Source organism: Phyllostomus discolor, chromosome 2 (genome assembly GCF_004126475.2).
Source record: "Phyllostomus discolor isolate MPI-MPIP mPhyDis1 chromosome 2, mPhyDis1.pri.v3, whole genome shotgun sequence".
Lineage (NCBI taxonomy): Eukaryota > Metazoa > Chordata > Mammalia > Chiroptera > Phyllostomidae > Phyllostomus > Phyllostomus discolor.
The window spans coordinates 180,653,038-180,797,216 of record NC_040904.2 but is presented as its reverse complement, the minus strand read 5'-3'; the positions used below and the strand labels follow the sequence as shown (position 1 = coordinate 180,797,216).

The window sequence follows — 144,179 nt, the reverse complement described above, 5'->3', positions numbered from 1 at the left end:
CTGGCATGCTACCTGACCTAGCATAAAAAATTACCATAACAATATAAATATCATTAATTACTTTTTAATTTTTAATTATACTTTATTGATTATGCTATTGCAGTTGTCCCAACTTTTTCCTCTTTGCCCCTCTCTACCCAGCACCTCCTGCTCCCTCAGGCAATCCCCACACCATTGTTCATGTCCATGGGTCGTGTGTATAAGTTCTTTGGCTACTCCATTTCCTATGCTGTGATTTACATCCCCATGGCTTGAATGTCTTTAATTAGTTTTAAAGCTGAACTATAGACAAAAGTATTGTCAATGGTTTCAGCACATAACATTAAATATTAACATTATTTAACCATATAAAAGAAAATTATTACATTTACCCTCTGATGTAGTAATTCCACTCCTAGGTATTTCGCCAAGACAAATGAAAACATGTCCACACAGAAACTAGAATAAAGATATTCTTAGCAGCTTTATACATATTAATCCAAACTGGAAACAGCTCAAATGTCTATTAACAGTGAAATGGATAGAAATTGTACTTACACAATGCAATACTTTTCAGTGGTAGAAAGGAACAAACTGCTGATATATGCAATAACATGGATGAATCTCACAGACATTATACTGAGAGAAGGCAGCCAGACATGCACAAAATAGAAAATACTATGCTTACATTTATGCAAAGTTCTAGAAGAGGAAAATCTACTCCATAATGGAAAAAGTCAGATGAGTTTTGCCTCTGAAAGGTTCAGGGGACTGACTATGAAGAAGCACAAAGGGAAATTTCTGGGGTAATACAAATGATAGAGATGTGGATTACACAGATATATGCACTAATTAAAATTCAAATTGCTCCTAATATTTGTGGCTTTCAATCTGTATTCCTGGTCTAAACAAAAACAGTCATTAAACTTTCATTAGTAGGTTTGCTTTTTTCCAATGTTATTAGACATTCTGAGACTACCTCCTGTGTATTCTAGGCTTGAGCAAAATTCTAGGCTTTTGGAAATAATGGGATCCAGGTTTCTCACTGTTGAGTAATGGGGTAACAAACACAGAAAAGAAGAAGACAAAAACTGCTGTCCAATATGGTAACTATTAGCCACATGTGGCTTTTGAACCCTTGAAATGAGGCTAGCTCAAACTGAGGATGTGAGGTAAGCATCAAATAGCACTACTTTAGAAAGACTTGGTACAAAAAATGCAAAAAAAAAATCCTCAATATTTTTTATGTATATTGATTATAGTTTGAAAAGATTTTTGATATATTGGGTTCACTAAATATTAAAATCAATTTCCTTTTTATTTTTTAAAACATTGTAACTAGTAAGTTAATAGTTACATATGTGGCTCATATTTGGACATTGCTGGACTATAATGTAGCTTGGACTGGACTCAGAGTTATCATATTCCAGTCTGTCTGTCTCTCTAATCTATCTATTTATCTATCCATCTATTTCTTTTCTTCTCCAGAAGGGTCTGGAAACAATGACATGCCAGTGACAATGAGCCCATCTAGCACCCAAATCTTGGTACCATTTTCTATTAAAAGAAAATATAGCTGCTTAGAGAAATGCCTGGTTTCAGGGCTGGAGCAGAGAAAAGTACAAAATGAGCCTGGAACATCTTACTTCATAAAGAAAATAAAGGATTGCTAAAAAAAAATGATAGGGTATATCAAAATGACATAAAAAAAACCGCTGGGATTCCCACTAGCTAACTCTAGGATAATATGAGCATCAAAAGAAATGGTGATAGTAATGGATTATTGAATAATATAAGATTCCATGAGTCTATGGGGAGGAAGGAAGGAAGAGAAAAAGGAAGGAAAACTTCTTTATAGCAGAAAATCCAACTAATATAGAAAAATGATAGAGGTAGAAGATGATTATCAGTGAATACTAAAACTAGTAGGTAAAAGTTTGATGAAAACTCAGCAGCATTATTTACTTAAAGTATCTCCCAATATAATAACTACAAAGGGATTTTTTTTTTAGTTTAAAAGAGTGAGTTACAGATTTTATGACTGAAAAAAAATCAGCAAAATAAACCCAGAATTAATTATGCAATCTTGCTGCCTTTGTGTTTTTAAGTATCACTGAAAGGAATCAAGTTTTTTCTCCCAAATTTGATGAAGGGAAATTAACTTCATCTAATTTTGATTTATGAATCACCATTAGAATTATCTGAATTCCTTTTAAGAAATTTTTATAAGACATAATAGGCAGCCCTGGCTGGTGTGGCTCAGTGGATTGAGTGCCAGCCTGCAAACTAAAGGGTCACTGGTTCAATTCCCAGTCAGGGCACATGGTTGGGTTGAGGGCCTGGTCTCCAGTTGGGGGCTTGTGAGAGGCAACCACACATTGATGTTTCTCTCCCTCTCTTTCTCCCTCCCTCCCCCTTTCTCTATAAATACATACATACATACATACATACATACATACAAAGAGGCAGGAAACCTACATATGCCAAGGAACATGACAGTAGTGAGTGAAATTACTAATATTATTTACAAAGCTAGTTAACAAATTTGATCACAAAGCAAATAAGAAAAAAAATATAGGGAGCTACTTACACTGTCATTTTTATTTTATTTTTATTTTTTTCCGACTCTCATTGTCTTTATTTCTTTTTCTCCTCCCCAACACTCTCCCCTACCCCAGCCCTCCACTTCCCACCCTTGATCCTACCTCCCTTTAGTTTTGTCCATGTGTCCTTTATACATGTTCCTAAAAAACCTTCCCCCTCTTCCCCCATTATCCCCTCCCATCTCCCCTCTGGTTACTGTCAGCTTGTTTTTAATTTCTATGTCTCTGGTTGTATTTTGCTTGCTTATTTGTTTTGTTGATTAGGTTCCACTTATAGGTGAGATCATGTGGTATTTGTCTTTTACCTCCTGGCTTATTTCACTTAGCATAATATTCTCCAGATCCATTCATACTATCGCAAGGGGTAGGAACTCCTTCTTTCTTTCTGGTGCGTAGTATTTCATCAGGCATATGTACCAGTTTTTTTATCCATTCATTTACTGATGGGCACTTACTAGCACTTGATTACTGTAAATGGTGCTGCTATGAACATTGTGGAGTGTAGGTTCTTTTGAATTGGTGTTTCAGGATTCTTAGGGTGTACTCCCAGCAGTGGAATTGCCAGGTCAAAAGGCAGTTCCATTTTTAGTTTTCTGAAGAAATTCCATACTGTTTTCCACAATGGCTGCACCAGTCTGTATTCCCACCCACATACACTGTCATTTTTAATTATGACACTTATTTTTGTACTATAAAATGATACAATTTTAAGTAGTGTCAAGAATCATTATAAACCTTGCACTGACATTTCTTAACATACTTCATGTAATGTTTAAAACTATAATATATCATAAAGGTAAAAAATTTTATGGGAATAGGGTGAAAATAAGAAATCACCTATAAAATTAGACATTCTATTTTTAAGTACACTCAACAGAAAAATCAAGTTTATTGACCAGCTAAATAACATCCATATTCAAAAAAATAGTAACGCCACTACTTGCACACACATCAGGGTCCAAACAATTTAAATCAAATAAAAGGTAGTCAGTAAATGCATATCTAGCCCCCAAATTTAAAATTCAGTCTTATGCCAAAACTGTACAATTGAACACAGAGGATTGGGTGGATTTACTTATTAATTTGTCTGTTTGTTTTAAGATAACCTCTTGTCAAAACATTTGAGTTTCCTACCACAGAGGGCATACAGAATATGTTATTCAGAAGCACAAAAGTGTTCACTGTTAGATCCACGGCAGGTTTGTACGTGAAGAAGAAGGTGCCTGCTTTCCTGAGTTTTCTGAAAAAGCATAAGAATGTTCATGGAATCGAAAACCAAACATCTAGTAGCTGACTCCAGGGGAGCTTAAAAAGACAAAAGAAAGCTTTTTCATGAAAGGGCTAAGTGTTATCATGAGGAATGCAGGTAGGAGTGTAGGGATAACATTTGAATAAATAAAATGGCAAGAAAAACTGGCAGACACTAGGAATCTTTGAACTTCAAATGAACAATTGTCATCAGCATCAGACCCACCCCAAATCCTTCACTGTCCAAAACCTCTTGGCCTTCACCAAAATACTTGGTGAGGACTGTAAAGTAATACATTTTACTTTAGCAGTAAACAACCCTTAGAAAATCACGAAACAAGAGATCATCCTGATTTTTGGTAAACATGACACCATATACAACAAGAACATAATCATCAGGTTTACTTGATTATCAGACCTTTCAGCGCCACAAATAATTTACTGTGTTCTTTAAAATTTATTTTCTGCATATATTGAAAAGAAGAAAACACCATACTCTGTGAGTGTGCATGTGTGTGTAAAGTAGCAAGGTCGGCTAAAGAACGAACAGCGTGAAAGACTTTTTAGCCAAATCAACTGAGGATGTCTACAGTGACCATTTTTTAAACATGATTTTTAAAATCTTAACAGTTTAAGACATTATAAAAGAAAATGAAAATTCAGAACAAAGGAAAAGAAGACAATGTGAACATGGCAACCCTGAGTACTGTCAGAGTTGCCATGAGTCTTTCAATTCTGTGTGGAGCTTCCTGGCAACCAAAACAATGGGCACACAAAATTATAATGCTTTGTTGTTGGAACGAGGAAGCAGTCTAGTTCTTCAAAAAGGAAAAGCTTTCCTTGACTTCAAATTTGAAAATTGTTTCTCATGTGGAGAAAGGAATAATATATGATGTAATATAGTACAGACTATCTTTGGTTGGATTTTTATTGCTAATATCATATGACCATAGATGGCCAAGTATAGAACACTAATGAACTATTCAGTGAAGGTAGTCCTGGGAGGGTTGAGGAATGTCTGCTAAGCATACAGCCCTTCCATGCTCTAGAAATACCACTGTTCTCTGGAGAACACATTGTGCTCTTTAACGTAGATCGAAATGAAGATCTTTTTCCACTCGACTATATCATGCCATGTAAACACAGTCCATGAAATCAGTTGCCACAAAATTCACTGATTGGTTTCTCAGATGAACATAGAAACAAAAGCTCTGAAAGTTGGAAAGGATTTTAGAGTTCTTTTGGTCCAATAATAAATTAGAACAGCTAATGTCATAAAAGGCACCTCCACTAATCAGTATAGGAACTCAGCCTGCACACCGTGGTGGACAAGTGAATCAGTCTCTAACAAGGGCACCTTCTCCACTGTTTAAGATGGTTCTTTTTCATGGCTGGACACGGTTCTGGACTATAGTTTCTACCAGCCTTTAAAGTCTACCTTCCAGATCAACTGAGCAACCCTTTAAATATCAGAAGACACTTGTGATTTACCATTTCTGCCCTACCTTCCCTAAACTAAACATCTTCAGTTTATGCTATTCATCCTTTAAAATGATAATATTACTTAAAATTCATGTAATAGTAAACTTTGTTTTCAGTGCTTTGTATATATGATCTCATTTTACCTTTATATTTCTGGATGCTATATAATAGCATTATATTTTACACATGAATAAACTAGCTTGCCTAAGATCAGACCACTGGTTTATAGCAGAATATAGACTAGAAGCTTGATCTCTTCTTTTTCTTCCTATCTCTGCATTTAAATGAGCATGTGTAAACTACACTGAACATTCATGAACCTCAGTGAATATTTAGGAGAAGAAAATGTTGGAGGCATTTTACTAATATTAAGAAGTAATCAAGAAGACACATTTATGATAATGGATACTCATGAATTTACACATTTTTCAAACTGCTAAGAATTTCATATAGGCATTTGAAACTTCTACAAAGTATACTAAAAGACTTTCTCTTCTGTTTCCATCTAAAAGTTTTGACCACCTGTAGGTCTGAGTTCAGGTTCAAGCTTTCTGATCATCCCAGCTATAAGATACAGTACTAATATAAACCCTCTGGTCTGCCAAATAAATCTATAATTCCTAGAGTAGTTTTTAAAATGTGTGAGGATTCTAGGGCTTTTGTACTTCAGGCAGTTCAGATAGTTTTCCTGCTGTTTTTCCCACATTCACCTTCACCCACTCATATTTATTGAATTCCTGGGCAGTTTCTGGTTCTTGTCTGTTCCCAGCAAAGAGTCTCAGAATTCAAACATTTTTTTATCTTTAAACAGCAACAACAAAAATTCACTGCATACATAAAACTTCACCTGTTGTGATAAAATTGCTAAGGCCTTAGAACAAAATATAAGGCATTCATTTTAAATTCATAGAAGCATAGTAGCTAATGGCATGTAATCAAAATATCAGCTTCCAAATGCGCCTCCCAGGCATTACAACAGAGTCCAATTTAAAGAGCTTGCACTGTGCCAAGGAGGTGTTCCACTGAGCCCACGTCCATTGGGAAATCAAGCGGCAAGAGACCTCCATGAGACACCCTGCCCTTCATCCTTTGCACGTGGCACTGTGAACCACCAATGACATTCTCATCAGAGGGCAATGTGACACTGTTGTGATGGGGTGGAGGGAGCTCTTGACCTCTGTGGGAAATGGAGAGAACACCTTTGATGATGGGATGGATGAGTTGGGACTCACTCATAGCAGGTTGGACTACTATTAGTATTAACCTGACCATGCATTCTGTTTGAGTAGAATGTTCTTTCTCTTTAGTTTCTCTTTTCCTTTCTGAATGTGTTCAAATGCCAATTTGAACCATCTTCCTAAGGAACCAACTAATGGACATCAGTATACAGAAGATGAAAACTAGTCATTATGCCCTCTGGCTACAAAATGGTCACAATCAGAGAGGAACAGACGAGGAAGCCATGTGCGAAATTTAGATCAACCAACCTCTTCTTGGGATGTTGATGCAACCACCAGCCAGGCCCTGTTCCAACTCTGAATCACCAAATCTTGCAGGCAATGAACGGTTGCTAAGCACCAGTCACTCAAATTACTGTGCTACCAAAATACGGTATGAAGTTTCTTCATCTTGCATCTTCCTAGGATTCCCTAGTAAGAACCCTACCTTTTTAAAATAATTTTTAAAAAACTTTTTCAATTACAGTTTACATTCAACATTATGTTGTATTAGGTTCAGATGTACAACATAGTGATTACATAATCATGTACTTTACAAAGTGGTCCTCTCCCCGGTATTTCAAGCACCCACCTGGCACCATATATAGTCATTACAGTATTATTGACTATATTTTCTATGCTGTACTTTACATCCCTGTGACAATTTTGTAACTACTGATCTGTATTTCTCAATCCCTTCACCTTTTTAGCCCAACCCCACAACCCTTCACCCCTTGGGCAACCATCAGTCCCTTCTCTGTATCTGTAAGTCTATTTCTGCTTTGTTTATGTTGTTTTTTAGATTCCACAGATAAGTCAAATTATATGGTATTTGTCTTTCTCTGACTGACTTACTTCACTTAGCAAAATGGTGAAATTGCAAAGAATCCTAGCTTTTAAATTATCATTCCCTTTTCCCCAATCTTTGGTGTGTTTTCTTTCAAGAAGCAACAGAATCATGTAGGCTTTAGAGTGAAATAGTTTGCTTCTAATTAAGTCCTAGGTGAAGGGGGATTATTTATTCCTGGCTCCTGGTGTTTTCTTGAATCTAGAGAGACCTCAGCCAGTGCATTCCTTGCTTCTTCACTCTTTTATCAGTCTGCCTCAGGGAATGAGGGGCAACTTATTTGACTGGTAAATTTGAGAAGAGTAAGCAGGGCTTCCAGACCTGACCCTTGTAATGCTTTCCTTCCTTGAGGAATGGCTATATTAAGGCAGACACTCATGTCTTCTCTTCCACGCTGTTTCATGCAGGGGAGCCCCACGGGAGGACCCGTGTCTGTCCGGCCTACTTCTGAGCTGCAGTGCTAGGAAACCCACAGTTGCTGCACTTCTAAGCCACGTTATCCCTCCCAGCCTTGATTAGTAGTAAGTATAGTATTCTGATCTCCATCTGGCCTATTCCTTGTCTACCTCTTAACAGCTTAGAACTCAGGCCCACTTTTTAACTGTCTTGTCCTTGGAAAGTTATTGTAGTATAGTCATCATTATCCACTGTCAAGTTTTTGACCTTCTTCTGGTTCCTCTTCTGGATGTTATCACTTTATCAGCCTGGCAGAACTGTGAATGCAAGGTGCCTAGTTCAGACAGGGCTTTGCTTTCAATTAAAGTTTACCTTCCCTTGCTATTATTTTGATTTTCATTTAGTCAGCACCTGATTGCTTTAATTCCTTCTTCCATTTAACTTTGTCTAGTAAATTATCTTCTATCCCTCCTGTCTTCAATAGTTTCTTTTAAAAATATGTGTATTTATTTTCCGAGAGAGAGAAAGGGAGAGAGAAAAAGAGGGAAACATCCATGTGTGAGAGAAACATTGATTGGGTGCCTCTCACACACCCCCAGCTGGGGACCTGGCCCATAACCCAGGCATGTGCCCCAGCTTGGAATCAAACCCACAAACCTTTTGCTTTGCAGGACGACATCCAATCCACTGAGCCATGCTGGTCAGAGCAACATTTTCTTATTGAGACACTTGTCTGTCTCCATAGACACTGCCCTAAATGAACCTAAATTTGGTTCTTCAGGTGTGGTGCCAGAACCAGCAGCATGAACACTTTCCAATTTGTTGGAAATGGAAACTCTCAGCACCCATCCACCCCCACCTCCTAGATCTACCGGATCAGAAACTCTGGGGTGGAGCTCAACAATTTGGGTTTAAACAAGTCATCCAGGTGACCCTGGGGACATGGTCAAGTTTAAGAATCAGAAGCCTAAATCACTGTGTTTCTGTTCAGTTCCATAGCTTGTCTGTGCCCAGATACTTCTCTTTTTGTGCTTTAGTTTCTTTTGTGTTACCATTTTGTTTAATATCATTATCAATTATTTCATATCTGAAAGCCCCAATCTCCATCCAAAAAGGGAAACAAGGGTAAGTATTTTACCCTTAAACAATTAAAAATTAGATTCTACAAGTCTTTCTCACATAGATTTTTTGTCCACTCCTAATTATTATATGATTCATTGAAAACTTGGGCAACTTAGTTTGTTTTAATGTAGTTTACCAGGTGGTTCATTTTCACAGTCCTTGTATAACAAACCCACTCACAAAGCTGCGTCTTGGCTCTGTGTTTTGTTTTTAATGAGTAAACAGAAAATCTCCTATCACAGGAAACAACAGGTAGCACTGAAAAAAATTGGTTTTCACAGCTCTGGTTTCCCAACAACTTGAAAAGCATCAAGCAATTCAATTACCCTAAAATCATCATCCAATTTGTTTCTCTGTGGGAGAGCTAGTATTCTTATGTCATGGAGACCAGGAAATTACCTGCTTTCTGGAATAAGTGGATCTTTTCCTTCCTATTTTTGCTGAATCTCTGAAGGAATATTTAGGGGCAGCAGGAATGGGGGTAGGGGTGGGGCTAGGGGTAAGGGGAGAAGAGGTAAAATGAGAGCTAAAAAAAGATGTTATTCATTTCAAATGACCCCAAAATATCACTATTTAATTTGTTGAATATACTTTGAAATTATCCTTTAGTAAATTTTATCTCATGCCTAGGTACTTCAAATAATTGAATGCTTTGGATATTTACTAATTTCCATCCCACCATTCCTCAAATGTTTATGCAAATTAATTTTCAATCAACAAAACTGGTAGACATTCATGATTTTACAACAAACTACTATTACTGTGTAACATTTTGGAAAAATGCTTTTTATGCCATTCATTATGAGGCATTTGGGTGGGGTGGGAAGCAAGTCATTCACTTAAATTGTAATGAAAGCATTTTGTATTTATTAGTGTTTAGGAGTCTTGTTCTCAAGAGAGCATTTCACAGCTATTATTCATTCAATCTCTTTCCCTGAAAGGGAAAAAGGGGAGTCCAGTGAGTGAACAATGAGTTGAGTCATTGTTCAGCTCCATTCCAAAGGAATACTCAGTCTCAACCTCAGGTTGAAGATTTTTTGTGATCTAGTCCCACTGGCAATAGCTCAGACATCGCTTGTCTGGTCTCTGATCACCTTCCACCTTTAGGACCCTGGGAGGCATCCATGGAACAAAAAACCTTCCTGAGGAAAGAGGGCCTTACCAGGTAAAGTATATATTTCTGGAGTTTCATTTTCAGATCTCTTCTGAGATCCCCACAGTGTCTGCAATGGCCAGGCATTGTACCTTATTTTCAGTATCCCAAGATCATACATTTCATGGGGGTGATGATAAGAGTCCCTTTTCATTTTATCTTCATTGATTTCTCTCTTTTGACCTCCCTTCATTGTAGAGGAACAACATTTTGGTCTCATCTGTCTCATGTTTTTCTTCTATTCCTAGACAATCAAGTTCCTTCTGGTGTCTCTTGGTCTACCAGCCCGTTTTGATTGCAGGAGAAGTTATTTAAACACTGTCTTTTTGAACACTCGTTACTCCCCTTAACTTTTCTTGAGTCTTCCACAGAAAACTCAGTCCCTGATCATCTCAGTCCCTGATCATCTCCACATCTAAGCTACTAAAACTTTTTGGGGAAAGATTACAAAACCATATAAAATACTTTTTCCCAATAGTTCTTTCAGGCCCTTCTGCAGAATACACAGCTTCATGCAGGACAGTTGTTCGCTGAGCCTCCTGGAATGCCCCATCACAATCCCACCTCCCTAATTCTACGTAGGTGACCTTTGCCCTTGCTGTCTATATGCCCTTTGCCACCTCCCCCTTCAAACTTCCTTAGTGCTCCTACTTTTTCCTTTCTCCCTTATTCCTTCAAAGGCATCATTGCCCCTTCCATATTCAACATAGTCATTCTTTCAACCCCCTCTATTCCTTTTCCTGGCATTTGCTCAATTTTGTCTCTGTCTTCTCTTCCCATCTCGTATTCCTTTGTTAGGCCTACAAACACTCTCAGTATTTGCCTTAAAAAAAAAAAACAAGCAAAACAAAGAAAAAAAACAAGCAAACAAACGTCAACTTCCCTTGATTCTATAACCTTTTCAGATCATTACCTTGGTTTCCTTCCAGGGTATGTCTGTTTGCTACTGGACCTCTTGAAAAACTGGTTAATGCCACACTGTCTCATAGAAATGGTTTTCTCAGAGGCTATCAATAACCTCTAACCACCACATCCAGTGAACCGTTTTATTATTCAACCTACCTGACCTCTCCAACATGTCTGGTCTTACCAGCTCATCTTGAACTCACTCCTTGCTTGGCTTTTGGGAAACACACATCCTAACTGTGCCTTCTTTGCTTCCTTCAGGAACTCTTTCCTCTCCCAAATGATCTTCTACCAGGTGCTTTCTCCACACCTCTTTACTCTAGTAATCTTTCTTGGCTTCGTCAACTCACATATCTTAAACTATTGCTTCTTTGTGGATCATTCCAAAATCTAAATTCCCACCTCTAGAAGTGCTGTGGGATACTTCTACCTTGGATATTCTAGAGAAACGGCTGTAAAACTATTTCCGTAAAGGTCAGATAGTAAGTATTTTGGGCCTTGCAGGCCATATGGTCTCTGTTATGATTCCTGAACTCTGCTGTTGTAGTGTGAAAGCAGCTACAATGCGTAAATGAATCAGCATGGCTATATTTCAATAAAGTTTTATTTATGGGAGCTGATATTTGAAGTTCAAATATTACAAAATATTAATTACAAAGCATTATTCTTCTTTGGACTGAAAAACATAAAAATTATAAAGTCAATCTTAGCTCTTAAAAAAACAAACCAGCAACAGGATGGATTTGGCCGTCTGAGTAGTGTGCTGACCCCTGTTTCAGAGTCACAGTTCCTCAGCCACTTACACCTCCTCCCCCTCTTTAAGACTGTCTTTATTGTTATTTTAAAATAAAGAGTTGTGTGCTGTGTCATTTTCTGAAGGTACAGACTTCCTCTAGAGTGGGCTTGGGGAAAATGTATCCATACTGTATTCCCATGTTCATATAGGGAAGTCGAGGCCCAGCTTGGATTTGCCAGAGTTAACTAGTGTTAAAGCAGCATTAGAATTCAGTTTTCTCGATTGTTTGGACCAAGACTGTCGATGAATCGTCACACAGCAGTTAATTGCCAATACATGTGGTTATATCTTTCAACACAGAAAAGTTATATTGTTTCTCAGCCTTTTGGCTAAGATCAAGTGCAGAAAACTTACCAAGCTTCTTTTCAGATCTACAATCCATGTTACACTGAAGCGCTCCTGCCCTCCCCCTCTCCCTCCCCCAGTTACAATGCTTCTGCTTGGCTTTATAACTGGGGGAGCTGGAAACTGGTGAAAAGGGGGAAACAAGGTTACTAAGGTAAAGTTTCACATGTGTCATTTTAAGGTTGAAGTAGAAATCTCCATATGCATGATGAAGATCTAGATAACAACTATCATAATTTTGGTACTGGCAAAGACAGTTAACGCCCCGTACTGCATTTTAAAAAAGAAGTGAGCTACATTTGCTATTAGTTCAAACATGTCAAGAGAGAATAGATTATTTTCCTGTAGCTAATGCCCATTTTATCCTCTTAAATTGTATTTTCTCAGAACTCACACTGAGTTCTAAGAAAACTGTAGTATTCACTTAGCTTTTATGAGGCAATGAAGGTCATAGATTCTCTTTTTATACTGCATTTTTTCCATTACCATTGGTCAGAGACTTTTATAACTTCTTTTCCTACTTCTTCAATCTCAGAATTGTGAGAAATGAATTCATGCTTATAGGTTATGAGCCTGTATATTTGATTCTTAGCCATAAGCCAATTTGGCACTATTTACATTAACTTCCATATTTTAATATCTATTCTGATGAAAAACTTTATAAAAAACCCTAAATTATAAGTGTTATTTTGCTTTGTAAGGAAAACAAAACAAAACAAACCAACAAACACAGAAATATATGCAAAGAAGCACCAGTAGGTGTGACCCCAGTTGAGGGCATAACAACAAACCATAACCAGGTGTGTGTGGGGTTCTACCCTCAGTATAATTCACACTAATTTTTTTTTGAAATGCAATGATGTTAACTTTGCTTAAGCTCATTTCATTATTGTATTATAATAAGCCTGACCTCTGAAGAAGTTTGTTTCTTGAGAGTACATTTGATCATAAGCAGAATTTGTCCCTAATTAAAATGGGATTATCACAGGATATTATATCAAAAAAAATGTGCTTCTGACATAGGTATTCTTTTACTTACTTTCCTTTAATATATGTAATGATGCCAAAAATATACTACTCCTTTCAAATAATAACTTTTTGGTAAACAGATTTTCATGTTTCAATGGAAGATTAAATTAGCCTTATCAATTTCTTAATGTATAGAAAAAAATCACTATCAGAATCAAAGGAAAACAGTTTGAAGAGTCTAGACTTTTGTTTTCTGAAGAAAACTACTTTTTGCTTACACAGTTTCATTATTCAGTATATTGAGGAAAAATATTTCACGACAGAAAACCTCATAAAATAATTTCTGTAGGAATGTTATTGTATAGGCTAAGCTGCTGCGAGAAAGAAAGCCTCAAAATCCAGTGGCTTGAAGAATAGTCTGTCTCCCAGGTAACAGTCCCAGATGGGCATTCCAGCTCCGTGGGCAGCTCTGCTCCAGTCGGTCATCAGAAACCCAGGCTGGGAGCGGTTCTGCCATCAACAGCTGGCTTGCAGGGCTGCTCTGGCCATCGACATCCCCCCTGGCTAAATGGGGCAAAGACAGAGAGTCTAGGAGTAGAGATAAGCAGACAAGGCAGAGGTTCCTCAAATCACTTGGACTCATATTCCACTGGCAAGTATGCAGTCACACAGCCACACCTGGCTACAAGGGAGGCTGGAAACACAGTCTCTCCCTGTGCCAAGGAGGGAGGAAAAACAGAAGCAGGGACGACTATAGTTTCCATGTACTCTCTGATGGTGGAAAATCACACATGAGCAACAACATGCATTGCAAGGTCTCGAGAATGTTACACAAACACAATAAAATATAAGAAATAAACAGGTTAATTTTTTTCTATTATGAAAATATTTAACGAGGTAAAAACTGAGGAAGGTTTCTGATTTTAGGTCACCACATCCAAAAGATTTTTGTTACCAAACACACAGGGGAAATACCTAACTTAAAATAAATCATGTTCTATGAGCTGGGAATTCATTTTATCACAGAAACAATGTTCTAAAAATGGCCAGGTTCCAAACTTATTTCGGAAGGGCTCGTTTACCTCCCATGGCACATCTGCAATGAACAACAGTGGAAGACAATAGTGTACTGTGCCATTTGAAATGGAACCGTTGGGTAGAAATAATTTTTAAAAATATTTTTAATAAGGAAATTAAGTTTAATTAGAGAAGGATGTGGTGGGGAGTAGGAAATGAATACTTTAATGGGAAGTCACAGTGAACTTTCCAAAGTATTCTGGCAGTAGGTCTTTACTTTGAATACACACCAAAATGTGTGCACTTTGCTTTTCCCTCCTTCAGAGTTTATCACAAGCAAAATGAAAATGCTTATCGGCCATACACTACCTGCAGATTTGGGGGGCCAAAATGGGAGGGAGAACATAATGAACAGAGGGTGTAGGAGCACAGGAATCTAAACATTAATTGAGGTAAGAGTTAGGAGTGTCAATGTGAGAATGTCCAAACCTGTAGAGAATTTTTGTAAAAATTTATTTGAGCTGAACAGAGGATATACCTGGAAGTAGGATCTCAACACATGGAGATAAATGCTTTTGAGAATAAGTTTGCAGTTTCTTTTGTATATTTGAGATGTAGGAGGGAATGTAAAAAAGGTTACATAAAGGTAGGAGAAAGCAAGATACAGCTGGATTACAGGAGAGTTAAGATTATGTGCTCTCTTGCACACTTTAGAAGGAGGGGTCTAAAGGGTGGTCTGGTATTACAAGGAGGTTATTAAGGGGGGCATTTCAAAGGTGTGTTTAACTAGATGCACAGAAGCAATGAACAGCGCTTGCTTAAAGCAAAGATAATCCTTTTAGTAAAGAAGTTATAGTGTTACTACCCACCAAGATCTGCCCAGTTAGGAATTTATGATCAGATTACTCTGTCCCCTTACTTTCCATAGAACCCCTCTCCCCCCCACTTTTTTTTTTTAATCCACAGGAGACAGAAGGGTGGGGGGAGTAAAAGTCCCATGTCTACAAGTCTATGTAAAGAGATAAGCAGAGGGAAAGAAAGCAAGACTGACATATGGAGGATCTCTTATGGGAAAGGATGAGAACAGTTTGGGCTGAGTTTTCCCTGGTCCGACTTCCAGGAATTTGACTACTGCCTGTACTGAGGGTCTCAGATTAATAGAAGCAGCAAGTGATCATGTGCAGAGAAAGAATGTTCACGAGCTGAGAGGAATTTAGGGAGTGACTGACTTCTATTTCTTTTTAATTGGCACGAGAAAAAGTTCATAGATTAAAATTAAGAAAAGGTGCCCTGGCCGGTTGCTCCATTGGTTAGAGGGATGTCCCAATACTCCAAGTTTGTGGGTTCCATCCCCAGTCAGGGCACATACAAGAATCAATCAATAATCAACGAATGAATACACAAGTGAAACAACAAATCAATGTTTCTATCTCTCTCTCTAAAAATCAATTTAAAATAAAATAAAATAAACAATAAAATTAAGAAAAGAAAAATAAACCAAAACAGAAATTAGAGAATCTTCATGCCAGAAAAAATACATCTGAACAGGAGCCCTATGAATATACTCAGTATAAGCCTCCTTGTATCTTTAAGTACACATTTGTTTTCTTCTTTCTAGCTGTTCTATTTCAGTAACTTAATAGTTCCCCTACTGCTTACAGCATGACTTCTGAAGGTGCTTGCTCCTGAGTAAAAAGGCAATTCTGAGCAGCCTGATCCGGGGGGTGAGTCCTGTGTCTTGAATGCAGGGGAGAGCTGTTCTCGGTGAGCCTGACTGACTGCTCACAGCTCACTGACTGTGGAAGGCACCAAGGAGCGCTGGTCTTTCTCCCTTGACAACTGCACGTACTATAATCACAGAGACCTGATACTGAGCTCCTCTAAATCGCCTTGAATGGCTTTTGAAGTAGTACTTGGTCTAATGGTGACACCAGCAACAATGAACCATCGCCATGGGTTTCGACAGCCCAGCCTTTAAAGCCTGAACGTGGAACAAAGATTGCTTTAACTTCTGAAAATGAAAGTAGCCTTTAAATTCTCAAACGGGCTGCAAACTATGCAATAAATGCCTTTTGTGGTGTCGGAGAATATTAATACAATCCCCAATATGCCAGCACAATTTTGCTCATGAATTTCCTTATTCCAGCTAATTGCTGTTAACTATTTTGCAGAGATCAAAGTTGATGAGACAAGGGATAGAAACAATATAAAGTTTAAATATAATTTTTTTTTGGTATCCTGTCTTGAGTCTTAACTCTGAGTCTAATTAGTTGCATTATCTTGAGCAGGTCCCTAGATGTCTCTGGATTTGATTCCTCAACAGGAAATTGAAGGGATTGGATAAGATGACCCCCACCAGCTTGGCAGGCTATAATTCAGATTTTTTTCAGCTTCACTTGTACTGTGACAGGAAACTTTATTGGAAGTCTTGGATTTGCAATACTGCCCCTGCCAGCTGTTCTGGTTCCTTTTATTAGAGGCCACTTGGATGGGGTTGAGGCCAGTGAAATTCTGTGTGCAGATCTAAGCTGCCAAGTGAGTGTTAAAAAGGTTTTCCTATACATGCTGACTATGCTAAGTTGATTTTACAAAGTGACAAACAAGCATTCAAAATCAACACCAAGAAGCCCTTCAATATTATTCTCTTGCTCAGCCCCTGCCCTGTCTCACAGAATTCTAATTCAAAACAAAATGCCAAGCCTGGGGTCATATTTTAAACAAAACACTGATTTTTTTAAACTGCCGACATTTCAGAGGCCTGGTTTACCAGTACTTCTTCATTTGCAGTAATAAACTCTGAGTGATGTTATTTATCAGCAGAATGGACCCAAAACAAAAACAACTGTACATGGAGAAACTTGTCTAATATTCACCCACCTGGGAGCAAAGATCAGCAGCTGACACTGGTACTGGTACTGACACCAGTTTCTGAATCATCACCATGACATCCCTTCCCTCTTTTCCTGCTACTAACTGACAGGCAGGAATTTCTGGTCTCACCCCCTTTTAGAGAGAAGGGAAGGGAGGGAGAAGGAGAGGGAGAGAAACATCAAAGTGTGTTGCATCTCACGCGCCCCCAACTGGGAACCTGGCCCACAACCCAGGCATATGCCCTGACTGGGAACTGAACCAGCAATCCTTTGGTTTGCAGGCCAGCTCTCAATCCACTGAACCACACCAGTGCTTCCAGCGCTTGAAGCCTTTCAAACCTCTTTCACATCCATGCTACCTCCCAATGTACCTTCTCTTCTGCCTATATTACTGTCTGCCTATATTAAGAGTTTAGGAAATCACCTATAGCCTATTTTCTATTTTAGAAATTTGAATCATTCATGTGAATTCTGCACTCCACACTCCTTATCTCACCATATGACACCATATAAAGGAAAGCATCTCACTAAAAGGTCAGGCCTCCATCCTGAACTTATAATTTCAGTAGAAAGATCAAGGGAAATAGCTAATTTGAATTGAGGCCTACTCTAGGTCAGACACGTTAATCAATCTCTCAACCACTGTGTTTGGTAAATTAGTACTCACTATAATCATCCTTTTTTTACAGATGCAGAAGCTGAGTCCCAAACAAATTAAATAAATTGCCTGGAAGCCAGCACCACCGTCCCTGTCCTGGATGCTAACACACACACTTCACTGTTTGCCATTTACAGTGCTCTGTTCTCTTGCCATCAAGGGTCGGGGTAGAGTAGCCAGGGGAATGAGGAAGGGTTAAAATCTGACAAACAGCATTAAAAGACTTCAGTATGTTTCATTTGCAAATGTTCTATCTTTTTATAATTGTCTCTACTCAGGCTCAGGTCTCTGAAGAGAGCTCTGGAAAGTGTATTAATTTTCTTTCCATTTATGTAACAAAAAGACTCACTCAAGCACCTCTTACATGCATTGTAACTACTGAGCTGGCTACTGAAGAGTCCATCTGAAAAAACAGAAAAGAACTCCAAGATCTCATCCATGTTCTACGAAGATTATAATCCAGCGCTTGAGGCCTTTCAAACCTCTTTCACATCCATGCTACCTCCCAATGCACCTTCTCTTCTGCCTATATTACTGTCTGCCTATATTAAAAGTTTAGGAAATCACCTATAGCCTATTTTCTCTCTACTTTAGAAATCTGAATCATTCATGTGAATTCTGCACTATCTCTAAAATATGTCCTAAGGATGTCCTTGAGTTCTCACAATAAAATATGTATGTACAAAGTACTTGCTCATCCAAATCACCAGTTCTTCCCTTTTCCATCTCCAGCCTACTGGAAAGGCAGTAATTAAAGTCACCTGCCTTGGCTGGCACTACCGGGGATCTCCATTGGCTTCCTTTGTCTGCACAGCACCCAGGCAGGGGTGTGGATCGCCAAGGTCTAGAATTTTAGGTTTCCATACTTCATTTCATCTCACTTGTTTCGCTTTTATTTAACTTAAACATTTTCCTTATAACTCCCTTCTATCCCCCTTTTTTTTTTTTTTTTTTTGCCCCTGCATAAAATGGTCAGAGAGAATTGGAGTCCTTACCTACAAGGACCCCCACAACACAATCGTGATTACTTGTTTATTACAAGAGAAGAGACTCTGACTTGCTACTGCACCTTTGATTAATTTCTATCACTAATAAAGTGTTTTTGTTTTAACCAACACTTCCCTAGGGAACATCAGGTGCTAAAATTAAAACACGAAAACAGAAACGTCAGTGCCCTGAGGAGAAGAAAAAGATTTCCTTTTCTTGGCTTACTCTCTGAAATGATCCAGGGCTGAATTGATTGCCTACTTCCGTCTAGAATCACTGCAGTGTTGTGCAGTTTTTTCTTCAGTTTGACATGCTCTCATGACCCCTATTAGCACATGGACTTCCAGGTTTTGAGGGCAACCAGTAACATGAAGCTGTTTCTTCTCAGGGTAGCCACTCTTTGTTCACGTATTTGTTAGAAAGCTCCAGTGGCTCATCGAGCTTACAGGACAATGATTTTTTTTAAAACCAATACTCAGAAATTGATACCTAAAATGAACACTGGGAGCAAAGTCACAAAATATAGTTTAAAAAAAACATAATGGAATTATATTCTCTGATTATTATGTTCCTGGTACAAAACCATCTTAAAGCCTCAGCTACATTTTCTTCTTCTGGAATTTTTAGTTAGTTTCTGGATTGTGTTTGGTCATTATTAGAAGCTGGAGCAAGCCTCTTCCGCCATGGCTCTTCTCTTGCTACGGCACCAATTATTTAAATTTATGATTCATATGTTCAGAATGTGAGAGCTACATTCAACATTTGAGGTGATTTTATATGCCCTTGACACAGGAACAATGCACTGCCACCTGGAAATGTGGCCCTCTTGGAAGGGGGGTACACAGGCAACAGTAGAAGGAGAAGGGGGACTCACATTAGGCAGCCAGACTGGCCAGTCAATGCTGGGGTTCAAAGAACCACTGTCGGATCATGCTTCCATCTTAGAGAGGTCAAGGAGGGCAAAGGGACTTGCCCAGGGTCACAAAGTTCATTTAAGCAGGAGAACTGGCACTCCCTGACTCACTTCTTAGGATGGTCCCTTACCTGGTAAAAGACAGAAGACCAGGAATTCCTTAAAAATGCACACAGATAGTTATCTTAGTCGGGGGCATCTGTGGGGTCATGGACAACAGTGTGGTGATTATGGGGGGGGAGGGGTGCAAGGAGACTAAATGGTAATGGAAAAAATACAATAAAAAATAAAAAATAAATAAAATACACATAGTTATCTTAGTCACAGGCAGTTGCGGGATTCTTTCCCAATTTGATCTTAAATTAACTTGCACACTCGTCAATTGTCCTGAAATCGTAGGCTAACTTATCTTGCCAGGTGTGCAGCGCACAATGAGGGGCACTGATGCTGCCCGGCCCGCCCCATCCTCACTCCCCGCCCCACACCCTCCGCACGCTCTGGGCACCGGGTGCAAGGAACCCATCGAACCCAGGTCACTACCTGTGATTTTATTCTAATCTTTTCACCTTGAAGCTGTGCCAATTCTGTGCTTCATTCTCTCAGCTATTTTTGATTCTGGACTTACTTTTTAACATTGCAGTGGTAAAGAATGCAGACTTTGAAGTCAGACTTCCTAGGTTTGAATCTCTACTCTACTACTATCTAATGATGGAATCTTGACTAAATTACTTAATAACTCTATGCTGTGGCTTCCTAATCTATAAAATGTATACAATAATAGTATCTACCTGATACTATATTTAAAAGCTAATATATAAGAAGCATTTAGAATAGTGCCTGCCACAGAGTATACTAAAACAGAAAATTAGAATCATTGGCTTTGCTAAAGCATCTTCTCACATAACAGCCTGAAGATAATGACAACAACATGTATGTCCCAGGCACTGTACTGAGTGCTTTACACCCATTATGCCAGCTAATCATAATAACTCTTTATGTGCTAATAGTATCCTCTCTTCTCCTGCCCTTATTTTAAAAGCACAGATACCCTGGGAAGTCTGCATAAAAGCCACATCTTAAAAAAGAAAAAAGAAAGAAAATTAAAGTCAAAGAACTTAAACAACAGGCCCATGGTCATTCAGGTAATAAGCAGAGTCAGGACTTGAACCAAGATCTGTCTTGGTGTCTTTTCAATCTCTCTCAGAAAAGAACCCTAGAGTTCTTTTAAAGTTCTTTTATTTAAATGAGTTGCCTGTATCTCTCATACAGGTCAGGGAAACTGGGATCTCCACAGAGGCTGAAGGGCAGCAGCAGGAAGGGAATGGTCTCTCCTGGAAGGTGTCAGACATGGGACGGCGACTCTATCAATGTCCCAGCCCGCCCACCCCTGCCTTCCACTGTGCCACACGGCACCCACTTGGGCTATACTGCTGGCGGCTACCCTCAACCCCTTGCTTATTTCAGTATCCCAGCCTTACAGTAAAGGGAACATCTCTCTCTTTCCCAGATTAGAAAACAAAGTACATTTTTTCTCCCTTCCTTCAAAGCCTATAGTAGCCCAGGACCTTGTCACTCTTGCCCCACACCCATTCCTAGTTGTCAACTTTTCTTCCATTTGTCTAAAATGATGTCTTCAGTGAAGGGCCAGGGAGGAAGAAAAGCAGAGTCACCCATTTTGCTGGAGGAACAGCATACACCACCTTGTCCCTGCTCCTGTGCCTCCTGCCCATTCCTCTACCTCCTCTGGAGCTCCCTCTCTGCCTCCTCCACTCCCACCTTGCAACCCAGAACCTTTACCCCAAACCTTCCAGGGCAGCCTTAGGGTGCTCCCTGAAATGCACATAAATCAATTACATAGCCTCTGTTTTCCAAACACCCACCAGTAGCACCCATGCTGGGCTTGGCTCATTGGGCGAAATTTGGGAAGGAGAATAGCATGGGCGGGTTTTTCCTCTATTCACTCTCCACACACTTGCCATCATATTTAGCTGTCAAACTACTAGAACATGTCGGAGAAGCTAAAGATGAGTTTGTTATATGAAGAATAGTAGAAAAGCCACATGAAGACAGACTCTGAGTATATCTCCAGAGGCAGCCAGGGGAGAGAGAAGTCCTGGTGGGCAGCGAAGAGACCAGCAGAGTAAAGGTAAGTAGGTAAATACATTTTTACGATCAGTGGGAGAACAGAAAGGGGGAGACTGGCAAACGGGCCTCAGACATAAGCCTTACCCAAGGGTCCCTTGTTCCACCCAGCCTCTCTGGATCCATCCTAAAGTTTCCTAACATTCTTAGCTCCTCCCCTGCTGGGCACCGTGCCTCAGTCCCTGAAGCCACAACCAACTGCCATTCCTTGGCACAAAGGGCGGGTGAAAGAAGATGGAGTTCCCAAGCTTATGCTAGGAGAAGTGATGTCTTCCTTGCATCTTGTACTCTGAAAATATTTTCCTTTCTAAACAAGGTCATATGTATTGTTTGGCCTCTGCAGTACTTTTAGTAGCATATTTCTATTGTTACAGGATCATCAGAGGTTGGTCTGCAGCTCTAACCCACATATGATGAGTAGTGGATACTGAAGCCCAGCACAGATCCCCCTCTAGGGCTGGTACATGTGTCCCTAGCTGCTGTGTGTATTGGTTGTCAACTTTAGAAGCTGTGTCACTCTCAGAGAATTACCTTTGCCTTCAGGGGAACAGAGGTGTGTTGGCATAGGAGGTTACTACCAACCCAAAGCCAGTGAGTGACTGACAATGGAGGTGCAGAAGACCAGGCTCTTTGCCCCAGCAGACCAACTCTGTGGTGATTCCTGCCCTTGAGTTCCCAGAGGATCAGTCTGAAGCTGGTCTCCAGCAGAGACTACATTCTTACCTAACTTTATCCACACTGCTCTATGCAACCTCTCACACTCCCCTTCACTTGAAGCACACCCTCAGTAAGTCACTTGCACAAGAATCCCTGTCCCAGGTTCCACTTCTGGGTAACACAACCAAAGACTCATGCTTATGCCATTAGAGGGCTTTTACTGTCACCAGAGCAAATACACCTCTAGGGAAACCAAGGGTGAGATGAAGAGCAGCTTAACAGGATCCCAAATGAAGTTCAAACATATAACCCAAGTCAGTTTATAATACTCCTGAGCCTCAGCCTAATCTTTACTCTCTTGATGAAACTACTAGATCTGTTCTATCAAATCCAAAATGAAAATTTATTTATTCATACTCTAAGGTCATTTTCCTCTTAACTACAAATATGAATTATTATACTTATTGAATTAGATATAAAACATTTGCTATTAATCAATACACTTGTTATAATTCTTAAAATGTGGCTGAATGATTCTAAATTATTTTTTAATAATTATTCTTGCTATGATCATATAAATCTCACATTGTTAATCAGTTGTATTTCTGCCCCTACACCATGAACTGTAAAATCTGCTATTGTGATTGGCTGGGTCCCTGTTAAGGAGGCTCTGGTTAGTCTAGCAGCATTATTATTAAACAGATCTGATTTCTAGTTTGCAATTAATAAAAATATAATTAAATACATGAAGGCAAAGCAGAAGATAATTTAATCTTTCTGCTATGATTCAGAAGTCATATTAGGGTCATCATTATAAACCTCAATTCCCCTATTGCAGAAGTGTGGGGAGACTGATGAGTGGCATTCAGGTTGAAAGAGTGCCAGTCAGACCAGATTTTTACTCCATGTATTTATAACACCAGCCACCACATTCATTGATTTCCTCAACACACTGATCCTAGAATAAGCTCTTGTAGAATCCCCTATAGTTAATTTCAGCTGACTAAATCCATTCTTCTAAGACTACAATTAAAAAACCAAGACTGTTTCATTTTCATGGGGTTATCCTCTCAAAAAACATCTACCTAAATAAAGACCCAATCATATTTTAAATTCTATTTCTGAATACATTTAGTTGTATCCCTTTTGGTAGAATGTGTTGTAGTTTCCATTTATTTTCTTTCTATACTATACTTCACTATTTAGCAAAATATACTGATCATCACCCTCCTGCCCAATCAGATTATTAGAGGGTCTTTTAAGGGGTCCTTGATGATTTGGTAACTAAATATTTTTTAAGAAGAAACTATCATTAAATTTAAAATTTCTGCATATCTAAGTGCTATTGGTTGTTTCTAAAAAGCCCATTCGTGTTGATCAAATAAATCACAATATTTATGGATCTTTGCAGTGTTTCAATGTGTACATAAGATTTTCCTTAGGAATGGGAAAGAATACCTCATTTTCTTGCTTTTTACACACACATATACCAAAGGGGAGAGAAGGCTTTTTTCTTTTCCTTCCAAACTTATTACTAATAGTGATTAAATAAAGACTTATAAGATAGGCTGAATAACTCTAAATGACCCCATTTGTACAAATTTTAGCATATGACTGGGCTTCAATATATTCCTGAGGTCACAAGATTACTGCTGTAACTCCAGCTATCACATCCATGTTCCAGGCAAGAACAGGGCTTCAGTCAGCCCTGCCAGCACCCCACCACCAGACACACAAATAAGGAGTTTTCCTGGAAGCCCTACACAACACCCTCCATACACATACCATTGGCCTATGCTTAGTAACGCTTATCTGCGAGGAAGGTTGTGAAATGAAATTTTTCACTGGGCACAAAGTCAGGGTTTTGTTACTAAGAAAGAAGGGAGAAAGGGAGTGGGATAGGCAGCTAGCATTATCTGTCTCATTTTCTTTTTTAGGATATGTTTCCTAAAATGAACTCTGAGCTCATAGAAGGCTGAAATGATATCAAATTGATTTTCGTAACCCTGGAACCTAGCACAATACCATAGCTTATTATGTTTCTTTTTGTGTTTATTAAAGAAAAAAGGAATCTTAGTTATAGTTTAGAATGAAGATCAAAGAAAATTATAACACGTGAGCAGGTGGGCAGTAGTTTATTCCATTTTTATTGTCATTCATTTGCCTGTTATTTCAACTAATAATTGAGTCTCAGTCTGAGCCAGGCCCTCTGGCAGGCTTGGAGAATACAGTGAGAACACAGTCTCTGGTTTCAAGAAGTGGGGGTGGGCCTGGGAAAGGAGAGTGATGGCTCCACAAGTAAAGGAGCAAGTTCAGGGTAATGTCATAAAAGAGTTGCGAAGCGGTCCTAAACCACTGTGTGAAAGGTCACGGAGCTCCAAGCAGTCTGGGTGAAACAGAGAGCGGGGAAAGAAGTAGGAAAAAAGAAAGATAGGTGAGACTACATAAAAAAGAAACTGATGTTATATGCAGAAATCCATAATTTATTCCTCCCAGCACACACACCTATTTGCTGTGACAAAAATGTTTGTCTCTTCCTTGGACTTCCTCGTGAAAGGATTTCCTGACACTTTGCCCTGCGTGGATCTGACCCACTGATAAGCTTCTAGGCCGGCCTAAACTGCAGTCACAGCTGTGTTCCACAGACAGTGTTGAAGCATGGAGCACCGGTCTCCTCAGCAACCCATCTGACAGGGTGATGTTCATGGTGGACCAGTTTGGACCAGTTTGTGGTAGACCAAAATGCTGGTCTACAGACGTATTTCTCACACTTGGCAATATGACTTGCCAAGGATTTCCAGAGAAAGGGATTTATACCCAGAAACTGCAGGTGTGAACCTGGTTTTCTTAGTGTGTTAATACCTTGAATTTCAGTTTCATAAGTAACCTGATAGACCCATGATTTGGTTGAACTAAGGAGTGACCATTTCAGCAAATCCCTTTGATGATTCGACTAGTAATAGGGACACTGACATCTCTTCCTGCAAACAATTCAATTCAGTTCATAGCATAAAGGACTACAAACATATCTACACCAATTGCTGTTATCTTTGCCCACCTACATTAAGAGATGGTCCCCTAATCATGAAGCAGCAGTCATAAAGAGAGAGAGAGATCTGAAGATGCTATGCCATTGGCTTTGAAGATAGGGGAAAGAAGCCACAAGCCAAGAAATGCAGATGGCATCTAGATGCTGGGAAAGGCAAGGAAATGGATTTTCCCCTAGAGCCTCCAGACAGAACATAGCCCATACCTTGATTTTATGATTTCTGACCTCCAGAAGTGTAAGATAACACATTCTTATTGTTTTTAGCCACTAAGTCATAGTAACTTGTTTATAGTTAGCAACAGAAACTTAATTATATGTAACTATATATCTCTAGGTGCTGTCCCTCCTGCCCTCACCCTGCCCCGTTCATTCCCACTGCTTTCCACATAAGCCGCTCTCCCTCGGTATTCTCCTCTCTTCCGAATCTATCCTCTCAGATTTTTTTCTTGGAATTCAAATCTGATTATGTCCAAGGGCTTGAAGTGCATGAACACTCACTGATTTCTAGTTAGGTTACTTTTTGGGAATATAATTAGAAACCAGAAATAGTTGTTTACAACTCCTGTCAAAGACATTTGGTGTGATCTGAGGGAGGCTTAACAGGGATGTGATTATAGCTAAGAAAGCTTAAAACAAATTGCACTATACACTGAAGAAAGAATGCATTAACCACATGGGACTGAGGTAGGGAACAGATTTATCTGGATTTATCCGGGATTGGACAGGGGTAAATTTACTGACTTCAACAGCAATCAGTAAGGCACATTCCAGTTTATAGGTGGGGCTGTATCAACACTTGTAAGTGCTTCTAAATAGTGACCATGGTTATCTGATCCTAGTACATTTCATCCCAATTTACACGCCAGTCTCATAAAAGTTGGATGTCATGAGTCAGGCAACTTGCTCAGCCCTGGATGCATGATAAAATTGATGTCAGGTCCCTACTGGTGACCAACAGAAATTGTACTAAGGCTCTTCTACCTGGTATGATCCAGAATCTGGGTTTAACTATAGCTGCACTCCTGCCTGCTATCACAGACCACCACAAAAGAGGGATGACTATAAACAACAACAACAGCAACAACAGGGGAGGAAAGTTCAAAGATGAAAGAAGTCAACATTTACAAATGCCACAAAGATGGGGATTAAAATTTTCCATGAGACTGGGAATTTAGGTGGTGACTGAATGTTCAGTCAAGGGAAAGGTTGACAAGGGAATGAGAACTTAGGAAATGGTTGCATTAAGGTTGGAAAACTCTGAAAAGGATCCTTGCCCTACAGAATCATCTTTAAATGAAGTTCCCTTGGTTTTCACATTGGAATCAAAGAGAACTCTTCTTCTCCCCAAATCCTCCAAATGTTGCTTAGCCAAATCTGAGTCTTACCATTTCTTTCTCCTCAATTAACCTCTGAGGTAGAGGAACTAATGAGCTGTGCAGTAACTAAAGGTCGAAAACAAGAAACCAAAGGCCTACAAACCCAAACTCAAGACAAACAAAACACATGAGGCCCTGAGTAAGATGAGCTGTCACAACTTATGCTTCCAATTTAATATCCTTGTTTTGATGATTAATAAAAAAGTATCTGGAAAATTAAAAGGGGCATTTTTATCATTGGGATACTCTCTTGCATCACATCCATTATTTTCACCCCGACTTCCCTGCAAATTAATAGCTGTTGCAGAGTTATGGGCAAGTGTGAGTACAAGTTGGACCAAAGTCTGAATTTAGTCCAGGGGCTAGAGTAATTGCATGCCAAAAAAAAAAAAAAAGTGGAATAGTGAAAATAACATATACATATCTGCATTTCTAGATGAAAGCATTGTTTCTTTCCTTCCTTAACTATCTGCAGTATTTAAAGAGAGGTAAGGGGAAGGAGGGTCCTGAATCTGAGCCCAGCTCTTTCTAAACTTGGTTACTCACGTCTGATTCATTCCCTGTTTTTTTGTGATTTCTGTCTCTGTCATTGCCTGCTGCTGAGGAGGGGGTCGCTGAATCACTGCCACTCCAGACGAAAGCCATTCAAACCCAGTCCTGGAGGTTGACAGGGCTTTCTTTTTGTCTGTGGGGAAAGCCGCCTACTTTCCGGGGTGACCGTAGAGGGCAGTTTTACGAGAGTCACCCCGGGCTACGGAAGATTTTGCTCTCGTGAGAGTCAGTGAGGCACCGGTCATCTCACCATTTTGGCTCTCCAGCCTGCAGGCCTCGGTGACCTGGGAGTGTGTCGCGGGCGTAAAGGCAGCGGGTGCCGGAGCGAGCGTGGCCCCGACGGGCCCGAACGGCCCTACCGTACTCCCCGCCGTTTCAAAAGCTCCCACAATGCAGCGCTGGCGTCCCAGTTCCGTTACACTGTCTCTCCCGGCGCCGGCGAACCGGCGAGGCGCGGGCGGGGGAGACGGGGAGCCACGGTTGTAACCCGAGCGCCTGGCCGAGGGGGGCGCCCCGCACCGCTCAACTCGCGCGCTCAGACCGCGGCATCGCGAGGGGCGGAGCCGCTGGCCGCCCGGCCCGGCCCCCGGCCCGGCCCCCAGCCCAGAGACACCGGCCGCGGGAGCGAGCCGGCCGCCAACTCTGCTGCCCGTGCTCGCCGCTGCCCCGCACCGCGCCCGCCGCCCGGCTCCTCGCCCAACCTCGCCCGCCTTCCCGCAGCAGCGGCGGCGGTGCGGGGGGCGGCTCCCTCCGGCTGCGGCGCCGCCGCTGCCCGCGCTCCCGCACACTCCCGCAGCCCCGCCAGGGGCGTCCTCACTCACCTAGCCCCGGCCGGGGAGGTGCGCGGAGGGACGCGCCGGGGCCTCTCTCCGGTGCGGAGCGCGGTCCGCGGAGCGCCGCGGAAGGAGGCGCGCGGAGCTGCGCGGCCAGGGACGGGCGCCGGGCGGCTGCAGGGCTCCGGGCTCCGCCGCGTCCCCAGCGCCCAGGCCAGTCCCGCCGGGCGGCCTGCGGGGGCGGCGCAGTTGCGAAACTGAGTGAGTATTAACTTTACTCGGCGGCCGCGATTTCTGGGCAGCGTCTGGGATCCCTCCTTCCTCCTCCCTAAACCTTCAAGTCTCAGATCCCCTCTCTGCACCTGGGGCTTCTTCGCCCGTTCTGCCCCCACCTCATTTCCTCCCGTTCACCTTTCCCTTGCTGTGTTCCCTTTTGCGTGTTCTCCCCGCCACACACATGCGTCTGCCTGAAAAGTACGAGCTCGTTCCTCGCTTCTCCGTTTCCTCCCAGTGTCCTTGGCAAGGGAGTTTAGAGGCCACTTTTGTTAGGAAGGGAAATGTATGTCTGGTTTCTCTGATATTTTTTCCTCCAAATGGAAATCGGATGCTCGCTTGCCGGGGGGCGATTTGGTGAAACGCTTCTTTTCTCCTCTGAAACAGTGATTGGTTTATAGGTTTTTTAATTTTGTCTGAACGATGAACCCTTCACCGTCCCTATTCCCCTTGGCTGCCAGCCCGTATAGGGAGGGGAGTCCAGAAGAGGGGACTTTCAGAGTAATTCCTTTTTTTTTTTTTTTTTTTGCACGCTAGAAACTTTGAGAGGGTAAATCGTAGGAAACTTAAGATTTCACTTGAAAGGGCGTGAGCTTTGAATGTGGGTGCTTGTGCTGCACTGAGTCTTACAAGCCGAGTACCTGGTTTATAATCTAGCGTTGCGTTATTTTAGCATCATAGAGCCGCCTGGTGTTGCTAAATCACTACTTTCTCAGCATCAAATGGCATCTTGAGCAGTGCAAGCATGGGATATAATTGCGGGTCAGTATTGACCCTGATGTTTAGAAGGAAGTAGATATGCAGGGCACGGTTCATAGCTGATTGAAACCCATCAGGTTAGCCTTGTCAATACATCAAAGCATTGCGTTTTAAAAAATGACTCCAGACTGGTGATGGCGAGGACCAACATTTATGGATTTTCCAGTATAATGTGGCTCAGCAATTCTTCATTAGAGCTGTTTTGTCCCCAGGAAGCGCCTTTTAACGTGTGTAGATCTCTGCTTTTCTGTCAGTTGGATTAAGTACTCATTTTGGTAGGAGACCTCAAGTAGTTGTTTTTTTTCTCTCTCTCTCTCTTTTTCTTTTGTAAAGTCTTTCATCTTTCGGTTGCCAGGAGTTAGCAATCATGTTATGAAGGAACAGAACATGGGAAGCTTTCTTCATGGATTTTCAGCATCCTGTCGTTTGCGTAGTTGGGGAAGTAGTGAATGCCAGCTAGCCCCCTGCAGGGAGAGGTGGACACAAGAATCAGGACACAGGACACAGTATTACCATTTTGGAGAGTGGTTTGTGAGTATTTATCTTTTAGCAGGCACATTAATGGCGCTTTTAATTTTATTTCTCTCCATGGAGAACTCTCCCTGAGCCATAAAAATTACATGTGACCATACCCCCCATTAAGAAGGCTCAACATAATTTGATGATTATTCCATTGAAGTATCAGACCCAACAAAATGTAATTGGTAACATAGATGAAAAAAACCTTTCAAAAATCTCCCCCTTCCTCATTTTCTCTTTTTGTAAGAGTCTCAAGCTGATACTTTCAGTAATAGCCACAATCGGCAGTAATGCATTTAATTCTTTCCTTCCAGGCTCATTAATCAAACCTAATTTCTGGGTTTCAATAACTGAGGGGGACATCAGAGAGCTGAGAGAGAGAAAAAGGGAGGGGCAGATAGAGAGCAAACCATGGGACTGTGCAGATAGGAAAGGTATTTCAGTTTGCCAAAGTGTCAACATGCTTCAGGGAAAAGCAATTGAAAAGAAGAGAGAATGTTTAAGTGTTTTTAGGGTGCATGTTTACTGAATTTGACATTTGGTTAAGCCATCTGGGAATTGCAGATTTTAAATTCTTTGTGGTTGTGGTGTCATTTCTGTTTGCCTAATATTTTTTTAAGTTTTTTATTTTTTTTATATGAATCACAATCCTTGGCTTTTGTAGCCTTCTGCCCTGGGTGGCTTGCATTTTTGACTTGAATGCCTTGTTCATTTTGAGAAATGATTAGTTTTTTCAGAATTCTTGCTCATTAATTGATCTATCTTATGTTGATGTATGTAATGACAAGAGTAAAAATATTGTTTGCTGCTAGTTATTGTTGCTCTTTTCATTATGGTTTATTCCTGGCAAATGGCTTTGTTATTTATGGTAAAACATTAAGGCTGTAGATATCTTGCTAGTATACAAAAGATTGCAGAATTCTTTGTAGGTATAGATGGGAGTGGGAAAGGAAAACATTCATTAAATCTGAGGACCTGGATTTAAGAAATAACATATCACCTGGTTTACTCTTGTTGGGTGTTAGCTTGCTCCAACCATCAACAGTCTTCAAAATTCAAAGCGTAGAGATGGTTTCCATGAACTTTGTATACTGGAAAGAATACTTATCCCACAGCCAGCCAGCCTGACTTGAGTGGCAGGTGTGACTTTGTCACTCCAAGCTGAATGAGCATGGCCATGCTACTTTAGCCTCTGTGATCTACAGTTTGCTTTCTGTGAAATGGGGATACTGCTATTAAAAGGGCGGCTGGGACAAGTAGGAGACCTAATGTAGTTCCTGGCACATCTTAGCCAATGAATGGCAGCATCTCAGACTTCTCCAGAACTGAGCTGTTGATTATTGAGCCTTCAAATTGTTTCTGCTTTTTTTTTCATCTCATCCATCCAGAATGGCTCAAGCCAGAAGGCTCTAGTTATCCTGTACTCCCTTTTTTGTTCTGTCACCCCCCCTACCCAGCCAGTTTGTCACAAATCCCTGACCACTTTTCTGGTGAAGTCTCTCTTGAACCTGTCTGATTTTTCAGTCTCCATATGCTACCATTCTAGGTCAAGCTACCATTATCTTTCCCAATTGCACACACTCTGCACCCATTCTGATCTCTTTTCCCATGAATCATGAAAAAGAAAGAGATGTCACTTAGCTGTTTAAAGCTCTTAGGAAGCACATTTGTACTTGGAGTAAAATACAAAATCTTCCACAGGCCCACAAGGTCCTGTGTGGTTTGGCCCATGCATGCCATCTTCATCTCTTGTCCGCCACATTGGCAGTTACCCAGCGGACCCCACTGAGGGCTGGTGCCCAGGCTGTTGCTCTCTCTTATTTTATGAGCATCTTCTTGGTCTGGTTCAAATATCCTTTTATAAAGTCTTCTCTGAGGGCCATCCTTAGCATCATGTAATTAGAACCTCTTTGTTTTCTCCCTAATAGCACACTCATCTTTTCCTTTAGTATTTTTCACAATTTATATTATTTAATTGCTTAATGTTTCTCTCTTGCCTTGAGGGCAGGAAAAATGCCTGGTTTATTTGCCAGTCTATACCCACAGCCTGGGGGGTGGGGAGAGTGTGTGTTCTGTGTATATGTAGTGGGTGCTCAATAGTTACTGATGTAATGAATAAGATAGTACTACCAATTTATGTTTTACTTTGATTACCTTCTTATCATGTCAGATCTGCTTTTCATAACAGAAAAGCCAGACCAATACTATCCCGTGTTCCTTTTTTGCTGGTTTGATGTATAATATGAAACAACCTTTGCAGATGTAAGGTAAAATTAATGCATTGGGGCTCTGTGGAAAAATTTGTAGTAATAAATTGAGACACTTTTAATTAGCATTACCCTTGTGATTTTTCTGTTGTAGATAATCCTTTTTTCTAAGTACGTCATTAAACTAATTATGCTTTTTTCATCAGCACAGGATTACTGAAAGAAAAAAATCTTACCCTGTCATTCATTGTCTTACACATGCCATGTGATAACACGTTAGTCAGCAGCTATTGATTGCTCAGTGCCAGATTTGAAAAGAAGGCAGGGAGAACTGGAGTAGAAAAATGAGAGTTACAGCTCTGAGGATTTTAGCATTGCCCAGCTGTTGGTGTGACTTGCATATGACTTGCATAAATAGCTAGATTTCATGTGACCATTTGTTAAGGTAGAAGAGACCTGTAGTTGTTTAAAAATGGGAGCCACCTAGAGGTCTGGAAGTTCTTTTTCCCTGTCTCACTAAAGCACTTCTTGTCTTAGCCAAAATAGTCTTATGACTTTTGAAGGCCAAGGAAGCTTTAAAGCTTTGTCTGAGTATTTTTGTCATGTGGTTGCTCTTTACACGATGTTAGTTTGATGAACTTACAACTCTGAAGTACTTATGTCTTTATTATTGTTTCTAGTCTCTGTTTCTTACATAATCACTAACATTTTCTTTTGATTTGTCTTTAGGACTTCAGTTTCCTTTCAGAATTTTTCCATACACCCTTAGAGGATAATTCCAATTCTTTTCTAGTTTTGTATCTTGTAGGCCACTAAGGATACAGGGAACTTGGCAGCTGATTCTAGTTCTTTCAGGATTTATTTCTTTGTACTCAACCCCTGGATTTCCCTCAAAAGTTATACCTCTGAGTGGTCTGGACCCTAAGTCTTTGCTGCCAGAAGCTGGGTGCCCTTGGGTTGGGAGAACAGGGAGGACTAAAGCAGCATTTTTAAACTCTGTTCTTTGCCACACTCTGGGCCCAGTGTTCTCACGAAAGAGGAGTGAATACTTCACCTGCTCAAAATCATTAGAAGGAACTTCAAGATTTTCATACATTCCCTTCACTCAGGGAAATTGTTCCTGTTATACCCTTATTTTCCCAGCCTTTATTTTCTAGACAGGAAGGCGTGACAAGATTGAGATGTCCTCCTTTACCTCACCTTGGCGCTTATCTAGATCTGATTTCACTCGTGTAAAAATACAGGGAGTGGGGCCCGAGAGGGGTGCCCCATGTGATCGGTCCCTGTGGTAGGCCTCTGTGGCCCCAGGACATTGCATGGTGAGTGGCCATCACTGTGGAGGAGAAGAAGGTTACGGTTGGAGACCTTGTTATTTTTTCCTTCATGTGTATATGCTTAGTGGTTACTTTAGGTGACCTTGAACAAGTTGCCTGGAGCTTTTTAGTACCAGTACTATTTATTACCTATTTATTTCACAGCCTTGCTTCAGGATTTAGAAAACTTATTTTTTGGCTTTTTTTTCGGGGGGGGGGTCACATTCAGATATTTCACAAAGCTTATTATAATGAACTCTAGTGCTGTCCAAGTATTATGCACTTAGAAAAATGTTTTATGAGAGAAATTTGACCTTTAGCTACACCCAGAACCACTGTCTTGCCCCCAACCCCAACACACGGAACCAAAGGACCAGGCCATAACCAGAACTTGAACATCGGAACCCTTTTGGAAGCCAAGGGTCGGCTATCCAGGAAGATCCAAGACTGACACCCTTTATCATAAATGCCAAGTTCCAAGGTCCTCCAATGAAAACATGTCCCACCAGCACTCCCATGTCCCTGTTCCCCTAGTCCCTTAAAAACCATTAACCTAGTCCAGCAAGATGGATATGAAGCACCATTAGGTCTTCCATCTTCTTGGTTAGCACCTTCTCAATTAATAAACCTTTTCTTACTCCAAGGAAGGAAGGAAGGATTTTGTTATTCAGTGGCATATGTTTTACTCTTTGTTTTCATAAGAAATCAGATATATAGGTTAAAACACGAGAAGAGTTGTGATAGTTTCCACCAGGTTTAATTCATGGCAGTGATGTACCTTGTCACTCTTGTTAACTGTCATTGGCTCCTGAGAGCTAAGTCATGTTCATTTTTAACTCTAGAAATTTATTGGGAAATCACTTAAAATTAAACTATCATTCCAGATATAAGTATATGCATTAAAAAAATTGTGTTCCCTTAATGAGTAGATATTGTACAGAAAAGTAAGATCTTACTCTTATTTTTGCTTAAAAACTTTTAATTGATTTATAATTTGTAAAACCCCATTCTAGAATTACTATTTCAGAATAGGCTGAGAAGAATGTTTTGCAATGTTTAAGGTAAAATTTGGCCATTTCTAAAGCAAGTTCGATACCCAATGCCACTAGATGTCAGGAAATCGAACCCGCAACCCGTCACGTCTACAGGACAATGCTCCAGCCAGCTCAGTACACTGGCCAGGGCTCTCAGGTCTCTCTTGGCATTGCTGCTCCTTCTAGCCGTCTCCTTTATCAGCCGTCCCGTTACAAGAGTTGTCTGTGTGTAATGCTTCTACTGCTTTACCTGCCAGCTCACTCCCTAGCCAGGTTTCTTAGACATGTTTCTTGCCACGGGTACCAATATCTTAATTGCCAAAATCCATGGAAACTTTTTACCCCTAATATAACGAAAGCCTTTTGTAGCATTTTTACACTGTTGGGCTATTTCCCTCTGACTTGAAACTTCTCCTTCTTGGCTTGCTGTCACCATTCTTTCTTTGTTCTTTCATTCATTCAAAAATGAACTACATGCCTTTCCATTCATGGGGCTATAGCAGAGAACAAAACACACAAAATATCTGCTCTCATGGAAAATGTCCTCTCCTGAGAGGATTTAGATCACAAATGAATGAGTGATTTTACATTTTTTAATGTGATGATAAATGCTTTGGAGAAAAAAATGAAGCAAGGTGGAAGAATTGAAAATGCTGGCTGTGGGAATTTGATATTTGATATTGGCAGGTGTTATTTGATGTTGGATGAGCAGGAAGTCCTCCCTCATGAGAGTCATTTGAGTAGAAACCATAATGAAGCGAAGGAGCTGCCTCTACAACTAGGAAGTGCACTCCACGTAGAGGGGCAGGTGAGTGTGGAGGCCTCAGAGCACAGGTGTGCCCACATCGTAGCAGTCAGAGCCGTGAGGTTAGGGTGACATGGGGCAGCAGCAGGAGACAAGGCAGAAGAGGTAGTAGGGGCCCCATTCTAGGGCCTAGCTGTGGCAAGGATCTTGGTTTTTACTCTTAAGTGAGAGGACAGTTGTGGGTCTTAAAGGAACGGATGAATTGGAGGGTAGCATGGGGTATTAGGCAAGAATGTGAACTCTGGAGCTGGCTCCCCAGGTTAAAATCCCAGCCCTGAACTCACTGGTTCTCTGACCATAGAGTAGTTGTGTAACTGCCCTCTGCCTCATTGGTAACGTGGGGATAGAAGTGATACCTATCTCATAGTGTTGTGAGGATTATAGGAGTTAGCATTTGCAAAGAACAGAGCATGGCAGGTGGGGAGTATTTAAAAAGTATAGTGCTTGTTAAATAAAATTAGTAACATTGAAAAGCCTCACTTTGCTGCCCTGTGGAAAGGGCTTATCGAGGAGAATTAAGAATAGAGTTAGGAAGCCAAGACATAGGAACAACCTAAGAATCTATCAGTGGATGAGTGGATAAAGAAAATGTGGTTATATATACAATTGTATACTCAGCCAGAAAAAAAGAAGGAAATCTTGCCATTTGCAACAACATGGATGGACCTTGAGAGCACTACACTAAGTAAAATAAGCCAGAGAAAGACAAATACCACATAATCTCACTTATATGTGCAATATTTAAAAAAACAAGCAAAAAACCACTGAGCTCATAGATACAGAGCACAAACTTGTGGTTGCGAGAGGCCAGTGGGTGGGGAGGCAGAATATGGCTAAAAAGATACAGACTTCCAGTTTTAAGATAAATAAGTCCCGGGATACAATGTACACTGTGGTGATTTAAGAAAGAGAATAGCTAGAAGCAGGAAGACCAGTTAGGCGATTGCAGTGATTCACAGGTTGGTGGTGGAGGTGGGGATGACCTATTGATTGAAGGATGAGATCTGCTCTTCCTCCCATCTCTGATTTTTCTGAGACTTCTTTGATGCCTCCTTCCCTCCTGTTTGACCAGGGCTTCTCAGACACAGTGCTACTATTTGGAACTATGTGGGGACACTTTTTTGGTTGGCACAGAGACTGGATTGTAGATATTGCCTGTGTTTAGTGGGCAGGGGCTGGTCCAGGGTGCTCAGCATCCTGTGTGGTGAAGACTTGCACCTTGCAATTTGCCGATAGCATTCTGGTTGAGAAATGCTTCTTTAGACGTGTGTCCTTCTTCCCATGTCTCCTCACTGCTCCCAAGCCCAGGATTTCTTAACCTGCTGTCCTTTGTGGGCAGCAGGTGTCCTGTAAGCTGCCTGTTATTCTTCCCAACATGTACTTTGTTAATGTGCATTCTGGGCTGGTGGGTGAGCATTTTCATCCAGTTCTCAGAAGTTCCCATAACCTGAGAATGTACGAATTCCTGTTATGAGTGATCTCACCCACTTCTGTGGGTTTTGCTCCAGCCTGTGTGGTGGCAGTCTTCCATATCTGTCCTGGCAGAGCTCTGTCCTCTGACTGCTGGACCCCTCTCTGCTCAGCCATGCAGTGGTTCCTCTTCTGCTAACTTCTTCTTTTGTTTCCTGCCAGGGTTTGTAGCCCCGTAATTCACCTTACTCCTGATCTTGCCTTTCTCGTGCCACCTCACCTTGATTAATTCATCTCTCTCTTCTGATTTTACCTCCCAGACAGCTGAGGAACTCTTTCCAGTTTCCTCGTTTGCTGCTCTAATTTAACATCTCATTTAGATTGTTGCCACTTCACGGGTCTCCCCACCTGAGACCCATCTTTCACATGTAGCCAGATGGGCTCTTGGATATATAAATCTCACTGTGTCACTGACTTGCTAAAACCTCAACACTGACACAGAACCTCTGAAACCTGGCGCTGGTCCCCGTCCTGGGCTGGCGAGGTGGCCGTCCCGCCTCCCTGCTTGGCTGCCCTCCAGCTCTCTTCCCTTACTCGTCCTCCTGTGCCAGGCTCTAGCAAGACTAAATAAGCTGTTTCATGAGCTGATGCTGAAACATCTAAACATGCTGTCGGTCACATGAAAAAGATGGTTCAGCCTCTCCCTTACCTACCAAAATACTCGATATTCTGAAACGCAGCCTGGCTCTCCCCTCTTCGTGCAGGAGGAGCACACTCCCTTAGGCATCCGTTTGCCTTCTACATCACGTACAGGCATATTTCCCTTCTCCCTCTGCATTTTAATTTCCGGAGCTCTCTGCTTCATATAGTGAGCTTCTGAGAGGCTTCTTAACCTCATTTGTTCACAAGATCAAAGTGACTAAGAGGACTTTAAGCTTGTAGTCCCCCGATGCATTTGAAGGAGTGGGAGTTGGTTCTTTGAAGCTTTATAACTAGTTATGCCCTTGCCGCTGGATGTTCTGTAGGGCATTTTTTTCCTGACGTGGAGCAACTCTGTCTACATTAAAAATCTCCTGAGGCAGGGGGCTCCTCCATGGTCTCTTCGGAGCCCTGGGGAGCCCCTTAGTAGCCCTTGGTGCCCAAGTTCACGCCTCACCACTTGAACTGCAAGAGTGGGCTCAGCCCTGGCTCTGCCCAGCCTGTCTGTTCTAGAACAATTTTCCTGGCCTTCTTAACTAACGTTGGGCCAAGTTTCCACCTCTGGCCCCAATCATCCTGTCGTGTATTCAAAATGGAAAAACTTAGGGAGATCTCTCTTCTCTGTCGTGGCTGATTATTACGGCTAGGTTATGATCGGTATAGTTGAGTCTTTTTCACCCTCAGCCTCATTCATCTTTTGCCCTTCAGGGTTCTTCCCAGTCTTCATATTCCAAAGGAAAAAAAAAAGGAAAAAATATTTTTCACCACTCACAACTATTTGAATAAGTTCTCCTTTTGTTTCTATCATAATTGGGTATCTCTTTTTTATTAGCACTAAACATGTACCATACTTTTGCATTAGCAGGTGTGGTGTGATTAATAAATGTTTGTAAAAATACTTTAGAACATTTTAACGACAGCAAGCACATTCAGCCGCAGGCTAAGGAACATGGAGGCGCCCACCAGGCAGAGTTTTCAGAGTCTGGCTCGAGGACAGGTGTTTGTCCCTGTCTGTCCACCTGGAATCTGAAAGCTCAGGAGTGGGGCCGTCAGGATTTGTTTCGCAGTGCCTTTCCTGCTAGACTGGAAAGTGGGATTCATATTCCTTTGTCCACCGGCTCTTAGCTCTTTGATGGCAGGGATTTATCTGATTTTCACTGGACCCTTGGGGTGTGGCACTGTTAATTGTAGAATAAATTCACTGTGCTGGCTAGTATTTATATCCTCAAGGGGAACCATGCTAAACTGCCTCTAAACATTTAGCTGTGCAGACTAAACAAAGAGATTAGAATATAGCTGACTGAAACATTCATGTTGTGTGGATGACGGAGGTGATAGTGAAATCTGGACTGTTAGGAACGGAGGTTTTACTTGGCTTCTGAAAACACTTCGGCAAACAGTAAGTACCTACTGTGTTCAGGAGTAGGTTCTGCAGAGGATACCAGGAGGGCTGATGTGGTCTGTGGTTTTGGAAGGCTTGTAATTGAGCAACAAGGATGCAGTAAATGTACAAATAATTGCATATGGGAGAATACGCTATAATATGTAATCACATAAATATATAAAACAGTATGGAGAGAGTGGCTAAGTGATTTAAAGGATAAAAGTATTCACTACAGCAGTACTTATCGTAATAAACATTGGAGGCATCTAAATGGTTGATAGCAGTTAAGTAAATTATGGTATAGGCACCAGATGGACTGTTATACAGCCATTAAAAATACTCATGAAGAATTTACAGTAATTTAGGTAAATACATATGCTTTTGTTAGGTGAAGTGTCAGAATATAAATCTAAATATACTGTGTGATCACATTAAAAAAAACAGCATAGCAAGAGGGAAAAAAAGCACTAGGAAGAAAACACACCAAGATATAAACACTGCATCTGACTTCAAGTATATATTACATATGTTTGTGTCTTATGTATATTTATGTGCATGAGTATGTAGCATGGGGCAAAAGTAGGTTTGTAGTTGTTCCTGTGGGAAAATAGTACAATAATTGGTAAGTAATAATACGAGAATAAACTCTGTCTTACGTACTCACAACTGTAAACCTACTTTTCCCCACCACGTATGTGCATCTCTGTGTGTACATACTATAATTATACACTTCACTGCATTTTCACATACTGAGCATACCCATACAACAAGCGCCTAGGTTAACAACTGAAACACTATGCGCGTTCATTCTCACAGGGCCCTCATGCTCCTGACTGCTGGCATTCCGTAGTTTTGGCATCGTGTAAATGGAGTCACACGGCATACATTCTTTTGTGTCTGGTTTTTTACACTCCACATTGTCTGATTCATCTGTATTGTTTATAGTTATAGATCGTTTGTTCTTTTTGTTATGAATGACTTAATCTTATGCTTTCATCTTTGTAATGTAATGTATTTTGTAATTAGAAAAAGTTTTTTTGTTTTTAAGAGGCAAAGGCCAGTTTATCTGTAAAGTGCTTGACTAGATTCAGGTGGCCGCTTCCGCTGGACCTGGGACGAGTGAGGGGGAGTGAGCCGGGACTGTGCTGAAACAGGTGCACTTCGGCGCGGTGTGCACTCTGCGTCAGGAGAGCAAGATTCTATCTGCTCTGCCATTTAGTTGTCATGGGACTGAGGACACATGCGTTTTAATCCCTTTGATCTGCAGTTTGCTCATCCATTGGTCAGCTGGGTATGATGGTATCATCCTTAGATGATACTGGTCATGAGGACTAACTTGAGATAATGAGTCTGGGAGAAGGTCTGCCATATGGTGAGATCCTTTATTTAAAAATCAGAGTTAGAGAGGATGGATGATCAGGGAGGGAAGTTAATATCCAGTGGCCATTAATTTTCTTTGTGAAGTAAGGGGCAATGGTTATTTGTAAATGAAGGCACATGGTTTTGAGGTGGAGGTTTGAGCAAAGCAGAGAAGCTTTGGGGCAGGCAGCCACTCAGTGCTCAGTGGGAAAGGGCCCCGGGTGGATTGGAGGGAGAACTCAGAGGTGTTAAGGGCCCATCTGCATTCAGAGCATAAACATCAGGGTAGTATGTCGGTTTTCCCACCAGGATATTTGTTTATTATGTTTTATTTGGACTAATATTAAGCTGATTTTTTTCCTGATAATACCAATGGAATGGAAGAGGCAGACACCGAAAGAAAAGGAGGAAAGCCCAACATGAGAATTGCCATGGCTAGTCTGCAAAGACAACACTGTTTAAAGAAAGCTTCTGACTTACGCTGAGAATGGGAATGTTACAGGAGTCCCTGGCGATCTGGAACTTAGGTCTGCTTCCAAGGACATTTGCAATAAAAGGGAGTGCTGAGATTTAGTCTTGACCACAAAAGCCTACAAGACATGCAGGGAACTTTTGCTAATATTTTTAGCTCTGAGAGTCCTAAAATCACTAGCAGTTTTAACTATTTTAGGTCCTTTAAATAATAAAGGGCTTGATGGGCCAGCCTGTAGCCCCATTCATGGCTGGTATTGTTTCTATGGGAAAATTACTCAGGTGCAGTGAAAGCTGCTGGGGGTGCACTCCAGCAGGTCTGCCTCTTCCCAATGCAGTGATGGGTAGGCACTCCCTCCTGAACCCAGTGTGGAGAGGTTAGCTATTTGTGGATAAATGATGTTAGGAGATTGGGCTGTGTCTTTTCTGGTCATTGATCCATTTAGACAGTATCTGTTGAGTGCCTGTGGGCTAGATACTAAAACAATGTATTTTTAAGTCATATCTTACCCTGGCCGGGTGGCTCAGTTGGTTGGAGTGTCATACTGTACACCAAATGGTTGCGGGTTCCATCCTGTCCGGGCACATACAGGAGGCAACCAATCAATGTTTCTCTCTCACATTGATGTTTCTCTCTTTCTGTCTCAGTGTATCCTCTGATGAGGATTTTTTTAAAAAAAAGTCTTATCTCCCAGATACTTTGTACCTGGGCCAGGCATTTAAAGAAATCATTTCTGGAATGTGGTAATGGGTAGATGTGGGTTCCTGGGCTGGGGTTGGAAGTGAGTGCGTCTGTAAAGATGTTCCTGAGTCTGCTGGAGGGAATTGGGAAGGCATAAGGGGACATTTCACTCTTAAGCTAAGACTTGAGACTGAAAAGGCATTTTTTTGGGAGCATGGTTACTCAGTACAGACAGAACAATAGACACAAAGCCAGAGTGTTTAAGGGAGAACTTGGTCTGTTGTGGAACTACAGTCTTGCTATCGCCAAAGTTAGAGATCACTGAGGTTAGCAGTGGGTGGGGAAGTGGCAGGAGCCGAGGTGTGGAATAACTCCACCCTCTCCCCCCACCCGGGAAAGATTATCTCATTGTCCGAAAGTTTGTTTAGCTTTTCACTGATTGGTTATGAGAAACAGTTTTTCTGTCTCTGCCCTGCATCAGGATTTCTGCTTCTTCAGACTTGACATTAGGAAATGTTGAGATTGCTTTGTAATTAGGTGGAGCTTGGAGTACTGCTCAGTGTCTTCCAGTTCAGTGTGTTGAGATCCTGTTGTTTATAGTCAGTCCACAAACATTTATAAAGCATATGTTATATCAAAGGAATTATACTTGCTGGAGACAGTATTATAAAGATAGGAATTGGCTCCTGTCTTTCAAGAAGCTTACAATCTAGCTAACAAAGCAAAACTTGAACTTTCAGAAGCCCTATTATGAAAAGAAAAATAATGGCTAAAGGAAACAGGATGGGCTTGTCACTTACAAGTGTGGGAAGTAGAGAAATCTGTGTAGAAGAAAGGGCACTTTCATCAAGGGCCAGAAAACCAAAAAAACTAGGACCGGTGGACAGTTGTATAAAGGCAGGGCAAGGTGAGTGGAACTGGAGAAAAACCACTCCAGCAGGAGGGCTGTGGCTAGCCCAGGAGCCAGGACGTGCAGAGAACCATTGGAGGGAGCTTGGTGTAAAGTCACTCAGTGTGGGGTGCATTGCTGGAAGTAGAGACAAATGGGGCCGATAGTGTGGCTAGGGCCAGGTGGCAAGGGTCTTAAATGCTGCATTGAGGAATTTGGACTTTATTCCAAGGTACTAAGCTTTTCTGAACAAGTCTTCTACTTGTCTTCCTCTCCACCCCAGGCCCCTGCTGTCTTTGTCTCCCAACTGCTGTGCTCAGAGCAAGCCCCGTGAAGTGTACTGTATCCTGACATCTTGTCTCAGGGACCCTCCTGGTGTAGCACAGATGACCAAGAAAGTTGTGATTTTGGTCTAGACTCTTTGGATGATTCCTTAGTCAACAGCTTCATCCTTTAGTGTCAGTTCTCCTTGCCTTAGATTTTTGCAGCACGCTATTCAGTTTTTTAACCACTTTTATGTCATTATATAATTTGATTCTTAACAGTTATTGGGAATGATCAGATCAGTGGAAGCTCACATAGCGGTAGGATGTGGGACTAGTGCTGTGACACCCCTTGGTTTGAAGTCCTCAGTGGCTCCCTGCTGATGTCAGATCCATGACAGTAGGATCAGGCCTGAAGTCCTCCGGCGTCTCTGCCTCTGAGTGAGTGTGGAGTTTGAGGCATTTCCCAAGTCTGAGAAACAGAGACGCAGAAGAGAACATAGACAAAAGCAAGTACTTGTTTGTCAGCACTGAGGGAATGCAGTTTGACGGCATTATATTGATTGCAGTAAATGTCAAGTCTGTCATGGAAATGAAGATGGAGCTCTTCTAAAATTCTATTTAAAAAAAAACATGTCATAGACTTCAGTTGAATATACAGAGACGTCTAATAGAGTGAGCCTATCTGGAAAACTTCGTTCAATTCTGAGGTCAAATCAGGTTATTTTTAAGCTCCTAAATGACTGGGAGTAGGCCTCAATAAAGTACCCTTATATATCTGAAGTCAGACTGGCCAGCCTCACCTGTCCAATAAGAGTACCTGCAGTGGTGGTTGCTATTTGTTTTCTCTAGGTGGGACACTGTGCTGTAATACTAATAATGTAATTAAATGCAGCATTCTATTTAGAGAAAGGAAACCAAAGACTTCCTCACATGTTCTATTTTAAGAAAAAGCACACATATGTACAACAAAATGGGCAGTAATTTGGGCTTTAAAAAAGTGTTTTAAATAAATGCAGTAATTTGTGGATGAAAAGGGGTACTGTAATAAATCATAAATTCCTAACTGGGCAGGTCATGGTGGGTAGTCACACCTCGTGCCTATAACTTCTTTAGTGAAAGGTTTTTAAGCCAGCCCTGTCCATTTTTCCGGTGTATCTAAGTTAACACACCTTTGAAATGCCAGAAGCAATACCCCTTGAAGGCATAACCAACCTCTGGAGAGAGCACATAATCTTAACTATCCTGTAACCCAACCCTGGCCTTGCTTTCTCCTACCTATGTATAATCTTCTTTAAATTCCCTTCTTAATTCCAACTGCATAAAAGAAGCTGCAAAGTGCCCTTCTGCAGAGCATTTAAGAGCTTGCTTTTCTTCATTGTCTTTTTGGCTTAGAAAAACTCATAAAAATTCTCCACAGATTTCGGACACTACTCTGCTTCCTGTATAGGGTGGGGAACACCCTTCCTCCCTAATCATTTCTGTGCCTTCATTAAAAGCACCTTATAAGAAATGAAATTGTTGCCCTAGTTGGTGTGGCTCAGGGGATTGAGTGCTGGCCTGTGAACTGAAAAGTCACCGGTTCGATGCCTGGTCAGGGCCCATGCCTGGGTTGTGAGCATGGTCCCCAGTTGAGGGTGAACAAGAGGGAACTCGTCAATGTATCTCTCCCACATTGATGTTTCTCTCCCTCCCTTCTCTCTAAAAATAAATAAATAAAATCTAAAGGAGAACAAGAAGAAAAAAGAAATGAAATTGTTGCCTAAATGAGAACCCAGGAGATCAGCAAGGGAGTCTGGAAATGTCGGGGGTCCCTCCTCAGCGGCTTCGCCCGAGGCCTCAGACGTCCCCACTCTACTCAGTGCTCATGTGATGTGGCCAAATTTATTTCTTGTGTATGTGATCATTTTGTTACTTATTCTTTAAAAACGAGAAAACTGTAATATTTTTAAACTTGAAATAGATTCCATAAAGAATTTTTTTTTGTTTTCCTTTCCCCTCTGACTCACTATTGGTTTTCTTTTATTTGGGGTTTGTTGATTTAAATAACAAGTGGATATCATGTTCAGGGCTGGGCTAGACCCTTGACCCACATTTTCATTTAATCTTCACAACTCTGCATGGTGAGTTTACTCATTCTATGAATGAGAAAATGGGTTTGGAGAGATTTTTTTGAACTACCGAAAGTTAACAAAGGACCCAGTGGGAAAAGCTGGTCTCAGAGTAGAAGGACAGCAGAGGGAGAAAAAGCAGAGATGAGGGAGAGCAGGCAGTGCGAGTGAGGGAAACAGTGAGACGTCCTGCCCATCCATCAGCCACAAGCCCCGAGGCTCTGGGTATACAGTGCCCTTGTCACCAATCTGTTTGGCCTTCTGTATGTATGGGGTGTGTGTGTTTGTTTACAAGTGCTTTATGACAGTGTTTGCAAACTCATTACAGCAGTAAGGCAGATGGCAGCAAGGGGCGAAGTGGGTTGGGTGTAAAGGAAGAGTGGTTAGGACTGTGGCAAATTAGGGAGTACTCGAATTACCTACAGGGGGCTGTCCCCACTCAGCTCCAGATGATTACTGCCCTTAGGAAATGTGGGTGGACCAGCTTTTGGCAAATCCTCAGTGTGTGCTTGTGTGCCTGTTTTCAGAGAAGCATATATCTGAATTTTGGGGGTGATTTCCATCCTTTTAAAAACATCAAAAATACTATGGTAGCTAAACAAAAAAACAGTAGGTGGATTTGTTTATTTAGTAGGCAGGGTAGTATTAAGTTCTTAAGCTTGTGAGAGAGGATTTCTTGGTTACCTACTAGCCTCAGCCAGCTTCTACTCTAAACAGGCAGGGGTGGTAGTTATAAATGCCTTGATTTTAATTTTTTCATAGAAGGAGACGAAGATGTCAGACAGTTCTGGTAGTCTCATTGCAAGAATAATTTAAACTCAAGCTAAGTTAAAAATTATGAAATGAGATATTTCAATTTGGTGAGTTTTTATATAATTTAAAATCTATTAAAACTATCATTTTAAGAGGGAAGGCTATCAAACTACCTGCTTTAAGTAACTATATTAAGCAATATTTTGAGTGGAAGAGTTGAAGGGCATGATAAAACGTATTATTCTATAAATTTAGATTTCATCCAGTGGAGAATAGGCAGTGGGTAGGTATTTTTTATGGGCAGTGAGGAGATGGGGCACTTGCTTTATTAAAAGAAAATAGAGGTGTATTGTTAAGAGTGACATATGCCCTGGTAACCAGATCAGTCCTAGTTCACCCCTGTTGCTCTGGCATAACAATAGGACCTTTCCTTCCAGATGATCAAGTGCATGGTCACCCTATGTGATGTTAACGCTTTTCTAGTTGCTGGCCCCTTTCGCATAGAGGTGGAGTGAGGCGGGCATGCTGCATGGCCTTGCCACTGCTGGTGGAGTCAATCACTGAAGCAAAGACTAAACCAGTCTTCACCTTCGAGGGACTCGCAGCTCTTTCTAAAGGATCTTTACTGTTACTCTCAGGCTTTTACTTGTCAGCACCATATAAAGCTTGATGAGTTATTTCTGTATCATAGTTTTCAAAGCCATCCTTGTTGTTCACTTTAACCCACTCTTACTGCTGTATCAAATTTAGCTTGTAGTATGTAAGGGAGGCATAGCAACACCATCTTCTAGGATCTGTGGGTAAATACCAAGGAGCACAAGTGCTGGATCCTGTGAAAAGAGTACGTTTAGTTTTGTAAGAAAGTAGCCAACTGTCTTTTATTTTGCATTCCCACCAGTAGTCAATGAGATTTCCTGATGTTCCGCAGTCTTACCAGCATTTGGTGGTTGTCAGTGTTTTGGATTTTGGCCATTCTGATATGTGTGTTAGCATCTGCATGTTTTAATTTGGATTTCCCTGATGATACATGACATAAAGCATCTTTTCATATGTTTGTTAGGCATTTTCACATAAAAATACTCTTTTCATTGGGAAAGAAGTGATCTTATGCCCACCTTACAGATGTGGGATTTAGGGAGGGGTGGCTCAAAATTGTGTTTCAGGAGGAGAAAACCTTCCTGCCCAGAGGGCATCTCTGGGTCCTGGCTAGAGGCAGCGTGGCGCATGGTGGGGAGCACAGACTGCGGCAGACAGGGCTGGGCCATCTACTAGCTGGTGACCCGGTCTTAGGTTATTTAATCACCCTGTGCCTTCTGCCTCATCAGAAAATGAGGAGTGAATTAATATGCATAAAATACATAAAACAGTGGCTTGGCACATAGAAAGTGCTATCTAATGAAATGTTTAGGCAAATTCTTTTTCCTAACTCTGGCTTGTAGCAAGTGGTTCTCCTGGTCTCTGTGACCCTGTACTGTAGCTGAGCCTCTTCTCAGTCTTAAAGGGTGAAGTAGTTACATTCAGTCTGGTTTTCCCAGCATCCCAAGGTAAGAGTGCCCTTCGTGATCTTTGCTTATGAAGTCATCCTCCTCCAAGATCCTGCATCTCGCTGGGGCCATAGAGGTGTTGCCAATGTTAGTTACTGAAAAGACACACCAGGTGCACTTATTCCCAACAGCTCTGCAGAGGAGGCTCAAGGAGGTCATGACTATCCCATATCCACTTTCCAGCAGAGCTGCGATGGTGTGTTTTTTGTTGTCTGTGCTGCCTTCAGAACATGTAAAGGAAAAGGCCAGTGTTCTTTTTGGAGACTTGATTGCATACAGTAAGAATGAACTCGCATTTCTTGTGTCAATGGATGGTTGTTGGCACCAATTCAACACCAACAGGAATCTGCAATTTGGGGCACAGTGAAGAAGGAGACTTTATTCAATGCAAACAGCTCAATTGTGATATAGCACGGCTGTGGAACAGCACAGCTCTGAGGTGGTCCTGCTCTGCTCCACCTGTTCCTGTATACACCGCTCTGCCTTGCTCTGCACCTCACCTGTCAGTTTCACTCTGCGTGCTCTGCTTCAGTGAGACTTCTTTAGTATTTCAGTTCCAGCCAAGGAAATGCAGTCTTCTCTCTTCAGTGGAAAGGGAAAGTGTGCTCCCTGAGCCAGAGGGGAGTTGTCTTAGAGCGAAGTCCTACTTCTGATTCATGATTGGTCTGTCCTCATGCAAATGAGGACTCCAAACCCTCACAGTTTGATTGGTCCTCACTGTCCTTATTGGTCATAATGGAACTGTTCTGGTTGGTCAGTGAAGATACTGATGGGCTATAGCTGTGCAGCTCTGATTGGACAGGGAATGCCTCAGTTCTGTTGGTTGAAATAAAATTTCTGGATCTCCTTTGTTGGCTCAGATGGCAGGATCACAGTGTAGATAGGCAGTGCAGTGCAAGAGGCAGTAATTCAGTGCAGACTCCTCCCTAAAGTGTGGCTTGCATGAGATGCCCCTATTTAGAAATGGATGTTAGCCCTGGCTGGGTGACTTGGTTGGTTAGAGCATGGTCCCCATACATCAAGGTTGCAGGTTCAGTCCCCTTCAGGGCACATGTGAAAATCAACCAATGGATGCATAAATTAGTGGAATAACAAATCAGTGTTTCTCTCTCTCTTTCTCTCTCTTCCCCCTCCCTACCCTCTCCCTTCTTTCCTGTCTCTACAAATCAATTTTTTTAAATTTAAAAAGAAGAAATGGCTGCTAGACTTTGTTTTGTTGTTGTTGTTGTTGTTTGTTTGTTTTTAATTTGAGCCCAATTAGCCACCAGGATCCCTTAGTAGGTGTCTTCTTTCTCAGCGTTCACACTGGTGTAGACTGGACCATGGAGGCTCGTGGTTCCATGTGCTCTTTGGAGCCTGTGGTGGGCGGGCGGCTGTCAGTTCCCACATCGTTCCAGTGCAGCCTGCCTCTTCTGTGAGCACCTCTGCTGGCTCCTTCTTCTATCCCAGTTTCTGTCTAAATTGTGCAGGGATTAGACATCCATTGGCTTCTTCCATGTGTTTCCCACACTTTTGACTTATTTCCCTTCTGTTTGCTTGAATCACTTTACTTCTTTATCTCACCACCCTTACTTATTCTCACACACTAGCCCTTACCCATTTATGCCATTTTTCCGGTCCTGGGGGTCAGGAGTGGACTCTTGACTTTTAGAGCCATTGGTAAGCAATAAACTGGTATGAACTGCAACATGGTATGAACTGACCGAAAACCATGATACACTATGTGAACTATTCAGTCTTGCCCCTTAGCTTTCTTTTGCTCAACCAAATTGAACATTATTAACACAGCATTACAGTCAATATCATATGATGTCAGCAAGGGGAAAGAGTACACCAAACTAAACCAAAAACGGTGGGAGACTACATACAATTCCAGAAACAATCTAAGGGCTTTCCTCCCTTAAGGCACTAAGACAGGAAATGATAAGGTTTCTGGAATATGTACAGTATAATCTGCACAAGTGCCTGTCTTAAATAGTGTTTAAATATAAAGATGCTCTTCTTCAACTTAAGATAGCTTTGTTGCTTATGCTTTCCTTTGAACTGAAATGAGGACATTTATTCAAGATTAACATACATTGTGAAACACCTCAATTTAGAAAATTAGATAATTGTTCAGAGCATACTTGAATGTGCCAATGCACTGTAGTAATTTTTTACTTCAGTGGTAGCATATTCTTTGCTCTATTTTTTTTGCCTTTTTAAATGTATGCTAAAATTTTTCTAGTAACCCGTATTTTAAATGGAGAATGAAAAGCATTGTCACTTGAAATTAATTAGTATTATTTAAAAACTGAATCTCTTCCTCACATTTGAATTTACTCTTGTTTATGGTAGAGTCTTTTTAAATTTAGTGCTCTGACACCATCAGAAAAAAATGGGGGAAATTTTCGAGCATCCATGCAGACAACCTTCAAGTTAGGACTGCCAGTCCTGACCACCTTGGGGTTTTTCTTACTGTCTTGTATCCGTACTGAGCAGATGGTTAATGGACAGCTGTGAAGTGGGATAATCAAATCTGATAAGGTGAGAAGTAGCTAACTAGAGCACCTTTTAGTATTTGGGAAAATTTCTAGGGTGTGTGGTGGTCAAAATCAATATTTAGGATTCCATTCGTGTTAATACAAAAATATAACTTAAAACCACAGTTTATTTTTTAATTAACTTTTTTTTTTATTTTTAAAAATTGTCCTGTTTCTCAGTGAATCTTTTCTTGTGTGTGAAGAGGAGAAAGACAAATTTGCATCAGCTAACTGCTTGCATTGCCACCTGGGGAAATAGCATGTCAAATTTATCTAGATGCTCCTCCTGGCCTTCCCTACATGCTTGTTTACTGAGTGTCAGGTCTGGTGCTAGGTGCTGGGACTGTAAAGAAGTGAGACAGGATTCATTGGTACAGTATGCGGATAGATCTGACATGTAACACAAAACAGTGCGTGCCTCTGAAGAATCCTCTTAATGTGTTTAAAGAAACTGCCCATTGAAGGACTGTTTACAACTTCATCAGTCTTATTACCTTTGTAGTTTACTTCATTTAAATTAAAAACCAGTCCTGGTTTAACCAGTGGTTAACCAGACCACTTCCTGGTCTCAGAAGGCAGCTCTTTTAGGGCTGTGCCTAGCCTACCTCATTTCTTCTGCAAGCACACAGAGCCTGGACTTTCTGAGTGACAGCAAAGACAGCTGTATAGTGTCTGCTCTGCAGAAGGAACCTACTTCCTTTTCTAGTCTTCAGGTCTTTTTCCTTCCCGTTACCATCGATTTGATGTTTTCTCTGAAAACTGTGGCTCAGCCACGTGTCCTCCCTTAATCACTGGACCACACCAGAGGTCATACTCTGCCTTTCTCAGGGCTTACTTGATGTCCCAATGTCGCATTTGTCTGGCGTGTGCTCTGTAGGGAAATACAGCTTCTGTTAATATGGTTATGTTTGTTTTTTAATCTGTCTGCACGTAACATTGTTGTGTGGGATTTTTGTTTTGGGGCAGCTCAAATTGGAGTAATAGATCTTCAGTAATGGCACCTAGATAATTTGATGAATATTTATCACAACTCTGAAAACAGCTCTCTGGTGTGTGGGATGTTAAAGTGTTAGCCAGAGGAAGGAGACCTTATCCAATGATCAATGGATAGTCTAGTAAGGTTTATGAAATGCATTTTCAAACTGTTCTAAACAAAAATGATTGCTTGACTATTTAAAAAGAATGATTATATCATTTGCTTGATTTATCCTCCTTTTGCTCTTCTGATTCCCTGTATGACATTTAATTACATATCATAAGGCTAACAATGTATTTCAATTCCTATGGTTTATTTTCTGATTTTTTAAAATTTATTGATTTGAGGGGGGGGCATTGATTTGCTGTCCCACCGATTTATGCATTCATTGGTTGATTCTCATATGTACTCTGACCGTCAATCAAACTTGCAACCTTGGTGTATAAGGATGATGCTCTAACCAATTGAGCTACCTAGCCAGGACTCAATTCCTATGGTTTATGGATCAGTTTATTACCGAAAAGGGCAAGGTGCAGGAAAGAGTATGAAGACTTATTAGAAGCAGTGCAACTTATGTGAACTAATCTGGGATGGAAGTCTGGTGGGAAAAAAACAAACACCTGAGTTCAGATCAGGGCTCCACCGCTCACTAGCCATGTGAACCTTGAAAGGTACCAAATCTTTCTGAAACATCCGTTTCCTCATCTGCAGAATGCATATTACAAGACTCACCCTCACAGGGTTGTGAACAGTGCCTGAGTTGTACAGAGAGTGCTGCCCGTCACTCACTTACTGAGTGCCTACTATCCGTTAAAGGCACTGCATTGGGGTCAAGTCACCTAATCTTTCTGAACTTCAGTTTTGTCATCTGTGTGCTAAGACTTTCAACATGAATACGAACAAGCTCAGAATTTACAGCCGGTAGCGGTTGTAATGAGTCGTCTCACGAAGGCTCCCACCACGATGCGCACTGGACTGCAGTGTTTTCCCCCAGGTCTCCTTCGTGCTTCCAGATGTGTGTTTGGTGTTCTTATTGCCAGATATTAGTTGTGTCTCACAGTATTGTATAATTAGTGGAAAGAAACCCATATCTTACCCACCTTTATAATCCCCGCTACATTTTTATAGTAAGGGCTTGGTCAGTGTTTATTATATGGATAATTATTTTTTTATTACCCTCACCCTCTCCTTTGTAAGCTAATATAGCTGATAACATCATAATGGATTTATTTTCACAGAAATCTTATTGTTTTAACATTTCATGTGGAAGAGGTAAAGCCTAAGATACCTTTCTTACTAACATTGCAGATTGCTTTAAGCAGACCTAAATTATACTCAGAAATGTAGGATGTCTGTGAGTGTCGGTATTGAAGAAGAAAAAGACCCTTGAATGTTCCTACTCTTTATTACAAAAACCAAACATTTAGAATTACAAATTTGCATAATATTGATTATTTTAGTTTATGTTATGGATACAAACAGATAGCACTTATGAAAATGTACTATAACATTTTGTTTACAGTTGAATACTTATTTATAGTTGCATATTTGTACAGATTTTTCTGTTTTCAATAAAAACATGATTTTCTAACTTTTGAACATCTCCGGGTAACAGGCTGGATAGTAGCTGGCTACCTTCAAGCCCTTTAGACTTTTTGTTACATGGTCTACAAGACTTACACCACCAGCGCAGTGGGCTCTTTTCTGGTTTCTGCAATGAGGGAAACGCCACCGTTGCCCACTGACCATCCGTCCCATCCCCGTGGGCCTGATTTGGAGGAAAGGAGTGTACCGAATCAGTAGTTATTAAGAGACAGCCACAAGCAAGCGAAAGTCCTGCTTCCTTTACCTGATTTGTGGAAGAAAGGGGGAAAATGGCAACGCCTCTTGGAAACTGGAATTCATTTTGCTCTTGAGTTCTAAATCATTTCGTTTTGCTAGAGTTCAGTGTATAGAAATTGCAATAACCTGTTATGTTCATTTACATCAATAACTTGTAATTGCACATGTAGACTAGTTTACATAAAGACTGTGTAGATAATAGATATCTTAGTTATCTATTGCTGCATAACAAGTTGCCTCAAACCTGGGGAGGTAAAATAGCAAACATTTTTTAATCTCATCTAATTTCTTTGGATCGGGAATCCAGGAATGTTCCAGGTGGATGGCTGTGGCTCGGGGTCTTTCATAAGGTTGCAGTCCAGGTGTCATTCCAAGTTGTGAGTAGTCTGTATGAAGACTTGACTGGGGCTGGAAGGGCTGTTTCCAAGGTGTTTTACTCATATGCCTGGCAGATTTGAACTGGTTATTGGCAAGAGGCCTCAGTTCCTTACTACGTGGACCTCTTCATGGGGCTTCTTGAGCATTTGTATAACAGGAACAAGTGACCAAAAAAGAACAAGATGGAAGCTGCATTGTTTTTCTATGACCTCGCCTGGAAGTCACACGTTATTTCCATGATATACTACTGGCCCTGCAAGTTGCCTCTGCTCATTGCGATAGGAGAATACACAATGGTGTGAAGACCAGCAGGCAAGGATGTGGGGAAACTATCTTGGAGGCTGTCTATCAGTATAGGAGAATGCCTTTAGCACAAATTTTGAAGTGTCCTGTGAATAACCTTTTAATTTTATCAAAAATAATATAATTATTGGAGCATAGAGGTTTCTAATTTTTATTCCTTCTTTTTACTCCAAATTGCACATGTCGGTAACATGTTGATTATTGGTCCATTTCAGTTACTTCTGTAATAGATATCTCTTTTTCAGATATGTGGTCATAGGAGAATTGTATCTAGATGAAAGGAATCATTTAGCTAGACAGGGTTTTCACTGACGATAAGGTTAGCATCACTGAACAACCCTCTGTCATTCTGTAAAACCCTCTGAATTCATTAGGCCTCAGTGGACATTTATTGAACATCTCTTACATTGTGGGCCATGTGAATGCAGATGTCAGTGCAAAATGTCTCTGCCCTCAAGCAAAGGCAAACGTGGCAATAGAGATACATATTGGAGTAGTGAGGTCAGTTGTGTAAGATCATGGGCTCTGCCCATTTGCCCATGTTCAATTCCTGGTCCTCCTATTTAATAGCTATACGGCCTTAAACTGTTATTTAACCTTTCTGTTTTTTAGTTTTCTTTTCTGATAATTCTCTTATTACAGCTTATCTACCTCATAGGGTTGTAAGGATTTAGAAAACAGTGCCAGTGAGTACAGTTAGCCAGCCACTTGAGAATACCTGGAGCAGTCACTCTGGCTGAGGGAAGGTTTGCGGGGGATGTGAGACATTTGCGTTGTCTCTGCGAGGGTGAGTTGGAGTTTGGCCAGCGCAAAAAGTTGGTGAGGCCAGGGAGACAGCTGAGCCTCGCAGGGACTAGAAAGGTGAGGACCGTCCACAAGAGCCGGAGTCCCTCACTTCTGGTCAGGCTGGGTATTTATTTACCAGAGGCATCCCAAGCACATTCCCAGGGCACTGGAGGGACTGGGACACTTCCCGTCCCATCCCAAAGTGCCTTGACTTACCCAGAATTTTATAATTATAAACATCTATAAAGGAGAGATTTTAACATCAGCATATATGTAAGATAGTATCATTTTCAGTTACATACAAGGGAGTAAGCATCCTAATCTCCTTTTAAGTGTCTGACTCTGGTAGTGGTAACTTTATTTTATGAACAAAAGATAATGATTATGAAGGATTATATTCTCGTAACTCCTTCTCAACTGCCCACTTTTCACTTCCAAAAGATTTTCTTGAAAACAAAAGTAAAAAGAGTGATGATGGTTAGGAAAAGAGATTTTGACTTAAATAAGTAAGAATCACTTTGCCAACTAGGCTGGATTCCAGGTATCTTGTGGGCCTGAGGGTGGGATTAGGGTGGTTAGGCTAGTTAGCCTCTTCTCACAGATTCTGGACTCGCCCCCAGCCCTCTCTTCCAGCAGGGCTGCCCCTTCATTGCTTCTTCAATGACACCATGTTCCGTGGACAAGCCCTTTTACCAAAGCATATCAGCCTCAAATGCATGCCTTTCCTCCAGCTTCTCCAGGAGATAAGTAGGTCTGTTGAAGCTATCTTATGTAAGAGATGAAACAGGAATATTATGGTATCTGGTTGGCTCAAAGCCTATTCATTTTCATTGGGAAAAAAAAAATTTAATGTAATGCTAGTCTCTTTTTCTTGTAAAACTTGGAAGCATGCACTAATGCACTTTTGCACTACAGCTATAACACTATGTAAAAATAATCCGGAAATGAATGGTGCTTTTATAAAAACTATTAAGTTATATGAAGTGTTAGTCCAGTAACCAGATTTGGAGACAATGTCACCATTCAGGATTATAGTAGTTGAGCAAGGAGAACCCTGGGATGGAAGGGGACACTTTGGACTACTTACTCGCTTCCTCGGTTGTGTTTGAAATTTGTGTATTTTCTGATGGCTTGCATCAGACTTGGGGTTCTCCAGCTCTTTCTCCTCACACTATTTCTAATTTGATTCTTCCCATTATTGTATAACTAATAATTTGATTGTAACTTCTTTGGTAACGTTTTCTCTTTCATAATAAAAGTTCAGTTTCCTGGTACATTAAAAAGTGGTTGACAGAAGATGGTCTTGTCCCTAAAGCAAACCTCTCTATAAATAAATGCAAAAAACGCCTGTGAAGGGTATAGTCTGAATGTAGCAGACATTAGAATTGCGTCAGTGCTCGCCTTGTAGCCAAGAGTTCTTTCTTAGGCTTTCTTTCTAACTAACGTCGTGCCAGGGGGTCACATTCTCACAGCATTAGGCGATAGAATGGTCAGAGGACTGGAGCCAACTGACTCTCGCAGCCAGCGGCTGTGATTTTTACTCACCAAGGGAAAGTGCGGCATGCTTTTGTTTTTATTTTTTGGTGCTGAAAGCCTGAGCTCTCTCCTCCCGCTTCATTTTTAGGCCCTGACCTCAGGCAGTTTTCCAAATGTCTAACTGTTAAACCACTCTCAAGAAATTACTGGGGGATGGCAGGGAGCTTTGGCCAGGAGGAGGAGGCAGCCCCAAGTTTCTCTCGCACACCATGGGCCCATCAAATGACCTTTTTAAGAAACAACTGAAATTCCTTTTTCAAAGGCACAAAAATACTAATTGAAACCAAACCAAACAAACTATCCCATAAGTACTGCAATTCGGGGAGGATCAGAAAGGGAAGGAACAATTGTTCTTGGGAGAACCATTTGAAGCTGAGAGCTTGTGTATTTTTGCTCTTTAATGATAATAAGTTAAAATGGGGTGACTTAGTATTTTTAAGATAAAAATGAGCCAGGCCTGTAAGAACGCTGTGTATGTTTTTAGGTGCCTGTGCCTGGTGCCCCGCCCATCCTCCGGTCCGGACGACCTCGCACTCTCCCCACCTGAGGGCTCCAGCGTGACCAGGTGAGTCCACACATTTGCACTCCCTACGTACTTCCTAGCAGAGTATCACTTACGGTGACTTAAATCAATTTTTTTTCTAAGTTTGGGAGACTTTAGAGATTGTGCTCACTGGTGAACTCTTAAGAAGCGGGGGCTATAGATAATTATAAATGTGGTTAACGATGGTATCTTTTGCCACTGTAGTGTAAAGCCCTAGATTCAAATTTGGGTTGATGCTACTAGAATCATAAAACACGCTTTGGGTTCCAAATCAGAAGTCTGAAGCAAAATATTACAAATTGTGTTTCTACTCCTGGGCTTCCTTGAACACTGTCAGACTAATGCTTTACATGGACAACCTCTTTTAGAGCAGAGACCTAGGTATTCCTAACAGTGAAAGGCTGGAAGGTTTTGGTAAGTGTGAGATATATCCTATAGTTTGAGCTTCCATCCCTTTCGTAGTGTCAGTAATTGACTCCATCAAGTAAAGAGAGGCACAGAATCCCTTGAGGTGAGGAAATACAACTAAATTATTTTGCACTTGCTTTTTGTCTGTTTGATGTGTGTTGTCCCTTATCTCTTGAACCTTGAGTCACTTATTGGTCCCAGTCACAAGGTCAAAGTAATTTGACATTGTTTGTAGTAAGTGAATTAGTTAGAATAAACTGTTCACATTTTACAGGTGAATAAAATGTGTAAGGGCATCAACCAGTGTGCCCTTTCGTCAAGTTCTTAATCCCTCATTTGTAAAAGTTTTGTGCTTGATTTTTTCCTAGATGATGGCATTTCAAAGGTCTCACATACATTAGTTTCCCCCTGAAATAAAAAAAGTATAACCTTAGAGCCTCTAGTATTTACTAGATTGTGTGGAAGGAATGGGGCCCTAAAAGCATAAGCCTATACTCTCACTGGTTCAGTTGTTCCGTGGACTGTGCTGCATTGCTTGTGGATTAGGGAAAACAGTTACAGAGGGCCACAAGTGGTGAGCGCAAATGATGGTCTGATGGTAATAAGGCAATTTTGTTATGTCCGTGTGAGACCTGAAAAATCCTGGTTGAGCCCTGCTCTTTGTAATTATTTGTGTTACAGCCTAAAGAAAAAAAGCATAAGAAGAAAAAAATGTATTGTGTAGCTCAGCTGAGTAGAGTTCTCTCCATGATTGGACAGGCACTTAAATTTTAGTTTTAGCTTCCGTTACTGATAAAGCTGTTTCGTAAATCTTTCTTTTATACATGAATTATTTCTGTTTAGGAGGATTTATATATTAAGTTGTACTAAGAAGGAACTGTGGTTCAAGTTTAGTGTCGAGGGATTGTGTACATTTGAGCTTGAACAATTTAATTGTTTTGTTCCTGTTGGAAAACTAGTCATTATCCACTAGTACACGTAGGAGATTCATGAGTTGCTTGAGTTCCCAGAAGAGTTTTCATTTTTTGCTGTTTCTGCTCAAATGCTCAGTATGCTAAAAAATAAATGACTGATGTTTGACTTCAAGTGCAAAGAGGTTCCTTTAGCATACTGCCTTGTTTTCCTTTTTAAATTAAGTTTTGTTTGTTTTACATGAATAGAGGGCTCCTGGGCTAGGGCATAGCATAGTGAGCTACACAGGAAACTTGAAATGCTTTTTGCCTGTGCTGGTACTGAAGTAACCCAGCTTACTCATAGAAGGGAGGGTATATGAATTCCCCAAGTCTTTCTGAATGAGGCATCTAATTTTAGTCATGTTAACTTGGATGATCAACAAAGCCAACTTTTAATTCTCAGTATTTGCTACACTGTAAAAGACCTGAAGCCTTTTTTTATAGAGCTACTTAAAATTTTTAATGTCTTACAATCAGATTATCTCTACTAAATCACATTTTCTCCATAATGATGCAATTTTCCCCAAGCCATTATTCTTTTAAAGCATGATGATAGAGAATAATTCACAGTTTATCACAAGGCATCTTTGTTAGGTTTATAAATCTGAAGCTGTGAGAGTAAACTATAAAGCCCATATTTTCTGTAAAAAAAATTGGGTAAAACAAAATAAGATTTTACAGATTAGTTATTTGCTTCTCTTTCTATTTGAAATAGGACTTCCCCCATGCACACTTTTCTGGTACCTTCCTGTAAAATTATCAGCGAGGGGGAAATAATGATAAACAGGATTTAGCTCTATATTCTTCTTTCATAACGGCCTTGCAAGTAATTTCCCATAGTTTCTGTGACAAAGTGCTCTGTGGTAACACACTGTGCCTCTGGTAACGAGGAGCACTTTCAAAATACCATCAACGTTTTATATTTTAAGCTGTGTGTGTGTGTTTTCAAGTTAGGTTTTCTGTCCCATGTAGACTTAATGGAATTTATTTTTTATATGCTTATACTTGGTTTTCAGGGTCAGATTGGGGTATTTCTGAATAAAACTGGTAAAGAGATATTTATTATTGTGACAGATAATTCATGATCACACATTTTAGGAGGTTTGAAATGATCCTGTGGAGAAAACAACTTGGTAGAAGGGGGGATATTGTCTGTAATTTAAGTTGTCATGGTAACCTGCATCAAGAGGCATGTACTTGGAATCGAGGCCTGAAGAATTTTAGTGACAATAAACATTCCGGTTGCATTCATCATCATTTTTTTTTCCTCCAAGAAAGGAGCCATCTATTGTGACCTCATTATTTCATTTCTGTTTTTAGAACATAGCAGTTTGCATTTTTTAGCATTTTGAAACTTCCCTGGTAAGAGTAAAAAAAAGCAAAGTTTAGCTGTTTATGTTTGAAGTTGACATATTTTGATAATGCACCTCAAACACATTTTGGATGTTCAAATAGGGACAATATAATGATTACTTAATGAAGAAAGAAATAGAATTTGAAAAAACTGGTATATACATTTGTTAAAATGAAGTCTTAATACTAAGAAGATTGGAAGATTGGAATCTGGTTTTCATTGAACTCTGATCAGGGAATGTTTTGACTTTCCTAATATCAAATTGTTAATATTTTTACTTTATGGCATCTTGTAAAAGTGTACTTTAATGAAAAAGATGGGATATCATTTTTATTAATGGAGTAAGTTAACTTTGAGAAATTTGTATCCAGACATTATTTTTAGATATGCTATCTTTCACAAAGGACAATAGGATATATTTTTTAAAGGTTTTATTTATTTATTTTTAGAGAGAGGAGAAAGGAGGGAGAAAGAGAGGGAGAGAAGCATCAATGTGTGGTTGCCTCTCACACACCCGCTCCTGGGGGCCTGGCTTGCAACCCAGGTATGTGCCCTGACCGGGTATCAAGCAGGGGACCCTTTGGTTTGCAGGCTATTGCTCAATCCACTGAGCCACACCAGCCAGGGCAGAATGTTTTTTATAAAGAAAAAGCTTTTTAATGTTTGCTTCTCTCTTGCCTTTTGCAAAATGCTGTTCACTAATCAAGGTGATTTGCAGTTGCCATATTTTTAGGACTATAAGACACACCAGACCAGAAGATGCACCTAGGTTTTAGAGGAGGAAAATAGGGGAAAAAATTTTGAAGCAAAAAAGGTGGTAAAATATTTAATAGCATAAATAGCATAATATTTCACCAATATAAATGTAAACTACATTTACTAGCCAGGTAAGCTACATTTAGACTATAAGATGCACCCCAATTTTCCTTCCAAATCTGGGGGGAGAAAGTGCGTCGTATAGTCTGAAAAATACAGTAAATGTTCTGTGTAAGGAAGGAAGGTTAAAAGAAATAGGAGGTAAGGGGGTGTGTATCCATTCATTCTAGGAAACTTGGAAAATAAATGGGAAGAGTTTGTGGCTAGTCTAATAAAAATATACAAAATTAGAAGTTACAGGGTATAACTGTAGTTATCTATAGTTAAAAAGTGATAATACTTTTGTAGGTACATTTTCACATGTGTATGAGAACCTCAATCAAACAGATGATTCTTTTAAAAATATAAATAAACAAAGGTTTAAAGTTTAAAATTTAAATTTTAGAAAGTATAAAGGTAGATTTAGAAAACCTAAATAATCTATTTACTGGCAAAATGTGAGGAAAAATAAAATCACCCATTATCTCACTGTTTAGAGAATGCTACAGTGAATATTTTGAGAAGTAGCTATAATTTTTTAAACAAAATCGTAATCAAGCTGGCAAGAGCCAAAATACTAACAATGGTGAAATAATAAAATTTTATCTCCTGTTTGAATTAACAGTATAACCAGCTATCATCACTACTATCTGAAATAGATCTGAAATATGCAGCTAGTCTATAAAGAAAAAGGACTGAAAGAACTGTTGGAAAGGATAAAATTATTTATAGATAATAAAAAGTTCCCAAGACGATCAACTGAAACTAATAGAGTGTTGTAAAATTCCATTATAAATAATTTAATATGACCTATATAGTAGTAATAACCAATTTGGAAATATGAGGAAAAAGGAGCCCATTCATAGTAGCAACAGAAAGTATGCTGAGGATTAAACTTTGTAAGAAATGTGAATGGCATATAGGGAGGAAACTATTAAACTTCACCTCGAGGATGTGGGCACTCAGTGTTTCTAGATACAAAGACAACTTAATAATTATTTTATTCTCTTTATATTTGTAAGTTTAATATAATTTTAATCAGAATCTCAACAGTAATGTTTTTGCAGGTTAGTGATTCTGAAATTTCATTTTTGTAAAAAATAAGAGCCATTAAATATTTATATAAAGAGGAATTATGAAGGAGAACTTGTAATGCTAGATATAATTAAATAGTATGATGTTTATAAAATAGACAAATATTTGGAAGAGAATAGAAACCTCAGGAGAATGTTGTATTGATAAAATGCCATTACAAATAATGAATATAGCCTTGACTGGTGTGGCTCAGTGGATTGAGTGCCGGTCTGTGAACCAAAGGGTCGCCAGTTCAATTCCAAGTCTAAGGCACATGCTTAGGTTGCAAACCAGGTCCGCAGTAGAGGGCGCATGAGAGGCAACCACACACTAATGTTTCTCTCCCTCTCTTCCTCCCTTCCCCTCTCTCTAAGAATAAATTTTTAAAAAAGACAAATTTAACGAATATAAAAGTACAGTAATAAACCAGAAGAGAATGTCCATGAATGTCTGATGGATTTGGGGAAAGGAAAAATTAAATAGCAAAGGTTAAAAAGGAGTGATTCATATATAATTACATTAAAGATAAAACAATTAAATTTAGCATATGTCAAATCAAAAACTATTCTTGAGACTTCCAGTCAAGATGGCACCATAGGTAAACACAGCTTGTCCCCTTGAAAATAACCACATCAAAATTACAACTAAACTATAGAACAACTATCAGTCAGAACTATTAGAAATTGAGCTGAATGGAAGCCCTACACTACAGAATTAAAGAAGAAACCACATAGAGACTGATAGGAGGTGCAGAGATGCCAAACAGGCTGGTCCCACACCCACGGGGGGCAGATAAAAATTGGGAGGGATATCTCAGGGCTTCGGAGTCCCAGACCCATGCCAGGAAGATAAGTCTCCATAATTTCTTGCTGTAAAAACAAGTGGGGATCGAGACTGTGGAAAGCAGAAACTTCTGGAGTCCCAGGCAGTTCCTTTTAAAGGGCCCATACACACACTGATTTGGGCTTACTCCCTCTGAGCTCCAGCATGGGAGTAGCAGATTGAAAGTCATCAGAGACACTGGGAGGAACTGAATTGCCTGGCATCAGGAGGAGAGGTGGGGAGCAGTTTTCTCCAACAGAAGTACTGGCAGTGGCCATTGTTTTTTTTTCTGAGCCCTCCTTCCCACAGAGTCACAGAGTTGGCAGGCGGGTACTGTTCCTGAGACTCGGTCAACCTGGCTCACACTGTTTGCCCCACCCTGGTGATTCCCTGGGCCCTGCCCCATCTATCTTTCGGGCCCACCCAAGCTGTTTCCAGTGGCTTTTCCCTTTGATTTGGAGCCCGTACACAATCCACTGAGCTGCACCAGCCAGGGCTTCCAGCGGCTTTTCCATACGAATGACTTATCTTAGCCACTGCTTCAGATTTTCCTAAGTCCTCTCAAACAAGCAGCACCTGGCTTCAGCAAGCCCCATATCTCTCAGTAAGTTGCCCCAGACCTAGCACCATAGCAGCCAGTCTTGGTTTACACAGTGGCATCTCCTGGGTATGTCCAAGCCCAGCACAAATAGCCATGTGCAGATCGCTTTGTAGCTTCTGCTGTGTCACTCCAGACAGAACACAGGCAGTGGCTGACCTTGTGCATGCCAACAGCAATCAAGACTCAACTACAACAATAGGATGTACACAGCCCACATGGTGGGTGTACCTTGAGTACCCATTTTTGTTAACTTTAAATCATTATTATAGATTTTCTTAAAAAAACATTTATATTCAGAAAGTTGAACATGGATTGTGTTTTTGAAAACCAAGTATCTAAGATTTCATTATATGCCTTCATGAAAAAATGTACCTATTGTAAAGACATACTTATGTCTTTACACAGACATACATATACTGTAAATAGTCCAGAGATGGACTGTACACAGCCATGAATAACAAAGGGATCATCAAAGTCACTGGGCAGGGCCGGGCAGTCACTCTGCATTCCTGGCTGCCATTCACATTAGACTGTGGTGTCTACTTGTGCATCTGGTATTGTGCTTCCTGGAAGTGTGGGGCCCAGCATCTCTGGGAATGATAAAGAACAATGTGTCCCTATTTTTAATATATCTTGAAATCGGACACCTGCTTTCTCATGTCTTTCTATGCAGTACCCCATGGTATTGGGTAAGTTTTATGGGTAGGTGTTTCTGCTGTGTTACATATGTACTTCTGGCACTTCCTTAATGTATCTTTATGGTCCATTGGACTAGACATTGTAGGTGGTAGTCGTAAATAATTTCACATGTGGTTCCTCAGTTTTCGTGGAGGGTTGGTCTCTGTTGACTGCATTAAGTACTTTTTTGACATTGAGAGGCATGGATTCTACTGCTGCATCACACCCACTTTTCTCTGTGAACTGTCCCTTGGTAGGCTTGTTTTCTTTTGTGCTTTCCTGTGTTTGGGATGAATCATAGTCTGAATACAAGAAAAAAATTGTATATATGAATTTTTGTATGCATTTAATAGACTTTGTGTGAATCAAGGGCATTTGTTTTGTACACCAGCTATAGACCTGTTTTACTTAGGAAGAAAATCTAGCTGAACTTTTAAAATTAATAGAATAGTTGATAATACACATACCAGATACATTTTCTTATAATTTATAAATAACTTCTAATACTACAAAAACTGGAGGAAGCAATAGACTTCAAGGTTTGAATCATTTGCAAAAGGATCAAAGCTTTTCCACCATTACCTTCCATAGTACTCTTCATTAGCAAATGTGTATTCAGACCTGGTATTGCCCAGAGGGTCTACTGGGAGTTAGCAGGTAGTACTGTATTTTACCATGTATAATGTGTACTTTTTTGCCCAGATTTTTGAGGAAAAAAGGATGTACATCATACATGAGTAGTATTAATTCCATATCTATATAAACGTTTTAACTCTTTTATTTATGCTTATGCATTAAAAGTATATAACTCTAGAAAGCAAAAATGATATCCATATGCAAAATATTACCCTGGAATACAATAATTGGTTTTGTTTCTAAGTATTAATTAATTAGTTATTTAATTTTAAAAAACACCCCAATGTTCCTAGCGGACTTATTTACAATAGCCAAGTGCTGGAAACAACCTAAGTGCCTATCAGTAAATGAGTGGATCAAAAAACTCTGGTACCTTTACATGATGGAATACTACACACCAGAAAGAAAGAAGGAGCTTCTACCCTTTGGATAGCGTGGATGGATCCGGAGAGCATTATGCTGAGTGAAATAAGGCAGTCATTGAAAGACAGATACCCTATGACTTATAAGTGGAACCTAATCAACAAAACAAATCAGCAAAATAGAACCAGAGACATGGGAATAAAGAACAAACTGACAATGACCAGAGCGGGGTTTGGGGAGATAATGGGGAAAAGCGGGGAAGGGTGAAGTCAAGGAACAAGTATATAAGACCCATGGACAAGGACTGGGTGGGGGAGGATTGAATGTGGGAGAGGGTGGTGGGCAGGGCAGAATAATGGGAGGAAAATGAGGACAACTGTAATTGAATAAAAAATTTTTTTGAATTAAAATGAAAGATTTTTTTTCCTGAAAGTTTGGGCCAAAAATGTGGTTATGCATTATACATGGAAGCACATTACACATGGCAAAATATGGTAAATTAATATAGTCACAATATAAATTATGCAATAGTGGAGTGAAGAGAGTGCTAGGGAGCACATGGGCAAGTACTTTAACTGTGCAGAGGTTAAGGAAAGTTGCTTATGGGTATCATTTGAGCCAAGTATTTAAAGATGAGCAGGGTTTTCAGGAAGTGGAGAGAGGTCTTTTAGAACAGCCCGGCAAACAGTATGTGCAAAGCCTAAAAAGGCTCAGAGGAGCATGATGTGTTTGGGGATAAACAAGACAGCTGGATGTGAATCTGAGTGTGTATGGGAAGATGACTAACTTAAAGACAAGATTCTTGTTCTGGTTTGATAGAAACAACCTTTTCTTTTAGGGGCTCTGGGATTTATGGCAATTAATTGAAAGGATCAAAGTGATTTAGAAGTAGACAAAGTTGTAGTTGGAAGGTAAGTCAAAGTATTAATGATTTGGAGTAACCTAAATTTCAGGTATCTCTGTTAGGAGGTGACCACCTATTTTGTGAGACCTAAGAATTGAGTTGTTCTGTTCCATGCAGATCTGAGAAAGATCTGCCAAGGTCATCTGAAGAATTAGCCCTCATTGTACCTCAGAAACCAAAAGACTACCGAACATCCACAGAACCCAGAGAATTCTCAGGGCTTTGTGTCCAGGATAATATTGTCACAGGGTCCTACGATTGTCCCCTCAGAGGGAGCTGTAGTAATAAAAGTATAACAGAGAATCATGGACTGCCTTTAAAAAAAAAAGATTTTATTTATCTTTAGAGAGAGGGAAAGGGAGGGAGAAAGAGATGGAGAGAAACATTGATTGCAACCCAGGCATGTGAACTGACTGGGAATCGAACTGGTGAGCCTTTGTGTTGCAGGACAACGTCCAAGCAACTGAGCACACCAGTCAGGGCAGAATCGTGGACTGTCTTGCTCATAATATTTGAATTGACATATTCTCACATGAAGAACCTTTAGGACCAAATGTGTAGAGAGGATACACATGTGAAAGTGTACGAGATGATTGGTCATCTGAAGGAACTATGGGGAGAGATGAACAAAGACAGTTCTGAAGAACTTCCGTCAAGTGGAAGTGTCCAGAGGGGCAGGCAGCAGGCACACTTAAAAAGGATGGAGGTGGTTAGAGAGATGGTCAGTGGTCCTCTTGTAATTAGGAAGTTGATGATTGTGAGACTGAGGAAGAGCCTGTTGAACTTAGAAGTGGGGAACTTTTTTTTGTTTGTTTGTTTTTTTAAGTGGCTCCCAGTGAAAATTGGAATGGCAAGAATTCCATGCCTCATTATGGGTAAAATAACGATCCTAGTTTTTAGACCTTGTTATTTCCCTCAAAAGTTATATCTTTATATATTCCAGCCACGTATGAATGAATCTGGTGGCAATATGACAGTTTTTATTGCAGTTTCTGTGGGATGAGGCCTGGTGAGGTTTGGTCTGTGTCAACTCCATTTCCAAGAGCTGATTCAGCAATGTGTCCATGGAAAGAAGTCCCCATTGAAAATGGTAGACTTTTTTTTTTACTTTAGTTAGTGTTGCATAATCAAGAGGCTCCTTGAGAATTTCCTCAGAACCTGTTTTCCAAAAAGATTAAGCAAATGTTTCCCAGAAGAGCTTTCCTCTTTCTGATGAGCAATATAATTTTTGATGTTCTAGTTACTCTTCCAGGCCCTTGCTTCCTCTTTACCTTCAACCCCACAAATACCTGAGTAAGGTAAATGTGATGACATGATTAATTACCAAATGGATACTGACCCATGACCTTCAGTGATAAACTAGTGTCTTTGAAGCTTTTGAAACAGTTAAGTATAATGTATATTCTGCTTAATTATTCATTAGCTGGCAGAGTGTATTAGTTCAAGGTTTTAGCTCTACTTGCAGACTGCCTTGATTCATTTTTAGGCTTTTCCCTGATGAGGTGTGTGATCATGGACATGTTTTGGAACTTCTTTTCACCATGTTTTTTTTTTTTTCTAAGAGTAGGGATAATAATAGTACCTATGTCTTGAGATTATTATGACAATTAAAATGACACATTCAAAGCACCTAAAACAATTCCTGGCATATGGTGCTTAGTAAGTATTACAAATGACTTTTTAAAAAGCTGTCAGGCATTTAATATTTTGAAAGTGAGAAAAGCAAATCTCATCTTCTTACCCAAATATCATTATAACTGGCAAGGAGTATTTGAATGTTGATTGTGTGAATTGTAGTCATTTAGTCTTTTCTCAGTGGCTGTAAATGGCTTCATGTATTTCTAAAGATAGAAGAGTAGAAGTAATTGTCCCATCTGTCCTCGTATCAGTGTATCACTCTTGTTTTTTTTTTAAGATTTTATTTATTTATTTTTGAGAGAAAAGGGAAGGGAGGGAGAAAGAGAGGGAGAGAAAAAAATCACTGTGTGGTTGTCTCTCATGTGCCCCCTACCAGGGGCCTGGCCCACAACCCAGGCATATGCCCTGACTGGGAATTGAACCAGTGACCCTTCAGTTTGCAGGCTGGCACTCAGATCCACTGAGCCACACCAGCCAGGACAGTATATCATTCTTGACACCTAAACATTAACTGTGCTCATATATTATTTGTGTCATTACTAATTATGTAAGAGAATCGAATTCTTAAAAATTTGTGGGGACTATGGTTAGTATCCACATTTGTTCATTCTTGGGCATTCTGCATCCATTATGTTTCCTTCCATAGGAGCTTTAAGAGCTGCAGAGTGTCATCTTTTTGCTCTTTCCCTCCACCCAAATTTACAGAATCAAAAAAAGGAAAATGTGTCTGCTGGAGTTTAAAGTTAAAAAAACTAAAAAAACAGGCAATTTCCATGTAGTGAGCAGCATTGTTATCCACAAAGTTCTTTGTTGGCATGGGCTCGTCCTCAGGGAGCTGGGCAGTGTCTGACCCAATAAAAGGGCAGAGTGCTCCTTGTGTGCTGTGCCCACAGGACTTCTCTCCCAGCTTCTCTCTGGTTGCCAGTAATTCAAGAGTTATTTTATAAACCCATGGGAAAATGTGGTTCTCTGGTGGCACAGCACTATATTGCTCATAAAACTCTTTTAAATAGGTAAGTCTAGGTTGATGCTCACAAGCAAACTAATGAGAAAAATATTCTTATGTATAGTCTATAGATGAAGAAATGACCCTCCGTGAGTTTAAGGGAGTTCAGGGACACACGGTTAAAATTAGCAGTGAACCCAGGTCTGCTGACTCTTAAAACCCTGTGTCCTTGCACTGTTACTGCTTTCCAATCAGATTCACTTAGCTCATTAAAATCATGTAATAGGACCTGGACAAGTGGCCAAGCCTGTTCACATTAGAAAGGGTAACCACAGAGTTAGAATTTCAAATAAAATCATAAGATTTGACACTGTTTGTAAGTGTTGAAGACTTTACTTTTTATAATAAAAGGAATTAGTTTCCTTTTAGCTATATTGTTTATTCTTCCTGGTTATACGAGATCTGTCCGGAAGAAGTCCAGCCTTGTTAATATAAGAATGGTTTGCACAATATTGGTGTAACCTGAGAGCCAAGGAGAGGGGGCTGGAATGCTCATGCATGAACAATGATGACTTCACTCTACCAGTCAGTGGGGGTGGTGGGCACTGTTGAATGAGCATGTGTACTCTGTGGTTGACACATTCAAAGTGACTGAGCAAGTAGAGTGATGAATATAAATCAAATTTTGCATTAAGTTGGAACATTCCTCCACAGAAATAATTCAGATCATTCAGAAGGCCGCAGCTCTGGGCAACTGATGATGGGCAACTTCATCACGACAATGCGCCCACTCATGCATCACATCTTGTACAGAGGTTTTTGGCCAAACATCATATCACCCAGGTGACTCAGCCCCCTGCAGCCCAGATTTGGCACCCTGGGATTTCTAGCTTTTCCCAAAAATCACCTTTGAAAAGGAAGAGATTTCAGACCATGGATGAGATTCAGGAAAATATGACTGTGCAGTGATAGCAATTGAGAGAACTGTGTGAGGTCCCAAGGTGCCTAGTTTGAAGGGGACTGAGGCATCATTGTCCTGTGTACAACGTATCTTGTATCTTTTTCAATAAATGTCTCTTTTTCATAATACTGGATGGATACTTTCTGGACAGACCTCGTATATAAGCATTTTCTAACTAACTTTAAATTTTTAAAGGTCTTTTTTCATTATATGTATACTTTGTCATTAAAGTAGATTTCATGTCAATAGAAGTCTTTTTTCTCTCAGTATGGCTAGTATTGAGTAGGCCTAGATTAAGACCATTTCTGAAATTTCTTGGAGGAGTGTAATCACCAGTTTTTATCCTATACTTGCCAGGTAGGTGAGTGGTCTCAGGAAGAACAAAATGGTTCTATTTTTGAAACCATTATTTTTGTAGACCTCATTCTAAGCAAATGGCACATTATTATGTGCACAAACCTCAGGCCTGTAGCGTTGGTGTGAGGAATACGAGAGGGTGGATTTTTGTTGCTTCATGGGTCATGTTGGTGCGTACTGCCTGGGTGGCCTGTGCCTCTGCTCAGCAGATGCAGCCACAGCTGGCTGATGCCATTCTCCCAGTGACTTGCTGAGTGAGAGTCATTCACGACAGCGGCCAACACTGACAGGGACCTGCCTGTTTGAAGATCATATTCAGTGATTAGTCACAGGTGAGTTCTGAAAGACTCAAACTCCTATAATAATACTATTAATAGCTATTTTTTATTAAGTAAGAAATGTATGTCAGGTTGTATTTAAGTCTTCATGTCTGTTGTTACTTAGCTCTGACAAATTTAAGGATTGTTATTCCCATTTTAGAGCCAAGGAAACTAGTAATTTATCTCAAGTCATACAGTTATTAAGGGGTGAGGCCAGGATTTGAATCTGGGGCTACCTAACAAAGAACTTCCATATTAGGGATGGTAAAATGTGTCATGTGAGTGGTACCTGTGCCTATGTTAGACATAATTAATTGGTCATGGTATTTGTTCATGCTGATAATAGTGATTATCCTTTTCAGCATTGCATTCTTGGCATCTGTGGCCAATCACATAGTAGGCAAGATAAAATATATGTACTGAACTTGACTTTAAATGTGCCTATAGTAACTTTCTCCTGTTTGCCTGTTTGCTTTTGGGAAATAATAAATAAGGTAAATAATTGCATGTTCTGTAGCAAGAATAAGCATGCAGTATTTTCTATAGAAGTTTTGATTGATGTGGACATTCGAGTTTAATGCAGGTTAAATTCCATTTATTTAAAATTTATATGCTACTTAAGCATTTAAAAGTCATCTCCATGTCAATAAAATTAAGGCAGGTTGATTACTGATTTATAATATTATTTGAAAATTTTGTCAAATGGATATTTGAATTAAAAAATTTTGACAGTGCTCATAGAATTTGTTATAATGAAATTATTTTATACAGAGAGCAGAAACTGGCTTTGAAGTCTTCATTAAATTTTTATCATACATCAAAATACTAATCCTTTAAAAATTAAATTTAAAACTCTGAGTTATGGCTGTAATTGTAGAAATAAAAACATGCAAGGATTAGATTGATTGATTGATTGACTGACTGATTTTAAGTTTTTTTCCTTTCAGACTTTTCTGTTACTTCAACTGAAAATAGTGTGTTTTTTTTTAAATCCTCACCCAAGGACATGCTTATTGATTTTTTTTTTTTTTTTTTAGAGAGAGGGGAAGGAAGGGGGAGAGAGGGAGAGGAACATCGATGTGAGAGAGAAACATCAGTTGGTTGCCTCTTGTACATGCCCTGACCGAGACCAAATCCATATCCTAGGCATGTGCCCTGACTGAAAATCAAACCCATTCCAACCAACTGAGCCATATTGCCAGGGCTGAAGATAGTGTTTTGTAAAAATTTCACATGTGGTCCAATAGATGTTCCACTGTTTCTCTTGACCTCTTGATTTAAAGGGCTCTGCCCAGTGCGGGATTACTGAAGAACATCTTGGCACAGGATTCAGAGTTGCGAATTTGAGCCAAAGAGCAGTATATCTACAATAATAAATTGTCATTCCTGCCTGTTGCTTTGTGTTGAAATTTCTAGAAAATGCACTCTTCCTTTTTTCCCTGTGAAATATGAGACACAAAACTGAGAAATAGAAAAATAAGTTCTATCAAAACATATTTCAATAGATAGGTCACCAGCCAGCAAAGAGATTAACGTGAGATTTAATCCAAAATAACATGCGAAACCATGGAAAAGTACTCATGTTTTGTGTGTATCTTTAAAGTTAAGTAACGTTATACTTGAAGTTACTTATCTCAGTTTGAAAAGAAATGAAAATTGTCCTTACTTATTTTTGTACTGATGTAGTTAGGAGAAATTATATACCTAATATTAGATGACCTACCTATTATTGTGTTGAAAGAAATGCTGGTTTGAATGTGCTTTTTCAAAAATTAAATGAAATTAAGAGAAATAACTCGGTAGTAGTGTTTCTGCAGTCACTCTGCTTGTTCTCAGTATTATGTTTCTGTTTTTTCATTATCTATAAGGTCCTAGCCATTTATACTTTGAAAGCAGGAGACAGTACTTCTCTATAACACTTTGACCACAACCCCACTAACTCTAACTAATGATTACTTTGAAGTGCTGGTGGCCAGTTGGGGTTTATAATTTGTTACCAAATTACTATCATCTTTTTTTTCATCCTGTATTTTGCCTGTCGAGCAGTCATAGTCTCCAAAATTGGAGCATCAGGACCTTCAACTAAAGAGTTTAACTAAAGGCAGGAAGGGCCTGTTTTCCCTTGAAACACATGGGAAATTTATTCAGTTTCATTTGCTTTAAAACTTTTAAAAGCCAGGAAGTGATTAGAACTGTTTGGGGGGGTTCATTGATTGATTGATTGGTATTTTTCTTTTGGTTTTTTTTTTTTTTTTTGGATTGTCTAATGAATCTTTCTGGTTCTAAAGTCTAACTGGTGCTTTTTCTTTGCTTCATTTAGAATGGTCCTTTAGATTATGAATTAGCTTCTACCTGACCTAGGATTTTAAGATCTCCCCATAATCTTGGACTGTAGTTCACATGTCCAGGATTTGTCTTGTAATGTTACCTTAATTAATCTGATTTGATATCAATGCTCTCTGCTCTAGAAAGTCACAATCTGGGATATGAGGGATTGGCACAGGTTGGGCGGGAGAGAAGAAGGGTGTCTGTTTTACATATTACGGTTTTATTAAAGTACAGTTGCCATATAACATTATATTAGTTTCAGGTGTATAGCATAATGATTCTATATTAGTTTTTATTGAGAAACAATTGCTACAGTAATTCTAGTTAACACCTGCCCTTTACAAGTTAAAAAAAAGTTTTTCTTCCTACTTTCAAATATGCAGTACAGTATTATTTAACATCACCATGCTGTGTATTATATCCCCATGACTTAACTATTTTATAATTGGAAGTTTGTACCTTTTGACCCCCTTAATTCATTTTGCCCACCTCCTCCCTCTGGCCACCACATTTTCTTTTTTCATTCATCCTTGAGCAGACACTCATGTTGTTTCCATATCTTGGCTATTATAAATAATGAGGCAGTGAACATGGGGGTGTATATATCTTTTTGAATTGCTGTTTTCACTTTCTTTGGATAAATGGAATAGCTGGGTCATACAATATTTAATATCTTGGGGGGAACCTCCAACCTACTTTCCATAGAGGCTGCACCAATTTACATTCCCATCAGCAGTGTACAAGGGTTCCCTTTTCTCCATATTCTCACCAACACTTGTTGTGGGGGGGGTGTTTGTTTTTTGCCTTTTGATAATAGCCATTCCAACAGGTATGACACCTCATTGTGATTGTGATTTACATTTCCCTGATGATTAGTGATGTCAAGCATCTTTTAATGTACTTCTTGGCCATCTGTATGTCTTCTTTGGAAAAATGTCTATTCAGATTCTCTGCCCATTTTTTAATTGGTTTGTTTAGTTTTTTGCTATTGAGTTGTATGAGTATTTGGATATCAACCCCTTATCAGATGTATGATTCTCAAATACTCTCTCCCATTCAGTAGGTTGCCTTTTTATTTTGTTGATGGTTTCATTTGCTGTTAAGAAGCTTTGTAGTTTCATGTATTCCGAATTGTTTACTTTTGCTTTTGTTGTATTTGCATTTGGAGCCAGTTCCAAAAAATCATCACTGTGTCCAAATGCCAAAGGGCTTATCGCCTGTGTTTTCTTCCAGTGTTATGGTTTCAAGTTTACATTCAAGTCGTTAGTCCATTTCAAGTTAATTTTTGTATATGATATAGCCTAGTTCCATTCTTCTGCATGTGGCTATGCAGTTTTCCCAACACCATTTGTTGAGTAGACTATCCTTTCCTCATTGTATATTCTGCACTCCTTTGTCTTAATTGACTGTATATGCATGGGTTTATCTGTGGGCTCTGTCTTCTGTTTCAATGATCTGCCTGTTTTTATTGATTACTGTAGCTTTGTACTATAGTTTGAAACCAGGAATTGTGATGCCTCCAGCTTTGTTTTCTCAATATTGCTTTGGCTGCTCAGGGTCTTTGTGGTTCCATACAAATTTTAGGGTTATCTGTTCTATTTTTGTGAAGATTGCCATTAGGGTTTCCATAGGGATAGCTTTGAATCTGCAGATTGAGGTAATATGAACATTTTAGCAATACTAATATTCTAACTTATGAGCACAATATCTTTTAATTTATTACTGCCTTCCTCAATTTTTCATTAGTGTCTTATAGTTTTCCATGTACAGGTCTTTCATTTCTGGTTAAATTTATTCCTAGGTATTTATTCTTTTTGATACAATAATAAGTGGGGGCTTCTTAATTTCTCTTTCTGATAGTTTATTTCAGGAGGAACTTTTTATTAATATTGTCATCCACATAAAAGTAAGAGAAAGAGCTTTATAAATTGCAAAGTTCTGTGCAGGTTTTATATTGAATGAGAAAATTGTTTTAGGTAATTAAAAAGACAATATATAAAGATAACACCATCTTTAGAATTTTAGTTGCTTATAAAGTTATTTGCTGGCAGTTGTTCATGTCAGCCTGTTTACTGAGGTGTGAAAATATGTTCTTCCCCTTTTCCTTGCTTTCGTGCTGTTTGATTTGTATTTTCCTGTTAAATAGATATTCGTTTATATTTTTTACTCACACTAACAAGACAGGATAGATAATGAAAATATTATCTGAAGCTTATTTATTAGTTGAGACCTTTCCTTTTATTTTTCTCTTCTAGTGGTTTCTAAAATTTACTTGATTTTTTTTATTTCCCCGCTATGTACAAAGTAGAAAAGTATTTTTTCACAAAAGTAGTGGCTTCACATTTTTAATATTTCAGCTGGGTTTTTTTTCCTATAGATGAATAATATTAACTGAGAAGACTTTCTTATTTTTCTTTGGTTCATATGAGAGTAAAAATTCATAAATAATTAGGTAAATAAATATTTTTAACAAAAAAGCTTTTTTCTGATTGCTTTTGTCTCTTTAATATATCAGTATTATTAATTGTTAATAGAGATATGTATCCTAAGGTACATGAAGAACAATTGGAAAATAATGCTTTCTGTTGCTAGACAAATCGAGGTCCTGTCAGGAGAGAGGAACTGCACAGTCCTGTGAGCAGGGAAAGTTTATACAAGGGACTATCAGTGTAACAGTGGATTGATTGTAAGTAAGAGATTAATACAAAGTAAAGAGAATTCTCTAGGTACAGAAGTGGCAGATATGATATTATCTGCATAGCTACTACCCTAAGGCTGAAAGAGAATACTCAAAGAAAAGGCCTCTTGGAACTGAGATTCAGACCTTGTTGCCGAGAACCTGGCGGTAGTTCATTGGGTGGCAGAGAAGTCACTGTGGTTCCTCCTTGATGGAACTTGCCAGAAACCCACCCCGTGGAACTTTCTGAGGAGGTATCTCACCAGATGCACCATACTATAAAACGATCCAAAACTGGGGCTGGGGAAGCTGCCAGCCTTTGCACTTGCAAAATCAGGGCCCTGGCGAGGCCGTGTTTGCTGCTGGACCTGCACACTGGGGAAGCCACCCGTGCCCTGCCCTGGAGCTGCTGCTGACGACACACGCCGGGGAGCACACGCTTCTCCTTGCCCTCTCCACTGTGTCTCTCCAGTGCCCTCTCTTGACATGGTGCAGTTGTCAAAATATTTAAGACCCAGATCCATTTTCATAGAGCAGGCCAAAAGGATTAATTTGAAGCTGAGAAGGAATAATAACCAACAGAACCTGTGATATCATTTATAATAAAAAACATTTTTCCTCTTCCATGTACTATGATAGTCTGTGAGATAGCTTGAGTTCATTTCTACTGAAATGTCTGTAAGAGCCATGTGAACTGTTTGATGTAATTGGCGTATTTAACTTGTAGTGTGATGTTAGCACATATCTACACTCTTGAGAGTACTTCAGAATGTCTGTGTCACTATAAAAGCTCACTTTTGTTTTATTATTTTTAAAACAGTTCCATCACTGCTTCTCACCTGCACCCATCAGAATATAAACATCCACATAAATGTTTCACAGGTAATTGGCCACCACCCGTGAAGGCTTTACTCTTGCTTAAAGTATTTTTGAAAATAGCATAGCTCTAGAAACTTATTTCTAAATTCTTGACATTATTTAACTAGATTTAAATTTTACAACATTTTGCTTTGATGGCTTGTTGACAAATAAAAATCATGAAGTAAAAAAAAACACCTTAACACAAAAAGTTTATAAAACTAAGAATGTATCTCATCATTAGGAGCCAACCAGAGAACACGATTTTAATATCTTAGAGAATTGTAGAGGTGTGTGGAAACGGAACACTTAAAACCATTCGGATTTGAAATCACTGAGCAGAAATTACAGAGGTGTGGGCAAGGCAGCAGAGAGAGTCTCTGCAGGGGGACCAGCACTGCTCCAGTTCTGCCCACTCCCAGCAGAGAGTTGGCCCTGAACGGGGTTCTGGGCCAAACCAAGGGTATTGGTCTGCCTACCAGAAGAGCCTTTCACTGCGTTTGGCAAATTAGATCTGGTTCCAGACCTGATGTCTGATACTGGCGCCTTTGTAGTCAGTCAAGTTATTTAGAATAACTAGCTCATGAATAGATTAAGTAAACACATCCAAAATTGCCCGATAAGACTTCTTTTGAACTGGACTAAATTCTAGTGAATCTGAACTTCTCTTGCATCTTGGCAAAGTGAGACTGTTGTCTTCTACCTGGTTTGGCTTGGCAATCGTGGTTGACAAGGTGTGCTGTCCTTGAATCACAGGGACGGGCTACGTGAAGGTGACTGGAGAGCTGGTCGGCCCAGCTGTTCCATGTGGTCATAACTCTGCCTCAGAGAGCATCTCCAGGATGAGCAGCAGACACGCTTGACCAAATTGGTTATAGCTTATGGTGCTCCAGCATCGGTGCTAGCTTTTTTATTTGAAATGAGCAGCATATGTTCTTTTAAAATAATCATAGTAATAGCAAAAACATGGCACATGAGGTAAGTTTGCTTTTTAAAAATAAATAACTATCTCAAATTCAGCAAATAATAATTATGAGTGAGTTTAGGAATGCTGAACTCCTACTTTTTAAAGAAAGCATGACCAGTAAAAATAAGATACTTTGGTGTTTAATAAACTGATATAGAAGAAATTTCTAAAATAATTCCAAATATAGTTTGAGAAGTGGCAAAATATGAATAAGTGTGTATTTCTCCAGTTGCCTACACTAATGGGTGCAGCACCTACATGTGAAGTGTGAAATTACATAGTAAAGAAAAATGTAGTCTCATTACTTTATACTTTTAACTCTCAGAAATGGTTTTGGTGCAGCGAAATCCAAACATTTGCCTCCCAGAGCAGACTAAATAATGTAAGTGTTTTTCATGCATAGGCTTATGTAGAAGAGTGGGTGAGCATGTGTGTGTGTTACTGAATTAGTTGAAAAGATATCTTGAATTAAAGATTTATAATTCTTCAAAAGGGCACTGAGTTATTGTTCTTCTAAAAGAATGTTTGGATTAAGTAAAATATACTACTCAGATTATACTAGTACATTTTTAACTGACTTTTTAAAATCTTTTATAAAAGGGAATTTAATTTTCTGGATGTCCAGTTTGATAATGATTTTTAAATTGTGTCTCTGGAGGTGCCTTAGGGCTATAGTTTCATATTTGCAGCTTTGTGTCATGTGTCTAAGAAGTAACAGGAGATAAATTAACCAAAATAAGGATCTCATTTGGTGTATATCACAAGCATATTCTTGTCACTTATATGGCAAAAGAAGTAAGTTAAGGATCTTAAATTATTTTCCTGGATGGGCCCTAATGTACTCATATCTATCCTTACAAGAGGGAGACAGAGGGAGTTTCTGAGACAGAAGATGAGATCATGGAACTAGTGAGGCAGAGGTTGGAGTGCTGTGGTCACAAGCCAGGGGATGCCTGGAGCTACCAAAAGCTTGAAGAGGCAGGGAGCGAATTCTCCCCCAGAACCTTTGCAAGAAGCAATGCCTCCCCTGACGGTATTTTGGTTTTGGCCTTCCATATCAACAAAATTTGAGAGAATTAGTTGCGGACAGATTCACCTTGCAAGTAATCCTAAAGGAAGATCTTCAAAAAATTAAATTTAAAGTAACGAGATCTACACGAACAAACTTCCAAGTGCAGTACATTACAGTATTGTTAACTACAGACTTTTTAGTCTTGCATGACTGATATTTTTTACCTGTTGGATGGCAACTTCCCATTTCCCCCTCCCCTGTCTCCTGGCAATCACTATTCACTTTCTGCCCCCATGCATTACTGTTACACATGCCTCACATGAATGGAACCAGGCTGTGTTTATCCTCCTGTGACTAGCTTTTTTCATCCATGTTGGAACATATAACCGGGTTTCTTTCTTTTTTATGGCAGAATAATTTTTTGTTGCAAGTATATATAACATTTTCTTTATTTATGGCATTTAGGTTGTTTTCAGCTTTTGGTTATATGGCTTCAATGGACATAGGAATACAAATATCTCTTCGGGATTCTGATTTCAATTATTTTGGATAAATACCTAGCATTGGGGTTGCTGACTCATATGTCAGTTCTGTTTTTAATTTTCAAAGGAACCTCCATACTGTTTTTCTCAGTGACTGCACCATTTTACAGCAGTGCGCCCACCATCAGTGCACAAGGGTTTAATGTCTCTAAGTCCTCACCAGCCCTATTTTCTGGGGGTTTTTTGTTTGTTTGGTTGGTTGGTTTTAGGATGGGTTTTTTTGTTTGTTTTAATAATGACCATTCTAACTGGTATTAGGTGATATCTCATTGTGGTTTTGTATTTCTCTGATGACTAGTGATGTTGACTTTCTTGTCATATATTATGCTCACTTGAGTATTATCTTTGAGAAAAGAGCTATTCCAGCGAGCGAGCCCCTTGCCCACTTTTGTTTTTATTTGCTGAGTTGTAAGAATTCCGTATAGGTTTTGGATATTAAACCTCTATCAGGCATATGGTTTGCAAATTTCTCCCATTTTGTAGATTGTCTTTTCACTCCGTTGACTTTTCCCTCCTCTGTGCAGAAGCTGCTTAGTTTGATGTACTCCAGCTTGTCTGTTTTCCGCTTGTGTGGCCTATGATTCTGATGCTGCATCCAAGAAATGATTGCCAAGCCTACCATCGTGAAACACTTTCCCTATGTTGTTTTCTAAGAGTTCCTACAGTTTCAGGTCTTACAGTTAAGTTTTCAACCCATTTGAAGTTGATTTTTGTGTATGGTGTGAAATAAGGGTCCAGTTTTACTTGTAACATGAAGTACGATGCCTTCAGCTTTGTTTTTTCTTAAGATTTTTGCCTATTCATGGTTATTTGGGTTACGTATGAATTTTAGGATTGTCTGTGTCTTGAGATTTTGATAGGGACTACATTGAATCCGTAGATCACTTATGATAGTTTGGACTTTGTAGCAGGACTGAACCTGCCGGTACATGAACGTGGATGTCCTTCCATTATTGTGTGTATTTTTAAATTTCTTTCATCAGCACTTTGTTGTTTTCAGTGTACAAGTCTTTCATCTCTTTGGTTAAGTTTATTCCTAAGTATTTTATTATTTTTGATGCTATTGTAAATAGGATTATGCTCTTATTTTTGTCCAGATAGTTTGTTGTTAGTATGTAGAGACACAACTAATTTTTGTATATTGGTTTTACATCTTAAAATCTTACTGAATTTATTCATTAGTTCTGTGTGCATGTGTAGATTCTTTAGGGTTTTTGTACATATTAGATCATATCATCTGCACACAGACAATTTTACTTCCTTCCTTCTAAAAAAAAAAAGACGCCTTTTTTCTTGCCTAATTGCATTAGCTAGGATTCCCAGTACAATGTTGAATAGAGTGACAAGAATTAGAATTCTTACCTTCTTTGTGATCTGAGAGGAAAAGCTTTCAACTTTTCACTATTGAGCCTGCTGCTAGCTGTGGCTTTTCATATGCACTCCTCGTAAGTAAGTTGAGTAGTTTTCTTTTAATCCTAGTTTGTTGAGAGTTTGTTTGTTTATCATAACAGGGTATTGAATTTTGTCAAATGCTTTTTTATATCTCCATCATGTGATTTTTATCCTTCACTCTGTTATTGTAAGATGTCATATTTATTGGGTTTTTTTGTATTATGAAACCATCTTTGCATCCCAGGAATAAATCCCACCTGGTCATGGTGCATGATCTTTTTAACATGCTTTTGAATTTGGTTTGCTAGTATGATGTTGAGGATTTTTGTATCTTTGTTTGTCTGGGACATTGGCCTATAATTTTCTTTTTATGCACTATTTTTGTCTGGCTTTGGTATCAGGGTAATGCTGGCCTTGTAAAATGAACTTGGTTGTGTTCCCTCCTCTTTAGCTTTTTTGGAAGAGTCTGAGAAGGATTGGCATTAATTCTTTAAATGTTTGGAAGAATTTACCGTCAAAACCATCTAATGCTCAGGTTATCTTTGTTGGGAGATTTTTGATTACGAATTCAATTTCCTTACTCATTATTGGTCTGTTTGGATTTTCTGTTTCTTCATGATTCAGTTTTGGTGGGTTGTACATTTCTAGAAATTTATTCTGAGTTTTCTAGTGTGTTGGCATGTAATTGTTTATAGTAGTTTTTGAGCCTTTGTATTTTGTTGGTATCAGTTGTTATATCTCCTCTTTAATTTTTAATTTTATTTGAGTCTTCTTTTTTGCTTAGTCTGGCTGAAGTCTTATTAATGTTGTTAATTTTTAAAAAAACTATTGTGTTTTTCCTATTGTGTTGTTCTCTATTTTATTTCTGTTCTGTTTATTAGTTCCTTTCTTCTGCTAACTTTGCACCTAGTTTATTATTCTTTTTCTACTTCCTTGAGGCATAAAAGTTAGGTGGTTTATTTAAAATCATTTTGAATGTACACATTTATCATTATAAACACCCCTCTTAGTACTTACTGGTTTTGTTGCATCAGTAAAGTTTGATATACTTTGTTTTCATTTGTCTCAAGATATTCTCTAATTTCTTTTTGCTTTTTGACCCACTGGTTGTTAAGTTCTATCTAATTTCCACATATTTATGGATTTTCCAGTTTTCCTTCTATTATCGATCTCTATAGTTTCATTCCATTATGGTTAGAAAAGATACTTGTTGTAATTTTACCTTAAATTTAAGACTTTTTGTGGCTTAGCATGTGACCTATCCTGGAGAATGTTTCCTGTGCATTGAAAAAAAGATAGCATCTACTGTTATTGAGTGAATTGCTCTTTGTATGTCTTTTAGGTCCATTTGATCTGTAATATTGTTCCAATTCCCTGTTTCCCTATTCATCTGCTATAGGTGATCTGCGGTTGAACATGAGATATTGAGTCCCCTACTGTTATGATATTGTTATCTGTTTCTCCCTATAGTTCTGTGAACGTTTGCTTCATACATATTGTGATTTTGAGTATATGTGTAAGTGTTATGTCTTCCTGGTAAATTGACCCATTACATTATATAATGCCCTTAACAGTAAACATATTGACAAATGATTGAACATTTAATTTAATTAAAACTAAATGCCAATTATAATATCATCCTCAACTGTAGTGAATAATAGACTTCTGCTTTGTGGTTCTGGTCTTGGAGCTAAGAAGTTCCTGGAGATTAAATTTGAATGTCGTTAAGTCAATAATAAAATTAAATATTTATTAAGCATCTACTATGTGTTAAGCCTATCAAAATGTAGCTAGTAGTTTAGACTGTGAGAATTACTATGGTCACTCAAGGAGAGGGTGTAGATCAGTGGCATGAAAGAGCCAGAAATGCAGTAGTTAATGTTAACCTGAGTAAGAACAGCCCACTTCGACGATTACTGGAGAAGGACGGGATGGATGGCAGAAGCTGTGGAAATAGGACGGAAGACATCAGGACAGCAGCGTGTGCAAAGGTATGGTCAGTAGTGCCAATGCCGTAGAGACGGCAAAGAAGGGAGAAGAAGAGTAAACTGAGTGTGGAAATACAGCCCATGAAGCCTGGGATTCTTGGTGAACTTCTTGAAAGTATTTCATTGGTAAAGGAAGGACAGATTATAATGGATTTTGTGAGCTGAATAGATGCAAATTATAATTTTTTTAATTTGCAGCCATGGATGAATTTAATTTTTGCATATTTAAAAATGTTTTATTCAGAACTTCATTTTCTTTCCCCGTATTCTGTGGGATTATAGGTCATTTTATTTTCTTGTAGCCTTTCTGCATTTTCTGAAAATTCTGTAATGAACATATTTTGCATTTGTACTTAGGGAAAAAAAGTTGTTAGGTATCCAAATGTAATAATGATGCTCAGTAGCCTTATTTGCCAATATGTTGGAATACAGAACATCATTTTCTAAACAAGTATTTCACAAACTGCTAGAGACTTCTGCTGGTCTACTAAATACCCCATTCTTTGGGGTTTCCTTTGTGCTACATGAAATAAGAAAGATGGTGTTTGGGGAAGGTTCTAACCCCTGGCTAATTGTAAAGGCTCTGTGCTAAAGGGTCTCTCAGCTACTGTAATCCACATACATGAAATTATGAACACCAACTCTGACCCTTGAATTTTACTTCTGTCTGTGGCTACAGTAGAGTGGCAGTAAATGGAGAAAATTGGGCTGTCCCTTACCTAATAGAATTGAAACAAATGAGATTGAAACTTTTGCTTGTCAGCTCCTTACTGTATTATATGTGAGCTGGGGTGAGTGAGGAAGAGCATTTTTACTAACCAAATATTTTGTTCAAGATACTATGCTGAATAAGGGTCTCCTTCTTTCCAATTTAATTGTAGATATATGTGTTGAACCCTGAAGGAGCCCTGGTCAATTTGCCTTTTCCTTAAAGCCAGATTCAGACACAAAACTTAAGTGCAAAGCTACTTTTAAAAGCAGTATAAATCTTTGCCACAGGCTTCAGCTGAAAGTTGTCCAGGAATGGTTATATTTGTAATACACCATACAAATTCCTGAATCCTCTTTCATCCAGTTCCCTTTATTACTTCTCAGGAGCATGGCAGCTATTCCACAAACCTGTCTTCTGCCAGAGAACTGCATTCCTTCCTCCCACCCCTCACCGCTGGACTCAATGGTTCTGTAGTGATTCTAGCCTTTCAGGCTGTTTTCAGTGCTGTTCCCCATTACCTGTATGTCTGCATTAGGACAAAAGGTGGGGGGTGGGCATTCTTAGATATGGTTTGGGCAGAGAGAGGAAAATATTGTAAACACATGGGTTTTTTCTTGTAGCCTTAAAACAAATGTGCAGTGACAAGTGCTTCACAAACCCTGTTTTTCATCTCTCTGGGGAAAGGGTGACCTCTGCTGGCTAAAGTGATAAGCCCCAAATTTGAGACAAAGCTCTAATTACCTGCTCTCTGCTCGAATTGTACACATATGATCGTGTTTTGTCACTTTTTATAATGTCCCTTATACACTGATTCCAAGTAAATCGGTGTCTTTTTCCACCATGTATAAATGCTGCATCTTTTGGTACTCATCAGTAGTGCCTGTATTTATGATTGACCTTAATTCAGGATACAAATACTTTCTTAACAGAGTACGAAATTCTTAACATGACTGTCTTCCTGGCTTCTCCTTTATAGTATTAAAACTTAAAACTTTTCTGTTGGTTTAAATAATTGTTGTTTTTAGTGATCATTCTATTTAGAAAAAGTTTTACTACTTGTTAAAGAAACTAACAGCCCCCACTGGTGTGGCTCAGTGGATTGAGTGCCTGCCAGCCTGTGAACCAAAGAGCCCCGAGGGCACCTGCCTGGGTTGTGGGCCAGGTCCCCAGTGGGGGGTGCATGAGAGGCAACCACACATTGATGTTTCTCACTCGCTCTTTCTCCCTCCCTTCCCTTCTCTCTAAAAATAAATAAATGAAATCTTCAAAAAAAAAAAAAACCAGGTTGATCCATTAAAAAAAAGAAACAAAATCTCAAACTGTGCTGTGTGATACATAGTATTGGCTAATATTTACCTTTGAGTCAGCCCTCTAATCAGTATTGAATGGGTTGCTTCCTCAGAAATATTTTTTATCCTTAACATGTTTAGCTCATTAGTAAATGGCAGTGAAATTATTAGTTTTTTAGGGTTGATCTACACTGGTTTGTTTATTCACACCCCACTTTACTCACAAAGGGTTTAGGGAAACTTAAAAAGAGGTATACTATTAAAAGGTAAAAATCAATTTTTAAATAAAAATGAGGCAAAAGGGATATCTTTCTTTTGGGGTACTGATTATACTATATGTCTAAATTTTCCTAAAATTGATTGTAATCCATTTGTCTTCTAATATGCAATTGACAAATGTGACAGTGATTAATGGAGTCATACTTAAACATAAAATCGTTGAAAGTGATTTTTCCCCGTGGTCAAAACAATGCTTCATTCGGGGGAAAGAAAAAACTGCTCAGGAGCCATGGTTTTCAGATTTTTCTGTGATGGTTCAAATCTCCATTATCCCTCATGTTTCATAGTCCCAAGTTGAGAGATTGTAAGAAACAGAAATTAATTCATTCTGCATAATTGCATTTGTTTTCAAAGAACTTTCTATGAGGTTTTGTGGGATGGCTTTTTTAAACCACCTGTCTAGACAAGATGGACCCAGTGCTTCCATAATCCAGTACTGACTTTTTTGTCTCTCATACTCAGAATTGGTTTTACAGCCTGTGATGCTCTTCAGAGTTATCGCTGGTACCATGGGCATTTCTGCTGAGGTGTTTGGTATGAAACAAAAAGTCCCATTACTGTCACTGGAGTAGAAAAGTGTATTTTTCTAATGAATAATATTTCACTTCTTTTATAAGCCAAATAGGTATCTTTGAATTTCTATTTTTTCCTAAAATTAGATTTTATTATAGAAGCAACCCCAGATTAATGTCTGGAATAAAGTTAGGGCTCAAAAAGTATTTCCTCACACATACTATACAGACAAGTGGTTAGTTTTTAAGGTTAGTTGTGCATCAGAAAACATATCCAAACTATGAATGGCACGAAGAAAGCGGTACACTCAAAGGCCAGACTGTACTTAGTTATTACGTATCATAGGCCCTTTACCACTATTCTATTGATAATCTAAGGCATGTTTCTTTCAAAAATAGATATGAATGCACTGGTGCATCCTGATGCATTTCCATAGAAGCATAGTTTTCATTGTCCCATAGTAAAAATAGAGATATTTAATAGTTGGTTATGGAAAGAGTGTACTGATTACTCAGTACTCACAAGGGCATTTCTACAAAGTATCAGTACCATGGAAATGATCTGTAAATACAAATATTCTCTCTACTGTTAATACTGTGGAGTATGCAGGAGGCATACATCCAAGTACTGTGTGTACAGAATTTAAAAAATAAAAAAGTAATTGTATTTTAGTGACTTGTTTCCTATTCTTGCCAAAAATAGTCATTATTGAAACAGTGTTAGAAAATTCTTTATGCTCCTTAATGTAAAGAGCGGGAAAAAATGGCTTATTTGCTACCTCTTAGTCTGCACTTCTGGTCTCGAGTGCGCAGCCAGGGCATCCTCAGGGTTATCTTCTTCCATGTCACCATCCTGTCGGGGCTACACTCTGTTGTGCAGAGGGCCAGGTGATCAGTACTTTAGGCTTTGCTGCCAGATTGTCTGTTGTAATGATGTGACTCTCACTCTGTAGCACATGGCAGCCACAGAGAGTAGGGAAATGAATGGGCATGACTGTGTTCCAATAACACTTCGCTAACACAGGCAGCAGACCACGGCCTGTGACCCCTGCTGCACTGGGGTCACAGAGATAGTCAGTTGGAGCAGTGGGAGACACAAGGGATCCTCTCACATACCTGAATTCTGACACCTGGACTGCTGCTGCTTTCAGAGTAAACGAAGGTTCTTTACCTGAGACAACAGTGCAGTAAGCTTTCTTTCACAAGCAGTTGCCAGGTGCCTAGTTAATTTACTTGCAATTTATTTTACAATCCTAGACTGTTTTCCATATTATTTTGATTTTGCCAGCATTACAATTTCTATACCTCAGATGTGAATTTGGGGGAGTTGCATTGTGCTAGATTTTTGGGTTACTTGGATTTTGCTTAACTGCCAAACATTTAAAATGTCAGCCTTCCAACATTGCTAGATTTAGTTGTTTTTGTGGTTCTTTTTAACTGTATCCCTTACTTGGATGATCAGTGTATATTTTGGCTCTCTGTTACACTTGAGACCCATCCTTTCTCATCATGGTGGTATGAAGACAATATAGAGTTCATGGGCTGGATTAGCCACCTTTTGGTAAACCTCTGCCATGTGCATGATGGAGTGCAAACTGGATTTGAGTCAGGTTGCGGGACAGGTAGGGTCTTGGGGACAGTGTGCCAGGTAGGTTGCAGAGAAGCACATCAGCTGTAAAATGACGAATGCCTGAGATGATAAAGGTTTTGAACTATTGGCAGTGAGAATGGCAAACAGCTGCCTGAGAGGTTTTAAAATAAAGGACCAGAAAATGAGGATCTGCTTCCAAAGGAGCTTGTGAAGTGGTGTCCGAGTGACCAGAGCCGGAGAGCCTCAGAGAATCAGGTGTTCAGTGGGGATTTCAGCATCAGCTCTGCCTGTCCAACTAGAGCAATTCTTACCATTATTGAGAGTGTTTCTTATGTAGAGAAATTCAAGAAATCTGAAAAGATGCCTCAGTAGTTTCATCTGACCTGTATGTTTTACATGTGTTCCAAATAAATGTACCAGAATGTCTTGTTTCTCATTGTCACATGCTATCTTAATGAAATACGTATTTCTGTGTGTCTAGTTCAAATTTATGTGTGTGATAGCAGCAGCCTACAGCACATGAAGGAAACTTCCCATATCCCAGGAGACCTAGTGACTAACATATGGTCTTGGGAAGTTTGAAATTTTATGTCTGGAAAACTTCGGGATTAGGAACTTTTCCGTTGTGCTTGCTTCACTGAAAAGATCCTTCCTCTAAGGTGGTCTTCATTGCGTTGCTAGTCCAGCTCATCCATTTTTGTGATGGTTTACTCATTTATTTTCACATATAAAACTTTTAAAAGTCTTTTGGAAAAACTGCAGAAATATTATTTACATTACTGTTTCATTTTTTTCTAAGAGGAAGGGGGAGAAATTTGAGTCATTAACACAGAACGACTCTCCAGTGTCTGTACGCTTTTAGACTCACAGCAGGTTGTTCAGAGTCATCTAGGTGAGGAACTTCGGAATGTTCATTCCAAACAAACTTCTTCCAGCACTGTTTGTGTGGAGAAGTATATTTCAAAGTCAAGTTCTAAGACTCACAGGAAATTTTCATAGCTGAGTCAAAGGTTCCCTTGAGACAGATGAATTTTTAGAAAGGAGAATAATAACTTGAACAAAAGGACATGGAAATTACTACACTGGCGTTCAGCAAAGAATTTTAAAGAAAATATTTCCTGGCAGTTTGTATTTACCTGCAGTGTAGAGTTAAGAGAATTTTGATCCATAAAACCTCCAAATCTGTTAAAAGTAAAAAGAACTAGATAGATTTCATTAGCATGTGCAATGCCCCATTTCTTTACCCCTCTATAATTATTTAAAACAGAATTCGTAATGGGAATATCAGCTGAGAAATTCTGTTGATGTTTGAAATGCCTGGGGTGCCAATGTAATTAAACAGCATATGCACACACACTGGCCCCGTTCCAAAACCAGTTCTTATGTGTATAACATTAATCCCATGTGTCTGCAAAAGCTGTTAGAGTCAACATCTGGAATCTTTTACTACCAAACTAAAACATTACATAATCAGTTAACAGAGCTTCTTACCCGCAGATGTACTACAGAGAGCAGTTTCTGTGTGTGATCTTATTTTCAAGTGGACATGTATTAAGAACTAAATATATCAGATAGTTCAGCCACACTTGAAATTTGACTTTCCTTTAAGGCAAAAATTAAGGACAATGTAAATGTTGCTAAAGAATTCAGTTGAACCCCAAATATTCTAATAGTTGGTGATCAGATTCTTAGCAACTCTGTGTGGCTCAGGTCTCAGGCCGGCACAGGACCCGTTGGAACTCCTCTCATCAAAAGAGTTTGGTGTGTAGTTGTGTAAATGTGGAACGCTGACCAAAACTTGAGATCTTTCAAATTGCAACAGAAAAACCACAAATCGTTCATAGCATTTTTGGTTTTTACAATATAAACAACAAGAATAGGGAGCTTTTCCATATTATTTTATATTTTTCTACTTTATTCTTTCTTCACACTTAGTAAGGTATTATGTCATGCTTTGATTCTAAGGCATATTAAAACCTTCTAGGATATAAATAGTTTTTTATAAAAATGGCATGAATATAATTATCCCAATTTTTATTTTAGAGAGAAAATTAATAATACGAAAGGGCTGTTGCTTTTTTATGATAGAGATAAGGTGAAAGTGAGTATTACCCATCTTTGTAAAAGAAATAAAATTAAAGGGCCATGGTTTTTTTTTAAAGCATATTTCTTTGTGGAGGTGAAAACCTTGCTTTGCATTTACTATGCAAACCTACCTGGTGCCTGTGGTGTTTGTCACTCCAGGTCGAGATTAAGAGCAAGGACAGCAGTCAGACTCAGTTCAAATCCCAGCTCCATCCTGTACTAGCTGTATCAAGTTAATCATCCTTTCAAATCCTCTACATTCTCGTTTGTAAAATGGGCATGATAATAATAACATATGTGCCTGGCAGAGGACGCCCTTGGCATCTGCGGTGCCTCCTCCCCATCACCGCCTCATTAGGCAGAGGCCAGCAGGATGCCTGGAGCTAAGCCTCATGAAGTGAGTGTGAAGGAGGAGGATGCTCTAAGCAAAGAAAACTGTACACAGAGGGGCAAGGAGATATGGCTACCCCACCACGGGGAAGTGTAGTTCAGAAAGGGGCTGCATTGAGGTGGGCAGTGATAGGAACATGGACTTTACCTTAAAGTCAGTGAGGAACATTCACGGATTAAGCAAGAGAGGCTCAGATATTAGGTTGGGCAGTCTGTTACATTTCTCCCTGAGATGGCTCTAGTAGTGCTTGTCTTTAACCTGATTCAAAACAGTTTTGTTAGATTGTAGTGTAATAGCTGTCATATCAGCGTGCATTTAGAAAACAACCTACCAAAATCGATGAGTTTTTGTGCAGCCATTTTAATATTGAAGATGGAAGAAAATATACAATATTTTCAACATATTATGCTTTATTATTTCAAGAAAGGTAAAAATACAGCTAAACACAGAAAAAAGATTTGTGCAGTGTATGGAGAAGGTGCTGTGACTGATCGAACATGTTAAAAGTGGTTTGTGAAGTTTTCTTGGTACTGTTGACATTTTGGCCAAATAATTCCTTGCTGTGGGGCTGTGTTATGCATTGGAAGGTGTTTAGCAGCACCCCTGGCCTCTACCCACTAGAAGCCAATGCATGACATAGCCAACATACTCAAAATATCCAAATCAATAAAGTTATTGGTGAAAATTAAAAATGTATCTTTTATTTTACGGAAAAAAGTAATGGACGTTTTGGCCAACCCAGTATGTTAAGACTCAGTAAGTAAGTGGATGAATGAGGAAATGAAATAGGTTGCTTTTGGATGGATTTAGGCTGAGGGAAGAAGCTAAAATGAAGGATGAAGTTATAGATGGCTTTATGTTTTCATCTTTTCACACTTTTCTGGTGTTTTCTCTCATACAGTAACATTTTTTTTTTAAATGTTAAGTGTGCCCTGGCTGGCGTAGCTCAGTGGATTGAGCACGGGCTGCAAACCAAAGCATCACATGTTCAATTCCCAGTCAGGGCACATGCCTGTGTTGCAGGCCACGGCCCCCAGCAACCGCACATTGATATTTCTCTCTCTCTCTCTCCCTCCCTTCCCTCTCTAAAAATAAATAAATAAAATCTTTTTAAAAATGTTAAGTGTATGAGTAAGTGTAATTTTTTACTATCAAGATTCCATTTTATTCTATTTTTTGCCAAATCTTCATCCATTTTTAAACATTTTATTACCAAGTTGTATTTCATTAATAATTTTCTTTATTAGATGTTTATAACCAGCAATTAGATTAACACAGCAATAGCAAGTTTAGCACTGTAAATTTGGGTAATTGTTTTCAAAAGCTAATAGATCTAGTGTGGACAGCCCTGGTATGGTTGGTGGACCCCCGTGACTACCTCGGTGGCCCCTGTGCATGCTGCGGGGCTGGGGGTATCCTGTGCACGCATGCATGCATACACGTGCAGAAGAGATAAGGGGGATGGGTTCCAGAGGAGCGGCTGTGTCCTGAGACTAGAAGCTGCCCCTGAGGGTCACCCCAGCATGCTTTGTTTCCCAAGAATCAGAGACAGAGGGAAAAACAGTGCTGTAGCCAGACTGAGTGTGAAACAACTTAAATATCTTTTAAAAAATAAAATAAACAGAGAAAAGCAGGTATGTGTTAAACCAAGCCCAGCTCAATTCTCGGACTGAGCTTTGAGTGCCTGTGACACGTTGTGCCCTTAGGACCTCACCTCCCCCCTGGTGTATTGTCTTTCTACCCTGTTACGTGCCTTCACGATCGGTTATCACACTGAGCTGCAATTCTCTCTAAACAGGGTGTGTATGGCACACGTGCTTCAGACACTCTAATGTCACTGCAATAAAATAGTTGGCCTTCGGAATAAGGTTTTCATGTTTTATACCCTTTTTCTTAGAGTGAAACTTTGTTTCAAGAGTATAGTCTCAAAGGAAAGCATCCCAGTTCCTTTGGAAATAGAACTGACTAGAAGTTTTAAAAATGCAATGAAGACCACAAGATAAATAACTAAAATACATGATATTGACAGGTTCCTGAGAGCACTGCCGTCTCCATTCCCAGCTGTGAGCACCCCGGATGCTTCAGACTTGCATGTGTGTGTTTGTGCTTTGTGTTTAGAGCCCCAGCTCCGGAGGCATGTTGGAAGCCCACAGCTACAGAGCTAGGTATTTGGCTTTTAAATGGATCTTCAACCTATACCTTCATCATTCTTACCCAGGACACAGTAGGGAAAAATTACTTGTATAATCTTCTTTAATTCCCAAAATTAATTTGGGAAAATAATTCAAAATGCTTTGTTCTTTAAAATGTTCTTGTTTAAAAAGGAAAAAAACATTTAAAACAGAACATACTCACTTCCTTTCCAACCAGATATAATTAGTGCTCAGTGAAGCCTCATCTCCCAGTGCACAGAACTAGGACATTGCTTTGTCTCTTGTTGGTTTTATTTAATTTGACTTTCATGTCTTCACAGCGAACGTATTGGCCTGATAAATCACTTCTTAGTTTTCAAAGACAGTTCCTTCCTGTCATTCTTGAGATCAGTGGAACATTCACAGATGTTTATTCTTCCTACATAATAATCGGACTTTCCCCCTTATTTTCCTAAAAAAAAAAAAAAATTTACATTCTTAAAGTTTGACTTTGAGTTGCCTTAAAAAATAAAACAACTTTTAATGGCATTAGAATCACAGAACTGGAAGGGATCTCACGGGTGCTTCTCCTCTGTGAAATGCAGCAAACTGCTCAGAGGGGCGCAAAAGGTGAGTTCTTAAGGTGACTTTTATAGGATCCCCCAGAAGAATTAGCTTTGCTAAATAGGACAATCTCCATTCCTTGATTTTGTTTAGGCAGGTGTCAAGTAGCCTCTTTATTTTTCTGCTGCTAATAGTTTCCTTGTGAAAACTGTGGGATGGGGGCGGGGATAACAAGGGCCTGAGTGAGTCCAGTCCTGGGGAGACTGCCGGGAGGCTGGGTGTTAGAGGACTGGAGATTAGAGACCTGAGTGCTTCACCTTGTTTTATCCCTTCACTCCTGAACAGATCAGTTAACTTCAGCTGTTTGTTTTGTTTTGTTTTGTGTTACAGTGGTGTCGGGAGGGAATTGTTACAAATAATAGTGATATCTGCTTTGGCTAATTTTGTATAAGTTGTGTAATACTGGTTAGCACTATTTGAACTTTTTCAGGGTGAGAACTGGAAAGTGCTATTTCAGAGTTGCAGTGCTTCTCATACTAAACCTACTGCCCCCTGTGTAAAACTTCGTGGTGTGTAAACAGTACTGGTAATTCATGATTTTTCACGTCCGTGTTCTTTCCCTGTCACCTTTGAAGGGATCACTCTGTGACCTAGGAGTTGAAGGGATGACTCTTGCTTTTACTTGTTACTTAGTTCTTTTTTTATTTTTTAAAGATTTTATTTATTTATTTTTAGAGAGGGAAGGAAGGGAGATAGAGGGAGAGAGAGAAACATCAATGTGCGGTTGCTGGGGGTCATGGCCTGCAACCCAGGCATGTACCCTGACTGGGAATCGAACCTGCGACACTTTGGTTCGCAGCCCATGCTCAATCCACTGAGCTACGCCAGCCAGGGCTATTACTTAGTTCTTGATTGATGTATTTAAAGAAAAGGTGGAACTAATGGCTTGATGTAGAGAAATCTATTGATTTGCCTAGATTTAACAAATAACTGTAGAAAGAAAAGAATATTTGTTATGCATGGGGTTATTTTTCTGTTTAATTACATGTTTTGCTGAATGTCTGGCCCTGGTGGTACAATGATTAACAAAGGACATGTGAATTGCATCGTGTATTTAAAATTAAGTCATAATCTTACTTTCTTGACTTTGATCATTCTCTCTTCAAATTTGAGTGTTGGATTTAAACAGTGGCTTTTGGGGGGGTTGTTAATATTTTTCATTGTTTTTCTTTTTTAGCTGTTGTTGAGTCATAGCTTTAAATATGTTATATTCTTGATTTTTAAAAAGGAAATTAGGCCCTGGCTGGTGTAGCTCAGTGGATTGAGTATGGGCTGCGAACCAGGCATCGCAGATTCAATTCCCAGTCATGGCACATGCCTGGGTTGCAGGCCATGGCCCCCAGCAACTGCACATTGATGTTTCTCTCTCTCTCTCTCTCCCTCTCTCTCCCCCTCTCTCTCTCCCTCCCTCCCTCTCTCTCTCTCTCTCACCCTATCTCTCTCCCTCCCTCTCTCTCTCCCCTCTCTAAATAAAATCTTTAAAAAAAAGGAAATTAGGACATTGTTTTATCTCCTTAATAAGATTTTTGGTTTAGTAGATACAAATAGTGCAATAATTGGTTGCTTGGATTTGAATTTTAAAAATTAGCTACTTAATTTTCTTAGTTTTTATGCCACTACAGGATAAATTTTGAACAGTGAAGAAACTTCCAAAAAGAGCCCAAGTTTATGCTTCCACTAATGTTTCAGGTGACTGTTAATAGACAGACAGCCTCTCGGCTGTGAAAAGGTCTCTCCTGCACTGCCTTAAGTGTCCCCGCCCCACACCCAGCACGTCCTCAGCAGTCCGTTCCTTAGGCCTTGGTTCTTTGATGCCCATTTTGTAAGGAAGGTAACTGCTGGCTGTTGGTCTGTGCCTTTTTATTATTTCCTGAGTGCTAAATATATTAATACAGAGCTAGCATGATTATTTTATTTCAGTTTGTTAGACCATGATTTTCATTGTTTTATTCAGTGTGATTTTTATAGTCTAAAATTTAATAATTTATTTAATCTACCCTTTCCCCTGAATGTGTTGTTATCCATTGCATTGAAACACAAGCCATGGGATTTTTGAGGATTTCTTACATTAATTTTCATATGTACAGTTTTTAGAGTATTTCACTGTTTAATTTGTTCCTGAGGGGTCTGTACTCCTTTGCTTCTTTGATAAGTTAGATAGATTAATACTATTGTGTATTTGTGGAAATTTAGGCAGTCAGAAATGCATAGATCTCCTGGCTTTGATACTGGATCATTGTGTAATTTGACCAGTTAGCTACTTGTTAATTTATTAATTTAATGACCATATACTATGTTCATAAGAGTACCAGTTATGAAAAGAAGGAACTGTGACTTCTAATTTAAACTATAGCTAAGGAAGTAGAGTGTGTGTGTTAAAACACTAAGTTGCAAGTCTAGGTCAGTCTTAAAAAAGAAGCACAGGACACCCTGATGATAAATTTGTATAATAATGCTAAAGAGTGTAATTAGAGTACAAGTGAGTGAGTCGTACAGCTTTATGTCACTTCTCTGGTATTTAAATGTGTTGGATCTGTCTTCTCAGTTCACGATGCAAATTTCTGATTTTACTGGTTAGCTCTACAGAAATGTTTATTGCTCTTACAAATTCAGAATATTCAAATATAACTTTTTATTTATGGCTGAATCGTCCTAAGAAAATGAATCACTAGTTATTGTAAAGGTTTGAAACTTCTAGAGTCTGGTTTTAAAAAATGAAATGAGGTATGTGTTTATTTAACTTAATTCTTTTCTGTAATAATACAGTTACAAGTAAAAAAGGTTAGTATCTTCTCCCCACCTAAAGGAACTAAACATAGCAATTTAAGAACTTGTTGACTGAGAAAACAACACATTTGAGGGAACAGCTGAGGGAAAAGTGTATGTTGTATTTACACCATGTATTCCCAAGCTATGAAATGGGAGAGAATATTAACCACAAGGGTGTGTGTGTGTGTGTGTGTGTGTGTTCATAATGTTGGACAAGTTATTTAGGTAGGTAATTTATAAGCCAGAGTCTGTAGATAGCTTGAGAAGTCTATGCTGTTTACTTTATCAATTCCTTTGTTTTAATTTCATCAGATTCCTTACATTCTATTTACTAAAGTCTCTGAGTTTGTAGGGTGGAGCATGTCTTCCTTCTTGACTGGTGACATGTAGGCTATTCTGATTTATTTGTTTTTAGGGAGGTAAAAGCTTTGCTTAAGTGATAAAGTGTTGAAAAAGAGCTGTGTCAGGAAAATTTTATACTCTCCTGAATTTTTCTAATTCATGAACATTAGACATTATTTTTGTAGTCATTTTCCTATTGACTTTTTCTTTTCTTAAATTTTTAAAAAATATTTTATTATGCTATTACAGTTGTCTCAATTTTTCCTCCTTTGTCCCACTCCACCCAGTACCCCCATTCCCTCCGACAATCCCCCCTTTAGTTCATGTCCGTGGGTCTTGCATATAACTTTTTCGGCTTCTGCATTGCCTATACTGTTCTTAACCTCCCCTTATCTATTTGCACTACCTGTTTGTGCTTCTTGATCCCTGTATCTTTCCTCCCATTCTCCCTCTTCCCCCTCCCAACTGGTAACCCTCCAAAATGATCTCCATATCTATGATTCTGTTTCTGTTCTGCCTGTTTGCTTAGTTTGTTTTTTAGATTCAATTGTTGATAGCTGTGACTTTATTGCCATGTTAGTGTTCATGGTTTTGATCTTTTTCTTTCTTAAATAAGCCCCTTTAACATTTCATATAATAATGGTTTGGTAATGATGAACTCCTTTAGCTTTACCTTGTCTGGGAAGCACTTTATCTGCTCTTCCTTTTAAATAACAGCTTTGCTGGATAGAGTTACCTGTGTTATAGGTCCTTGCTTTTCATCACTTTGAATACTTCTTGCCAGCTCCTTCTTGCCTGCAAAAAGTTTCTTTTGAGAAGTCCACTGACAGCCTTATGGAACTCCTTTGTAGGTAACTATCTGCTTTTCTCTTACTGCTTTTATGATTTTCCCTTTATCTTTAACCTTTAGCATTTTAATTATGATGTGTCTTGGAGTGGGCCTCTTTGCATCCATTCTGTTTGGGACTCTCTCTGCTTTTTGGGCTTGCATGTCTATTTCCTTCATCAAATTAGGGGAGTTTTCTTTCATTACTTTTTCAAATAGATTTCCAATTTCTTGCTCTCTTCTTCTTCCAGCATGTCTATGATTTGAATGGTGGTATGTTTGAAGTTGTCCAACAGGCTTCTTAGCCTGTCTTCTTTTTTTTTAATTTGTTCTTGCTGCTGTTCTGATTGAATTTTTGTTCCCCATGTTCCAATCATTGATTTGATTCTCATCAGCATCCAGTCCATTGCGGATTGCCTGTGAATTTTTCTTTATTTCACTTAATGTAACCTTCATTTCTAAGAGGGTCTTTTTTTATGCTGTTGAAGTACCCAGTGAGTCCCTTGAGAATCCTAATAACCAGTGTTTTAAACTTTGCATCTGAGAGATTGCTTGTCTCCATTTTGTTTACTACTTTTCCTGGAGTTTTGTTCTGCTATTTGTTTGGTCCTTATTTCTTTGTCTTCTCATTTTGGCAGCCTCCCTGTGTTTGTTTCTGTGTGTTAGGTAGAGCTGCTTTGACCCCCTGTCTTAGTAGCACACCCTATTGTGGAAAAACACACCCAGAAGTTGGATGGGGTGGAGCCTTAGATAAGCACCAGAGTGGGGCAACCTGTGTGAACGAGGTTAATGGAATCTCAGATATGGTGTCACCACTCTGTGGCTCTATTTGAGGGACAGCTCAGAAAAGGGACAATGGCGGCTACCTGGCCTCTGGGGTTTTATCCATGAGGAGGCTGTTCCCCAGCATTCGCCCTGATGCCGGACACTTCAATTTCTCCCCAAATGCCACTGGTGCCCTTCCAGCTGCTGTCCTGGTGTTGGAGCCCAGAAGGAGTGAGTCTGTGTAAGTCCTAAGTCTGTTTTGGGTCCTTTAAGAGGAGACACCTGAGAATCCTGCACTTTCTTCTGCTGCCCCAACGCTTCCTGAATTTTACATCCAAAAGTTATGGGGACTTATCTTCCTGGCACTGGAACCCTGGCCTGGGGGGACTGGGTGGGGCTGAGATCCCTTGCTTCCTGAGGTATCCCTCCTGATTTTTATCAACCACCCATAGATGTGGGACCAACTGTCCTTTGTCTCCACCCTACCTATTCATCTGGATGAATGTGACTTCCTTAATTTCTTGGTTATCAGACTTGCTTATAGCTCGATTTTCTAACAGTTCTGGGTGATAGTTGTTTTGTAATTTAGTTGTAATTTTTGCTGTGGTTGTGCGAGGAGGCAAGCCATGTTTAACTATGCCTCTGGCCAGAAGTCCTATTGACTTTTTCATAAGTATAATATACTTGCACATTTTCTTTCACTATTTAATAACTAATATCCATAAAAAATATTTCAGTTAAACGTTTTACTTATGATTGCATAGAAATCACAAATTGTAGATTTAGAACAATAGTATTCCTTCTTTATGTATTGCCTTGGGATATATTGAAGAATTTTACAATGTGGTATATTTTTACAGTAGCATCTCTAATAGTAAGATTAACTTTTATCCCAGGAGTTTAAATCAATACTGCAGGGCTTTACTGGACTTAAAATACTTTGATGCCAATTTTGTCACCTCTGGGTTCACACTGACACTTCTGCATTAGGTCTGTGTTGCCCCCCCCCCCCCCCGCAGTTAAGTGTAACTCTCTGTTTCTGTCCTGTGCAGTTAGCATCTGTGTTATTCAGCAGACACATACAGTGTGACATGTGTCAGCCGCTGCACTGAAGGGGGGGTTCAAGTGGTAGTATGGGAATCAGAGGGGTTAGGCTGACAAGTACATTGAGGGCTGCCACACTAAGACAGAAGCACAGTGGTTTGAAAGCACAGGGAGGGGCCACCTTTAAATCAAAGAGGGGCTGAGAGACTGGGGAAAGATGCCTGGGAGGAGTCTGAAGTGAATTTGAAGGATGTGCAAGAATCAGAAGCGTTTTCCCAGGAGGGAGAGCAGAGATGCTGGAGAGAATGTTGCATTTAAAGGCCTGCAGTGCCCTGGCATAGGGGCAGCTGGGAGAGGTGCAAGACGATCAAGAGGTCATACACACATCACTGACCTGTGAGGAGTTTGGATTTTATCTTGGAGGCAGAGGAGAACCGTTCAAGGATTCTGAGCAGGAGTGTGGAGTCAAATCTGTATTTAAGAAAGACTTTTTTCTAGCAATAACAGATAAAATGGATACACAGGGGAGAGGCAGGATAGCAAAGCAGGGGAATGGATCAGTTAGCAGGCAGATGCAGAATGCAGCAACCACTCTCTTAACTACAAGCGTTCAAAGCAGGATTATTTGCAATAGCCCCAAAATGAGAACAACCCAAATGCCCATCAACTATAGGTAGATGAGCAAATTGTGGTACATTGGTACAGTGGCGGGCTCTGCTGCGGAGAGAAAGAGGAAGTGCTGCTGTACACAGCAATAGCAGCGAAGCTCAGCAGACGTACTGTCACACCGAAGAAGCCAGGCACCACTTCGTACACTGTCGTCTGTTTATGCAAAATTCAGAAACGGGCACCAACTGGTCTGTGATGGTAGAGGTCAGAATGAAGGTTGCCTTTCAAGGAAAGGATTGGAACTAAGATAGGGATTCTTCTTTTTCTTGGATGATTAGACGGGTGTGTTTGCTTTGTAAAAATTCACCACACTTAAAATTTCTGCATTTTTTTGTAATATGTTATACTTCAAGGAAAACATTTGTTTAAAAATCCAGTTTTCTTATACCCTAGACATATACACTATTCCAGTATCATCCCCACCCCCTTCTGTCTAAACAGTGACTTATTACCTCGCTGCTGTTTTCCTTCTCGCTGAGGCAGGGAGCAGGAGGCAGGTTTAGTGACCTCTGGGATAATTCGTGGCCATGTTTTTTTGACTCATTTCATTCCATGGGTTGGTATTCTGCAAGTGACCTTTGCCAGGATTACCATTGTATTATCAGTGCTTGAGCTTTGCTCTCTACTCTGAAAATGTAGGACTTGGTAAAAATATAAACATGTGGTGGAAATCAGATATACTAATGAAATGCAAATAAATTTATTTAAACATAAAAATAGGGTCCCCACCCCATTAGGCAAGCAGTTTGATTTGGAAAGTGTATTGGGATTTTTAAACAGTTAATTGCTTCAGTAGCTGTACCCTACAGTTGAGCCTTTTTATATTTATTCATGTGCCCTCGGTTAGATACATAGCTTTCTTCATTCGGTCTGACTGCTGATTGACAAGCCACAGCCATCTTCACCTGGCACTGCAGTTTCTGTGAAGGACGAAGACCAGGCCTACGTCCACTTCTGTAAATAGGATATTGCCAAGTAGAGTATCACTTTAGTCAGCATCACTGATGATAGTTAGAAAAATATCAGGTCTTTTACCCTGAAATTTTACAGTGCTCATCTCAAACTTACCATCTGTCTCCTTCAGTAACACTGGATGCACACTGAACAGTGCAGCACTTACTAAGTTACATCATCCCCAACTAAATGTAGAGTGTACACGGTATCTGAAGAGAGTGGCCGCTAAGGATAGTGTGGGGAATAAAGTGTGACACTTTGGAACAATAGCACTATTTGTTTTATTACACTAAATAATTAACCTATTACAATTTTATTACATGGAAAATACCTATTACTTTAAAATATCACCAAAAGATGCACCTATTTTTGTATCTCACCTAGGGATTTAATTACTTAATTAGATTCTTTTCAGGAAAGTTCTTGAGTCCTAAAGATTATGGGGAAACTACCTTTCACTTTTTCTTGAATGGACGCTTTTACATTATCTATGAATTGAAATAGCTGTTTAACAAAGATTCTTAGGAATTATGCATCTTTACTTTTGCCAAATGTAATTTCTGACTTTCATACTCTTAAAGCATTTAGTAATTTATCCACTAAATAAGTATAGTAGTGAAATTAAAAAAAAAAATAAAGCATTTCATACTTGATCCAGTGACTAAGCATAGTAATGAGGTTTAAAAAAAAATAACATTTCAACTATGTTGATTAAATCTTAAAGTTAGTAGAAATTGTATAGTCTAGTAACTACTTTAACCCTAGAAGTTAAACTATTTATTTTATATGTTTTTGCTTTGAAATGTTTACATATCAGTGTAGCCTAGAAATATATACCTGCAAAGCAACATGTTTTGATATATAAAGTTTGGCTATTTGAAGTCACTATTCTAGCTGTAAGTCAAAACAGTGTTTTGTTGAAAAGTTCACACACATAATTATAACTATAAAAATCATGTCATAATTGATGGACTTGATATTAATGATTCTATGAGAAGTCTGTGGTGATTTTGGCTTCATGGATAAAAAATACATTTCTTTTTATTTTCTATTAAGTAAAATAGTGGATTTCATTGCAGAATGCCATAAATATTAAAATCAGAAAATAAATCATTATACCTGAATGGTGTCTATAGGGGGTTGAATGTAATTAGCTGTCACTCAAATGGATTTAAAAAACCACTAATGAAGTAGCCCACATGTATTCAGGTCTGGAGAGGAAATGCCTTGTAGGCAGCTTTTGTAGTAGAGAGGACGTAGACGCTGTGGTCTGACAGCATTTGGACTCAGGTGCAATCTCTGTTCCTGCTTTTTCAGACAAGGGAGACTGCAAGGTTTAGTTTCCAGTGGGAGCCTCGGGAGCTATGTGTGCCTAGTTAAGGCTGATTTGATTATTGAACATCTGCTCTTTGCTTCTTCGAAGTTCTGTGGCAACAATTAGGCCAAATGTATTATTTAGCTTAGTAGTATTGGAGTTTATAGCCCCTGTGGTCACATCTGCTTGATTGCTTTCTCTCCTGAGGCAAGATTTGTGATTCCAAAAGTCCTTGCAAACTTTACCAGTAACTTTATCTTGTAAAGATAACTAGCTTTTTAGTGGTTATGAGCATTATCAGATTTGGATCTACCTCCCGCTGGCTGAGTGACTTTGTATGAGTTACTGATTTCTCTATACCTCAGTTCTCAGTTTTCTCGTTTGTCTCATGATAATTCAAGTCACACAGAGCTACAGATGGGTATAGAAAGGGTTACACAAAAATATCATATATATTACATATATATAACACAGTTAACTTTTCATCTGTCACATAGTAAGTGTTTATAAGTGTCCGCTATTTACTATTCTTATTGGCTGGATTCAGTAAAAAACAAGGACATGTTTTCTTTTGAAGTGTTAGTTTACAGTGAAGGTGTTGAAATATACCTGCTGAAGGAGAAATATCACAAATCTTTTTGTACCTAAACCTATCTTTAAATATCACCAAGTTTTCAGTGATTTTCTTTCAGTAGAAGCACATTATAACATCGTTTGCTCAGTGCAAACGATTGTGAGAAAGAGCATGAAGGAACGCATGTGGAAGAGAGCACGATTAACTGAGGCCACAGCCCAGGGTGATTCACGTGGAGACTTTGCGAGTGTGGTCTCTGATCCCAGCCCTGGGGGCTTTACCAGGAGATGAGCCATCGCAGAAGTCGGTGCCACACACATGCCTCCGACCATTTCTGAAGGGCCAACACGTAGGCTGGGACCCCAACAGAAGACATGATTGCAAAGCAGATGGTTTTTTATAGTATGATAGCAAGGAAATTTCTCAAGAGATTTCTGTGCCGGTAAAATTAAGTGGCAAAGTTCCACTTAATTTTACTGTTCCACCTACCATAAACATTTAAGAAAATTAGCAAGAACAGACCACCCGTTGGTTTTTCTTGCTAATGTTCTTTTTTCAGTGGTGACCTCCATTTTATGCTCTGTTTTAAGTAAATGCTTTGTAGGAACAACTTCCTCAATAACTTCTATGCTGGGCACTTAATTGATTTCAATGTATGTAACACATAGTCATTTAATTTGAGATTTCAGAATAATTTAAATTAATAATGAAGTATTCCAAAGACTGGCTCTGCTAGCGTCTGTCCACGTGACCTTGACCCAGTGGTGTAATCTGGCCAGGCCTCAGCCTTCTGTGTTCAATGAAGGCATTGTACTAGTGGATGGCCAGCAGGGGGCTGGCTCTGCCAGGCAAGCTATCTTACCCAGTCTGTTTCAGTAAACCCTTTGGCATGAGCAGCCTTTACATGCCTGATGCAAGTACCATCCCGTGCTCGTTGTCCCTCACTGACACCTGAGCTGTGAGGAATCTGCAGCTTCTGTAGAACCAAGTAGAGCAAAATGTATTTTTTGCTGTTGTTGGTAGGCTTGTGCCTTGGGAAGAAGACTAAGGCAAGGCTGGAATGGCAGGAAGGAAGGAAAAAAGAAGACTCGTGGGCTAAGATTAGTGGCATTGTGTGGAGGAATGCTGGCGTTGCAGTTCAAGTTGACCCGGGGCTACCGCCACTAGAGAGATGGCAGCCGTCAGGAATTGGCTTTGGCTTACGTGGGGGTACAAGGGCCACTGGAGGCCTTGATCTAGACTGAACTGTATGTTCCTGTGTGTTGGTCTCAATTCCTTTCTATCATTTTTGTGACACTCCTGCATTCCCACTGCCCGTGGCTCCCTGACCTCTCCAGGCCACCTTCTGCTGTCACACTTTCCAAGGTGTGATGTTGCAGGCTTAAATTCGGAAGTGAGCCACTTGCTTCAGTGTTCTATCAGCTGGATGTCAAAGAAGTCAATCCAATAAATGTATACTTGTTACCATGAGATATTAGAATGATTTTACAATGGTAGCCGTGAGGGGGGTGCAGAGTAGGGAAGAAATGGCTTTTTGTGGTGTCAGTTAGTGTATTGGACTGGTAAATGGAATTATTTTCAAGCTGAGCTTACTTTTGAGACTAGCCTTGGTTATTGAAAGTGCATCTGTTTTCTAAAACAGGTAGTTTTAAACATCTTACTTTTTTAAAAGTTATAATTATTACATATTCTGTAATTTTGCTCAGAGCTGTTATTGACAAGTCAAAATTTATCCAAATTGTTAGTTTAGAAATAAATACCATCCTGGCAAAGTCCTGTATTTGCAAAAGGTTTTGATACTGTTTTATGACCTATTTAACCCCTCTGGGTATGGGAGAAGTCTTCATTTCAAAGTCTAAATAGAGTTTAACATAATACACAATTTAGAAAAATGCACTGTAATTGTCAATAAGCCATCTGGAGATGGGCTTTGAATAAGGAACTCAACTGAAGGTAATGGCCTTTGTAGCACTAAATTGGATGTGAAATAAAAAAACTTTTTTATTTAGTAACAGTTAAAATTACTAGTTAAATTCACTTTAAGAAAAATTTTAAAGGTAGTTCTTAATAGAAGGATCTGTATTTTAATACCAGTAACTTTAACCATGTTTATATTAGATGTGATGGAAATTTTTTTAACATGGATGCTATTCCCGATTATCATTTCTAATCTATTTGAAAACTGAGAGTGCTGGCTGTTCTTAGGTACATGACACAATAAAATGTCTTTATTTTCAGATGTTCATATTAAAATAATAATAGCATTTCTAAAAATTTTATTTTTCTTAGATTTTTTCAATAAAAGAAGTTTATAATTTTTATGTTAGAATTTTCAGTTTCATACACAGAACTTTGGTTGAATTCATACTTTTTGCCAAGCCCTGTCTCTGCTAGGTATACTTTTCTTAAAAAGGGCATTTCATTTCTCACAAATGCCACTTGAAAAGTATGCATCTTAAATTAAGTCACAGTAAGTAGTAGACTCACGATTAAACCTCAGCCCATGCTGTTCCTGCTAATTAGTGTTCCCTTGAAAAAGTAGCTTATTTTAGTGGTGTGAACTTAAAGAAAATGCCCAACATGTCTAAGGAGCTTTGCTTTGTATTTAAGGCAACAATTAAAAATTACCACAAATATGTAAATATTTCTCTATAAAAACAAATATGGATGTAATTTTCCAAACTACAAAAATAATTTGTTGGTGCTGGAAAATGAACCTGGCCATGAGATACCCATTTTGCTGGCATGTGCATTTGTTTAGCATAGGTTGTCTGAATTAAAACTATAGTTTCTTACCATGATTTAGTTGGTTTACCTCTTTCTTTCTCCTGGAATGGCAAGTTTGTGCATGTTGTCTGATCATTATTTGTTGATAGAAATAAATTTCCAGTGGGTGATAAATGAGATGCCGTACTGTAACTTAGGGCCCTATAAACCACTGATCTGAGCACAGTGAGCCCTTTTGGAGAAGCCTGCCTTACTTGTTTTCTCATTTCTTTATGCATCCCAATTTTGAGTATATGCCCCTAAATTACTAGGTGTGTGACCTTGGAAGAGTTGTTTCAGCTCTCTGAGAGCCGCTTTTCTCAACTTTAAAATGAGGCTAATGACCTGACTTGCTTGTGTATTGTGTTTCATTTACTGTGTTGTGGGGAATAAATGAGAAAATGACACACAACACACGGTGCTTATCCAGCACGTAGTAAGCACACAGGCCATCCCTTGCTGTAATTGCAGAATGGTCCCTTGAGCATGTGATGTGTGGGAAAGGTTAAATCATTGTGTGTGTTTGAATGCTGTGACGTGGGGGTGATGGAGAGTAGAGGGAAAAGCATGGGTTTATTGGATTTAATAATTAATATGCAGAGATTGCTTAGCATTGACCTTTTAAAAATGTACTCTCAAAGAGGTAATCCTATGACTTAGATGAGTCTCTAAAAAGAAAAATGTAAAACCCATCTTTAAAAGACATGGCTCAGTCATGGCAATAAAAACTTCATTTAAGAGGAAGAGAAAAGTTTGGGTTCTATTAAATTTTATTTGTTGTATATTGTTCCTACTTAAATTTTAAACAGTGTATCTATCACCACTTCTAGATGCCTCAAAATATATTAAAGGGCTGGCAGAAATCTCATTTTATATGCAGTCATACCTCAAAACTCGTCGGCTTCAGAACTCGTCAAACCCTGTACTTGTCTCATTTTGACAAGAAAAAAAAGGTTTCCGCACTCGTACTTGCTTGGGGCTAGCCACACTGGCTACAATCCCTATGAGTCACGATGCCTCCCTGCAGGAGAAATGATTCATCATTTGGTACCCGTAGGTTTCAGCACTCATCATGAGTTCAGGAACGAATTAACAATGAGTACTGAAGTACCACTGTATAGGTATATTTTCCAAAAGTTGGTCATTTGTGTTCTATAGTTCAGCAAGATGTTTCATAAGCATTGTGCCCCCTTTTCACACCCCACCTCCATGCTAATCACTGTAAGTTCAACCAAGCTCATCAGTTTCTCTACTATAGGGTATCAGAACCTTGACCTTGCTCTGCATCATATCCCAGAGACAGTGTCGTGAAAGGTTCCCCAAATTGTTGGGCTTAGAACCTTATTTCCCCATGGCACATCTCATAGGACTTCTGTTGTCAAAAATTTATTTGGGGAGGCACTTATTTATATTACTAAGATCATCTTCCTTAGCACCCACTTTTAACATTGTGTACCTTTTTATAACAGCTTGCTTTCTGTGACACCATTTGCAGAACTGCATTATAGCAAAATAATGAGTTTGCTAAAAGCAACTTATGTTTAACTGTTTCCAAAATACAGACCCAGAGTGTTCAGGGGCAGGTAACCTGGAACTGGATTCTGGGCAGTCTTCCAGAAAACTGTTTTCTTACCCCATCCCTCCCCACCTGATGTGTTTTCACTCACTCGTTCTCTTTGCCTGCCAAGCTGGGCTTCATCCTAACAGGTCCTCCAGGTGGTTCTTTCATCTCCGGGTCCTTTCCCATCTCCGCAGGCAGCAGGTGCCCACAGACGTTTTTTCCTTACCTCAGTAATCATTTGAATGTTAAAAAGTCAATATTTTTAGTTGGAAACAGTTGTTCCACATTATTTAATTCACACATCAGACTAGTTTTAGGATGAGGTAACTGAAACTCCCTTTAGTTTTTATTTTCTTACTAGTTTTCTATACAAAGAACAATTTTGGTGTCTGATTATTAATAGCTCTAATGATTACCATTCAGAATATAGCATGTTCATTGTGCTGAATCTCCTTCTCTATTATGCCAAAACAAAAAACAAAACAACTAGTGGTTAGCATCCGTATTTGATTTAATTCAAGTATTGTAGATAACTCTAATGTGAAGATTTTATTGTAACCCAGTTTACCTGTATACTGCTTTTGTAGTATCCTTAGATCTAGAGCAGAACTAGCAAGGAAGGGATCCTGGCTGGATAGCGCAGTTGGTTAGAGCATCGACTGGGTATGCCAAGACCGCGGGTTCAGTCGCCTGTCAGGGCGCATACAGGAAGCAACCAGTGAATGCACAAATAAGGGGAACACCACATTGGTGTTTCCCTCGTCTCTCCTCTCTCTTTCAAAACCAGTTAAAATAAAAAAACTAGCAGTGAAGGAAACGTCAAAATTGGCAGTGAGCCGCCTCTGTACTTGTATCTAGTGTCCATGGAGTAATGGAACTAACTCAGTAGCCTGCCGCTTGCCATCACAGGAAGCTATAGTACATGAAACTATGCAGCCATGTTACTCACGAGAGCCTTTGGTCACAACAGTTTTGTCAGCTGGTTAACAAATCACCTTGTTTTATATGTTTTCCTGTTTCAAGATGCCTTATTTAATATATATTATTGATTCATTAGTATCGAACTCACAGCCAACAGCACTGTAACTCGTGCCTGAACAAAACTTAAGTAACACACATATTTTCTCCACAAGGCACATCACAGTTTTCTTGCACTCAGGAACACCAGACAGCACTTCAGCACGATGCTTGGGAGCCATTTCAACCAGTGAAATAACCAACAGGAACCGTAAAAATGCCAAAACAAAGCAGTAAATAGACAGGCAAGGACTCTTGTTGACAGTATGAAAGCAGAAACAAGAAGGCAGAGCATCAGCTTTGTCCAGCCTCAGCTGGGAAGGGCGTAAGGGTCGGGCAACTCAAATGTATCACTGCTGTGAAATACGTATCCATGTCTGTAAGTGACTGTGAATGTGCCACAAGTGTTGGTTTGGAGGTTACAGACAAATCTTAGTGGGTGAGTGGATTCACGGGTAAGGAGCCCACGGATGAGGAGGAATGACTGTAATTGCCTATTAAAGCACTGGTCTCAGGGGAGTATGTTTCCACAAGTGCAGGTGCTTACTTCCAATAGGCCTTTAAGATAATAAATGGTTCTTAGCTCAAGAACACTTGCTCACCAGTACCATGTTACTTAATAAACCTAGTTCTTCATTGTCAAAATTATTAAAATAATAGTGGTTTGAAATATAGGAACCTCATAATGAAAACACTAACTCACCTGTATTTATACCTTTACAGTGGAACTTTACTTTTACCTGCATTACTGTTTCCATGGAAAGAATTATTCCAAATGCCAACGACATTCCAAAGCCTTTTTGCTTCCTGAGCCCGGTTCCGATGATGACCAGTCCATCGCATGCACCTACAGTGTAGGGCTTTCGTTTTTCCCTCTAGTCTAGTCCTGGGGCTGGGAGGAGAACTGTGGGGTTGGATTCTGGAGGGTGTGAAGGAAGGGAAAGGGTGGCAGCTCCTAGAAGGGAGTGCTGGGGGCATCTGCTGGGAAGGGAGACAGACTCTTCAAATGACTCTCGTGAATAACGCCCAGATGTTCAGAGGAGCTAGAGGTGGTCGTCAGTACAGCCCCAAACTTGGCAGAAGCCATGTCCTGGAAACAGTGGTCCTCCTAGAAACAAAATTTTGGACCATGTGGTTCATTCATCTGATCTATTTAGGCATTTCCTGCTCTCTTTAAGGATTCAAGTTTGAAAGAAATCAGTGATGTTAAAAACGCAGATGGTGGTTTTCTCTGCCATGATCTATGGTAGGAATACTCTGAGCAAGTGGTTAAATACCCTCCACATTTATATTAACTAAGCAGCATTATTTACACCCAGTGTTTTACCACATTACTATTTAATATTTAGCAGATGTACCTGTGCTTTATGTTCATTTGTATTCAGTTGATTAAAAACTCAAGGTGAAACTGATCATTTAGGTAGGAAAATAGGTGGTGGTAACTGAAACCTTTATAGAAATTAAAAACGAGCCTCATAAGTTTCTTTGAAATGACAGGCTTCTTTGTGGGAAGGGGGGCTTTTAATGAGATCTGCCATCTTTCTTGTTAGGTTTCCCAACTTTAAGTTTTGTTAATAACAAATAAGGGACTAGGTATTAAATAAATTTTAATGCAGCTGAGTTTTTAAAAATTTAGCTATTGTATTTTAATTAATTTAATTTTAATATATTTACTCAATACATGTTGTTTGACCATCTTTTAATCCTAATTTTATTCCAAGAAAGACTAATACACATCCTAATTTTAACCAAGCACCTGGCAGAGAAGGAAACAAGTGTTAAGTTATATCTCCTGTTCCCTTTCCTTAAATGTTCTCTAAATGGATTGCGGACAATAGCATATAAACCTCATATTTGAAATGTAGATTGCACACCAGCCTATTTAAAGAAAGCGGAAAGCTCAGAGAAATCTGCATATTAAGGAACTTGTTTGACTTTGTTTACTGGATTTCTCATCATCCTTTGGTTTTGAAACCTTTTTTCCCCAGAAAAATTCACATCTCACAGGACTTCAGCTGAGGACTGAGCACAGGAATCGGCTTGTCAGGCACAGGGCTTTCTCCGTTTGGCACTGTGGAGAGAGCCGGGAAACTTAACACCCAGTCCGTCCTTCCCCTCGTGTTCAGGACGGCAGAAACTATTTTTGTATCTTCTCTGGAGGAAGAAGGAGTATTATTAGGTTTATTCTCCTTCGGCTCACGTGTGTTCTGATTCATCTTCCCAGATGACCATGTGGCCTAGAATTGTCTTAGGTCTTTTAAGAGAATGTACAAGGACTAAGTTACTGTTTGTAGTAAATACTACTTTACAAGAAAAATGTTTAGTGTTTTTTAAATAAGCTTTTTAATAAGTCTTTAATCTTAAAACACCAGTTCTGTTGTAAACCTACAAATTCCTGTTCTCTCTAATTAAGTCAATGTTATTACATTTAAAAGAAACCACAAAGAAATAGGACAATCATAGGATGATGGACAAAACTCAAAGTTGATTAAAGATTTAATGCAGGAAGAGTTGAGATTTTCAAAACTCCCAGGAAAAGGAATTGTGTGTAATTGGTTTTTAGAAGGCTAATAATAGCATTCTACTTAAGAGAAAAAATCAAGGCATTTGGTTTGACTATAGGAGAATGTAAAAACTTCTGCTTGGCATATAATATAGCTAAACAAAAAAATCAAACACTGGGGAAACAGCAAGTATAACAAAAGGTTAAGTTTTATAATATTAGAATAATTTATAATTTAAGAAAATTATCAAATCCCAATGAAATAAATGAGAAGGGACATGTAGGGGGAAGCTGTCAGCCATCGAAGGAAAGAATTTCCTTCAGCTAATCTGTTCCGTAGACCTGAGCCTTCTGCTGCACTCGGTGCTGGAGTTTTGGTCGCAACGACACACTCACCGTCATTTAGGGAGGAGGCGGGAGGCACACGGAACAGGAGACAGTGGAGTCAGCCGATGCTTCTACAAATGCTGCCGAGGCTGCAGGAACTGGTTCAGTTACTTACAGTTCCTAAAATGACAGAAACTCTTTATTTCTCTTTAACCTCAGAAATTATTCTAATGCAGTGACTTCCTAAAAAAGAAACAGCTTATCTGTTGAGCAGGAGGGGCTTTATTGAGTATATAAGATCTATTTATTTACCCAATGATTAAAACTTATTTTATGATTAAAATTATAATGATAAGAATCATAGTAATATGAAACAGTGTTGTGATAGTGGCTATGGTTACATACATGCCGCTGAATTCAGTTCCGTGGAATAAGTAAGCATGTGGTCATTAATGGTAGTAGGATTATCACACATTAAAATTTGCTTTGTGTAATATTTACTTACTAGAAGAAATACTAAGATTCATTCTATTAAAAATGTCTTTCCCTCTTTTTAGCTGACTACACAGACCTGCCTCCTCCATGTTTCCATAGCCAGAGACATGGCCTGACACCTCTGATGACCCGTCTCAGGCCCTTGGGTGACTGACGGGCTGGTGCACCATGGAACTGAAAGTATGGGTGGATGGAGTTCAGAGGATTGTTTGCGGGGTCACCGAAGTCACCACTTGCCAAGAGGTTGTAATAGCCTTGGCTCAAGCGATAGGTAAGTAAATTCCTTGGGTGTCTGAGAGAAAGGGATTGGTAGGTCCTGTTTGTTTGTAGATCTCTAGTGGGTTTTGTTCACTGGGTTCCATAATACAGCTCACAAGCACACTTTTACTTATTCCTGTTCCCTGCACTTAGGTGAGTCTGTGCCGACCCTTGCTCTCTGGTTCCCTGCAGGTTTTACTCATCTCGAGTCTAGAATCTGTGCTTCTCCTCATCCGCTGTTTTTCCTAAACAGTGGTTTCTGGAACTGAAGATGTCAAAACCTCGAGTCCTAGTTCCCAGACCCCTTATTAGGAGAAATCCTAACTTCTGTTTATTCTATATACTTTGAGAAAATAGAATACAGCAAATTAAATAACATCATTCTTCAGTAGAAAGATAAGGTGTACTTTTAAATTATTATGTAGGGAAGATGAAGTTGTCACATGTGTGCTTACTGGCTCCATCTTATTCAATTACCCTATTGCAACTTTTCTTATTTATTCCCTGTTTACCTGTATCGCATTTTATGCGTGTTCTTTAGTTGCTTTAAATCCCTCTGGAACATGATAACATCATAAAAACCTGCATCAGTAACAGCAGTAATGTGGGTTAAAGTTTATGTTTGCATCTCAGATCCATTACTTAGCAAGCATGTGGTGAGAGAAATTCATGTGTTTCACACCATGCTACGTGCCTGGTGCCTCTTTGTCTTTGAGTTTCTTTTCAAGAGTTTATTTTGTGTCATGCTCATTTATATTGGAGGCATGTCAGATTAGCTCAGGATTGAAACAAGTCACCTTGGCATTTTGTAGAAGCGGTTGTGCCACCTGCATTGTGGCAGATGGCACTGTTGGAGGCTGGGAGTGCCCTGTACATAGGTAGAGGCTTCCTTTTGGTTTCGCCATAAATGCCGTATAGCACGCTCGTATATCAAACAGTGCTGAGATTCCTGCTTTCACGTCTGACAAAACGTTCTTGCTGTTGGGACTAATATTATGTTATGGACTTAAGTTTAATTATTAAAGAGGGGAGAATTGAGTCATTTCATTTTATTTAATATCATTTGCACAATTTATTTTAGTAATTGTCTCTTTTAAAAGTTTCAGAGAATTTATTTGAATTAAATATTCAGCACTGTGTGTGTATGTGTGTGTTTCCCTGCTTAGTGAAAACTAGGATTAGCAAGTGTCAAACCTAACTGTTATATTTGAGAATCCAGCCACAGGCAGGAGCAAACACAAACCAACAAAAGTACCAAAGTCAAGGTAATGGAGGAAGCCAGTAGGCTGCATCCGTCTGTGTGGGGACCACGGTTTCCACACAGAACTGCAAAGGGAAGATGCCCGGGCGTGCCAGGCGTGTGTCTCCCCACTTGGACTAAAGAGTATACTTGTTTGTGAACAAGCTAAAAAGAAGTTTTAACTAAGTCTACGCCCCACTTTTGCTTCCTCAGTAACTCAGTCCAGACCTGTTTTGAAAAGTTGACAACTTAAATATGGATGTTTTATGATACTTCCCCACACTCTTTTTCTGTACCATAAATACTTCATTGAATTCAGAATTCATCAAAGAGGTGACTCAGCGGGCAGCCAGCCAAGGGCTGTTGATCCGTGCTTCTGTCGTCCTGTGAGAGCTTCTCAGCATCAGATTCAGTGTGCTTCTGATACATGCTTAAATCCTTATCTGTCCTGTAATGAGATTTATTGGTATTTAGTCGAAACACTAAATAAATTTTATACTATTTGACCTAATTTCTACTGTAATAAATAATAGAGGATTTATTAATCAGAACTTTGAACAGTGAAAGTTTAGGTATACTATCAGCAGAGTATGGACTGACTGCATGTTTCCATTCTGGATTAGGGATTATTGATTATTTAGTTTTTCTGGAAAACTAAAACTACTTTAGGAAACCATCAAGATAGAAAAATACGTACACAAGTTGGCAATCTGCAAATATGACTGCTAACGTTTTCTAACTCAGTGCTGCTAAGCAATCCAATCTAATTAGAGCCAACACAATTTGATAAACGATGTTTAATGTATCTAGTAGTTGGAAAAAATACTGTCTCCTCTGATCTTTGATGGCCTTGACAGGTCATATTTAGGTGGTAGAAATAGAACACATTCTGAAATTGTAAGGGACGGTAACTAAAAGTGATGTCGTGATTGAAACACTTAATTGGCTCGAACTGGTTAAACTGCCCAGCAAGAGCACACATACTGTGTGTGTTTGGTCCTCCTACACCTTTGGCTTTCCAAAACATTCCTGTTATCAACTAGTGTGACTCTTTTGTTCCATAAACTGCCCAAGAAATGTCATTATTTCAGAGTTCAAACTGCCTCTCAAATTTGTATGTGAAACAGAAAGCCTTTGGCAGACCATGTGTCCCAAGTTAAAGTCGAGCAAATGCATTTGCTTTTGTAGTAGGCCAGACCAAAAGTATGAAAAGAATATATTTCTGCCCTCAAGTAGCATAGAACTTAAAGCACAGCTCCCAAAGGCCAGAGAGCGGGAAAGGAGGAGGAAGACAGCAAGGAGACTGAGGGAGAGGTTCTCTGCTTCACACTACTGTGGTGCCTACTGCCCCTTAAAGTGCTCACAAGTCAGAATTGTTCTCTGTTCTTGCTGCTCGTGATCTTGTTCCCATATCTCCTTCAACAGGGGCCAGACCTAGTGTTTAATAGGAACAAATTGATTGAGGCAAGGGCCCAGGGTGAAGTGCACTCTTCTTCCGAAGAAGCCATGTTACACAGTTTGCCCCAACAAAATCGGCTTCCAGACACATTTTATACTGAACTCGTGTCGGTATTTAACACGTCCTTCTGTTCTGTGGAAGTCCCTCCGAAGTGAGGGGTCCTGCTTGTTTACCTTGCTTACACCCTTGCTTTTCCTGAAGAAGGTGCTCAGCAAAACACTGTCTAGGACAGTGCCGTCCAGTAGGACTTTCTGCAAAGATAGAAATGTTCGCTGTGCTAAAATGTTAACCACTGGGCCACATGAAACCATTGAGTGCCTGAGGTTAGCTAGTATAACTGAGGAAATAAGTATGTGATTAAACTTAAATGTAACTAATGTCTATTTACTAAAATAGACATTAAAATGGCACAGTTCTATCTCAGACTTAATGTCAAAATTCAAGCTCTGTGTCCCAACCACTGCCCACCCTCACGTTTCTTCCTTTTCATCCCAGCAAATGAGAAGTCTTTTCTTCTAATTGATTAGATCAAAAACCTTTGTATGATCTTTGATTTTTTTTCTTACTCTAATACTTTTCAGCCAGTCATTCAACAAATCCTACCTGTACAGCCTTCAATATATATCAAGAACCTGCTCTTGTTTTCCACAATCACTATTACTACCTTGGTGCAAGCTGCCATCACGTCTCACTTAGGTTTTTGCAGTGACCACCCCCAACCTGTCTCCCTGCATCCCTGCATCCTAGTTCCCCCCCCCCCCCAGTAAATTCTCAACAGGTTTAAAGTAATTGTTTTTAAAATAGTTGCATCATATCACTTTTCTCCCCAAAACCCCTCAGGATCCCTGACACTCAGCAAATTCCAAAGTCCATACAGTGGTCCCCAGGGCCCTAGATGAATCTCCACTTTACCCCCTCACCATTCTGGCCCCATTTCCTTCTGGTCACTTTTGTCACCCCTCTGAAACATACCGAACACATTATCACCTCGGTCTTTGCATCTGCTCTTCTCCCTGCTGAGAACACTCTCCGCACCCAGCTATCTTCAGACTTCTCTCCCTTGGACCTCTGCCTCAATATCACAGAGCTCCCCTCCCCCACCAACACGTGTCCATGCACACGCGCACACACACACACATACTCACACACTCCCTACCTGCCATACTCTTATTTTTCTCTGTACCACTCATCCACCTGACATATTCCGTATCGGTCATGATGCATTATCCACATTTTGAAATCTAAAAAATTCTGGAAGCCTGAAGTTTATCACACTTCATTTAGCAGCCATACTTCTCATTGCTTGAACTCATTTGGAGGTAAAAACTCATCTGATTTGATGTGAGGCTGTTTTTCATCTATATTTATTCCATTTGGTATGAACTTCGATACACTTTACATTAGAAATTTTAATGTTTGATTATAGAACTGCAGGAGAGCCCAAACCCAAAAAGTTCTGAGTTTTTGGCATGTGTGGCCTGAAAGCTGTTGGGTCGTGGACAGTAGACTTCCCTCCAGCTGTGTGTGTTCTCAGTGGGTTTTGTTCTCATTTATTCTCACAGCCTGAGACCACGTCTGGCCTGTGGTAGTCACTGTACATATTCATGAATAAATCAATGAATTTTTTCCTGTAAGCTACAGGCTGAGCTAAGTGGCCACCTAATGTCTCATCCATCTCTAAAATTATATAATCCTTTCACAGGGGTGTCAGACTCATTTTCACCAGGGACCACATCAGCCTCGCAGTTGCCTTCAAAGGGTCAAATGTGATTTTAGGACTGTATAAATGTAACTGCTCCTTAACAATTAAGCAAGAGCTCAGCACTGCAGCCGGGTAGAAACAAGGTGCTGGGCCAGGTAAAACAAGGCCAGGTAAAAACTCGGGCTTTGTGTTTGCCACCTGTGCTTTAGAAGAAAAGAAAAATGATATATTTCAAAGATTTTATTTATGTATGTATTTTAGAGAGGGGGAAGGAGGGAGAAAGGGAGAGAAACACTGATGTATAAGATATACATCAATCTCTTGATTACAAGTAATCATTCTTAGTTTTAATGAATGTGAACATGTAATTCATAGCCTGTGTCCTTCATGATTAGATTATGCTGCATTAACAATCCCCCAAATCTTAGTGGTTTATAGTGTTAGCTATTATTTTGGTTAATGTTATTTATAAAAAGTAACCAATATAATGCATCGAATAGTAGGCCTAGTAAATATTAAGATTATGAAATCAATAAATATATTTATTAAATGGTAATAAGCATATCATATAATCCTAAGTGTGTCCTAAATTAATGTGCAGTGATTTTGTGATTCCATAGCACTCTTATCAACACACCAGGAAAACACACAGTGAGTAATTTAACTTTGGGTTCACGACACAGCTGGCTGACAGGTTATAGTCAGAGAGATTTTATCTCACTGTCAACATAAGATAAATACTCTACGGTAAGAGTTAGCTTAATAGCAACACTCAGGACTTATAGAAGATTCATTCATGAGTATGTAAAAGAGTAGTATATCATCTGGAAATTACTTGTAGTTTTTTAAGTTTTTATTTCATCACTGGTAAGTTGAGGATCATAATACCTATGGTGCTTAACTCACAGAACCAATTAAGACTGCATATGTTCTGTATAAAAAAGCACCAGAGGTATTTAACAGACTATGAAATAATTCCATGCAGGCTCTGTTGCACAAATCAATGCTCATTGCAAGAATTCTAAATGATTATGGAAAGGATTAGTCATGTTCACTAGAGTGTGCAGAAGAATCAAAATTTTTATAGCTCAGCAAAACATCTATTATCAGAAAAATTCAGTGGGGTAGGATAAAGAATAAGGTGTTACTGGCATTAGTTCCAGTATATCCAGAAACAAGAAGACACTATAGCATTAAATTCATGAGAGACTCATGCCAGCTCTCTGTCATGTACTCTTGAATAATGTTTAGTATTCATCTTTGGGGGAAGGAGGATTTCATGCTGAAGAAAAAAATCAGATGTCAAAACTAAAACTTATGGAGAGGGTTGATGATCAGGGTATTTAATAGAATGTGTATCTTCAGGGTCTGACACTGTTTTAGACAAATATTTGTTGTTCACTATCTATTGAATAAGTAAAAAGATGTGACTTTTATGATTTTGGTTTTTCAGTTTTAAGGAGAAATTTCCAAAAATTGTTTTAGAAAAATGGTTGTAGTAAAAAGAAAATGGTTGAAATAAGGGAATGATGTTTCTGGAGGACCCATATTTGAGTTTTGATATATGTTTTCAAATATTAAATTATAAGTAAATACATTACTTATTTGTGATATATTCTGCTTTAAGTTATATGAGCATAGTCTGTTATCTTACTTCCTTTTTAGTGATGTCAGTCATCCAGTGAGATCCCACTAGTGCAGAATCTCTTGATGTGTGATTTTCCTGGCTATATGAAGTTAGTGGTTCTTGGGATTACACTTAGTTGCTTCAACTATTCAAAAATATAGTCAGCATTTTATTTATCATTACTTAATGTGGCACATGGTCCAGGTACCAAAGTGGCTTAAACTACAAATGTCACAGATAGTCCATTTATTAGTTTTAAGGCTATATCAAGGTAGTATGCAAGGTAGAATTAAATGTATCAATTTAATAAACTGCACTAAAAGGAGTTTTGCAGGAGAAATTTGAATCTATCTAACCAGGATCTGTAGAGCCTGGCCAAGGATAGGTATTAAAACCAATGATTGTGGGTCCTGACCGGTGTGGCTTAGTGGGTTGGGCATTGTCCCGCAAACCGAAATATCTCTGGTTCATTTCCAGGTCAAGGCACATGCCTGGGTTGTGGGCAAGGTCCCCCATTGGGGTCATGAAAGAGGCAACCAATCAGTGTTTATCCCCCTCCCTTTCTTCCTCCTCCTCTCTCTAAAAATAAAATCTTTTTTAAAAGTGATTATGGGATTTAATTTTTACATAAACTACCTAAAAGCCAATTTCTGTAACAAAAGTCAAAGCTGTTAATTCATTCACCTTTAAAAAATGTTTTTCATATTGTTGGATGGATTTTTTCCTTTCTTTTTGCCTAATTGCCCTAAATATGCATTATTTAACAAAAAGGGGAAACTGGCAGTAAAAGCAATTCTAAATAATCTTCTACCAAGACATTCTTAGAGGGCAGCATACCACTAAGCATTGGAAAAATCAGCTTTATATTTAATTACGACTGAATTAGAGTCTTTAAAGTTTTTAATTTAGCTTGTATAATATAATGACTGAGTTTTCTTTTTAAAGATACTTTATTGCCCTGATAGAATTAGAGGGCCTCTACTGATCCAGTCTAACCCCTCACATCACGATGAGACACAGAGGTCCAGGGGCAGGGGAGAGAGCCTGAAAGTAGTTACAGAGCCGTGGGGCCAGGAACACGGAGGGCCTTGATCTGTGAAGCAGTGTGTACCTTGCAGATGCATCGTGTGGCTTTTCTTGGGGTGGTGACTCCGATAATTTTTAACCTGACAATCATTAGAAACCAATTAAATTTCAGGAAGCCAGTCTAATATGCTAAGGTTTTCTTTTTCTTTCCCTTTGTTTGCCCAGGTATTTTTCAATAATAATAACAACTAATATTTGTGTAGCACTTTTCCATTTTACAAAACATTTTTTTTATTTTACATCTCATTTGACTCTCACAACAACATCATCAGGTAAGAAAATACTGTCACCCTATTAATAAGGAAACCAAAGCTAAAGGAAATGCAGTAATTTGTGCAAATCACGTAAATAGATGACAGAGGCAGATTTGAACTCCAGAGCTTTTTTTCTCTCTACTCTGTCCAACTTTACGTGGTTGGGAGTTCTTGAAAGTTGCTTAAGGACTTTTTTTAAGTCAGAATGTCATGTCACATCCCTATTTAAAGGAGGTCTCTGGTCAGCCTTTTGTTAATGTGAATAACGGTGTCCTTAATACTTACTGGCTACCATGTACTGAATGCCACCCATGGGCCAGGTATTGTGGTAGGTGCTTATTACACTGACTCTGACTCTTACAGCCTGTAAGGTACTGCTACTATCCCCAAATAGAAGTAAAATTATGCTACTTCCAGTAAGTAATTTACCTGCAGTTAGGACTCCAGTCTGTTTTCCTGCAAAGCTCCAACTTTTCAGCTGCGCCTACAATTCAGGTTTCCTTAAAGGACAACACTGCATGTGCTCAAAGTGGTACCATTTTTCATGTGCTGCTTCTGAATTGCAGACATGGGTGTTTGTATTTATCCCGATTTCCATTTAATGAGACAGTAGTTGAGAAAATACTACTTACAGTTGGTTCAGAAGCTAATGAAATTGAAAAGGAAGGCAGGGAAGCCCTAGCCGAGTGGCTCAGTTAGTTGGAGCATCAACCTGTACACCAAAAAGGTTGTGGGTTTGTCCCTGGTTGGGGTACATACGGGAGGCAACCAGTTGATGTTTCTCTCTCAAGTCAGTGTGTGTGTGTGTGTGTGTGTGTGTGTGTGTGTGTGTGACTCTCTCCCCATCTCCCCTCCCGCTCCCTCTTTCCCTCCCCCTTTCCCCTGCCTCTAAAATCAATAACATATCCTTCTCAGTAAGGATTAACAAACAAGAACCTACATTTGCTAGATAGCAGAAACAGTTTTTCTCTTTGTAATAATATTAACTACTAATGGATACTTCTTGTTATTGAGATATAATTAACGTAACATTATATTAGTTTCAGGTGTCTAATGGACACTCATAACAAAATTAATATAATCCATCCAAACCACTCACCTTAAGTGGAAATATTGAGGAAGTATGTCCAAACTAATGGCATCATATTGTCTTTGGAAGCTTTATCTTCCATAATTACTAGTTAAGTTCAGTATATTTTTTTATTAAAATGTGATTTTTTTCTGTTTTTGTTTTTAATACTATTTTTGTCTTTTAAATTTTTCAGAAGAATCTTTGAATGATTACTACCTAAACTGAACAAGACTTCTCTTCAGTCCCCTCTTTTTATATGAAATTACTTTGAAGCGTTATTTTTAGTGAGGTGATTTTTTTTTCTTATTTGCCACAGGTGTGCAGGAAGATACCAGCCATGTGCACTGGGCGCTTGCCAAGCTCTCGTGGGCAGACAGAGGAAAGACCTGTCCAGCTGCCTAGTAGCTGAGTGGCAGGTTCCCCACTGGCTTCCTGTCTCCTTTCAGGTGGAGAAATGGGCCTCCAACCTCCCCAAGTCCTGACGTGCAAAGAAAGCAGAGGATTTACAAAGTGGAAGTTTGTTTAGGTTTTGAAACTCTACCTAGTTCCTGGGACCAGGCCCTCCCACTTGCTTGGGGCATTCTAGTGTCCTCCATTGTTTGAGCTGGAGGTCTTGCCCCAAGCAAGATCTAGGCAGTCAGGTGTTTGACAGAACTGTGAGATTCTCATTGAAGGTTAGAGTATGAAGTTGAATTTCTAAGCAAGTCTGAAGAGTATATGCATTTCGTGTCCTATAAATTTATGCTGTTAAATATCTTAAGGAGTTCACCCTTCAATTGCAAGTTTCCCAGGCAGCATGGGCTGGAACTTGATGCTAATCAAGAAGGCACAATTCTCAAACAGCACCCTCTGTTTGATTATTTTAGCTATTGCATGTGCTGTTTTGACAGTTTATTCTTATCTTCTTTATCTAGGTCGAACTGGAAGGTACACTCTAATAGAAAAATGGAGAGATACCGAAAGACATTTGGCACCTCACGAAAACCCCATCATATCCTTAAACAAATGGGGGCAGTATGCTAGTGACGTACAGCTCATTTTACGTCGGACGGGGCCATCTCTCAGTGAGCGACCCACTTCAGACAGCGTGGCTCGAATTCCTGAAAGAACTTTATACAGGCAGAGTTTGCCCCCCTTAGCTAAACTGAGGCCTCAGGTTGACAAATCAATCAAACGGAGAGAACCTAAAAGGAAGTCATTAACATTTACAGGAGGTGCCAAAGGATTAATGGAAATTTTTGGAAAGGGTAAAGAAACTGAATTTAAGCAAAAGGTGCTGAATAACTGCAAAACAACGGCTGATGAGTTAAAGAAGCTGATCCATTTGCAGACAGAGAAGCTTCAATCCATTGAGAAAGAGCTAAAATCAAATGAAATAGAAATAAGATTTTGGGAGCAAAAATATAATTCTAACCTTGAAGAGGAAATTGTCCGCCTGGAGCAAAAGATCAAAAGAAATGATGTAGAAATTGAAGAGGAAGAATTTTGGGAAAATGAATTACAGATTGAACAGGAAAATGAAAAACAGCTGAAGGATCAACTTCAAGAAATAAGACAGAAAATAACAGAATGTGAGAGCAAATTAAAGGACTATTTGGCTCAGATCCAGACTATGGAAAGTGGTCTTGAGGCAGAAAAATTGCAACGGGAAGTCCAGGAGGCACAAGTCAATGAAGAAGAGGTTAAAGGAAAAATCGGTAAGGTCAAAGGGGAAATTGACATTCAAGGCCAGCAGAGTCTGAGGCTGGAAAATGGCATTAAAGCTGTGGAAAGATCTCTTGGACAGGCCACTAAACGATTACAGGTAAGAACACTTTTATAAAGAGCATGTTTCGTCTGTATTTAAGAGAATTAATATGTTTTTGACATCGCTAGTGACTGTCCATTTTCTCTTACATTTAAAGTTAGACACCCTCCTTGGTTTATTTTTTTTTTTAAGCATTCTTGTGGCTTACCATAAAGCTTAGATGTGAGGCCAAAACAAAGATGAGAGCCAAAGGCACAGTGATTCTTGCTCCTTGGGAGGAGCAGTCTTACCGTGGCAGCTGTAGCATTTGATAATTGGACATAGGAGACTCAAATCCCAGCTGCAATGGACACTAATGATGAGATAGAGAATCTGACCTCCTCCTTTTAGAGACAGAGAAACCCAAAGCCAAAAGAGATTACCAAGGATTGGTTTACCAAGGATTCGTTTACCGAGGATTGTGTGGCTAGTTGGCTGCTTGTCTGTTCACTGCCCCATTGTCTCTAAGCTCTTTCTTCCCCTTCCCTCCTCCCCTGCCCAGGCTCCCCTCCTTTGCTTTCCTTAGCAGAGGGGCACAAAGGCCCCTCCCTGACGTTTTCCCTCTCTGAAGTCTGAGCATACGAACATTAGTATTTCATCACATATACTCTGATCACTCAGCTTCCGTTTCTTGGATTCCCATGCTTGAAAAGAAGACGTGGCGATGTTACAGGAGTTGCAAAGAGGTATCAGGCTTTAAGAGTTGATGTGAGAAAGACACAGAGTTGATCATAACATGGCTACCTAAATTTTAAATCGATTAAAATTAAATGATATTTGGGAAAGCACTTTACAAATATTACATAAATGTAAAGTTGCTTTTAGTCTCTGTTGGCTGCGTTTCAAGCCCTGCAGCACGTGCCCAGTGCCTGCTGTACTGGATGGTGCTGGTTCACAAGCTTGCCACTCAAAGCCGTGCGGCTTCGGGGCACACTTGTTAGAAATGCACAATCTGCGTTACAGCAAGATCTCCAAACACTGAAATTTGAGAAGAGCTGCTTTAGAGTGTGAACTGTTCAGAAAGCAGAGAAACCTAAGGTTTCAGGAAGAACTGGTGTTGTTTCTCTGTCATTATGTATAGTGAAAAATAAACTATCCTCCCCTCCAATTTTGAAAATCAGGAATTTCTCACTCAGCAGGTTAACCTCTGATTTGTCAGTATTTTGGTCTTTGGGTTCATTTTGACACTTAAGGGTACGATTGGAAATTGTGTTGCCTTTGAGATTATTGATAAGAAACACTAATTTATCACAATCATTGCTAGTAAATCCCATTTCCTAGTGAAAGATACCTTATCAAACTAGTAGCATAGCTCCATGGATTCCCTCCCCCAAAGTCAACAACCCCTCTTTCCACAGTGCCTCCCTGCCACTGCCGGTCCTCAGACACACAGCCGAGGTGGGGCCTCGGCACTTTTTCTTACAGTGCAGGAAAGGAGAGGAGGAGGCGAAAAATCCATTTAAGTCATAGAATGAATGCCTCTCCTTGCTCTTGGACCTTTCCAGCTGTCCAAACTTGATCTCCTTTCTTTAGGGCTCCGCAGTTCTCGAAACTGCCTTCTCCAGAGACTTAAAACCCCATAGTGAGACTGCAGTGGGAACCCTGCTGTCTTCAGGCTGGGCTATAAATCTCAGTCACAGATCTCATGAGAACTTGAACAGTTTACAAAACACAAGAACTCCGAATCTTATGGAGCAAATGACTGCTCATTTTGCCGCCAGTTATGAAGTGGGTAATAGGGAAATTTAATTGTTAACAGCTTTGCAAGATTGCTGTGAAACTATGGAATGGCTGGAAACCAGTATTTTATTGACGTATCATACTTATTTCACCGGGTGCATAGTGTATCCCTAATTGAAGAAAGCATCACATTTAAGAGGCCAGGCTGCCCTTTATTTGCTTATTTTCTGACCCATGCCACACGAGAGTGACCTCCTCAGCCCATGGCATTGCTGCTGTAAGCCAGATTTGTTAAACGCGTCTGTGTGAAACCGAGTACCCCACACTTAACCCCCGGAGCAGATGGACTGTCACCAGGCTGCCTTTTAGCTTGCCAATACTGAGTCCTCAAATTAAAAATAATTCTATCTAGGACAAAGAACAGGAACTGGAGCAGTTGACTAAAGAGCTGCGGCAGGTCAATCTCCAGCAGTTCATCCAGCAGACAGGGACAAAAGTGACCGTTCTGCCAGCGGAGCCCATCGAAGTGGAGGCCTCTCACGCAGACATAGAAAGGGGTAAGATGTTGAGAAATTTGCTTTTTCCCCCCCACTTCTCACCAGTTAACTTTGCATAAGGTTCTTGCGTTCAGTAAACGTGCTATCCTAACCATTCAAAGCTAATTCTTGGGGCATTTTAAAAAATTGTTTGATGTATTTATTTCTGGGGGAAATTAACATTTAAGTTATTTACTTACTTAAATGAGCTTGATATCACCAAATCTTATATTGTTCTCCTGAAGTGTCTGTGAGTCCTAGTCTGTTTGAGTTTTTAGTTTCTCTCTGTTTATAATGCCCCTCCTCCCCCTTCTAAAACTAATACATTTGAGCTGATATTTAAAAGACACTTCTGAATCGGTGCATGGATATGGCCTGCACAACCACAAAAGAGAAGAAAATTGCTTACTTGCTTTAAAAGATCATTAAGGGTTCAAATCACTAAAATCTTGGTTTGTCAACTGAGAGGGTCCAGCAGAGTCGGCCTTCTTCTGTCACCCTGGGACCCACAGGGGCGTGCAACTGTCACTGCACGTTCTTCGATTCTTTAGGGCAAGAAAAATCCTCATGTTTCATATCGCTCAGCACTCCAGGTCGACAAGTCCCTCAAACGACTCTCTTTGTCTCCTCTCCAGAGGCACCATTCCAGTCAGGGTCCCTGAAGCGGCCCGGCTCGTCTCGGCAGCTCCCCAGTAATCTTCGTATCCTGCAGAACCCCATCTCGTCCGGCTTTAACCCTGAAGGCATATATGTATAACATTATCTGTCTTTCGGGAAGGGACCCAATAAAGGTACCAGAGACAGTAAAAATTCTTTCTTTGATTTGTGCCAATGATGAACAGAGGACCTGCTTCACAAGCCACCATATCTTTCTTTTGTCCTAAATTGCATACCACTTGGAGCCATACCCTGTGCACTGATGCTAAAGAACAAAGAAACTATGTTTTCACACATCAACAGTGTTGACATTTTTATCCAACAGCTGTAATACAAAGCCTTCATTTTTGTTGGTAGCATTTTGAGAGCATTAGGAAAGTATTATACTGTGTATATACATAAATAAAACCGTGACCTAAGAGAGTGAAGAGAAATACGTGACTGGCTTAGTTTAATTTATTCCATGTAATCAATTAATGTGTGAATGTTGATGCCGTAACATTTGTTATTAATACTGATCTCCTGACGGAATTACATTACACGCTGTGTGATGCTGACCCTGTGCGCCCGCGGCCAGACCTGCGCCTCACGCTGCTGGCGTGCAAGAGCCACGGGGGCGCCTCCGGTGGACGCAGCTCCCCCCGCAGAGCCCACGCACATTCGTTTCGTGACTTGTCCTAGACGTCGTTCAGTTGTGTGAAATGACTCAGGTTTTCTTTTTAATCTGAAGTTTAGTCTTTTCTTTCCAGTATTTTCATATAAATGGTCACATAGCAGAACAGAAATATTTTCATGAGATACTCGTATATGTTTAAAAGGTTCGAAGTGCTTCCGACACTGTCGAACAAAGATGTGAATGTGGACTGTCCAAACAGGCCAGGCGGTTCCTAGCCCACCATTGTGTTCTGTCTCTGCCCTGCCTTATCCCTTCACTCCTGTGGATCCTCAGAGTTGCCGTAATGCATAAGTTAGAGGCCTCTGAGGACCAGGCCAGTCTACTTCAGGAAGGTTGCTTTGAGTGGTATGTTCTGAGAGTAACCCACTCCATTCGGATGATCTTTCGGTGTAAGGCATCCATGGGTTTACTCTGTAAATTGCGGACTATGGCGATTTCTCCAATCACTTAGAGAGAAAGTGGGTTGGAGTTAGGTACTTTTTGCCAAGGAAATAAAGCTAAAATCAGTGTTTGTTTTCATGTCTGAGCTCGACTTTTATAGGACATTAATCTCCATTTGTACATTTATTTTCTTATTTATAAAACCAAAAAGTCAGCTCCCCTCCCATGAGTAGTGGTTTAACTAAAATAACACAAGTAATATCCACATGTATGTGGTCCAATACCTCTCAGCCATTTTTACATTCCCTCTGATCAAAATTTGGTACAATATAATTAAGACCTTTTTCTGAAATTTATAGTTTTTAATTCTGAGGAAAATATATTCTCTGTATTATTTACAAGCCACGAAGTAGCAGTGGATTAGTGTATTAATGCCATGGTGATAGTAAACAGATGTAAGTTGTAGCTTATGCATGAGGGCAGCTTTGGGTGTTTTCACACATTTGACTTACTTTTGATTTAATGAATGCTGAGAATGCTGCTATATCTAGGTTTCCAATGGAAAATTATAAGAATGGCTATGAAATATATAGAAGCTTCTAGAGAATTGAACGTAATAATGCAGAGTTGCCTTTTCTAGCCCAGCTAAATGGCAGACCTCAACTAAAGATATTATTTTCTTTGGGTTCTTGGAGTTACTGAGTTGACCTTGCCATTGTACTACTTTTCAAATAACTTGAGAAATAAATGGTTCTTACCTAAACAACCACAACCTGTACACATTTCCTCTCAATTTGTAGTAGTTATTTCATATATACATATGATAAAAATGAGAATTTAAAAAATCAAAATAATTTGTAGATTTTGTGACAATAATGATTTATGTATGCCTGATGTATGCCTTATTTTTAAAGGGTACCATCCTATACTAAGAGTCATTTTGTTACTGTTATTCAGAGAAATTGTGATCTTATTCACAAAGAAAAATATTTTTATAAATTGATCACATTCTATATAAATCAAAAAGCTAAACTGAAGATATATTGAACTTTGCAGTTGTAAACTGAAAAGATGCCTTGGCATGCCACGAGAAACACAGAGTCGGTATCCAGATTAATTGCTGTAAACTGCTACCAGCACTGATCTCCTAACTGTAAAGAGAGACTGGCAGCGCCCCTCCACCTTGCAGGGGTCCGGGGCTCCCCAGCCTAGTGCCACGGGTACCTCTCTGAAAGCATCACCCGAATTTTCAGGCTGCCAAATAGTCTTCGTGGATGTAATTACAGATGAAAATACTATTTCGTAGATGAGACGAGCACGTACACATGAATTTGATGAACACATTAAGCAGCTGTGCTTTTTAATCAGTTTTATTCCTTCTGGAAGCACACCTCTAAGGAATGTTTTCTAAGTTTTTTTTTTTTAAATAACTCAAAACTCATTTCCTTGAAACATCTTAAAACTGTTTTAGTTGTTCCTAACCATTTGTATCCATTGTGAATACAGATGAGCCCGATGCAGTGCCCCATCTCTGGATGCGCGGCTGGGCAGCGGGTGCAGTGCTATATACAAACATGCCAAATGCCAAGGGATCTTGGCATCTGGGGAATATTCAGGTTCTAAATATTAAATTAGGTGACAAGTTCTTTGTTATTATACTGCAGGTTCTTTTACTGTGATTTTTCTACAAGTATTAAATACCTTAGAAGATTTTTTTTTTTTTTTTTTACCAAGGAGCAATTTGAAATAGGAAATAGCACTAGTGTGCATGGCCCTTTGAGTGTCTGTCATCCTCACAGAATGATCCGCAGTGGGTCGCCGCAGCCCTTTTTTTGTTCTTACGAGATACTTTGGTGTATTAGCCTTTGTATGTTGTCTTGATGTACAGGGCATTTACATATGAGGCTTTGGTTGGCATTCATGGAGTTACCCACTGAATTCCCCTAGTCATCTCTAAACCGGTCATCAGTTCCCATAGTTCAAATTCATCACAGTTAGTCCTAAACTAGAGCTCAAACCAGACTGGTAGGCTAAAAATATAGGATTTGTGGTGTAAAAGGTGAATTTTAACAGTGTTTAAGAAGAGCAAATAAGCATTTGTGTCCAGACCATCAGTAAAATTTTTTTACCTGCATTAAAAGAAAATTTTCTTTGTGAATAAGAGCAAAACAAGAAACTTTATTAAAGTCTTTACTGTGAACATCTTTCCAAATTAGAACTATAGTAATGGATTGAGGAAATAGTGTGGAAAAAGCAAACGCTTTGGATTTCTTCAGTGTGCAGAGGGGATGGGCAGGTGGGCAGCTCCCTGTGTGTATTGCCTTTGAAAAATCGGGCCTTAATTTATATGTAAATAACAGTGCTGTGTTCACATCCCTCTTCCACCTGCTAAGTTGTCTTTATTCACCTACATTGTATAAAACTTTGCTCATAAGTATTACTTTTGTATTATGTCCATTTTTTAATTGCATGTTTATACTATTTGCTACAGTATTTTTACGTTTTGGGTGAAGGCCATCAGCTGTATGGAGAAGACAAAACAATCACTATTTATTCAGTATTGCTGCTTTACATTTCCAGAATAAGCTTTCGATGCCAGGACAGTGACTGCTTGAAAGCTGCAGGAGCTCTATTCCAATGCATTTTATATATTTTTAGAAACCAAATAAATGCAGATTACTATTTAGTATACTAATTATATTAAACCAGCAGAAATATAAAGGCAATAAAGTATATACATATATATATATGGGGGGAAGGGAAAGATTAAAAAATAGGTTTACAGCCAGACATGGGGATAGCCCTAAGTGTATTTCTCAGTCTGTCTTTCCTTACTGACCCAAGGAGGATTTGAGTTGCTGCAGCTTTAAACAAAATTGCCACGTTCACGCATTGTGGACACATAAATGTGCTTTTAGTACTGCTTTGCTTATGTACAAATAAAAGTACCTGTAGTCTGTATTATATGTAATTATTCTTTTGACTGTCATTTTAAAATGTTATATTTTCTGATTATTATCATGATCTGTAAAATAAAGGATCAATATCTGATATTCTCCCAAATAATAAATTTTCAGGATTCATTGGGGCATTACATTGCTGGCTTGTTTCTTATATATTCAATGTTTCAGAATATAATTTTACTACCTTCAAAAGATCGGTAACACAAGATTACTTTTTTTCTGAAAGTAATCATGTTAATGTAACTAAGACTCATTGCTGAAAAGGTAGCAGCTTCATCCAAGTGAAACTGAATTAAGAAACTAAACACCTCCCTTTCATTTTAAAAGTAAAAGAAAACATTGTTTTTACGGAAGCCCTGTATTCTCAGATCTCCAAAACCATGAGAGGAAGAGAACCCTTAAGTGCGTGCTGCATGCTTCCCAGACGAGTGTCAAGGGACAAGCAGGGACTGACCAGCAGGGAAGGGTGAGGGAGTAAGAAGGACTCCCCTGCAGAAAAAGAGCCAAGGAGGCGTGGTGAACACGTGTGGGGCAGGGGCAGGGTGCAGAGACAGGAGAGCTGAGTTCTGCAGGGGCAGCTCCTGTCAGGCCCCGAGTGTGTATATTTGGGCTAGAACATGCAGTCTTTCCTGCCCCCGGCCCTTACCACTCTCTCCCTGGCGTGTAGTCGGTCTTGCCCTTGCCCCTGTTAACACCCTCTCTTCTGTCCTCTGTAGGCCCCCAAAGCTGGATGCCGTCCACACTTACAAGAGGCCATGCACTGCCTACTGGTTGACGGGTCCCTGGCACCTCACGCATACTGCATGGAGGAGTACCTGACGTGCAGTGCTTCCCGGGCTGCCCTGCTTGGGAACCAGCCCGCCTTGCCTATGCCCAGCTGTGAGAGCGTCATCCTTGCTGCTGAGGCCATCCCTGGAAAGACAGTACCTGCCACTGCCTGGCCAGTTCAGACCGCATTTAGGAGGAAGTTAAAGGTCACCATCAGGCTCTGAATCCAGAGACAAATCCTGAGCTTCTTCTAGTGTCTAACACAGTGTCCAGTTCACAGCAGGTGTCCAACGGATATTTGTTTCTCACTGCTGTTTTACTTACCTATTGCTGTATAACAAATGGCTCAAGATAAATCCATTCTATTATCTTTCCCAGTTCTGGGTTGCCAGGGGCCCAGCTGAGCCAGAGCACCCAGGATGGTGTACTCATGTGCCTGGCAGTTAGAGCTGGCTGTCAGCTGAGAGGTTTTATTGTGCAGATGAGAACACTGGGGCCCTGAGGCAGAGCAAGAACTGGCCAAGGTCACACACTGAGTTTATAACCAGAAGGATGTGCACTCTGCGTTCAGACTGCCTGTGCCTGGTTTCCACCATGTACCAGCTGAGTAACCTGAAACAAGTGATTTTATTTCTTTCTGCCTCTGTTTCCTCATCTGCAAAATGGGAGTTGGGAATCACAGTGGCACCAGCTCCTACCTCAGAGAGCTGAGCTATGAGGATGAAGTGAGATGATAGCTGACACTGTAAGCTCACATTGACCGTGCAGGCACAGTACTAATGCATCAAATAATAAATGCAGATTTCTCAGCCCGGTGGCAGGTGTCTATTAAGTATGCAGTGATTGTCAGAGTTTATTAGCAGAGGTAACAAGTGCAAATTCAGCTTCTGTTCTTGTGACAGGGAGTTGGCTCCCTCTCCTTACTTTCCTGATATGGCAGACATGTCTACTTTCTGTTCAGCTACATTCTGCATCTATACATCTCTACACAACCCCACTCACAGATGTGAAAACCAGCTCACAGAGGTTAAGTAACCTTTCCAGGGTCACACAGAAAGCAGGGGTTTAAAGTTCTGGGGCTCAGACATCTAGATAAGGGTGGCATTCCCCAAGGGCCTACCACATGCTGGGCCAGGCCCACGGCCATGGTTTTACATCCTTGGGACTGCTCTGGGTGGTGTTCCCATTTAACAGGCTTGGAAGCTGAGCCACAGGGAAGGGAAATCACAAAGAATAAAGGCAGAGCCAGTATTTTCATTCAGACCTGGCCGGGCTCCTGGCTGGGATCCCCCCCACTCAGGCCTGGACTGTCTCAGGAGCTGCCCATCCAGTCTCCCTGCTTCTGCCGGTGTCTCCTGCAGACTTCTCAGCCAGGAATGGCCTGATCAAGCCCAGGGTGGTGATGTCGCTCCTGGGCTCAGAACCCTGAGTGGCTCCCAGCTCAGTCTGAATAACGAAATCTTTTACAGTGGGGTGGGTGAGTGGGGGCCAGGGCTCCCCCTACTGCCCCCCATTGCAGTGAGTCCCAATGTGGGCCTTCACACTTTCCCTCCCGCCTCCCTAGGGCTCACTCCTCACCTCCCCGCACCTTCGTCCCTCCTCATGCCACTGGCCTTGACCACTCTGTTTAAAGCTGGGCCCCACCTAGCCCCCTGCACTCCCAGCCTCCTTTCTGCCCTGTTTGTAACCCCTGTTTATAGCACATTTAACATTTTACCTTTTTTTAAATTTTATTTTTATTGTTTGTTTCTCCCCACCAGAATGCAAGTTCTCTGAGAGCAGGAATTGTATTTTCTTTTCTTTGTGTTTTAACCCCTAAAGCACAGGTGGCAAACACAAGGCCTGTGGGCTGAATCTGGCCCTCCACCTTGTTTAATCTGGCCCGGCACCTTGTTTCTACCCAGCAGCAGTGCTGAGCTCTCGCTTAACTGTTAAGGCATAGTTACATTCACACAGTCCTAATATTACATTCGGCCCTTTGAAGGCAACCACGAGGCTGATGTGGCCCCCAGTGAAAATTAGTTTGACACCCCCACCCTAAAGCCTAGAAATGGTGCCTAGCATAAAGAAGATTCTCAGTGGATATTTGTTGACTGAACAAATGAAGTAATGAATGCCGGCTGATACTATTATTGGGCCCTCTCTCAGCCATCCGAGCCAGATCTCGTAGATCTTCTGTCATCCTCCCCCTTCCCCATCATTGGATCCTGGGTCCCCATTCAAGCCCCCTTCCCTTCCTCTCCTCTCCTCTCTGTCCCTGTCTTCAGAATGTGACCTTATCTGGAGATAGAGCCTGGATAGAGGTGATGCATTAACATGAGATCATTAGGGAGGGACTACTAACCCAGTATGAGTGGTGTTCTTGTAAAACTGAGCAATCTGGACAGAGATTCGTGCAGAGGGAAGGAGATGAGAAGAGACACAGGGAGACGACAGCCAGGAGAGGGGACTGGAGCAGGTGCCCCTCACCACCACAGACAGAACCAGCCCTGACAGCTCCTTGATCTTGGACGTCCGGCCTCCAGAACTGGGAGAAGATCAGTTTCTGTTGTTTAAGCCACCTGTGTATCATCCAGTGCTGCAAAAGCTTTAGCTGACTAATACAACAGTTCGATAAAACCAGTGTATTTCCCTCAGTCTCACTCAGTTGTCTTATCCAAGGGCACAATCTAGGAAACACTAGAGCCAGAGTTATCAAAACCCGGCTCTTGCCCCCCCTGAACTGTGGCCAGTAGGGTCCACCATGACCTCAGGCCAGTGAAGCGGCTCTTTTCAGGCAATGACGACAGTAGAGTGAATGCAACTCACTGGTCCTGGTGATTGGAAATAAGCGAGGGATTTAACATACTTTTGTCATGAAACCCTCAGTGTACGGTGCCTCACTCTTAAAATGAGCCTCCTGTTTAAGAATCATGATGTGGCTGGAGAAGTGTGCACCCTGCTGGGTTCGGCTCCACTGTCGGAACCAGGTGGCTGGCCATCCTCTCATTGCCTTCGGAGTTCTAAATTCTTTCCCCTACACTTCTTGGTACAATGGATAAAAATTTTAAACACATCCAGAGCCTTCCCTCAGTGGAAGGGAGAGACAAACCATCGCTTAAAGATTCCAGCCTCGCTGAAGTGCCATTTGTCCTCATCCAGTGGGCTGCGGAGTTGCCCTAAATTCAGAATCACTACACTGTTCAGACGTGGCACCTAGCAGAGAAGCGACTCCCCATCAGGAATGAACTGGAAGTGGTCGTTTCCATGATTATCTGCATTTGCTTCCTTTGGCTGAAGGCACTCATATCCCGCCTCGGGGTTTATTTCTTTGAATATTTCTCGGCTATAATCAGCTTGATTTCTGACACATGGCCAGCCTCAGTTCAAGAGATGAATGTAGCTAATTTGGTAGATAGATTTGGTTGGTAGATTTTCTTTCTTGATTGTCAGTTTTTGAAAGGCAATCAAAGATGTCTTCTCCCATAATTTATCTTGACTAGATTTGACTGCAGCCAGTTGAACCATCGGTTACATCTTCTCGTCTTAAGACCAATGGCTCAGATCTGGTTGTGGAAACAGAACACATTTCTGAAATCTTTTGTGACAAAACATCAGCTATAGATATGCAGTTAAACCAAGTGTTTATGAAGCTGATAATCAGTGGAGGTCTGCCTTGCTTTGATCTCTTCGGCCCAGCAGAAGACTCTTGTGTATTTATGAAGAACTGGGCTGGGTTCTCTTTCAGAGAGAATTCCTTCAGCTCCAAAGAAAACTCCATTCTACAAAGTAAACTTGATGTCAGCTAAGCAGGTGCCAGCCAGTGGCATCTGGCACTAAAAATACATTTATTAAACTATATTTTGCTTCAGAAGCCATTGAAAAATGTTTATGCAATTTTAATTCCTCTAAATCACTCATATATTTTTTTAAAAGTTATATATAATACACAGATAAAACACACATGCACAGACATGTACACACAAATACACACCCTTTGAGCTCACTGGCCCTTACATTTTTTAATCTCTTTATCTTGAAAGACTCTGTTTACAAAAATGAGCTTAAATGTTTTCACTTTACGCCCATAAGGAGCTCACTGGTTCCTGTGCATTGCTGAGTGGAGAAGCACCCGTCGATGGGACACCCCCATGGGGGCCAGAGAAGTTCCTCCTGTACTCTCACTGTAACCTCCACCGAGGTACAGGTGTCCTGAGCCCTGCATGCATGATGGGTGAAATCTTGGCCCATCTGAACACATGTTTGCACCAGCAGGAATATTTAGGAGCACCCTCAGGATAAAATACTGTCTGGGATTGTGCGGGCAATTTGTTTAAGAGGAGTAATTTTTAGAAATTCTGACAGTGGCCTTAGAGGGGCTGAATTCATAGCAGTTTTATTGCAAACACCTGTTCTTCCTGTACAAGCATAAATCGGGGCCAAGGTCTTGGGGATCCACTGATGCAGGGACATAGCTGACTTTTGTCCTGTGTGTGGCTTCTCTGCACAGATGGTTCATGAGCTGCATGTGTGTTAAAACATTTGCAAACTCTAGCTCTTGCATTTTCCAGCCGCAGTCCTGATTATGATATGAATGCTGAGTCATGCTGAGGTGAAGTTGAGCTGTGATGAGAACTGCTGAGTCATCAGTATATGAAATGTTGGTCATGGTGATATTACTGGGGACACCCCATTTAAGTTCTTGCCTTGCTCACAAAAGAAGAATTCAGGAGAGAGGCAACATGTATAATGTCTGTCCAGGAGAAGTCCAGCCATTGTTAACATAATGAGAATGGTTTGCATGACCTCAGTGTAACCTAGCAGACAAGAAGAATGGATTGGAATATCCAAGTGTGAACAATGATGACTTCACTCTATTAGTGGGGGCAGTAGATCCCATTGAGTGAGCATGTATACTGTGTGGCCATCACATTCAGAAAGACTGAGCAAGTAGAGCAACGAATATACATCAAATTTTGCATTAAACTTGAACATTCCTTTGTAGAAATTATTGGGATGATTTAGAAGTCTTCAGCTATGGGCAACTGGTGATTGGCAGCTTCATCACAATAATGCACCTGCTCATGCATCACATCTCATGCAGAGATTTTTTTTTTTTTTTTTTTTTTTTTTGCAAAACATCAAATCACCCAGGCGATTCAGCCCCATTACAGCCCAGATTTGGCATCCTGGGAATTCTGGCTTTTCCCAAAACTAAAAATCACCTTTGAGAGGGGCAAGATTTTAGATCTTCAATGAGACTCAGGAAAATACATCAGGGCAGCTGTTGGTGATTGGGAGAACTGTGTGAGGTCCCAAGGTGCCTACTTTGAAAGGGACTGAGGCATCATTGTCCTATCTACAGTGTTTCTTGTATCTTCAATAAATGTCTCTATTTTTCATATTACATGGCTGGATACCTTCCGGACAGACCTCATATGGTGGAAATGAGATAGATAGTTAAGTTTATTGAACATGAAGCTGCAAGCAGACACCCAGCTAGTCTGAGTGCCCCACATATAGTGGGTACAAGGTAGTAAGTTTGTTAGTAAGTTTGTTCTACACACTTGAGCACAAAGCCACAGGCGAGTACCCAGCTAGTGTAAGTGCAGTGACTATTGGGGTTTTGGGGTTTTTATGCTTGTAGCCAACCTCTAGGTTCCCCCTCCACCTCCCTTTCTGAGACCCCAAATCTGGGATTAACACACAGATTCAAGGCTTTCTTTCCCAGCTAGTGGAAATAATAGATAAAGAATTTCAAAGGCTCCCCTCCTGCACTATCATGGTTTTTCTTGTGATTTTTGGAACCCCTGGCAATCTTATCAGACCAGGCTCAGGACTGCTGAATTAATGGGTGAGACACATCTCCCTCCTCTTCCGTGTCTTGGTTTACTATCTGTCCTACCTAACAGTGATGGGAAATGCCAAGTCATACTGTCAAGAATGCTGAGTCATGGTGATATGAAGTGCTAGGTCGTAGGTACATGAGTGCTGAATTATGGCTACATAAAACACTGAGTCATGAGTTCATGAAATGCTGAGTCATGGCATTGAGAATGCTGAGTCACAGTGTGGTGAATGCTGAGTCATGGTGCTGTGGAATAATGAACCACTGATGCATGAAATGCTGAGTCATGGTGTCATGAATGCTGAGTCATTGTGTCAATATGGCTGTCATGGTGTCAAGAATGCTAAGTCATGAGTATTTTAATGCTGTGTCCTAGGTACTTAAAATGTTGAGTCATTCTATTGCGAGATGCCAAGTCATGGTGTTGTGAAATGTTGAGTCATGTTGACATGAATGCTAGGTCACAGTGACATGAAATGACAAGTCATGGTGATGTGAATGCTGAGTCATGGTGGTGTGAATGTGGAATCATGGTGTTGTGAATGCTGAGTCATAGTGACATGAATGCTGAGTTAGGGAGGCTACTCTTAAAAGATGACTTTGGAGTGAAGACCCAGAGGAAGTCTCTGCATGCCTGCAGAGATGAAAAGGACCTACCTGGACATGTAGCCTGCATTAGGTTTCAGTAGGAAAGGTTTGGGAGGCCTGGCAGCCCTGTGGGGTCCAGCTTCCTGTTTCCAAGCAACTGGCTCAGAATATATGGTCCTTCTCCTGGCTATGAGCCAGTAACCTCTTCTCTCAATTAGTCACTCAGTCCATCAGTCTTCTCAAATCAAATAACATGAAGGGAGATGACATTTTAAATACATTAAAATTTTTGTCTGAATTGAATTACCCTTAATCCTTTCCAAATTAAAATTAAATTCATAGGTAAAATATTCTTCTCTGAACAGGCCCAAACTTGATCTGTATTTTCCAAAATCATGGCTAAAGGAATATTTTTTAGATCTAAAGATGCTTTCCTTTGCTAGACATTCCCTCCAAATTTCATGCAGCTTTATAACCTAAAATGACTGTTTCTTCAATTCAAGATCTTAAATAAAACAAACCATTGTCAGGCACTCTCCCATATAGTGATCAATGTTACTCTATGGAAGGGATCTGCAGCTTGAGGTCCATGGGCCCCTAGAAAAGTTTCCAGAGGCTGCTTGCATAGAGACCGCCACTATGGACATTTGGGAGGCCACAGAAAAGTAGAGAGGGCATTGAGTGGGGATAAGAGGAGGAGGGAGTGACTGGAGGTGGGACCATACTGTAAAGACCTTTGCATTTCATCTGGTAGGCAATGGGGAGCCAAACAAGGTCAAAGGACCCTTAAGATCAGAGTTGCCTTTTAGAAAGTTTACTGTGGTGATGTTGCAGTGACTGGGCTGCAGTGAGAGGAGAATGCTCTTAGGGATACCCCCGGGGGAGGCAGTTGTAATAGACTTGCTTGATTGTTTCATCTCTTGTGAGAACTGTTCTCATCTTCCATCCCTTCCAAACTATCCTCCAATGAGTACCATTGACAGCTCTTCATTTTGTGTGACTATTTTGCCCTGAACACATGTCTAACAGCAGGTGGGTCTACATGGAGAATTCCTAGATCACCATGCAAGGGCAGGTAGAGATTGACCGAATGATGGCACAGCAAAAATTTCGAAGCCTGACATCTGTCTGACTTAAGTAATTAACTATTGCAGTACCTATATACCTGTATACAAGTGGATATGTGTATGTGTGTATGCATTATGTTATATACATATTATTTAAATTATGATGCATACAATAACAGCCAAATAAAGACCTTTCTTCTTATAAATACCACTTTGTACAGACTTTAGTATGCTCAAGGTAACCACTAGAATTGCTATACTGTTATGGCTAGTTGACCAAACACTCTGCCAAGGGCTTCAACACCAAATAAACTCAAAGATTTAGAGAAAACATAGTGGACGAACAACTGACAGGGTCCTCTCTATGCAAACACGCATGGAGGGGCTTCCCTCTGCAACGTGGTAAACAGAACTTCAAATGGAGTCGCTGAATGGAAGCCTGGGCACATCCTTGAAAATCTGTTTTGTGCAAACCAGTTCACATCTAACTGTTCTCATACACCATTAGTGACCTGTTGTCTTGACAGTTTCTTTGTTTATGACACAAGCAAATTAGAACACTTCCAAACAGAGTTTCACTTTTTTTCATTTGCGGTTGCCTCAAGATTATATCCCTGATTCTTCTAAATCGACAAACATTTGGTATTTGGGGGGGGGGGGATGGAGAGGGATGGCTGTGTAGGGCCCCAGGATGTGGTAGACATTGTTGTGAAATTCCACCACTTTGTGATATCTTCAATGGAAGTGGGATCCACTGGGAAAGTTAGAGGATGGTGAGCCAAGTTTTGCCCTTGTCATGTCTGGATGGTGGTGGGATCCGCATTGTGCTGTCCAGAAGGCATTTGAACATGCAGATTTGAAGCATGAGGAGGGCACAAAGCTGAAGAAGGACATACAGAAACTATATGCACCAAGGTAGTAGTTAAAAATTCAGAAGAAACACCTCCCCCAAATACATACAAATACATTTTAGAATAAAGAAGAGGTAAACATTCTCAGGGAAAAGTGTAAACACTTCTTAGTCAGGAAAGTCAGAGGACTAGCTGCCTTCATGTCACTCGGCCATTGGTCAGAAATGCTTCAGGTGCCACTCTGGACTTGAGTTATAATTTGTACTTTAGCAAGGTGCTCACATTATTCATATGCATGTTCAAGTTGGAGAAGTGCTGGGGGACACCAAGAAGAGGGCCAACGACAGGAGCTGGAGAGACACCTGCATTTATAAGGCTGATGGAAGAGGCGGAAGAGGGAGACCATGAGGAATCAGAAGACAAAATCTAGGGTTAAGGGTCATCAACGAAAAGCGGGTGGATGGAACACTAAACAGAACCATATTTAACTTGCAGGGTGATATAAGAACACATTTAACCAATGTATTTTCATTTTTAATCTCTTTGATTTTGTTTTCAGCAGCTCCGGGTTTTCTAGAGAACACTGACAGTATCACCTTTCCCTGCTCCTCCGACCTCCAGGCCCAGAAAGGAGAAAAGATCATTAGGTATCTGGACTCTTCTTACCTCTTAGGATGGCAAATTGCTGTTTGTATGTGTGTGACTTAGGGTGAGTGGAGAGAATCTGGAGACAGGACTAGACTGCTCTGAACACAGTCTTTGTGTTTTAACGGTAACCGGCCAGCAAAAGGAATGGACTGGATTGGGCCTGAGGAGCATGAGTTGAACAGGAGAGAGACCCAGCATCTGAAGATGGGGTCAGCCAACACTGGGAGAGGGGACAGAGCTGTGGGCTGCAGACCCATCTGCACAGGCTCCTGAGGGATCAGGGCTGCCTGGGATGCCTGTGCTCAGTGTGCATGGGCACGTGTGGTGGGGACAAGACGAGAGCCCCCGGCCCAGCGCTTCTCCCTCAACGGGGCTCCTCCGTGAGAACGGGGCCCCTCTTCCTGTTCCCTGAATTATTTAGGTCCAGGAGTTTTGTGCTATCCAAAGGCAAGGAAAGAGGGAGGGAAGGGAAAGTACCAAAAACTGAATGATGTTGTGTATCATTATGCAAAAGAACGGTGTGATATTTATTTAATTTTTAATGTGGAGAAGTTTATGCCTGTTTTATTTCATTTTCCCTCTCCTGACAGGCACTTCATTCTGACAGGTTTTATTGGAAATGGTTTCTAACAGATTAACTTTGTTTGTTTGAACTCCTCATTTCCTGACACTGTCAGATACTTGAAAAGAAATGATAGATTAGGAAGTAGAAAGGAGGCTGGAGACTCAAGTTCTAACATCATCTCTGTTTCATAATAGACATATGACATTTGGCAAGGCATTTACTGTCTCCGGGCCTCAGTCTTGACTTTTGTAAAAATAAAGATCTAGATGGTTTTACTGTATGATGACGCTCTAGCACCCCACTATTCTATGATGTGTAACGCAGACAGTAAATGTAGAAAGGTCTGAAGAACACGAAGGTTAAGAACATAAATCTTAAATATGGCAGCACCTAAATTTTTCAGTCAGTTCAATCTCCTTAAAGTTCTTCACCGAACATTGTCCACAATAGGGACAGCCAGGCAAGTCAGAAAACTAAGAGCCAATCAGATTGAAGAAAAGGCAGTGACTCCTAACACCCATGCCTAGGGTGGGGCTCCAGTCTCCCCGCTCAGTGTGGCCCCACAGAATCCCTCCCAGCGAGAACTTTCCTGCCCCCACACTGCAGGTGTCCGTTTGTCAGGCTGCCTTCAGCTCTTACAGACTGATTCTGCCTGGAGAGGCCCCTGTGTCTCCAATTCTCACACCTAGTTTATTAGCTAAAAAACTTTACTTGATATCCTCTCTTCCTTTCCTCCTCATTAGGTTCACGTATTATATGCTAATGGCATCCTTTACTTCCTATCACAGCAGTTATCATAATTAGACTGTGATTCATCTGATTACTTAATATCTACCGTCACTATACTGTAAACACCCTAAGGGCAGGGACCTGTCTATTTTGTTCCCCCTCCATTCCCAGCACCGACCAAAGGCCCTGGCATATGCTATGCATTAAACAGTAACTGAAGGAAAAGATGAATGAATGAATTCCATCTTGCCTATAAGACGAAGACTCTTTAACCAAGTCAAGTCACTAACAAGTGAGAGAACAAAAACATGGATCTGTTCTCACTGGCTCCACAGACTACTCATTCTCCACTCCAGGTGGCTTCCTCGTCTCTCCCCTAGATTTCGTTCTGGCAGTGACACCGGTGCCGGAGGAGGCAGTGAGGGAGAAGCAGGCAGAGCGATGACAATAAGTTGCAGTGGACCTGGTCCCTTCTCACTTGACTTTCCTCTTCTTGTCCAACAATGCTCGTTATATACTTTATGAATATGCACTCGGCACCTACTTAGAAGAAGTCTGCATTCAGGCCAACGGCCTTATTCTCATGTGGAGGACCACACTGAAGTATTCAAAACCACGACCTGCCACCTCCCATCTGCCTCTGTCTATATTGTGGACTCCAATACATGAATACTCTAGTTGGAAACACATGGTATTTGTCTTTCTCCAATGGACTCAGTTCAGGATCATCTCTCATTCGTAACGCAGCAATTCCACCTCTGCCCCAGGTTCTTGGGTTACACAAGCAGAGGTCAGCCCTTGCTCCCCCCATGCCAAGCTCTAGGTCCATTTCCAGAGCCAGGCGTCCTTTGCCTCAATTTCCTTTCTCTTTGCCCAGAGCTACATTCCTCAACATGTCCACTCCATCTGCTACATCTGCTTGTATCACACGCTCCCATGCCCACGGCTCCCTCTTACTGAATTATTTCTTAAAAAATTCCATGAAGCTTAACATCTCTAATTTAGGATAAGTGGAGTAGACACTTTTGTCCAAATGGAAATTAGTTTAACTACCTTTCTTCGCTTTATAACATCATCAAAGCAAATTCTCAAAGTTTGAATGGTCCAAAGTACCTTTGAATGATTCTTACTTACCTGTCCTATTTATCACAACTCAGAGGAAATGATTTCTCAACTGCTGCGGGCCGTTTATTTGATTTAGAAAAGGCCTGCCCCTCTCCACGCCAGCCTGCACTCAGAGAAAGTAGGAAGCAGCAGTCGGGGGTGTTGGCCTGCGTGGAGCCCTCAGGTAAAGCCTGAGGCTGCATCTTCCCGTCTTCTCCGACTGCCACGGGAGCGTTGTCCCGTTCTCCGTCAGAGTGTGATGAAAAGGGTCCCCCCTTCCAGGTGACACACTGTACCACCGCTGTGTGTGCTTCCCTGCCTGGTCATCTGATGCCCTCTTCAGGAGGACTCTGTTTTGGCTCTATTGTGTCCAGAGCTCCCTGGAGTTATTCTTCCGTCTTTATAAAACCTGAGCTTGTTCTGTGGACACTGTGAATATTACCTGCAATTAACCCACAAATTACCATCTGTTTTACGTTTGAGGACTTGTTTTCATATTACTAATTTTACTAAAAAATTTCTACCCACACTGAGAAATTTGGTGATTGGAAGACTTTCACGTTTGGTTGGGGGGATCTGATGTGGATATTAATATTCTGATTTTTAATTTACCTAAGAAAAAACCCTGACATATAAAGCTAATCAGCTTCTTGGCTCCCCTTTGTTCTGGATCTTTACTCCAAGTCTATATTTGTATTTGATCTTCCACATGGAAGAGAAGACTTCAGGAACGGGGCAGACTCAAAGAGTAAAAGGATTGTTGTGAGAAATGAACTAGCTTAGAGGTTAATTTTCTGCTATTTTTCTTCAAATGGCCATGAAATGCCATTTCACTCCTCTGGGCTCTAGTGTTATCTTCTGGTAAATTAGAGGGCTGGCCAGGATGGTCCCTAAGATTTCTTTTAGCTCTAAAAATTACCTTATGCTCACTCCTGACTCACCCTTCTTTATTAATATGTGTTACTTCTACAAAGTCACAGAGATTAGTTTTATTTACTAACTTGTCTTTTTTTTGCCTTTTTATAAAGGTTATATTTATGGCTATGTTGTATTTGCTATATTCTCTTAATCAGAGATCAATAATTTTATGTATAGATCTTTCAAGAAAAAAAAAACAATAAAGCAGTCATTGTAGTCACATTTTTAAACTTTTTAAAAAAATGTTTCTTTCATTGTCCCCTTTCCAAATTATTTATAATTTAGATGTTTCTTCACTCTGTGGCATTTTTAGTATCTTACACCAATCTCTTAACTAGGAATGATTAATCTTTAGCACTCAACAATAAGAACATTTATTGAGCACCTACTATGTGTCGGGCATTCTGCTAGGCGGTACAAATACAAAGACAGACAAACCCCAGACTTTGTAAATAAATGAAGGCTAAGAGAAAATGTTCCTGTATGTTTAGAAGTTAATGTGCTTCTACCTACTTCTCATTATTCCTGCTCTATCCTAAAATTGACTTTAAGGTCATCATGCTAAATTTATACTCCTTGATGTGAGCAAATAATCTAAGGCAGAGTGACATGATTTTGGTACATAAAACACAACCTCTGTTGTATATATGTGGAAAATACACTTAATTGTTACGTGTGATTACTTCATCTTCTTATCTGTAAAATACAAATATTTTATATTTGGACTTGGGACAGGGATTAGACAATATGATTCCTTTTTTTTGTTTTCCTTTTTTAAATTTAATCTTTATTGTATTTTTTCATGCCATTTAGTCCCCTCATACCCCCACCCCCCAACAATCACCTCACTGTTGTCCATGTCCACGAGGACTATACGATTCTAAGATTCATTCTAACCCTTATAGTCCTGTTGTTTGGACTTACGGTTTAATTGTATAATGCTTTGAATAATTAAGAGGCAGAACTTTGCTTCATAAAATCTAGTAGAAATTAAGCAAGATCTACCAAATCTTCCATTGTAGGAAAACCAAATACAAGTCTAGCCATGTCTATTTTGGAGCTATGGTGGTGGACTCTTTGGTCAAGGCCAGAAGATCAGTGGAAAAACATTCCATTAAAACAGGGGCAAAGGAATTAAAAAATAACCAAGCTTGAAAGAGTTCATCACCAGAAGACCTGCACTACAAGATACGTTAAAGGAAGTCCTTCGGGCAGAAATAAAATGATACCAGTTGGAAATTTGGATCTACACAAAGGAATAAATAGTTCTACGTGGATACAGATTTCATTAGCTGGTACTCCAGCCTCCACCCAATCCGAGGTGGCAGATGTAGAAATGGAGAGTAGACAGCCTGATAGAAACGGGTGCACTGACATGCAGAGGAGGGCCAGCTGAGAGCCCTACTCTCTGGGGAGAAAACAGGGAAAAGAATACTGGAGGAAGAGGAGAATGAGGGAAGGAAAAAGAAAACCATTGAAATCCTAACAGGTTAATGTCAACTAGTGTTGGCCCTCAAGAAAAAAATACCAAGTCAAATTCAAGATACTCTTTGAGAAGGCAGGAAACAGATAATACTTGAAGAGATTTTTCTCTAAATTGAGTAAAACAAAATTTTTATTACTAGACTAGTAAAATTTTTGAAAAATTGGATCGTATGCTGTTTTCTTACAATTCAATTGTTATTGTTCTGATTTCTAAACCAGACGGACCTGGAAGACCACAGCTCTGCCTTCTGCCCCTGAACTGCCACTCTTCGCAGGTGCTCTGAGCCTGGGGCTCACCGAACAAATGCATTTGACTGAATCTCTGATAAACCCCACAAATTGTCAACTAAAATTCACTTCTGCTACCAGGTATATTTAATCACCTTTTGAAAGTTCAAGCTGAAGAAACCCTAGCACTTGTTTATTCTTAAACATTACAAAGTTTTAAAGATGAACTTAATTTTGCCTCTTGTCCCATAGTCATGCTGAACAGTCAGGAAGCCTCTTTCTGGTTTCTCTACAGCAAATGCCCTTCCCGTCTTTTTAGAGTGTGCCCCCATTAGCTAGAGTAAACATTCTCCCTTGATTCCCACATTAATGCTCTTTATCTGTACCTCCAGAGAATGGCTCTGCACACAAACCAGAGCACAAATCACAGCTCTTCAAGGGCAAGGCCCAAGTCACAGCTGCAACCACCCAATCCCATTTCAGCTGCCCCTGCCTGGGAGTAACTGTTGACCAGTGCCTGTCCACTAAGAAAATCCTCCCACATTCTTCCACAGAGCCTGACTTATACATTCCCATTTGGAACTGATGGAAGTCCAGACAAGCAAAAATAGATTCAGGTCCATCCTTTGTGAAACTGATGAAAGTCACACAGGGCTGGGTTCATGGGCACGTAGCCTGCGCAGTCACACAAAGCCCTGAACTCAGAAGAGCTCGGGGCTGGGTTTAATGCTCTGTAGTCACTGTCGTGAAATTCTTAGTAATTTCATCTTTGGACTTTTACAGGTGAAGTCTGATGGGACAATGGAACATGTGTGTGAGCAGGGAAGATACACTCAACATGCATGTCCATTATTTATTATTTCCCCATCCACCTACAGCATTCAAAGTGTCCTGTGAACCCAGCGTTCCAGTGGGCCAGCATGCAAGGATGTTTAGCAAGCCTCAAAGCAAGTACAAGGTGCTACATCTATGATTGAGTACATGAGGGCACAGAGCTACGAGAGGCCATCCTTTCCTTTCCTTTTGAATCATATCCTGCTTCTAATGAAGACAGAAGGCAATGGTGTTTTAAGAAAAATAAACAGCCAAAAAATTTTCATATTCTTTCTTACTCATTTTACTTAGCTATCCACTTTTGCTGCATATCTTGACATAGAGGAAAAGGGAAAAGGAGGACAAGCCATAGCCCCCTTACCTTTCAGTCCTTACTCACTCATCAGTAAGCCAAAGGGAGAGAGTGTTGGTTGAGTGTGCATGAACCAGGAGGTGCAATAAAAGCAATTGAAATACTGTTGTTCAGCATATTCACTGTTCTGGAAAGAACAAAACATATACATGTATGCACTGCAAAATATGATTTATATAGTATCAAAAACCTCACAATATGAGTTGCATTTGCCCATAATACACTTATATTTGTTCTTATATTTGCACTTAAATGTGCATTGCATAATATTAAGATGAATGATAAAATTCATGCTAGTATTTAAATTTTAAAATTTATTTTTACTTTAGAATGACATTAAAGAGTGAAGGGGACCAAAGTTTTGCCCACTTTGTAATGTGCCTTTCGGGATATTGATTTCAAGCTGTTTATTAAGAAACAAAAGACTCAAAAAGAACCTCTGACCCTCCCATTTCCTGCCTAAAAGATTTCAGATAGAAAACCTGCTTCAGGCCCTGCCTGGGGTGGCTCAGTGGACCGAGCACCAGCCTGCGTGAACCAAAGGGTCGCTGGTTGATGCATTGCAGGCCAGATCCCTGATTGGGGGCGTGTGAGAGGCAACTGGTTGGTGTATCACACATGGATGTTTCTCTCCCTCTCTTTCTCCCTCCCTTCTCATCTCTCTAAAAATAAATAAATAGAATCTTAAAAAAAAAAAAAGAAAATCTGCTTCAGGAAGAGAACCTTAGCATATTCACCTGAGCACATGTAGATTAGCACATATGTGACAGACAGGAAAAAAACCTAGCAAAGCTTGTCCCAGCAAGAATTTGTTTATCACATCTTTGTTCTTTCTCCTTCCTATAAATTAGGTACTTTCCTATGAATCCCAGACCACTGCCCCCTTCTCCTTTGTCCAGAATGGCATATAAGCCTCAACAGCCCTAGGCCACATTTTCACCTGCTAGTCTGTCCCTGTTAATTTAGAAGAATTTAGAATGTGGGGGAAAATTATATTTTTTGGACCCACATGAGAGTGAATAAAATCATCATAACAAGTCAAGAGAGAGATTGCAGAAGAAAGGAAAAGGTATTTTGGTACCTTTAATGGCACAATCTTCTTGTTTGTTTGTTTGTTTGTTTGTTTTTAAATAAGGGTGCCATATTTTCATTTAGCAGCAGGCCCTGTAAATCATACTGCCAGCCCTGACGTGGGAGAAGCAGAATATGATGATGAGAAAGTCAAACTCGCAGCAATGACAGGAAAACAGTTAAATGTTTCTTCAGGCAGTTACAAGAAAGTGTTATAACTGCTCGTTCTAAGAGACTGATATACTAAAAAATCCTCAATTAGCGGCATCATTTAAACAAAGTACCGTTGTTTGTTTCCCATGCGTTCGGATAGGCTCCTGAATATTTTAACCCAAATGTCTGCAGGAACCAGTCCTACACTAGAGGGCAGCAGCTACCCTTCACAAACCTCTAGCGCTCCAAAGCAGCGAGATTTGCGTTACTGCTTACTGGAGTCGCTGACACACTGCAGAGATACCATCAAAGAAGTTTGTTGTTCATCTTTATATTAATTCATTTTGCTGCATTGTTTTTAAGAGATTCTGGGCCTCTCACTCTAAGGACTTAAGGTGTTTCTTTGCTTTAAAAGAAATGGCAGTAAACACATTTCATCTGCTCTCACTCCACCACTCATTTCTAAAGTGACAGTTTAAAAGATCATTTTGAACTTATTTCCCCAGTACAGCCTCGAAGTGATGGGTCATTTTTATCTACTATGGATTTGATAGGAAGGAACAACTCATTTCCCTGAGACCACTCAGCAGCTAATCAATTCAGTGACAATTCAGTGTGCAGGTTTCCGAGGGAATTGGCCAAGTCAAGGAATTAATTAACAAACCGTTACAGAATTCACACTCAGTCATTCACCTTGACCTGAACAGCTGAAAAGTCACAATGTTCTAAGCAGAAACAAGAATCTAGAAGTCCATATGTTAAAGGAAATAATTTGCGAAGATGCCTATATTTGCCAAGGTACGGGAAATTACTCAGTTAGCCGAAAGGTGAGACTAACATCGCCTTACAGACCAGCTGGCTCAGACAGAGCTTGCAGGATTGTATCCAATTCCTTCAACAAGATTTTCCAAATAACAATGGTATAAAAAGTGAATTGAAAGTGCCATGAAACAATGTGCTAGGAAACCACTGTTAGGAATTCCAGACTCTCTGGCAAGAAAATAAAAAGTTCCTTTCATCCCAGCTTATCACAAACAGCGTCTCCATGGAGGCCATTCTACCCACAAGGGGCCATTGGGGATGTGCAGGCGTGTTTCTGGTGGTCCTCGCAACTAGAGGACCACCACCATCACTTAACAGAGTGGTGAGCCAGGGATGTTACCCCTCCCTCAACGCATAGGACAGCCCCGAACAATGAAAAAGGATCAGCACATGTCTCTCACGACCTTTAATGCCCTGCCTAAATTACAGGTGAAACACTTTTATGTGATTTTTAAAGCCTAGAAACTGTCTCTTTCACATGTAAGCACAATGTTATTTGTTGCTTGCTTTTAATAAAATTGAGTGTCCAAGGCATAGGACTACCATGTAAGTCAAAGGAAAACTATGCTTTATTTCATTTCAGAACTTTATCAGTAAGAATTGTTAACCGTCTCTGAAGATCGGGTCACTAGCTGCATCTCAGCTCATGGAACTAAGTCACCAATAGAACATACTGGCCATGGTGTGTGTAGAGCCCCTAATGCATGCTGTTTCTAAGTGTGCGTTTTAGTATACCTATTCGTCTTTATCCAGAATGTCAAGTATAAAAAGAAGAATCCACTTGAAGATTTTCCTGCATCTCTTAAATTCTAACATACTCATTATGAGTGTGAGCCCCTGACCATGGCATTGTGTTTTATAGTATAACTATACCTGTGCATTTCCATACTTAAATATCTATTTCTTTTTTTGTTTCCCCTTTATATTACAGGGAAGGCATTACACATATTTTTAAACATGTGTATTATAAACTATATTTTTATGGATTTCATTCAGGGTAGTAAAGGTGCATGGGAAATATTTGTTAAAGAGGGGGGCTTTGAATCTCATAGGTTTGAGAGCCAAATCTTTGGGGGCAGCTCTTCCAAGTGTGGCGCGTCACCATCCCCCCCACTCCCATTTGACTCCTGGCACTTACACAGAAGGGAATGGTCAGTAATAAGGAATGGTCAGGAGCTAGCCCATAAAGAAAACGTT

The 144,179-nt window shown here is 40.0% G+C and overlaps 1 protein-coding gene and 1 long non-coding RNA gene across 3 annotated transcripts; one reads left to right on the top strand and one right to left on the bottom strand.

Annotated features, from left to right (window-relative positions):
• Positions 1-27,894: 27,894 nt before the first annotated feature.
• Positions 27,895-125,103, top strand: RASSF8 (Ras association domain family member 8). Of its 2 annotated transcripts, XM_028532196.2 has the most exons (6): positions 27,895-28,318; positions 55,360-55,440; positions 107,658-107,866; positions 117,208-118,097; positions 120,172-120,316; positions 120,931-125,103. In XM_028532196.2, exons 3-6 carry the CDS (start codon positions 107,764-107,766, stop codon positions 121,050-121,052), a joined length of 1,260 nt encoding a protein of 419 aa, XP_028387997.1. In that variant the 5' UTR covers positions 27,895-28,318; positions 55,360-55,440; positions 107,658-107,763; the 3' UTR covers positions 121,053-125,103. The 2 variants fall into 2 exon arrangements, with proteins under 2 accessions (XP_028387997.1, XP_035875135.1); XM_036019242.1 differs by lacking the exon at positions 55,360-55,440.
• On the bottom strand, positions 89,972-90,626 carry LOC118499116. The gene is made up of 2 exons (XR_004901634.1): positions 90,510-90,626; positions 89,972-90,303 (listed from the first exon to the last, which is right to left on the bottom strand). It is a non-coding gene; the product is annotated as an uncharacterized LOC118499116 (long non-coding RNA).
• Positions 125,104-144,179: the final 19,076 nt, after the last annotated feature.

Bases quoted from the DNA above. Each gene is read 5' to 3' on its own strand.
- RASSF8 (XM_036019242.1), top strand. From the start codon at position 107,764: ATGGAACTGAAAGTATGGGTGGATGGAGTTCAGAGGATTGTTTGCGGG. The intron at 107,867-117,207 runs GTAAGTAAATTC...TTCTTTATCTAG, and splicing joins AGCCTTGGCTCAAGCGATAG to GTCGAACTGGAAGGTACACT. The intron at 120,317-120,930 runs GTAAGATGTTGA...TCTCCTCTCCAG, and splicing joins TCACGCAGACATAGAAAGGG to AGGCACCATTCCAGTCAGGG.